Below are 144,179 nucleotides of genomic sequence, written 5' to 3'. Positions count from 1 at the left end.
CCAGCATAAAACAGTTCTCTACTAATAAGATCGATAACTTTCCGCGATTATCAAAAAACGAAACGTGCAACGAATAAATCTATCCAAGATCAAATAATGGCTTTCGGAATCGCCTTGCAAGTTTGTACACTTAAATAATAGGTCTATAAAAATGTCTTTCAACAGGCCCCGTCCCGGGTGATCGGTCAAGCGATCTGATAACGCGTAAGGTCAGGGGCTGACTGATGCACGCGATTAGTCAATTTTCAGGGCAACACGAAATAAAACCTTAATTCTTTTTCATTGTTATATATTACGACATGACACGCGTTGAAGTGCTGATAATGTTAAGACCATTACCAGTTTAACCTCCTTCGTTTACCTAATGGTATGCCTTTTATGGTCGTGGAGTTTAATTTCTGAGTATTACTGAAAATTGGAAACAATTTCTCTATTTCTTAAAGAATTGCCTTTACGATGTTATATTTTTTTTTATAATCTATACTAATATTATAAAGCTGAAGAACCAGGAACTACCGGTCCGATTTGAAAAATTCTTTTAGTGTTAGATAGCCCATTTATCGAGGAAGGCTATAGGCTATATATAAACCCCGTATTCCTACGGGAACGGGAACCACGCGAGAGAAACCGCGTGGCGTCAGCTAGTCTTTATTTATAGGAGTTCCATTTGGACTATGTTGCTCCGTATAGCGGCGTAGCCCGAAAAATTAAAAAAATGTAAGACAACAGTTGTATTGAAAACTCCTCAAACTTAATTCCTTGTAGGTACATTTTTTGTATAACTCTTTTTTTAATTTTTTGTATTGTATAAGCTAACGCTTAGCTATTTAGTAAATTTTATTTAGAAAAATATTTAGTAGTTAAATATCACGTGTCTCAAATGGTGAAGGAAAAACATCGTAAGGTAACCTGCATATCTGAGAATTTTCTTAATTCTCTACGTGTGTGAAGTCTGCCAATCCGCATCGGGCCAGCGTGGTGGACTATTGGCCTAACACTTCTCATTCTGAGAGGAGACTCGAGCTCAGCAGTGAGCCGAATATGGGTTAATAATGATGATGAGTTCAATCCATTAAAGTAGTTACACGAGTCGCAATATCGTAATGCGTTCATTTATTTCAATTCAGTAGGTAGATCATTTGAATATCCGACTCACTGGTTGCAGCAAAATAAACCCGATTTACTACAATATTATTAATATAACCCCGATTCGTATTACGTAACCAATATTTTTGTATGGTAAAATCTTTTGTTTTTAATATAAAATAACCGCAATTTTGTTTACGACAGTAAAATTTATATTAAGATCTTCATAAATTATTTGAGTTATAAAGAATAGTCATCATAAATTATTAGATTTCATATTCGACTTATATATTTTGGAAGGTACTACCAAACAGTATGGACAAGTAATACAAGTATCAAGAAATTTGGCATTTCTATTTGACAATTATGTATTATGAATTAGTACAGGAAATTTAAGAAATATGACTAAAAGAATTACATGACTGAGTCATGTAACTAATTTACAAATCTTATACGATTTTTTCTAGATTTTCTGTAATAAATGACGAAGCCAGAAATAAATCTAAACTAATATTATAAGGTAAAGTTTGAGAATTTCCAAGGGGACCCTTTTTAACCTCTATTTGTTTGAAAATTTGACACTCAGCGGGTGAATGATCCCCTGGGAGTGCCCCTACAACGTCAGTGAATTCCACTGTTAATGGCACTCATTGTCATTTGGTAATGGCGGTCTTATTGTCATTTGTGTAAGGCGCTGTCAATTTTAGTTCAGGTTTTAGCCGCAGGACTTCTTTCGTAGCGTGGAGTCTAGTCATAATATAATGGGAAATGAACATCAACTAGAAATAGTGTATTAAGGTTAACTAATGCTTTACATTCCAACAATCAAACGTTATAACGCCGATACTATGAATATTAATACTATAGCATCGAACATATTTCAGTTCCAGCAGTAACTGTCTCAACTAAGTTAGTCTAACTGGATGCTACAACCGCATTGTGACCGTTTGGGATGGAACTAGCGCACGCGATTAGAAAGGTCGTCTTGGATGAGTTTATCCATACAAATAGTTTGATATTAATAAACTCCTCATTATATCGAAAAATATATTAAAGCATCTTCATTATCAACATTAAAACATATTCGGCTCACTGCTGAGCTCAAGTCTTCTTTCAGAATGAGAGGGGTTAAAATCTAAATATGTGAATAAATCTAACTAAATAAAAAGAAATAAATAAAATTAAAACCCAAGTTTATAAGTTATATCAAGATGGCGCCCGTATATCAACTATGACATGACAATTGACAGCAAACGTCAAAACGACTACTGCATTGAAAACGTCATCCATCCGCCATTATTACCCATATTAGTGTTGCATTTCTTGGAAGAGAATGAATATTTCGAAAGAATTAAAGTAAATTCGTAAATTTGTATAATTAAGAATAAAAAAAAAATCTTCTTTTATTTCCGTCACCGTTCCGTCGGTACAATGACTGATCCTGGGCTCTATACAATTTTGGATCATCTCCTTTCCTGATTTATGTCATACAATATTCTATACATTTTGTCGATACTTGTGATGACACTATACAAATTAGAAAGACTACGGAACAGTACGTAACTGTGAGCTGTGTATGTGTATGTACGGAACATCAGTTTTGTTCTGTGTCGTAACTAGGTAGGTACACAGCTGGAGACACTTTTGAGATCAATTCACACTACGAGTATATTTTGTAGTACGCTGTATGACTTTTCTGTATTTATTTAGTTTTATTGTGTGATTTGTATTTTATGCTTATTTAAATTATAGGCGCCGATCTTGCATGGTAATAAATAATGAATTAATTAAAATATAAAATTTCATCAACAATTAGAAAAATAGAAATTAGTTTTTCAACTAAAATTTTGCCCATAGAGGTGAGTTTATAAAACAAAAGTTTGTAAGTAATTTAAAAGTTTTACTCAAAACACAAAATCAGCTACCAGTCAGATTTTTTATAATGACATTACGTATTGAGAGAGAGCAGAAAGCTCTTAAGTTAATCTTTTAAGTGCAATCCCCAGTCAGAACCATTAGCAAATAAAAGTTTTTAAATCTAAAGTTATTGGTCAAAGACAGCTAGTTAATTCTACCCAGATAATCTGACCACCTCATTTACCCGTATTGATACTTCTTTATAGATGTTGTTTCTATACGAATGAACATCGACAATATGTCAATAAAATAATTCATAATAATTAACATCTCAATAGATTTATGTATATTAGTATTATCACAAACAACGGTCTAAGTTTCAGTTTGTATTATTTAATAAATTAAATGTCACGTGTCCCAAACGTTGAAGGAAAACTAAGGCCTAACCCCTCTCATTCTGAGACTCGTGCTCAACAGTGAGTCGAATATGGGTTGTTAATGATGATTTGTAAATAATTTTTGATGGTTTATAAATATAACTTTACACATACTCACTCATCATTCATTAACAACCTATGTTATGGGTTAGGCTAATAGTTCACCACACTAGCCTAATGTCGATTGGCAGACTTCACACACCTAGATAATTAAGAAAATTCTCAGGTATGCAGGTTTCCTCACTATGTTTTCCTTCATCGCTTGAGACACGTGATATTTAATTTCTTAAAATGCACCTGTAAAGTTGGAGCTGCAAGCCCCGGACCAGATTCGAACCAGACACACTAAAACAAAATATGTTTATTAGAAAATCAGACCGAAGATATTTTTGTATTACAAAAAAGCCTTATGCAAATATAGAGCTAACCAGGTTACTACGTTCGTGACAGTCAAACGTAACGCGGCGACAATACAAATTACGACAGGCTTTTAAGCACATGTCCTCCGAGGGTTGTAATGTGAACAGCTTACAATGGCACCAGAGTTGAAATACGTGAGATACGTGGCACGATTTCCTTGTAATCTTACTGTGTATCTAGCACACATGTGATTTTGTCGCGTGTAATTCTATCGTCAAGGGATTAATATAGGTATGTTGTGACTGAAATAATTCTATTGCCGTGTAATCAGGGGCGTAGCTAACGCCGTATTAGGCATATCAATGACTAGCTGACGCCGCGCGGTTTTACCCGTGTGGTTCCCGTTCCCGTAGGAATACGGGGATAATAATGATAATAAGTCGAAGGCTACGTGGGCCATTATTAATGATTATAAGGCTAAAGCTTATGACGATAAAGTAATTAAGATTAAAAAAGGTAATTTAATAATTAGTAATCCCAGAGAAATAGCACAAGAGTTTAATGAACATTTCCTTAAACATAAAAATATAAATTTAAATATGCCAAAAACATGTATTGTATGGAATAAATCGAACTCAATTTTTATGAAACCTACATCACCCATAGAAATATATAATATTATAAAACTATTAAAGAACACATACAGTTGCGGGTATGATGAAATTAGTACAAAAGTCATTAAAACGGTGTCAAATATAATATCGCCCGTGTTAAGCCATATTACAAATCTTTGTGCTGAATGTGGCGTTTTTCCAGAAAAGTTAAAAATCTCTGTTGTAAAACCAATCTTTAAAAAACAAAATAGAGAAGAAATGGACTGTTACCGTCCAATCTCACTTATACCTATATTCTCTAAAATAATTGAAAAATATATGTACAATAACTTAAACGAATATTTTGAAAAAAATGGCATTTTCACGGAACAGCAAATGGGTTTCAGGAAGAATAAATCAATAAATTTGGCTATATACAAATTTTTAAAGGAAATCAACGACATGGACAACGTGGATAAAAGGAAAAACGTGTGTGCTCTTTTTATGGATCTCACCAAGGCGTTTGATTATGTGGACCACTCTATAATGATAGATAAACTAAGTAGATATGGTATTAGAGGGAATGCTTTAAAACTCGTAAATTCATATTTATCGGGTAGGAAACAGATGACTGAAATAACTAATATAACTGACCATATAGAAACAAAATATATATCAGACCAAAAAACCGTGTCATATGGAGTTCCACAAGGGAGTATACTCGGGCCACTGCTATTTATAACTTACATAAACGACTTACCATCTGTTACTAACTATCAAACATTCTTATTCGCTGATGACAGTACAGTTGTTTTTGTAGGTGACTCTAAAGATTCATTTGAAAATGACATAAATAATACAATTATAAATATTATTCATTGGTTGACAGTAAATAATCTAATTATAAATCTTGACAAGACTAAAATAATGACATTTGGAAATAAATATAATAAATTGACATTGAATATAAATTACTTGGGGGAAAATATAGCAGAGACTACAAGCACAAAGTTTTTAGGTCTTTATATAGATGACTGCTTGAATTGGAGAACCCATATTGAAGACTTGTGTACAAAATTAAATAGATTTTCCTTTGCTCTGTATATGCTCTCAAAAGTAGTGAATCAGTCAGCTGTTTTAATTGCTTTTAATGCATATGTTACAGCAAATATACGCTACGGTATCATATTCTGGGGAAATTCATTTGACCGTGATAAAGTTTTCAAGGCACAAAAGAAGTGTATTAGATCCATTTGTCATTTAAGTCCTACAGTTTCATGTAAACCATATTTTGAAAAATTTAAAATTATGACTTGCCCATGCCTATATATTTATGAGGTACTAGTTTTTATGAAAACGAATAGTCAATTGTTTCAATATTCAGATAGTGAACGTAGGAAAAATAAAATCTGTTATACACGGCATAAAACATCATTATATAATAATAGCATATTTCACATGGCACCTAAATTGTACAATAAACTGCCTCCAGCGTTAGCCGACAGAAACTTGAGTGCTGCCGTATTTAAGAATAAAATCAAAGAATTACTGCTCAAGAAATGTTACTATTCTATAAAAGATTATTTAATTGACATTTTTTAATAACTTTGACATAATTCATTGACACTTTAGAGAATAAGACATTTGGAATTATATAAATACTGCGCATAAGATATTGTTAAAAACTAATTTAAATTTTATTATACTTATATTGTCTGTAGTGTTTTTATTTTGTGTGTAGTGTTTTAAGAAATTTGCATGCCAGTATATGGCGAATTGTATAATGCATCTACTTCAACATTTATTGTATACCAGCTAATGTACCTAACTATACAATTGCAAATAAATAAATTGAATTGAATTGAATTGAATTAATATATAACCTATAGCCTTCCCTGACAAATGGGCTATCTAACACTGAAATAATTTTTCAAATCTGACTAGTAAATCCTGAGATTAGCAAGTTCAATCAAACAAACACACAAATTCTTCAGCTTTTTAATATTAGTATAGATGCGGGGCCCCCAATGTGTAAAGGAAAAATTAGTAAAATTTAACCCTCAATCTCACATAATTCCTTGTTTAAGCGTGCGCCCAGAAGTTCGAAACATCATAGGTTAAATCATTGTCATATTTATTTTAAGCGAGCATTTTTGTTTCTTTTGTGAGAAATCTTTCCCTTAATTAATTGGGCCCCCAACTAATTTTGATACGGGGCCTCTCCAAGGCTTGCTACGCCACTGCGTGTAATATACGTTATCAGCTGAGATGTATTAATTACATTAGATTATACTTGCGTTTATTAGTACTGCTATCGAATAGGTGATTAATTGTATCTGAGTAATTAAATTGATAGTTTTGTCGCATTAATTAAATAAAATATGTATGAACATTTAATTTTGCAGTAATTGGGTTTATAATAAATATGTAAGTATGGTTTAAGTTTGAATTTGGGTAATTAATAAAAAACATGGTCGTTTGACTAAAGACTACTGAACTTCTTTTTGGCTGGTGGGAGGCTTCGACAGTGGCTAGTTCTACCACCCTACCGACAAAGACGTGCCGCCAAGCGATTTAGTGCTCCGGTATGATGTCGTGTAGAAACCGAAAGGGTTGTGGATTTTCATCCTCCTCCTAACAAGTTAGCCCGCTTCCATCTTAGATTGCATCATCATTTAACATCAGGTGAGATTGTAGTCAAGGGCTAACTCGTAAAGAATAAAAAAAAAACAACGGACTTCTTGCATTTCGCAGCAATAGATATACTTGATTCATAAGGAAAGTTTCGGTGCATGTTGTTATCTATCCATATTCGGCTCACTGCTGAGCTAGAGTCTCCTCTCAGAATGAGAGGGGACTCTAGCTAGTTTAGGTATAAATTATCTATTTATACCTAAACTTCCTCATTCATTCATAAATAATGATGCAATCTAAGATGGAAGCGGGCTTACCTGTTAGGAGTAGGAAGAAAATCCTATCAGTTTCTACAAAACATCGTGCCGGAACGCTAAATCGATTGGCGGTACGTCTTTGCCGGTACTCTGGTAACTAGCTACGTCCCAGGACCACGAACCCAGGACCTCCGTCTTGTAAATTCACAGCATATACCACTACGCCACGAAGGCTGTCAAAATATAAATAAAATATAAAATAGTGCGCCTTTATTTCATTCGTTGTCGATATTTCGAAAACAAATTCGTATCGCTTTTGTCTGAGCCTATATACTCTGAAATTCACTTGATATCGTCCGTCCAATAGTTTTGGTTCAGCCACATTGCACTTTCTGTGCTATTCCAGAAACTAGAGAATGCAACGTTTATTGGTTCTATAAACCGACTCTGCTCAGCTCGTCTGCTTTGTTTACGAGTCAATTTAATGTCTGACTAAAAGACCGACCGACCGACTTCAAAAAAAGGAGGTTCACTATTCAACTCTGTTTTTTTTGTATGTATGTTACCTCATAACTCGAAGACGGCTAGACTGATTTGAATAATTATTTTTTTTGTTTGAAAAGGTATACTGCTGAGGTAGTCTGATTATCATCATGTGAGGATCAGATGATGGGATCCTGGAGAAATCGAGGGGAACTTCCAAAAATTATGAATGATGAGCAACTGTAGCGTTTTATATTTTTTTCATTAAACATTTTAAACCACTACAACTTAATGAAAGTCTGGACGCGATCTAATGATGGAGCCGAAACAAAGACGAGGGAACTCTTTAACGATTTACAGTAGCTATCTTGTGATTGTGCTTGATCGATTCCTATTGATGAGATCTTTCCACCTACATGAATTATGACTACCATTAGATGTCCGATGATGACGACAAAGGACAGGCAATGGAACTCCTCAACTTTTTACCGTAGGTACAATGCGATTGGGTAATTCTTATAACCTTGTAACTTAGTACAGTCTTAATTATACCTACCTGTGACAGCAGTATGAAAATCCGCTAAGTTATTACGAAGATTATAAAACAGAACATTAATCTCCAAATACACAAATATTTTTAGAATAAGCTAAAAATTTTTTATTAAATCTGTTTTATTAGTAAGAATTCTAGCGATTCCAACTACTCGCAAAACATCAAACCAAGATTTATCTTAATTCTGAACTTTCGTATAAGAACTTTACAGGCAACAATCAATACCTATGATTTTCATCCTATTTTAATAGAGCCAGACCTCACTCTTTTTATGAGACAGATTAGACCCATCATGCTGCTTCAATACGAATTGGTGGGCTTAGATTGAGAAAGGTTTATTTTGTAAATATCACTATGAGATGTGTCATAACCGAGACGGAATGCTTTACGTGCTCTCCGAGGCACGGCTGTCAAATTTTATATTATTTACCACAGATTAATCGATATTATACAGATGGGGCGTACGGAACACGACAGTGTCGTAGCCGCTCCAAATACGAAATTCAAAAATACATTCTCGAGTTAATACGACACGAACCGTCGCATCAGTAATTTTTAATATTATTAACAAAACATGGCGTCTTGTGTTTTTAAATATTTTAAAAAGTGTTTACAAAAACTAAAGAAATAAGATATAGTATTTTCTTTTATTGGTAATTATTGATTATTATATTAATTTACGTAATTGTCGTTAGTGTTAAATTTTGAAATACAAATTATGAAAAAGTTTGTATATATGCGGTTGTTGAGTAGACGCCTGACGTTTGTTTTTTTTAATGGGCCTGATTGGCTTTAGTACGATGCTTGTAAATGCTATTTGTTCTTGGAAGAACAAAATGCTTAATTCATAGCCCAACTTAGGAGTCGAACAAATGACCTTGTGATCTAAAGTTAGATAGGCTAACTGCTGAACCAACAAGGCATTCACACAACAGTACTATTTAATTATATCAGCTACGGGTCGCTTGTTCCCGTAATTCCCGTGATGATCACCGGAACCTAATACGAGATTATTATATTGGATCAGATGTGATCCACTACATTAATATCACTGCCGTCAAGCACTCAGACAAATTAATTTTCACGGCAATATACGCACACGACGTTAATTGTTAGCAGGTATTACTTCTGCCGTGTGGAATTCCAAATACATTTGATTATTGATATCATTACTATGCCATCATTATTCACAACTCATAATCGGCTCGCTGTTGAGCAGGAGTTCAGAATGAGAGGAGTTAGGCCAATAGTCCACCACGCTGGCCCAATGCGGATTGGCAGACTTCCCACACGCAGAGAATTATTCCTAGGTATGCAGGTTTCCTCACGATGTTTTTCCTTCACCGTTTGAGACACGTAATATTTAATTTCTTAATTAATTATTCATTACTTCATACATACATTCTTAGTTAATTAATTATTCATTACTATGTAATAAGAAGAAAGGTCCGTATGCAAAAAGCCTTTTAGGTTATGGTTAGATGCAGATAAACAATCATTGTATTTTGTACACCACAAAACAAGGAAACAAACAAATAAGAAAATACACAAAACAAAACAAACACATTATTTTAATTATGTCAACTCGCAATAAATATAAACATAACCAGTCGGTTTAATAAGTAATTTATTTTTAATATGTTTAATGAGTCTGGAATGTCGAATAATGAAGTTTATTATTTAATAATTAAGTCCTCTTTTCTTACTAAAATTATAGTCCAACCATTTACGTCCTTAGCGAGCGACTCACTTGTTTGATAACTTTCCTTTCAAGATTACACAGACAAACTTTTACCAAACACAAGTACAAGGTCGATAGACAGATATTATCACACTAACCTAATATTATAAAGGCGAAAGTTTGTGTGTAGGTAAATGTATGTGTGTAAGTGTGTATGTTTTTTCTCCTTTGCGCGACAGCCACTGAAGCGATTTGGATAAAAGGACATGTTCCAAAATGAGCCTTTATTATTTATAATTTATAAGCAGGTCGGTAGTATGTTTTTACGGATAGAAGATACAAATTTTATTGTTGAGCAAATAATTTTCTGAATTTTTGGAACCCGCATTATTAGATAAATATTTTTTTTGTTTTGCTAACTTGTCTACAAATTAAACATAGACAATACAACCAGTGTAAGCTGTCAATGTCATGTAATATTGTCAAAAATGTTAAAATGACACAAGTTAAAAAGAAACATTAAATCGTAGACAGAGAAGCATTAAACAAAAAAAAACTTAGATTGCTTTAAAAACGCTACTACGCGAAGATCACTGACAAGCTGTCAGGGTGTGAGTTACAAGAAAGTTGCTATTATAAAAAATCTTAATTGATGTTGTCGGCTAATGAAAAAAATACATTTTATTTAATTAATTAAAAAGAAGATGCGAGTTCCATAATTTTTTTTACTTTGGGTTTTAAGCCCTATATTTTATGTTCTTTTAAGATAAAAATAATTTGTTCTGCTTAGTTGACACTCAGAATAAAGGCCCAGCCTCCATACAAAATTGGGACATCATGTCCTTTGGAATGGAAATAGATTTCACTCTGGATTAACCCATATATGTGCTCTTTTTCATGTGAAAACTGAAATCCACGCGGACAAAGTCGCGGGCGTCCGCTGGTTCTCTATAAGTACAATGTCGAGACAGATATCCTCTATTAGTAGTAAGTAGAGCCCAATTCTGTAATATTGTTATGGAGCATGTATCAGCATCGGTTGATTTATTTCGGGTATTGGATACGTCGCGGCTGATTGCAGCAAACATTTGTCACTAATGGAGAAATCGCTTATTCCGCTTTAGATTTTCCCCGGCTAATATTCTGTGTACAGTGTTTCACTTGCATTCAACTCCGGTACTTTATAAATAGAAACATAATAGTAATTATGAGTTACGAGCCGTGATAGCCAAGTGGAGTATTTCGTCTGCCTTTGATTCTTAGAACGCAGGTTTGAATCGCTACCGCAGGTGCGGGGTATGCACCTCCAGCTTTTCAGATAAGTACATTTTAAGAAATTAAATATAATGTGTCTCAAACGGTAAAAAAATAAAATCTGTATGTGTGAAGTCTGCCACTCCACATTGGGCCAGTGTGGTGGACTGTTAGCCTAACTCCTCTCTAACTGAGAGGAGACTCGTGCTTAACAGTGAGCTGAATATGTTGTTAATGGTGTATAATTATACGTCTCAGTGGTACCAGGATTGGAATGTATCCCTTTAAGTTCAGTAATATAGTAGTTTTTTGTGCTTGAGCTCGTCTCATGGGGCTTAAAACTTTAGCAGGTTGATGAAAACAGCTGGCCTATTCACTAACTTTGGTCTTTTAGTCACCTTGTATAATTATTTCGTATTCAGTATTTTTAACGAAAATCACACTGGCAAACATACTAGTAAATTAATAGTATTCACTAAAATACGAATACAACACGAATACGAAATTACGTGACTTGACAGTTACTCGCAATAGCTAGTATGAATAGGTTAATTTATTGTCTGTAAAGTGCACCTAAGTTGCTCATAGTTAGTGAATAGGCCAACAGGGTGCTTTGTTTGACGTGTATACACACGTCATATACAATGAATGCGCTGCCTTCACCCGTTCAGAGGCAAATGTAAAGCCTAAGGTAGGTGTAGTTACAGTTACCATACCCTTTAGACCAGCTGGCCTATTCACTATTCTGGTCTTTATTATCAACCTATTAAAATAAACATAAAATCAATTGAAAAAATATCATTTACCTACTTAATGTTTCCACCAGTAAGCATCGATGACATTTTTACATAGAATTTCAATTTCGTATTTGTCAACTAGCACGTCAAAGATAGTGAATAAATCTGCAGAACAGACAAGACACAGTGGTGCTGATTGGTCGCAAAATAAAGTGCTCATTCATTCAGAGCCATTAGGCTACCTATTAAGGTATTCATAAAAATTTCAGATGTGAGTAACATTTTTTAAACGACTTAATAGCATAAAATTGAAAATTTTGAAAAACCTCCGAATGTCATGAAATTTTTATTAATTACACTTTCTATCTCTTAGTGCGCTTTCATTTGAGACCTCACTCAGGTATATTTGCAGATATTCGGTTATTCTTACCCATTTTCACGCCCCCCCCCCCCCCACAACTTAAATAAGGCTCAACCGATTTTCATCATACATATCTAAGAACACTCGCGCACAAGTCACCTTTAATAAAAAAGAAAAATAAATTGAAATCGCTTCATCCGTTCGGGAGTTATGGTGCCACAGATAGACTGACAGACGGACAGACAGATACGTCAAACTTATAGCACCCCTCTTTTTGCGTCGGGGATTAAAAAAAGTAGAAATCTTTTACTTTGCAAAAGATACAAGTATTATGGGACAGTACTAATATGAATTCCCAAGGCTCGTAGCGTTTACATTCGCTAGGTCTGCGTGAATATGTCACCCTATGACATTATAAATGCACAGATATGTGTTAGCTAATCGGACTAACACATTCATTCATACATAAATTATAACAATAATTTAGATTGCAATTAAGATAAGTGCGATGATGAATGTTATAATATTATATTGACTTGTTCTGTAAATAAGTAGGTTTGGTTTAATTTGAATATTTATTACTAACTCGGACATAAGATTTTCAAATGTAATAAAATGTAAGTGTTATGTTATAGTGACAAATTGATCCATACGTCGGCTGAAGCAAGAGCTAGCCTTATTTGGCCCAAAGAGTAAGTCTTGCCATCCAGAGGGGTAACAGCGCCAGATTATTGGGTACCTTGCCTATTGGTGAACAATTAGATGGTGTTTATTTGTATAATTATTTTATTTATTTAAAATTTTATTTAATTATTCTTTTAATTCTTAGTCTAAATTTTTTTTTAATTTAATTTATTTTTCATTTGTTCAGGTGTGTGTGTTAGGGGTTTTAATCAAAACGCGCAAATTATATCCTCCCTACCAAATTTCTTTCACGGCGGTCATTGAAGTTTACGATTCGGCTGGTGGGAGGCTTCGGCCGTGGCAATTTACCACCCTACCGGCAAAGACGTATCGCCAAGCGATTTAACGTTTCGGTATGATGTCGTGTAGAAACCGAAAGGGGTGTGGATTTTCTTCTTCCTCCTAACAAGTTAGCTCGCTTCCATCTTAGACTGCATCATCACTTACCACCAGGTGAGATTGTGGTCAAGGACTAACTAGTACAGAATAAACTAGTAAAAAATAAAAACGATGAGACTAAGCATCTACTCTGAAGTACACAAGTGTGTATACATACACAGGTGCACTTTCTAATCATCCACTCAACTCTTATAAACTGATCGGAGAGAGTCCAAAATAAGAGGAGAGAGAAGCAACAGTGACCACGGCTTTTAACGTGCTCCTCTGAACACAGGAAAGTATTAACACAACCGACTTCTAAACATCTTATTTAAGATTTTTTTTAAAAAATCCCATCCCATTTTATTACGAGACTCGACCCCTGAACTGCCGGCTTATTATTCAAAGCCAAAGAAACTAGCTACACACCAATGAGACGTTGAGAAACTTAGTTTATAGCGAATAAGCTATATAATTTAAATTAGTCTCTTATTAAAAGTCCGTTATACGAGTAAAATGTAGCGCGAGCCAACCTCTAAAGTACACTTTGGAGAGCTGTAATATAAAGAGCCTCAAAGGAACTACATTTGAAATACGTTAGTTGCGTTCAACTGTTAGTGTATTTTTCTATTTATCTCACTTGTGGGTGCAAGGAAGTTCATAAAATCTCTTATAATCATCTTTTAAGTCTCATGATATAAAGCTATTATAGATATTATTATAAATATAAAACAATTACTTATAAATAATAGCAATATCTTTTTTCATTGTTTTTAATCTATACTAATATTATAAATGCAAAAGTCTGTCTGTCTGTCTATCTGTCAATCTGTCTATCTGTCTGTCTGTTACCTTTTCACGGCTAAACGGCTGAACCGATCAAGATAAATTTTGGTATAATGGTAAATAGAATCCTGGATATTTTTGGCCATAAAATAAAAATAGAAGGTGTTGAAAGTTTGTATAAAAAGTCCTTAATTTTTAGAGTTACAGTTTTAACAATTTGTTTTTATACCATATAAAAAATAAGAAATATTATGTAATTCAAGTATTTTTAAATTTCAACCCCTAAAGTGATGAAATAGGAGTTAAAAGTTTATATTGATTTCTACGCGGACTAAGTCGCAGGCGTCTGCTAGTATGTCATATAGTTTAAATTAAGACCCTTATTAAAATGTTGATTAAAATGTAGCGCGAGCCAGCCTCTAAAGCAGAGAGCTGTAATGTAAAGAGTCTTAAAGGAACTACATTTGACATACGTTAGTTGCGTTCAACTGTTAGTGTATTTTTCTATTTCTCTCAATTGTGGGTGCATGAAAATTCTTAAAATCTGTCATAATCATTTTTTAAGTCTGATGATATAAAAATAAGACTTTCAGATATTATGAATAAAACTTAATAAATAAACTCAGAAATAATAGCAATAGATATTATCTATTTTTATTGTTTTTAAAATACATGAATACTTTTATATTTTTTGTTTATAAATTTAAAATATTATTTTTGAGTGTCATTGTGGAAAAGCCAAATTTAGCGGCATCAGTTATTTCATTATTCGTAGAAAAAAGATTCGGCAGATATTGCTAAAAGCAATAAAACCGTCTTTGCACATACTTGTTTACTTCTGTTTTCTTTGTTGTTATTATTCTTTAGTGTAATAAAAAAAAATACAAACAAATATTTATTTTCCAGAATACTTAATAGCGCGACAGAATTCAAATTTAGCACTAAATTTTCTTCATACATTTTTGCTATTTAATCAATCTGTTCCGGAAAGTCCGTAGAAAAGAATATTAAACAGTGTTGATAGTCAATTGTTATAACAAATTACTTGTGCTCCGAATAATAATGAATCAAAATATATTTCAAACATGAAATCGAAACATAAAGCTCGTAAATTTGTTTAAAACGCCCTCAGAATGCCAATTGATTATGAAATTCAGCCGCCCTTCAGTTTTCGCCGCCCTACAAACTTCGCTTCGAAGTCCGGTCCTCGAGGGCTTAGTAAGGCTTTGTCGAATAATACCTCCGCCCTCTCACCTCCTCCAGTAACGTTTAATATAACGTTATAATATTATATAAATTTTAATAATTTTATTTGTATAGTAAACGCCGCGCGGTTTCACCCGCGTGGTTTCCGTTCCCGTAAGAATACGGGGATAAAATATAGCATATAGCCTTCCTGGTTAAATGGGCTATCTAACACTGAAAGAATTTTTTAAATCGGACCTGTATTTCCTAAGATCAGCGCGTTCAATCAATCAAAGAAACAAACTCTTCAGCTTTATTATGTTAGTATAGACTAGACGACACCCAGCGGTTTCGACCACGTAAATCCCATTTCCATTAGAAAACGGATATAAAATATAGTCTATGACACTCACAAATAACGTGGCTTTCTAGTGGTAAAAGAATTTCCAAAATCGGTTTACTACCTAGATACAAAGATTACCCCCCCATACAGTACTACAAACTTTACCTCTGTATTTAATATAGGTATACGAAAAAGTAACGATACATAAAATCATCATCATCATCATATCAGCCGATGGACGTCCACTGCAGGACATAGGCCTTTTGTAGGGACTTCCAAACATCACGATACTGAGCCGCCTGCATCCAGCGAATCCCTGCGACTCGCTTGATGTCGTCAGTCCACCTGGTGGGGGGTCGGCCAACACTGCGCTTACTAGTGCGGGGTCGCCATTCCAGCACTTTGGGACCCCAACGTCCATCGGCTCTTCGAACTATGTGCCCCGCCCATTGCCACTTCAGCTTCGCAACTCGTTGAGCTATGTCGGTGACTTTGGTTCTTCTGCGGATCTCCTCATTTCTGATTCGATCACGCAGAGATACTCCTAACATAGCTCGTTCCATCGCCCTCTGTGTGACTCTAAGCCTTCTTATGAGGCCCATAGTTAGCGACCAAGTCTCGGAACCATAGGTCATCACTGGCAACACGCACTGTTCGAAGACTTTTGTCTTCAGGCACTGAGGAATTTCGGACGAAAAGATGTCGCGAAGCTTCCCGAATGCAGCCCAGCCGAGTTGGATTCGACGGTTCACCTCTTTCTCGAAATTGGACCTACCTAACTGGATCATATGTCCTAGGTATATGTATTCGTCTACAATTTCGAGTGCAGCGTTCTCAACTATAACTGGGTGGAGCGATACATGAGCATTACACATTATTTTTGTTTTGCCCATGTTCATTTTCAGGCCCACCTGTTGAGAAACGCTGCTGAGGTCATTGAGCATGGTACTAAGGTCATCCAGAGTCTGTGCCATGATGACTACATCATCCGCGAACCGCAGTTGAGTGATGTACTCGCCATTGATCAGTCAGTGGGGTGTAAGGGGGAGGCTAGTACCAGTCAGTCTCCCCAACTGCCAACCTCACCTGCTCGTGGTGCACCCTGCAGATGGACCGACGAGGCTCTGGCGACCGACGAATGGCGGTATATCCATTCCCACAGGCTAGATTACGAAATGCCTCAGGCCGGTGTCGGGCAGCAGCGACACCGGCGCGAGTAATCTAGCACTGCGCTGACCAACCCGCATGCCCAGCGTGGTCAGTACTGGGCAAAACTTTGTATGGACGGCAAAAACAAAACACAGCCCCTAGTCCCCGGCAGCCCCGCTATTCCTGGCTCTGGCAGCGGTTATGGTAACGGCGGGGCAAGGGGTGTTAAGAATCTCCGGCAGAGATTCCGCTGCCAACCCCGACGACTAGACCTGGCAACATACAACGCACGCACTTTGAGGTCCGACGAAAAGGTCATCGAGCTGGAAGAAGTTATGAGCAAGTTGCACTGGGATATCATAGGATTGTCTGAAGTCCGAAGAGAGGGGGAGGGCTCGATAATCCTTGAATCCGGCAACATGCTCTACTACCGGGAGGGCGACCAACAGTCCCAGGGTGGTGTCGGATTTATCGTTCACAAGTCCCTCGTGAACAATGTTGTAAATGTCGAGAGTGTGTCGAGCAGGGTAGCGTTCCTGGTCCTCCGAATTACCAAACGGTATTCGTTGAAGGTTATACAGGTTTACGCACCGACCTCGACACATCCCGACGAGGAGGTAGAGGTATTGTATGAGGATATTTCTAAAGCCATACATGCCTCAAACTCTTATTACAATGTTGTGATGGGGGATTTTAACGCAAAGCTGGGCGAACGTAGCGGTTCAGAGTTGAAAGTGGGACGATTTGGATATGGGCAACGGAACGATAGGGGCCAAATGTTGGCTGACTTCATGGAGAAGGAGGGCCTCTTTATGATGAACTCCTTCTTCAAGAAGCCACCACACAGGAAATGGACCTGGATGAGCCCCGATGGTTCCACGAAAAACGAGATCGACTTCATCTTGTCTACCAGACGGCAAATATTCAACGATGTTTCTGTGATCCATAGGGTGAAAACCGGTAGCGATCACCGAATGGTTAGAGGCACGTTGAATATCAACATTCAGCTGGAACGGTATCGACTGGTGAAGTCTACGCTCCGACCTACTCGTGCCCATATTCAAAACCCCGAGTCCTTTCAACTAGAACTGCAGAACCGCTTTGATTGCCTAGCAAATTGCGAAACTGTGGACGATCTGAACAACAGGTTCGTGGAAACTGTCCATTCCGTTGGGTCTAAGTTCTATAAGACCCACCGTGCGAAAAGAACCAAAAAGTTCTCGGACCAAACACTTAAACTCATGGAAGAGAGGCAAGAAATGAGATTACAGTCTTCAGCAGATGCGTCAAAATACCGACAAATCAGTAGACAGATCTCTAAGTCGCAAACCAGCGACTTGCGAAATTTCAATACCGAGCGTATTAAAAATGCGATTGAAAATAATCGAGGCTCGAAAGTTTTCGCCAGAGATCTGTCTATTGGACAGAGGCAGCTGACGCGTTTGAAGACCGAACACGGTAATCTAATTTCTTCCAAGCCCGAGTTATTAAGTGAGGTCGAGAAGTTCTATGGACAGCTATACACGACTACTCAGCAGCCTGTTGCCAATTTGGCTAAAGACCCCAGAGCCAAGTTGACCCGACACTATACCGAAGATATCCCGGACGTCAGCCTATACGAGATTAGTGTGGCTCTCAAACACCTGAAGAACAATAAGGCGCCAGGTGAGGACGGAATCACAGCAGAACTCCTGAAAGCGGGTGGAAAACCGATACTTAAAGTCCTTCAGCGATTGTTCAATTCCGTCATTCACGAGGGCACGACGCCTGAGGCGTGGCATAGGAGCGTGGTGGTTCTGTTCTTCAAAAAAGGTGACAACACCTTGCTGAAGAATTACAGACCCATCTCGCTGCTAAGCCATGTTTACAAATTGTTCTCGAGAGTCATTACGAATCGTCTCGCTAATAGGTTTGACGACTTCCAGCCTCCCGAACAAGCCGGTTTCCGAAAAGGCTTTAGTACCATAGACCACATCCATACGCTGCGGCAGGTTATACAGAAGACTCACGAGTATAACCAGCCACTTTGCTTAGCGTTTGTGGACTATGAGAAAGCCTTCGATTCGGTGGAAACCTGGGCTGTGCTAAGGTCATTGCAGAGATGCCGAATTGATTACAGGTATATCCAAGCGTTGAAGTGCTTGTACGAAAACGCCACTATGTCAGTCCGTATTCAGGATCAGACTACGAGGCCAATCCAGTTGCAGCGAGGAGTGCGTCAGGGAGATGTGATCTCTCCGAAGCTATTTACCGCCGCACTGGAAGACGTCTTTAAGCTTCTGGACTGGAGCGGACTTGGCATCAACATAAAATATTATTATGAAAATAATAGCACCAAAAGTTATTCTATTATTACAAAATAATAAAAACAAGCCGGGAATAATATTATACATGAATAAAAAGTGGTGTTAATGTTTTAAAATTAAATTGTAGCTGTATAAAGATAATATAGATAGAATTTAATGTAACCAGGGTTCATACCAAGTATTTCCCTCAAAGGCACCTTCACTAAATCCCTGTACCCAAAAAAATCCTTTGATCTTTGAAATTTTATACGAATTCTTGGAAGGTTATTGAAAATACCTGATCGAGTAAAGTATTTTTTTTTTTGTTAAATTCAAATAAAGTTAGTTTTGAGATTATTATCATCATCGTAATAAATTTAAACTGCCTGAGATTATTTATTGAAAATGTCTGAGAAGAAAGAAAGGTGTGTGGATTTTCATCCACCGCCTTACAAGTTAGCCCACATCACACAGCATCTTAGACTGCATCAGCACTTACCATCAGGTGAGATTTTAGTCAAGGGCTAACTTAAAAGTTACGCTAAAAGAATAACAAAAAAAAAAATAATTAATCAATTTTTTGCAATATGTACGTACACTGCCTACCCTAGTTAAAACCTTATACGCCACTAGTGTAATGCAATGCTTTACAACGAAGCCCAAAGCACGCGAGCGTTTAATGGGCGAGCAAAGATTTTAGTTTTTGCGAGACATGGGAACATTATCCGGGGTGGAATAACTAGTAGCTGTGCGGGCACATTGCCAGAATGTCTACTTTCCCCGTATCGTGTAGGGTCACCAGGTCGCCAAACTTAATAGCCGGACAGACCAGTCAGTCTGGCCGAACATCATCATCATCATCATCATATCAGCCGATGGACGTCCACTGCAGGACATAGGCCTTTTGTAGGGACTTCCAAACATCACGATACTGAGCCACCTGTATCCAGCGAATCCCTGCGACTCGCTTGATGTCGTCGGTTTACCTGGTCGGCCAACACTGCGCTTCGTAGTGCGGGGTCGCCATTCTAGCACTTTGGGACCCCAACGTCCATCGGCTCTTCGAACTATGTGCCTCGCCCATTGCCACTTCAGCTTCGCAACTCGTTTGAGCCGGACATTTGGCTAAAAAGATGGGACACTCTAAATTGTTCAAAATTTTACGAAACAAAAAAATATTAAATCAGAGGCATTATCGCTAGTGATATTTTATTTCTTAAAATGCACATAACTGCAAAGTTGGAGGTGCATGCCCCGGACCCGAATCGAACTGACACCCTCCGGAGGCAGAGGTTATTTCCAATGGACTATCACGGCTCTATTTAAGAAATTAAATATCACGTATCTCAAACGGTGAAGGAAAAACATCGTGAGGAAACCTGTATACCAGAGAATTTTCTTAATTCTCTGCGTGTGTGGAGTCTGGCCTAATGCGCGGCCAGCGTGGTGGACTATTGGCCTAACCCCTCTCATTCTGAGAGGAGACTCGAGCTCAGCAGTGAGTATGGGTTGAAAACGAACGATTATCGCTAGTAGAATCTTACTAAATTTAGTTAAGCAGGAAGAACAACATGAGCGGAGAAGGGGAGTGTTAGTTTACTATCAAGGAGTTAGTTAACCCTCACCCATCGGTCATAACTCTGGAAATCTGCTGGACTTTTTTCTCTAACACACGATAGACCCGGCACCCACACGGTGAATCCATGGAATGCTAAGATCGTCTCGAACTTTTTTGATTATAACCATAAATCTTGTTATACCTACTAATATACTAAACGGTCACGCTTGGCGCTCGCTCGTTTGCGAAATGTAGAAAGCATGGCATAAGTCGGACAAGCCATTATTTTCCCGGACACGCAAACAAAAATCCTAACTATGTCCGCCTTTATCCGGACGTCTGGTAACGCTATCGTACGAGTATATATTTGTAAGGTTTACTAAACGGCGATTCTCTTTGGCGAGGCCTATTGGATATTAAGTATAGCGTTCGTAGGATTTTGTTTGAAAGTAATGTTGTATATCGTTTGTAATCTGGTGATAATGCAATTAGCTTACAGACGGTTTGTTCTGCTATTTTCCACCCAAAACTGATGAACCTAAGCGGCAAAACTACCTGACCGAAACCCAGCATCTTCAGGAGATATTGACTCTACTACGTTTTATAGCGAAGTTATGCGAAGTATAACGTATGTACGTAGCCTTAATAGTCCAGTGAATACAACCTTAGCCTTCAATTCCAAGGGCGTACTCTAGTATCCGGTCCTGGGCAGCCACCTCCAACTTTTCAGTTAGGTGTGTGCATTTGGTATCAAGGTGCTAGAATGACGACCCCCCACTGGAAAGCGCAGTGTTGGTTGGTTGGCGCAGGTGGACCGAGGATAACAAGCGGATTGCAGGGAGCCGCTGGGTGCTAACGGCTTGACACTGTTGTGCTTGGAGGTAAATGCAAGAGGCACATGTCCAGCAGTGGACGTCTATCAGCTGATAAAGATAATGATGATGATGTGCATTTTTGCTCTAACGGTGAAGGAAACATCGTAAGAAAACTGTCTGACATTCCATTGCCATTAGTCCAGCATAGTGTACCTACCATCCTAACCCGTCTCATTCTGAGAAGAGACTCGTGCTAAACAGTGAGCCGAATATGGGTTAGTAATGATGATGATGAACGTCCGTAGATAATTTTTGTCGTAAGACTCTTAACAAATAATCATATTTTTCTAAATAAAGTTTTATAACGAATAGTCGCTAAGTAACTTCTATTCAGTATCACGAATTTATTAGGACCTGAAACTTCAACAACTTTGTTTTATATTACCGGATAATTGACTTTCCGACATTATATTACAGTTTGAGTTATTGTGGTCTACAACATTAAAAGCTCTGTTTTCTCCTAAATAATGGCGAAATGATCACATTTCACCTTAATTTCGCATTTACGGATTATTATTATGTTAATAACTTTATTATTAATAATTCCAATAAATTAAATAGAATTAAATTTATTGGAATAAATAAATAAATTATAAGCCGTGATAACCCAGTGGATATGGCCTCTGCCTCCGATTCCGGAGGGTGTGGGTTCGAATCCAGTCCGAGGAATGCACCTCCAACTTTCAGTTTTGTGCATTTTAGGATATTAAATACCACGTTTATCTAACGGCGAAGGAAAACATCGTGAGGAAACCTGCATACCAGAGTTTTTTCTTAATTCTCTGCGTGTGAAGTCTGCCAATCCGCATTGGGCCAGCGTGGTGGACTACTGGTCTAACCCCTGTCATTCTGAGAAGAGACTCGAGCTCAGCAGTGTGCCGAATATGGGTTGTAACGAAATAGTATTTATTTAAGATATTATTGCTCCTACTCTACTACTTTCTTAAGAAACAAAATATCTTATTTAACAAATAGTGGGTACTTTGTACTTAAAACGAAATAAACTGAAGATTCAAATTCAAACATCCAAGTGAAGTGAATTTCAAATATTTTCCAGTGTGTTGAAACAACTCGGCAACAAACTTGTAAGGCTGTCCAGAAAATATAAAGTTTGTAAACGGGTTCCTCTTATCTTACGAGAATTTTAGGGTGCGTTTGCACTGAAGCTGATACGGAGTTTCTTGACTTAGCTTTACGATAATAAGATCTTACATTGGTGACTTAGCTTTACATTAATAAGATCTTACTTAACTTTGATTATAAATGCCTATGTGGTTAGTCAAAAGTGTGGTAAAAGAGCCGTGATAGCCCAGTGGATATGACCTCTGCCTCCGATTCCGGAGAATGTGGGTTCGAATTCGGTCCGGGGCATGTACCTCCAACTTTTCTGTTGTGTGCATTTTACGAAATTAAATATCACGTGTCTCAAACGGTGAAGGAAAAACATCGTGAGGAAACGTTTGTGAAGTCTGCCAATCCTAGTCAAACCAAGTCTTTTGCTTAATATCCCTCCTTCTAAAAGGAGAGAAGATGTTCAACAGTGAGCCGAATATGGTCTAGTGTCCTTTATATACTAGTGCTATTTTTAATTTTCAAAAAAAATATTGAAAAGTATATCAAAAGAAACAAGCTTTTAGATAACTGCTTTATTACGAAGCGTCAGAATGTCTCCGGCTCCAAAATGAGAGCATCTACATACTATCATGGTTAAGCATCATCGAAAATACGCAAATATTTTTAATATAGCATTCGAGATTTCACTCTTGACATTTGACATACTTGAAGTACTAAAAGGTCAAATAATTAAAAGCGTAACGAAGCGGTTCAGCTGCCTTGTGAGTACATTACAATAGCTACCAATTGTCATGTGAATACAATTTAATAATGTAGAGATAGACTACCACAGAACGTCACAGAAGCGGTGATGTGAGATATCAAATTATAAGAGCTTGTTTGCGCAGGCGCGCTACGCACCGAAGGCCGCTGCGTCCAGTCCGCCCGATGCTCCCGCCGAACGAGCGCCATGTTTGATTGAAATTCAAACATCGAATGCGAAGTTGACGTTTAAAACTAAAAAACTGTTCCACATTTAAATCCGCGCGCGAATTTTTTTTTGTCGTTCGGAAATGTCTTTGTTCGATGTTTTTTAAACTGTGACGAAAAAGTTTGTGAAGTCTTCAAGTGTTTGTGACTTTAAAGTTAGTTTCATGTTAAACTTAAAAATATATAATAAATCAATTTAAATCGTAAAAAGTAGGACACTAGTTTGTATCCAGGATTGTCTTGTAGGTATGACTTTTTTATTTAAGTAATTAAAAATCAATAATAATTAAACTACACTATAAAAATAAAATGCATAAAATAAAACTATAATTAAAATAAATCTGTTATATTTCATAATTATTTAAATCTCTTTAAATAAGAAAACATGAAAGAGATATTTGTAATTTTAATTGCACGCTGATTTTATATGCAGTTTTTATTTTCCTTTGAAATGGCTTTAATGGTTGGGTGAATTCCCGAACGATTTAATGAATATTCATATTCGGAATATTTTAATAGAGAAGTTAATATTCCGATGTTGGTGAGAACCGCATTTCATATTCAGAAAAGGTCTGCTGCGAATGTACTATAAAGTTCAAACTTTTCAATTGGAGGGTATATGTGAAAATATGGGTTTTAATATTACTTGTAGTTCAGTATTACTAGGCTGATATTATTACAACTTTACATTTACTCCATTGGTTAGTTGACAGTTATGCCAGCAACCTCTCGCAAGAAAGCTATTGCCGAGTTTTTAGTCGCTTATACAGGATGTCCCGTAATTAATGGATAAAACGCAAATGCCAGATACACCACATAATTGTTTAAAACTAATTTGATTTAAATAGTTTTGAAAAAATCCCTTGGGTGAGCAAATAAGTAATATTTTTTTTCGGATTTTTAATCTCTTTTTCAATGCTGCTGTAATTAGGATTTTTGTTATACATTACATATTAAATTACCAATTTACTATGATACTATTTTTATTTGTTATAAACCAATTTACAAACCTTGATAACCTGTACAAGTTTTTGAAATGATGGTATACTTCAGTTCCTTTCCTCCTATTTTTTTTAAAAAATCAGATGTTTAAAATTTTAATTACAGCAGCTACAGCATTGAATAAACTGATTTAAGATAGAAAATTTTGAAAAATCCGAAAAAACTAAAACTTGGTCACCAGGATTTTTTGAAAACTATTTAAATAAGATTTAGAAAATTAGGGGTATATCTACCACAGGCGTTTTTTCCATTAATTACGGAACTGCCTGTATAAAAGATAAGGTTTTTACTATAACTGCCTCGTTGATGCCTATTTGGTTTTGGATCACGGAGTTCTGGATTCGAGCGCTGGGTTGGACTATGACAGTGTAGGTATTAGTTTAGATTATAAGGTTGTGTTGGCTGTGTTCGTGGCGTTATCCAATCTGTGGTTCCAATTGAAAATCAGCGCCACGTGTCCTAATTCAAATGGTCATGTAGCATTGTGCTGAGCTGCGCTCATTTTCTGGGTTATGCCACACATCGCAAGTTATTGTCCTGGATATAAACGCATTTTTCTTTTCTTATGACGTTATTACAGTGACGTCATGAAGCAGTTGAAATATAGACCGTCATGGCCGACAAGCGTTTTGGCTCGTATTGTCAAAGACACATTTAAAAACTAATATTTTCATGTAAACGTCTCAAAAAACATTAAAAAAAAATATCAATCTAGTAGAACGTTAAGGGACTATTTAAGTACATTTAATAAAAAGCGTCAACATTGTGGAAGCAACTTCTTGCTGCGGTGTTACCAAATAGTTTTTATAGGGGGTTAAAAGGGAGGAAATGCAAATCTCCTAAAGGCCCGCAACGCATTACCAGCCTCTCTGGTGTGGCAATTTGGGTAGCGTTAATCACTTAACGTCAGGTGACCCGCATGCTTATTTCATTTGTTTGCCATTGTCCGGCTTCGACCTACTTCTCTCAAGTTTACGCCGACATTTGACATACTTCTACCACAGAATACATAACAGTACAAGATTGTAGGTACCTAAATAATCTAAAGTATGAAACACCTTTGCGAATGAGATGTATTTGGCTAGATTGAACACAGATTCACACACGCAACCTTATAATTAGTAAGTAAATTAGTTATCGCATACTTTAAAGGATGATTCTTTTAACATCAATAATAATATTTTATTTTATTTATTTATAATAACTTTATTGCACAAAAAAGAAAAATAACAAAAAAACACAATAACTTTACAGGCAAAAGGCGTCCTTATAATAATTACTTACTTATGTTTTAATGACAAATTCTCTATGGCAATTTTAAATGCCTTGCGTCTTGATTACTGAAGAAGTTGGCATTCGAAACTGAGCTAAGTTAGAAGTAATAGGTATATTTCTTCCATAACTCTGACTAATTAGTATTCAAAACTGGGCTAACTTGAAAGATATGTACAAATATATTTCGTCCGTAACTCTAAGTAGGTTTTAAGCGTAACACCTAATTCACGTCTTTGTAGGGTGGTAACTAGCCACGGCCGAAGTCTACTGCCTACTACCTGAGTAAATTAGATTTAGTAAAATTCGAAATCAATCTGCACTTATAATTTAAATCAGGATCGCAAAAAAAAAACACAAAAGAAAAACAAATCAAGTGGTTTTTCTTTCGTGTTTTTTATCGTATATGTTTAAAATTATATATAAAAATACATAAATACGATCAGAGATCATTAATAATGCATATTTTAATGCATTTAAATAGCTTAGTGGTTATGGTACTGGTCCTTAGAATACTTGAGTTCGATTTTCATCCACCGCACTTATTATACGACTAGTCCTACTCTATTAGCTGAATCTTAACCAATAATTTGAGGGAAAAAAGGAATACATCTTGGTGTTAGAAAAAAGATCACTCAAACTGATGGAAAGAGATTGATGTAGCCTAAGATTGGACGCACTTGTCTAGAAGATTATATTCAGTCTAACCTTATAATAATGGATGTGGATTGTTTGTCAGGAAATGCGGTCGGCTTAAAGGCTTTTCTCTTAGTAGGACGCGACAGATACATCAGTGCCTACTTTCTCTCCTTTACGCATACAATCCGGGGGAAAATTCCGATCGATTTATTTGTTTCTGACTCTTGATTTCTAATATATAATATTTTCAATTAATGTGAGTTATCTGAGCCGTGATAGCCCAGTGGATATGACCACTGCCTCCGATCCCGGAGGGTGTGGATTCGAATTCGGTCCAGGGCATAAGAAATTAAAATATCACGTGTCTCAAACGGTGAAGGAAAAACATCGTAAGGAAACCTGCAAACCAAATGCGGATTGGCAGACTACACACACGCAGAGATTTTAGAAAATACTCCCCCGGACCGCATTCGAACCTACGCCCTCCGGAATTGGAGGCAGAGGTCATATCCACTGGGATATCAAGGCTCTTAATCGACGTTGGACTCGTATAAATATATTAGTTTTTATGGCAAAAGATACAACCGTTAATGATGTATATTATGCTACTCTCTAAAATCTAAAGGGTACTTTCCAATGACACAAAATCATGTTTAGCAAAAAGCAATGCTCAAGAAAAGAGAACAAACCAAAAACCGTGAATTTGTACATAGGGTGAAGAAAAATGTATCATTTTATACAGATTTCTCGCAAGGTGAGTCCTTCTCGAACTTGGCTGTTTAGTTTTTATTTAGATATTTAATATCTTTGCAAAAATGGTTCATTTCATATTAAATGAAAATCTATTTACTATCTCCGTGTTGCAGTATGAAAACTGAAATATCAAAAGTAAATCTGTGAAGCTCTCTACCGTACATGTCCCTGTGAAAACCCAATGAAAAGCCGATTACAAAGACTGATTTTGTGACATCCAAATCCGTGAATGACACGCTGGCTTTACGAACCGAACCGAAAGTTTTTGAAATATTGTCACATAAAGCTCTAAACTCAGTATTACGCCTCGTACATATACGAACGGATACGTATCGTCCCGCCGCGCCATCTACCCGACGATGCCAGTGACGTTTTAGGTCACTTTGAATGTCCGCGAGCTGATGGATATGGAGTCAAGTTAAAAGTTATCCTGTACTTCTTCTATGCTACCCTAACATAGAACTGAGGAATAGGCTGGGGAGTATTAGATTTTTTTTTTTGGTAAAAATATCCTTGGGGCTATCTGAAATTTTTATAACTTTATATTTCATATATTTTAAGTAAAAAAAATTGTAATTCCAGTCAGGTAATTGTGATTTTAATAATACAATAAAAGCGAACACCAGCGACTTCAGCAAGAAAAAGCCAGAAACGGGGGATTAATTATTATTTGTTACGATTAGATTTATAAATTCAGTTTTGAAGAAGAGGAAGAATAAAAAACTGTTAAACTCCATACGAAATTATTAAACATACTTAATACACATCTTTAATTGTTCAATTCTAGTAATTTAGTATTTCAAATAACAATAATGTAGAACAATAATCGGATAGAAGTTTTTTTAGAAAGTTGTTATTTTGTTATATGTATTGTATTTAGACTTCGGTTATCGCTTCGGTATTTGGTTTTCAAACCCTAAATTTTCTACCCTTAACCTATCATGATAAATCGCTATTTTGGTTAAATTGAAGTGGGCATTATTATTGATTTCAAAACTAGGACATACATACATGTGAAGTTAAATAATAATTCCAAGGACAAAGTTATTTCTAAAAACTTCGTTTAACCTACTGAATATAAAATTAAAGACATGTCAATATTACGACATGTTACCTGATGACGAGTTTTATACTCGCTTTTAAATTCAGAACTAAAAAAGAAAATTAAATAAATAATAAAATTTTTGGAGACTAAGACGCAGGTATTAGGGAACTTTTAAAAGGTGGTTCACAAAATGGCGGTTCAGAGTGGTAGCGGACAACTCGAAGTGAACTGTTAGTAATTACAAAATACGCCTTAACAAAATTTCCAACAAAAATCTATTGAAGTATGAAAATAATCACAACTAACAAAGTTGAAATTGAGTTTTCCGAAGTAATCTCTACAGTTGACAAGGGTTTTCGAGGGGAACAGTTAAGCGCTGACGCGCAAGTTTATATACAAACTAAATTTCATCACACTAGTACCATCCATACAAACTAAGATTTTGATGTTTTTGTTTTACAAAAGCTTTACTATATCCGTTAAACTTGCTTGTAAAGTGTATAGTTCAAGATAAGTGAAACTTAAAACTTACTTATCTTATGAACGCACACATAAGTATTACATACTAGCCCCGCATAGTTCCCGTTCCCATGAGAATATGGAGATGGAGAAATATAGCCTATGACACTCACAAATAACGTGGCTTTCTAGTGGTAAAATATTTTTTTAAAGAGGTTTAGTATATCCAGAGATCCACCTGCAACACCACGCACATTATCTCTTTAAAAAAACGAGTATTATAGTGTAATCGATGTACATACAATATACTTAAGAAAAAAGAAAACATTCCGTTCAACTTGAGAACCTCTTTCATTTAGAAGTCAGCTAAAAATACTTTTGCTTAGCTGACCCAGTCAAGCTTTTCTTTGACAATTACGCAACCAACCAATCGCAAGCAAGCTATCGGTGATGAACAGTTTTTACTCGTTTTACACGCGTGGTTCCCGTTCCTGTAGGAAAACGGGGCTAATATATAGCCTTTCTCGATAAATAGGCTATCTAACACTGAAAGAATTTTTCAAATCGGAACAGTAGTTCCTGAAATTAGCGCGTTCAATCAAACAAACAAACTCTTCAGATTTATATATTAGTATAGATATAGATATAGATTTTTGTGAATTCAAATTATCATGGCGTGTGTCTCATGATTTATACATTTAAAAATAGCTAATTAAAGACGATTTTATTTCAAAGTAAGTTACAATTAAAACAAAAATGGGCTACAAGTAATTGTCTACAATTTTCTTTCATAAGAATACACTAAGATCCGGCAGTAATTGAAAAATGAACCGGGAAAATACTGTATATTTAATTACGAAGTTCCGACTGTGTAATTACCGGCTGTCCATGGTGTATTAACTGTTTATTAAATCTAAGTATTTTTGTTGTAATTCAAGTAAGAAGTTGAAGGATATTTTTAATGCTTGATAGTGCAGAGTCCAGACTATATAACATCTCATCTTTTATATCTCCATCTGACATTTTTGCTTTTCAACCATTTAGGTACGTGTCTAGTGCATTCAAAAGCATGCATCTTGGCATTCTTTTGAATGCAATTCATCATCAGCAAATTTCATCTATACTTGTATTATAAAGAAAATGAAGTATGTGTTATTTTAGGGGGATAATCTCAGGATCTAGTAAGTCGATTTTGAGAATTCTTTTACCACTAGAAATCTACGTTATTTCTAAGTGTTTCTGGCTTTACTTTATCCCCGTATTCTCACTGAAACGAGAACTACGCAGGTAAAGTCACGGGGTGTCGGCTAGTCTATACTAATATTATAAAGAGGTAAAGTTTGTGGTATTGTTTATGAATTAAACAAAAAAAATATTAGCTTTTAGTTTATTGTAGTCTGTTATTTATTAATTTGCACTGTATATTCTGACATTCATTCATTTATAACAACTGTATTTTTGACATAATATTAATTAGTGTATGCTGTGATAACCTATAATTAGCTGTGCAATAAATATATCTATTATAATGTAATTTATTAACATGTAAAATTGTATCAGCTGTTGGTTGTCCTAAAATAAATAAATAAATAAATGAAGGCAAAAAATTATCTCTCTATATGCTTTTACCACAGGTAAATAGGTACGGCAGCCAAAAAGAGATAGGACTGTGGCATTTCCTAGACATAAAATTATTTAAAACTTATTTTCCAAGATCATCAATTAGTAGATTTCATACAACGCTAGGAATATAGACATTACTGTATATCCAAAGGCAAATAGCCCTTTGTCATTGGCCAAGCCTATGGGCACACGTTTCATCGAATTTGCCGCAAAACCTTATTGATTCTCTATATAAATAGACCCTGGGCTAGTTACCCTTTAGACGCTTTGTTGACATGGATTTTTATATTTATGAGTATTATGACAGATTATGTTGTACTGAGAAATTCAATTAATAATAAACATTTTATTTAAATGAAACTTATGTGAGATAGTAAACTAGCATTATTAAGTTAAATTATGTAGCTAAAATTTTTAATAGGGTTATTTTATTATAATCATCATCATCATTATTATCAACCCATATTCGGATCTCTGCTAAGCTCGAGTCTCCTCTCAGAATGAGAAGGGTTAGGCCAATAGTCCACCACGCTGGCCCAATGTGGATTGGCAGACTTCACACATGCAGAGAATTAAGAAAATTCTTTGGTATGCAGTTGCAGGTTTCCTCACAATGTTTTACCTTCACCGTTTGAGATACGTGATATTTTATTTCTTAAAAATCCACACAACTGAAAAGTTGGAGATGCATGCTCCGGACCGGATTCGAACACACACAATCAGGTTTCGGAGGCAGAGGAGGTCATATCCACTGGGCTATCACGGCTATCTATTAGTATAGAAAATTATAATTAATTTCATATCATGATCTATACTAATATATAAAGCTGAATAGTTTGTTTGTTTGTTTGTTTAAACGCGCTAATCTCAGGAATTACTAGTCCGGTTTGAAAAATTCTTTCAATGTTAGATAGCCCATTTATCAAGGAAGGTTATATGATATATTATCCTTGTATTTCTACGGGAACGGGAACCACGCGGATAAAACCGTGCGGCGTCAGCTAGTCATCTAAAACGTCGTCAGTCAATGGACGTCCACAACTGAATCTTGAAAGGCCTCTTGAAAGGACTTCAAAGCACTACGATCTAAGCTGCCAGCATCCAGTTCCAACGTCAATCACCTTTCCAGTAAACTATTGTGTTAATATTTTAAATATCAATTTCAATAAAATTTGTTCAATTTCATTTGCATAGGTAAATTATTATTGTAAAGTTATAATAAAATTATGCGATTTAGTCTACTGAAATGATAAATATTTTTTAACTAAAGATAAAGAATTCAGAATAAAGAGTTTTGCTGAATACTTTCAACTTAGATTAAATGTTTCAGTGAAAATAGAAACAAAGTAGGTATTTATTCAACTTATGATTCAGTGTGTTTAAGAACAAAGTAAAATAAATAAACAAAATGAAAATTGAGCTCTTTTTAAAAGTTGATAAAAAATTAGCGGTAGGTCCTTATTCCAGTGAATATGACCTCTGCCTCCGAATTCAGAGGGTGTGGGTTCGAATCCGGTCTGGGGCATGGATCTCCCATTTTTCACTTTTTAATTTTTTTTTTTTTAAATATCACGTGTCTCGAACAGCGAAGGGATAGCATACCAGAGAATTTTCTCAATTCTCTGTGTGTGTGAAGTCTGCCAATCCGCATTGGGACAGCGTGGTGGACTATTAGCCTAACCGCTCTCATTTTGAGAGGAGACTCGAGCTCAACAGTGAGCCAAATATGGGTTGATAATGACTGTTTTATTTTGATACTGGCGGACCCGGTCAAAATTCGCTTTGAGTTAAGTCCACTTCTTCCCTATCCCTACCCTACCCTATTCCTACTTTACCCTACTGCTAACCTACTCCTATCCTAACTCTACCCCTACCCTATCTAACTATTTTCATCTATTCCAACTCCCATTTTTCGGAAGTGGGGAGTTGGAAAGAGACAAAAATTTGCCTATTTCACTTTCCATCCTTCCAACTATCTCCACTTAAAACGTCACGTCAAATTGTCGCTCCGGTTTGCCGTGAAAGACGGACAAACAAATAAACAGACACACACACTTTTACATTTATAATATTAGTATGGATTATCAATTTTGGTTATATTGCTCGGATTTGGATGAGATCGTCACTAGGAGTCGTCGGTTTTTCGCACATAAATAATAACAAAATAATACAGCTATTCACTATTTATAATGAACTACCATATTAATACGCCTCTTATTCAATACTTTAGCGATTTTTTTAGCGACTTTTGGATTTAGCGTTCCGGTACGATGCCGTGTAGAAACCGAAAGGAATGTGGATTTTCATCCTCCTCCTAACAAGTTGGCTCTTCCATCTTAGATTGCATCATCACTTACCATCAGGTGAGATTGTAGTCAAGGGTTAACTAGTAAGAATAAAAAAAAACTAATAGTCTATACTAACATTGTGAAAAGGTAAAGTTTGTGGTGTTGCAGAAGGTAATCTACTGTACCGATTTAAAAAATACTTTCACCACTCGAATGCAACGTTGTTTTTGAGTGTTTTAAACAATATTTTATCCCCTTATTCTGACCGAAACGGATACTATGCGGCTAAAACTGCGGGCGTCTGCTAGTTTTATTTACATAGGTGTGAAACTTTGGCCAAAAATTTGACTGGAAGCAAGGACGTGGAACATTAGATTTCCGGCACAATCCGGTCTGATTGCACAAACGTTTTACCGAAAATGTGAATTTTTTACCGCGTCCACATACAACCGTTAGTGCCCGCTTCTCAAATAACGGCCATTTCAAACGTCCATTCCATTTGTTAACAAGAAAATAAAATCTGTTCCTGTGGATTTCAAAATCAGAATAGCAAGAGGACTTGAAGTCGTTAGTTAGAAAAATGTTCAATACGTTTATCGGCTTTAATATAATAGCTTGGATGAAACACGCTTTAAAAAACTTTGGATATTTACGGGTTTTCTTTTCGGGTTTCTGTATTTATTTGTTTATTGGAAATACCAACAATGACAGCAAAAAAACATTAAACATAAGTCAGTTACAAAATTCTTGGACTGCTGCAATCATCTTTTACAGGCATTCACAGCACTGCAGAGTCCGGTTAAAAACTTAAAGTATATGATTAAGATATACTTAAATCTAAAAAATTTTACGAAGAATTTACAATAAAGATAAAAATGATAATCAAGAACATTTATTTATTTATTTTATTTGCCATATTTTTCACATACTAGGAACACAAGACTAAAGGTACTGCCATTCTCTTCCCTCTACGTACGACAATAGGTACAACAATAGTCCAGCGGCGCGGGGCTCGAACCCCCGCCCCTCGGTGATGAGACCAGCCGCTTTACCGTTGAGCTATTGTGACTTAAATTCTCTGTATACTAAATTTTATTAAATTCAGTTATACTATTTACTTTGGTATCAAATATGTAGATATGTAAAAAGATTGTTAGAGTTAGTTAGATTGTCAGTTAAAAAAAATTAAAGTAATAAAATAGCAGATAAAAGACACACCTCACGTAGATTTTCTCACAAAACTCCAGTCCTGAGTGCGGAGCTAAGTCGCTAAATCCGTTATCCATATAATAAGATCGAAAAGCTTCGTGAAAGTTTTAAATTTCGCAGACGCAGATTTGGTGAAACTCAATAAGTTTTTAAATACGTTAAATATAAACTGCCAATGATATTATTTTACTAAGAATGCACCAGAACTAGATTTTGTTATCATTATTATCAGCAAAATAACTCAAATATCACCAAAATATTATAGGACACCATAATCTACTCGTATTTATCCATTTCTTTATAAATCTCTCTGGACTAACCATATTTTACACTACTATTGTATTTTTTACACCATAAACTTGATTTTGAAAAGCATTAAATAACCTTTCAAATAGTTAACGACGAAACATGAAATGCACGCGGCTTGCGGCTGATGAGCTTTCACACATCAAAAAAAAAAAAATCGGTTATCTGTAAAGTCGGTTTACTGACGATAGTTGAACGTGACAACGTCATAAGAAAATACTGATGGAAAGGTTGCATTTTTCAAAAGAAAATGTTCGTTTTTCTAAAATACTGTTAATAATTTTTATAGACCCGAATATACTTTATTTCTTGTAAAAAAGTTGGCAACCCTAGAGCGAGGGAACGACGTATGACATCATCTTTATTCGAGTGTGCAGCCGGCTCCATCGAATTATAAGACGTCGTCACGTCAAAAAAACATCTTCATTTGTGATCATTTCAAAACGTAGTAGTTGCAAACCACAGACATTGAAATAGATTTTTTTTGCATGTATTTGTATGTATTTGCTGTGCGTATAAGAAAAGAGGAACTAAACCGCGGTAGAACGGCGAAGGTGGCACAAGATCAAAGAGAGGATATGTTCAGAGGATATAAACAAGTTTTGCCGATCCAAGGAAGTTGATCAACACCCTAAACCTTACTTTTAATACTATACCGTCTGATTGCACAATCAGGTGAAGATATAAGCTTAAGTTTTCCACACGATTGATCAAAAAAAGATCGCAACGCCGCAGAAATATTTGTCGTCCCCAAGTCCCCAGCTCAATAGCACTATTCACGATTTTTATTGACGCCTCGGAAAAACGTCTTAGTGAAATAAGTTTGAGCGCAAATCCCCCTGCAAATTTATATCGGCTTGGTCCTTTTTGCGTGTTTCATAGACGATTGGGAATACATAAATATGGATGCCTTTAACTTGGCATTTAGGTGAGGCCTCTTATTTTTATTGACAAATATAACTTCTTATATTTTATAGACTAGTTAAACCCTTTACTATGACGTCGCCTTCAGTCCAAGATGGTAGTGCGTTTGGATCTCAAATATACAACAGGGCAAAACGCGGCAAGTCCAATAAATAATTTTACTGAAACAGTAAATTTTTATTTGATATATGTGATAGCCAGTTGATATGATCCGGTCCGGGGCATGCACCTCAAAGTTTTCAGTTGTGTGCATTTTAAGAAATAAAATATCACGTGTCTCAAAACGGTGAAGGATGAACATTGCGAGGAAACCTGCATACCAGAAAATTGTCTTAATTCACTGCGTGTGTGAAGTGTGCTAATAGGGCCAGCGTGGTGGACTATTGGCCTAACCCCCCTCATTCTGAGAGAGACTCGAACTCAGAAGTGAGCCGAATATGGGTTGATAAGGATGATGATGACACAATTTGTTTGATGGACTATCTTTAGAATTCAAATTTTTCTTCTTTAAATAACGAAATTGTTAATAAATAATAAATTGTTGAGAGATTTTTAGTTACTGTATTTACAATTTTGTTTTCAGTTGGTATGGAATTCGTTTCTGAGAATCTGATATTCGATATTCTCCGCTTTCAAAGCTGAAATCGGACGTATGTTATCCCGAATATCAGGAAATCGGCACCATAGACCAGGACTAGTGTTATGTAAACAAAGCTCGCATACCGCCAGATCCGATTCAAGTGTTCTGAAGCTCATTCCGCTTGATTGCACTGATCTGGACATCTGTGGATAGATTGAGAATCAAATTGATATGGCTATTATCTCAAATGTTTCCCGACAATTCAGCTATTTAATCGAGATCTGTCTATATCACGCAAATTTCAAACAGGGCCTTTCGGTTTAGCTGCTCCGTATCAAACATGAATATAAGTATCTCTATGAACGGACTACACTTTTTTACCCGATTGCGTAAGAAGGAGGGGAAAAAAGCACCAAGTATGTATGTATGTATGTGTGTGATTCTGTATGTATGTATAAATGTGTATGTGTGCATGTATGTCCATTTATTTGGCACGTCCTACAGCCCAAATGGCTGAACGGATTTTGACATATGAGGTGTCATTGAGTTTTTCAGAATTGTTGTAGTGACATAGGCTATATAAATTTTCAAAATGGCGCCCGTGATTAAAAATAAGGGGGTTGGGTTTGTTTTTTTCATACCCTAACAATATTGGTATCAGATATTGTATTGTTTGTCTCCGCCTGCAGCACCACAAAGTATTTAGTTAGAATTTAACATACATTTTGCAGCGCTGAAGCTGTTGGGATTTTTTGTTTTTGTAATAATATTTTTTTAATATGTAGCACCATCTCCATCTATAGTACTATTACACGATGGCGTAGCAAGTACATATGTTAAATGTTTTACGAAAATTTTAAAGATTTTCGGATTTCAAAGCGAAGAGTTGCCATGAAGCTTTTTATCTGGTTCAGTTTTGGCCATCATGTTTTTTTTAGAAAGAAAGTCTGTCTCTTTCGTGAATTATTGTGCTTTTTTGTGTTGTATTGTAGCATTAAACAATTTTATATTTTATTTATTTATCACTTAAGAAAATAACAAAGATTTTTCTTCTTAGTTTTCGTAAGCGCTAGTAGCCGACAAGCTAATTTCTGAGCACTGCATATTTTTATAATGAACTATCTTAAACCTAATTAATTAACTCTAATATGCAACTGAAATAATAATTTAAAATACAGAAATAACAATATGAATCCATGATACATGATAGATAGCTGGTATATAAAAAAAAACAATATTGCAGTGACGAGTAGTCAGTGCGTTTAAGTCTACGTTTTTTTGTTCTTGTTCTAATTATCTAAGTATTTGAATAGAAAGAATCTCATAAATAATGAATAAAAATTAACAGTAATAAAAGCAATTAGAAAATTTTAACATTTAGTTCAAATGATTCCGAATTATCTCTCTCGTATGACAATTGCATTACCATCGCGCATCCAAATACCTGCCTCTAATTACTAGCGCGCCAAACATTAATCACGATTCCGACGATCATACCGTTGTAATTAATCACTAAATTGTAATCAACTAAACTGAAGCTTCAATATCGACAAATAAAATGGTGATAGATCAGCTCGTATATCGTATTACAGTAGGTATTTACTTAAATTATCTAGGCATTAATACTTTAGAAAGATTGCAACTTTAACGGTAGCCTATGGGGCGGCACGTCAAATTATGGAGGATGAGGAAAATAATAATAGGCTAGTTGACACATTTTTTAAATAGTCTGAAATTGTTCATAAACGTTCTACTACATTGAAAAAAGGTTTTTCGTATAATTATTGTAAGACATGGTTACATGAAAATTTTATTTTTTAATCATGTTTTTGACAATACGAGCTGAAATGCCTGTCGGCAATGACTGTCTATGTTTCAACTGTTTCATGACGTCACTATAATAAATCCCTTACAAACGGAGCGTTTGACAAAAATGTTAGTTAACAATTAGTTTGACGTTTAGTACATCCAGTGTGTTAGAGACGTCAAAAAATGGACGACAGCGTTTTTGATGTTTGGGAAATTTTAAAAATTACGTGTAAATTTTGTAAGACATCCTTAACGTCTTTTATAAATTGATATCGATATATTTCGAACCCCTAATCCACGTGCTACACGAAATTAATATTGTTTATATTAAATTTGATTTGAGTCAACTACCCTGTTGTAGGTCATATCAAGAGCATGCTGCTTGTAATTGCAGTAAAACCTCTACGGCAATTTTTATTGCAGAGCAAGTCGAATGAAAGTCTGTGGTTGGTTTACATTTGGCTATATTTTTGGAATTTCAACGGAGGTTGGGGAAGTTGATCCCCTCCCTCTTAGTGACATCCTTGTTGGGTGTGAACATGTTCATTCGGATTTACGAACGGAAATGGAATGTCCGCCTAATTTAGCAAATTTGCATCGCTGCAAACTTGTAGTGTTATATTGAGCGTAAAATACCGTTCCAAACGAATGCATCGATCTACCATTAAATTATATCAGCAATTACCCATTAAGGCAAGAGTTCACAGAAATCTGGAAATGTAAAAACTATCCGAGATTTTACATGTCTGTAACAAACGTAACAAAAACAATTGCATGATTGATTCATGTTTTTAAAACTGGCCTTGTCAAAACTAACTTCATCATCGTCCTATGCCATCCCCGAAAAAAAGTTTAGCAAATATGCAAAAAGCTCCCTTAAGTCGTCGAACCATTGACAAAGTAACAAAGTACAAGTAAGCATTATACATTTAACTCACTAGTATTAAGAAGATGCATGAATATTCTTAATGAGGGAATAGCTTTAAGAAAACAAGGGTGAAAAATAGCACATTATTTGAGCCTATGCCATCCTCGAACAGAAGTTTAGCTAATATGTAAAAAGATGTTTAGCCATAGCTTAGTTTTTAGGAAGTCTTCTCCAATAAAATATCGGACTATTAAACAAAGCAACCATCAACAATAACTCACAAGTTTTCTTAAAGTAACTCAAAATTGCATGAAGATTTCTGATTCTTGAATATCATTAAGAAAACAAGCGCGAGCAATAAAAGTCAGTGTCTGACTAAAATTGGGTATGACGGGAAAACCGCGCATAGAAAACAGGCAAGAACGCTCAGACTGCTAAAATAAATAAAAAAACTATAAAAGCATAGTCACATAGTTTTATTTTCATAAAATAGTGAATAACAACCCCTAACTCGGGAGACATGGCTGAAAAGACGTGTCTGACCATAATGAAGGCTGTATTCTGTATTCTAATTACTGAAAACAAACGTCCAAAAATGAAGTTTTTAATTTACAGACATACAAATAACATAATATGCAATATGTATGTATACGCTGTACCAATAAAGCCTCTTATAAGCCTTTAAGTACTTTCAGATTTATATTTTGCAACATATATTATTACACGTCGTGTTTATTTTGTTCACAGGCCTAATCCCCACAAAATATTCCGATATAAGCCTCTTATCATTCATAAAAAGCTTCAAAGAACTTTTCGATTTAATTTTTAAATTGAATCATTTCGACAGTGTTTATGCCAGTTATTTATAAAGATACAAACATAGCGTATGCCTGAATCAAATTTGAATTAATATTAATAAGGCAGGTGATCAGATCCTGACATGAAAAAAATGGGACCACCCTGGAAGTAAACCCTACAAAACAAAAAAAGAATTTTCAAAATCGGTCCATAATTGACGGAATTATCGCTGGACATACATAAAAAAAAAAAAAAAAAAAAAAAAAAACATACATACAGCCGAACGTAGAACCTCCTCCTTTTTGGAAGTCGGTTAAAAATAATTAAAAAAGAAATCTTGGGGACTGCCAGCATAAAGCATAGCATTTTTTATCAACTTATGAAGTTATAATTATTTATTTATTTTATTTATGCACTATTTTTTTTTGTATATAATAAAAAAATAAAAGATTAAAAAAAATGCTTGACACTCGGCTTAGGTGTTAGGTTTGTTTTCGTTACGGTATTTCTTGTTTCGGTCGCCGCGCTCAAAGCCCGCGATAAAAGCTATGCAATGGCCTAAAAATCCATAGAATATAATATACAAGTTTATTATCGTGACAAGGTACGTACCACTTCAGTGCCAGCTAGTATTCTGACTTCAAATTATGATGCAGACTATACGATAGGCATAAATCATTTAATTTGTTTTAACCGACATATCTTAGTTTAGTTTTCATCAAATGCTAATATAACTCTTTCTCCGTAAGTTCTGTCATCAGAGGTTCCTGTTAGACATTGCTCTTCCCAATGAGATTGCCTTTGCTTGCTAAGTTTTAGTTTTAAACTATTATTTCTTAATAATTCATTTATTTTGTATTTGTGTGCAATAAACATAATTCTTCTTTTTCTTCTTCTAATACATTTATACGAAGTTTTGTGCGTCTCGTTTTAAGGTACATACTATCTTGTACTATTGTATATTTTGTGACATGAACAATTAGTCGGGTGTACCTTTCCGACTATGTATTTTCTTCAATGTCTTTGCATAAGTATAAATTAAAAAGCATGAACTATAATTACCTACAGAAGTGTACAAGAAAAGTGTGGTACGGTTTCTTTTCGTATTCAGTTTGTAAAAGGGTAATAACGAAGTGTTATAAGCGACACTTTTGATCAAGGGATTCGCGTCTTTCCAGGAATATTTATCGCCCCTAAGCCTCGAGCTCAATAGCACTATTCCTGGCCATTTATTGGCGCTTCGCAAAACGTCTCGGTGAAATAAGCTTGCGCTTAAATCTCTTCGCGAATTTATTCGATACGGTCCCTTTTTGCGTATTTTGTAGTCAATTGATGCTTTGTAAATTCGCGAGACTATTATTTCATGGAATTTTCCTCTAGCTGGATGGAAGGCTATTATTTGTTTCTTTCAACGGAATGCCCGTCTCTCTCGACTCTCGCAAATAGTAAAGTTATGCAATAGATAATTAGTAATTCAGTTTTTTATCGTTAACTTTACAACAGTTATTCATCCAGTATAACCGAACTACACAAAACAGGCAATGTGCTCTCCGAATTATTTTACCGCGGCTAGTTGCCTTGTCTGGAGACAAAAGGGCTGGCTCATTTTTATTTGCGTAAAGGGTCAGACTGGCTGTCCAGCGCGGACATGCAGCCAATATTCTTGCCACCATTCCACGTGGATATGATTTGTATAGTTATTAGGATAAGTTAGCTTGTGTTCATACATTTAAGATGAACTTATTCGTATGAACGAATGATTGAAATTGTCTTATGCCAGCCCTATCCTAAATAGTAATAAATCATACTCATGAAAAGAAAACAAAATTATCTTCATTTGGAACATAAATATACATGAGTTTGTAAGGAAAACATATCAATCATGTAATAGCTGGCAGACCTGACTGAATAGGCTATTTTCTAGGCACGGTTTGTATTAGCCCGCCTCAGCACTTACGGTATATGAGATGGACGAAGGTAAATTGCTACATGAAATATTAATATGATGAAGTAGGTATAGGTACATAAAAAGTATATAAATATAAACTAAGTACGTATATTTAGCAAGTCAAATATATATTTTTTTAATTTACGTAAATAAAATCCATCTGCAACGTCGTTTTTAGTGATCAAATACTTAATAGTTTTTATATCATTTATAACAATATTATTATCAATTAATGCTATAACAAACTTGAAATTTTCAGGTAAATGGATCAATTCATCATATAAATATAAAATAATAATCATTTAAGTATTTACTTAATCAAATTACATAGTAACAGAGAATATTGAAAATACAGACTAAACGAAAAGTGTAAGTGTACTTTATCAACTTAAGTGTTAAATAAACTAGGAAGTGAACCAAAGATAATATAGAATACCAATTGAACAATATTAAAACAAACTTTGGAAGGAACAAAGTGTCAAAAACATGTTAGCACGTGATAAATGACGATTTGAAACAGAATTAATGTGAGGAACAGTTGTGTGCGTACTGTAATTATGTGAAAAAGTGGCAGTGATGTGGCTCCCGGCGCTTCTGTGTATGCTGACTCAACTAGGTATGTATTAATTATTGATACTTTTCTTCATCATCATCATCATATCAGCCGATGGACGTCCACTGCAGGACATAGGCCTTTTGTAAGGACTTCCAAACATCACGATACTGAGCCACCTGCATCCAGCGAATCCCTGCGACTCGCTTGATGTCGTCAGTCCACCTGGTAGGGGATCGGCCAACACTGCGCTTACTAGTGCGCCATTCCAGCACTTTGGGACTCCAACGTCCATCGGCTCTTCGAACTATGTTAGGAGTATCTTTGCGTGATCGAATCAGGAATGAGGAGATCCGCAGAAGAAAAGTCACCGACATAGCTCAACGAGTTGCGAACCTGAAGTGGCAATGGGCAGGGCACATAGTGTGATGATACTTTTATGATATATTATTACTAGCCACACACGGTCAAATATTTCTTCAAGCCTGCGTTCAAGGATGTGAAAGTGAAAAAAATTTGACATTTTGATACATTTTCACTTCTACATGTCTAAGCGTATAGGCGACTTATCGGTATAGGTTCTTAACCATGAGTGATTGTAGTAAGCTATTTATAGATCAAAACACCCACAATTGATATAAAATTATGTGATTTTTGGTCTGTACCTACCTAAGTTGCTTATATAGAATAAAAGTTAAAGCTTTTAACGGTGGCTATTTCAATATAGCTAATGATTTTATACTAAATATCGTTGGCCAATAGGTATTTTGCTCACTGGGCACAATAATAATTTAAGGATACAGGACTTTGCGAATATTTCTGATAAAGTACTATTGGCAGTTTTGTTGTTAAAATTAGTTGCGAGTTGTAAATAATATTGTAGCCACTTCTGGTCTCTCGACCAAGACATCTTCTAACATCTGTGTTGTAAGACCTTCTGACAAAATATATTATGAAGAAGATTAGAAGCATATACATTGTTGTATTGGCACTTGGCTTATTTTTGCCGTAACAAGCAGCATTGATGTTTTACAGTCGCCAATGATTATCCAAAGGGCTACAGGACGTTTACCTTGTATGTTTTGTTCTATAAAAAAATACCTATTTTAAACAGACCGCTATAAGAGTACCTATATTTATGTTTTGAATAAAAGATATAATACCAGAGGTATTACAATTGAAATAGCTGATCAAAGGAGTTTAGAACTTAAAGGCATATTTATCCCGCCTGGTCTAGATGTCAGCGGCACAATAAACAGCTGTATTGACGCTCCGCGAGAGGTCTTTGCGAAATAAGCCCGCGTTTGAATCGCTTTATAAACTTTAAACCATCGTCTCTTTGATGTATTTTATTAATTTATAGTGGTAGATATTTATTTGAACGTTCTGAACATTTTTGAAGACTTCTTTACAAAAACTTTAAAGAACTTATAATTTTTGCTAAGAAATTAAGAGTAAAAGTTTTGGTTTTAAATTGTAAAAATCTTTCAGTAAGAAGTTGTTCTAATACGTCGAGTTAGTTTTTAGGTAATAATGTACACCAATCAGAAGGTATCTTTTTTTTTCTTTTTATCTATTACAGTACGCAGCGTAGTTGAATGAAGCACATGATCGGCATATGTTTTTAAAAGGAGTGCAAGTTAGAAACGTTTGCTATTGTTCCAGTCTTTAATTTGAGTCAATAACTTACAAGACTCATCTTTATTATAAAATAGAAATGAAAGATTTTTAACGTTTCAGTCTTCACCATTCAATAAACGCAGTAGCCATGGCTATATATTTTTCATTACTTGAAAGGCTTTACTACAATCGTGCCTTAAGTTCGAAGTCGAAACGCGCCTATTTCTATATACTTTACTAGCTGACGCCGCGCGGTTTCACCCACGTGTTTCCTGTTCCCGTAGAAATACGGGGATAATATAGCGGGCCTATAGCCTTCCTCGATAAATGGGCTATCTAACACTGAAAGAATTTTTCAAATCGGACCAGTAGTTTCCAAGATTAGCGCGTTAAATCAAACAAACAAACAAACTCTTCAGCTTTATAATATTATTATAGATGTGTATTCACTGTCGCTTTGATGGTATTCAAATCACACATGACAGGAAATATAGACGCCGAATTGGAATTCCAGTAACGTTGGTGCAAATCGTTCTGCTGGATGCATTGATGTAATAACTGGATGTCAACATACTCGTAATAAGCTTTGTGTCAACTACAATACCAACGTCTCACGGTTCTTACAACACGAGAAACGTCGTTTTGTAAGAATACTTTTCCTCTGCTAGTCAAATTTTATAATTGATCATAGTTAAGAGTGTGCAATATGTAATTTGGTGGTTACAAATGGTTCTGGATCTTAGATTCTGGAAAAGTTAAGAGCCTGATATTTGGGTAAATGATATTTCAAAGTGTTTCGCTTCGTTGTGATTATACAAAATACACAATTTGTAAAACTTTTCTCGATAGTTTATTTTTTTGAAAAATACATGTTTTGCTCACGTTTTGCTTTCAATCTCAGGAAAAGCAAACTTATTTTCTTAAATTTTTGTTTAGTATAGAAAATTAGGTATATATCTTGAACATGGCCATTTTGTTTTTCGTTATTTTGTTTAATTTACTTGCAATTAGGTAAAAATGGTTTTGGCGCTCACGTCATAAAATTTGCGTCGCGCGTCAATCGCTCCGTGCTTTTCACTCACGTGAAAGTCATAATTCGGCGTCTCGTTTGCGCTTCGAATTTTAACCATATCGTACCGACGCGCTGCGCTCGCTGCGGCACTGATTTTTCTGGACTTTCCTCAGGTGCGGTACGAGGTTTTTTGACCTACTGTTAGAACTTTGTAGTGTGGTGCGGTCCTCCTCGTAACCTCGTAACTCTTGAAGACGCTAGTCTTACGAGGTCAATTGACCTCGTACCGCAGCGAACGTGTTAATACTGAAAGGTTTTATACCAATTACTCTTTCATCTTGATAATCTTTGAAAAATCAACAACTGTAAGCTGCATGCATGATTGTGTGCATGCAATAAAGCTCACTGTGTAGTGTATACGTCGCTTAAATAAATGGAGTAACATTTGACTTAAGCGTTCTGCCAAAAGCTACATCTATAGTCACCATCGTATTTTAACCGTCTAAAATAACATAAAGAAACTATATGTTACGATGTACTTAGATTTACTTTAATATAATGCAAAAAAACATACCAACTGTAAGATTTGTTGCATGCATGTGCACGTGTGCAAGCAATAAAGCTCACTGTATAGTGTATACGTCGCTTAAATAAATAGAGTAACATTTGGCTTAAGCGTTCTGCCAAAAGTTACCATGTCCTCATCGTATTTTTACCGTCTAAAATAACATAAAGGAAATATATTCTACAATTTTATGTTACGATGTAATCTAATTTACTTTAATTTGACGAAAAAAATATACCAACTATAAGCTTTGTTGCATGCATATGCATGTGTGCATGCAATAAAGCTCATTATGTAGTGTATACGTCGCTTAAATAAATAGAGTAACATTTGGCTTAAGCGTTCTGCCAAAAGTTACCATGTCCTCATATTATTTTTATCGTCTAAAATAACATAAAGGAAATATATTCTACAATTTTATGTTACGATGTAATCTAATTTACTTTAATTTAACGAAAAAAACATACCAACTATAAGCTTTGTTGCATGCATATGCATGTGTGCATGCAATAAAGCTTTATTTGCAACCTTAATTGTACCATTTGACATTTTTATCATTTTTATCTTTTAATCATATTATTTATCTGACATTTTTTAAATTTAATTATTCTTGATTTTAATTATAGTATCTGGACTTCTCGTGCCAAACTTGTAATATATTGTACCTATAAATTAAATTATTTACCTATTAATTAAATTACTTATTACTTTTGTGAATTAGATTATAATTGTTTTCTCTATGTATAGTATATACTTGATATCTTAGAGTTTGTTGTACCTATGAATTAATGGATATCTATAACTAAGAAGTGTACATAATATCTAAAATTGTGAAAGTTGTGAAAATCTTTTAATAGCTAAGCATTAACCTAATTTATCAATGTAATTAATTGTAAGCATGAATTTAATGTATTAGCGGTTGATTTTCCTTAATAAATAAATAAATAAATAAAGCTCATTATGTAGTGTATACGTCGCTTAAATAAATAGAGTAACATTTGGCTTAAGCGTTCTGCCAAAAGTTACCATGTCTCTCATTGTATTTTTACCGTCTAAAATAACATAAAGGAAATATATTCTACAATTTTATGTTACGATGTAATTCAATTAACAATCACCACGTCCATTATGTTAACAATCAACAACTTTGCGTTGCTTAATGTAAACACTTACGGCACTTAAATTTTGGTAGTACGTCGAGTTTTATCAGTGAAAAGTGACATTAACAAATTGTATGGATTGCGTGGTTTTGTTGCTGGTGGCGGAATAAAAATATCAGGCGAACAATAGCTTTTTGGAGGCCATAGTGAATAGCCTATTTTCTAGGCGCACTTCACCTTAGCTCGCCTTGCCACTTGCCATTACTCGAGATTGCCCGAGGTAAATTGCTACGTGAAATGATATTTTATGTAGGATAGTGAAAAAGTTTTATGTTCTTTTTAGGTAGTCTTCCTTATTTTTGCGAAAATTTATCCTGCCTTGTTAGTACGTGTTGTGAAATCTTGTAAGGTAAACTAGAAACACTTCCTGACATTCGATTGGAATTTTATTCATAGACTAGCTGATGCTGCGCGGTTTTACCCGCGTGGTTCCCGTTCCTTTAGTAATACGGGGATAATATACAGCCTTTCTTGATAAATGGGCTATCTAACACTGAAAGCATTTTTCAAATCGGATCATTAGTTCCTGAGATTAGCGCAAATCAAACAAACAAACTCTTCAGCTTTATAATATTAGTATAGATAGTAGTAACATTATAAATGCGACGATAAGTCTGTGTTACGTATCTTGAGCTAAGCCGCTGAATCGATTTGAACTAATTTTGGATTTATAGAGATAAATCGACCTTTGAACAGAACATGGTTTCTACCCCTGGAAAATCCATCGTTCCTGTGAAATTTGAGAGAAACTAAAACACAAGAAAGGAGTCGCGGGCATGCGCTAGTTGCGTAACTTTAACGATATTACGATGTTATAGAAGCCAGTTGTTACCATGGTGCTTGTCAGTTAACTTTTACTTTTACAAAATTTGGCGTAACTTTTACAAAATCCCACAGAAACTATACATTTTTCGGATAGCCTGAAAATGATCATTTCAGCGGGTAAGTCGTGCAAGGTAACAGACATACAGACTTCCATAATATTAATACGGATATTTTGAAACATTAATTTTGTTTACGACGGTACGAAGTTTTCAATAAGATTAATTTAAGAAACTTACAATTTGATGCGATTCGATCGTGTTTCTAGGTAATTAATATTATACCAAAGAGCTTAAGTGTTATTTTAGCAAGTTGTTATTTATGGAGAATAACTTCCCAATATTGATAATACATCAAACCATAATGTGATGTTTTTGCACAAGTTGGTAACAACTGACAAACAAGTAAGAAACTGTCATAATGTCCGCAGATCTTAATGGGCACTTGTCACGAACTACTTAGCCAAATGTCAAGATGAAATACTTTTCTCATCTAACCAAAAAAAATAAAATAAAAATAAGGCTCGGTTTTTATAAATGCGGCGAACACGCGCCGCAGTTTCTTTTCTGTACCAGACACTTCAGTTTTTAAAAAATGAGTTTGCTTGGACAAATAAATAAGAGAACTTTTTTAACCTGCTTCAAAAATATTTTTTTTTTAATACAAAAGTAACGTCACTTGGTCAGGTAAATAAAAGACTAGGATAACTGGCTAGAACTCTTAAAAAGTGCTGCTCAAATTATAAGTTTATTGGTCACTTGCATGCAGTACATACCAAGCCTCCAGGGTTAAGGTTCATAATATAATGTCATAGAGAGGTCATGGGTATCAACATGCGAATATTAGTCATTTTATAAAAATAACCCCAAATAATATAATTTTATTAAGAAGAGAAATAGTAAATGAAGACTTTCTAATTTTCTGTAGGTACTATCAAAGTATTTGAAACGAATATCATCACTGTCTTTGTGATTTGTCAACTGAGAAACGTCGACTCCATTGCTGGACATAGACTTCCTAACATCATGGTCTTTGAATCCAGCAGCTCTCTAAACCACTTTTGATGTCAATTCCCTTATTAGGTAAGTAGTTGACTAACATTATAACAAATACTTACCAATAAATCTATACTTACTAGCGGATGCCCGCGAGTTCTTACGCCTTTTGACCTCCTCAATCCGAATCCGGCCCTGTCCCAAAATCCGCTCTGAGCGGACGTCTACTATCTATAAACTACCTCCCTGTCGAATTTCATCTTTGTACGTCAAGCGATTTTCGAGATTTCGTGATGAAGATTTTTCCTTTCGCATTTGTATATTAAGATTAGAGAGGTAAAGTTTGTAAGGTTGTAGAGGGTAATTAATCTCTGGATCTACAGAATCAATAAAAATTCTTTTACCAATAGATAGATAACCTTATCTGTGAGTGCCATAGGCTATATGAGTATTTTATCTCCGTAACAAAAAATACGCGGGTGAAGCCATCGGGCATTCTGCTATTGCTTGCTTCCCATGATATGCGGGCGACGGGGGGAAAGACTGCGCGGGTGTGAAATCGTGCGTGCGGGGAAGTGAGGTGCATCAGTCGTGGGTTTTTCATTCATCGCTACACGCCTTCCGGCCCGCGCAAATTTGCTAAGCTTAGGTAGATAAATAAACGTAAACGTAGCGAAAACTAATGGCGTCTTTATTATCTTTGAAAAGTTAAAACTGTTTTAAAGGCTAATTAAATACGAATAATGATTTAAACGAATGCTTTAAAATAGGAAAACGGAAAATGTGAAAGTGAAGAAAAATTTCTACATTTATTCAGAATGGTTTCCTTTCAATGCAATTTTTATTCGATTTATTACCTAGAGATATTTCCTTATTCATTAATTCACAAAAGTGAGAACTAAGCATTGAATTGCAAATGCGGCTTGGAAAATTCGTACAATGGAATGCTAAAACGCTGGAAGTTCGAAGGTTCGCTACGTTAAAGATTTCGCAGGAAAACCTATAATTTATTAAATAACAATTCATGTATATAAATTTTAACACGCATAAATTAGCTTCACTTATAACTATTTATGTAAGAAAATCGTGGAATCTAAATTTGATCCACTTTCCGGTCTTCGATTAGGATGAAATTTTGAATACGTTCTAAGTTGTGATGACAATTTATGAATAAAGTGTTTTTCAGATAGCATGTGTTTGGTGACAGTTAGTTTCACTCTTGAAAGTTTGCCTCGATTCACGATAATAGTACGTATTTTGAACGTCATAAGGTAACTGACACCGTACCCATGCTATCCGTAAACCACTTTAGCTAAGAAATGTCATTACAAATCCAGTATGATGGCCTCCCCAAGATGGCGGACTGGGTGTTTGAAGTCCACGCCCATGATATGGATATCAATTGAAAGTGTTTACTGTCAGAAAGGAAAAGAATACGAAAAAAAATAGTCACGTGACTTAAATCCAATATGGCGGACGTCCAAGATGGCGGACAGGCTATTTGAAATGCACCCCCATGATATGGGTATCAAGCGTGTTTTTTAGTTTTTTAAAGTATTCATGATATGCTAAAATATTAGTGACGTCATTAGAATGATTATGAGGATAAATTTAAAAATATATGTCTCTCTTGCTTTCAATCTATAATAACTCTAGCTGCTTCGTGAATGAGAAAATTGGTGCACATTGCATTTAACTATTTTTTTTAAATACTATTACTATTATAATGTGTCGCATTTTACCACATACTTTCCTATACAAAAGTATGCAGTACTGATTTTCAGTCAGGACCCAGTGCAGGTTTAAATTAGTAAGGTATCCTTTATAAGATCTTCATATATCAACTGATTTAAACAAAACCTGGCATCTCAAGACTGTGGTGTTTGGAATTCCACGTCCACGGAAGTACTATTTAACGCCGCAACTTCGTTTTAAATTTCAGTCAAGTTGCTTTAGTAACTACTAAAGCAATTTTAACATATAATGGATTAACAAATAGGCTACTTTTCATACCGGAAAATTCCATGGTTCCCGCGGGATTTGTGAAAAACTGAATTCCACGCGGATGAAGCCACGAGCGTCGTCTTCATCAACCCATATTCGGCTCACTGCTGAGCTCGAGTATCCTCTCAGAATGAGAGGGGTTAGGCCAATAGTCCACCACGCTGGCCCACCACCAGGCTGACTTCACACACGCAGAGAATTAAGATAATTCTCTTATATGCAGGTTTCCTCACGATGTTTTCCTTCACCAATTGAGACACGTGATATTTAATTTCCTAAAATGCACACAACTGAAAAGTTGGAGGTGCATGCCCCGGACCGGATTCGAGCCCACACCCTCCGGAATCGGAGGCAGAGATCACATCCACTGGGCCATCACGGTCACGAGCGTCCGTTAGTAAAAATATATTCGATAGTTCTTAGTTTATAGCGGACGGACAAGCCACGGAGCGGAGGACTTGTTTCATATTAAATGTATAAAGTATGTATAAGGTCGCGATATAATAATGTTGTAACTAACACCATTTATATTATCAGAACGGATGGACTGTTTCCGATCCAATTTGGTACGGAGATAACAATTGTTGTCTCAAATAGCATTTATATAGTAAAGTATGAAAATATGTTTGCTGCTGCTGTATTTATTTTTTAACTCTTTATTCAATGACATTTTGGAAAAAATAATAAAATCCTAGATATGTCATGCACATCGCGACCAACACACGAACAGTTTTATCGGTCGTCAAGCAGTTAGCGCTGCAGGCATGTGAGTTTACTATAGCTTGGCATCTGCGTTCGTAACAGTCCCGATGTTCCGCGCGGGGCGGGGGGCATGTAGCGATGAATGAAAAACCATTTGATGCATGTCACTTCACCGCACGCACGATTTTACACCCATGCAGTCTTTCCCCCTGTCGCCTGCATATCATGGGAGTGTTATCAACGAACTTGCCAGACTATAGATCATTAGTAGCTGACATAGTATAGGACAAGTTAAAACTTGCCTCAAATACCTGCTCAAAATAATTCACCAGCTCTCATGCTAGTACCTAATTTTTATCTCGATATTCTCATGAACAAACGGGCTTAATAGTTATTAGTAACTTTAAATTATTTCTGAATCTTATCCTTCATAAAGTATAATTATATGTATAAGCGAAAAGTCACTCATCAAGAAACCGCTTAATGTTAATACAAAGTTAAAATTTGGAGGTAGTTTTTAGTTAGTAGACGTCTGCTAAGAACAGATTTTTCGTGAGAGTTGACTTAAGGAGGTTTAAGGGTGGACAAATCGCGGGCGTCCGCTAGAACAAAATACAGTTATTCATGAAGAACTGAAGAGTGGGTGAACGCACTAATCTCAGAAACTAAAAGTCTAAAGATAAAAATTCAGACTTATAAGTGCCATCCCATTCGTAGAATAAGGCTACGCGAGTGATACCGGTAATTCGATAGATGCTAGAATATGGCTAGACTGCACTGAATACTTCATTAGGTACTAAAGTATTAGAGAAGAAAATTTCCATTTTACTTCTAAATATATAAAAGCGAAAGGTGGAAAGATGAAATTCGGCAAGGAGATAGTTTATAGTTAGTAGACTTCCGCTACGAACGATTTTTTTGTCAAGGACAGATTAAGAAGGTCTAAGGGCAGAAGAAGTCGCGGGCGTCTGCTAGTTTTGTGTGCATAATGCTTACCCTAGATAAAAACCTTATGCACGCCACTGTGTAAGGTACAGCTAATACATTTAACAAATGAACACGATACGTACAGCCGTAAAGAGGATACCCGAGTGATATTACATCTTTGGAGTTCCAAGTACATTTGGGATATAAAAGTTCATAAAAAAGTAATATGTAACAATAATAAATCTGTTACAAACGACACAGATACTCCCAAAACTTTTAAGTCAATAAGTATTTTAGGATTTACATTTATACGATTCGGTACGAAAGGCGGAAATATACTTCCTTCGAAATCCTTATTTGTTGCAAACTCATATGTGGCAACTCAACATTCATAAAAAGTCCTAAGTAACTTTTTCAGCTTGGCATCAAATTATTAAAACCCGAACAAAAGTACGGATATTTGTGGAGGTTTTCTTTTACATTGATACGATAAGTAGCTTATGATAACTGTATTTCGTTTTTCTTTTTCATAAAAAGGCAGAAAAGCGTTAAAGTAATTTAACAAGCACTTCTTATCTTGGGCCACACACTTACCATTAAGTGGAAATAACTTATTTTCTACTAGCCCAAGAATTCGTACGCATTCGTACGTAAAAAAAATTTTTTTTTGGATAAACTTATGTTGCTCAAAAACCTCCTCTATCTTCTAGTGAAAGACCCATTGAAATTAGTTCAGCTGTTCCAAAGATAAAAAGGCTAGTTGACACTTTTTTTAAATAGTGTTTTAAACTTAGTTCATTATTGTTCCACTAGATTGAAAAAAAAACATTTATTGAGACGTAATTGAGACATGAAAATTTTAGATTTTAAATATGTTTTTGACGATACGACTGTCGGCCATGATGGTCTATATTTTAACTGTTTCATGACGTCACTATAATAAATCCCTTATTAATAAATATTAATTAATATCGATAAATTTTGGCCCCTTATTCCATGTAATATGCGAAATTAATATTGTTTATATTAAATTTGATATGAGTCAACCACCCTATTAGACAGGCAGAGAGTCAAAGAGATCAAATCCACAGGGTTATCATGTATCACAACACTATAAAAACTTGGAAACTGTAATGGGGTTAAATAGGAAATTATACACTAATTTTGTCAGACAAGTTGTCGCAGCTAGTAAGCAATAAAAATACATTGGAGTAAGATAAAACGTGCATGGCTTTTATTGTTTTTCAGTGAATTTTAATATAATATATATAGTTCGAGTCCTCCGCCGGTGTCTCAACACAATAAAATTATAAGACACTTCGAGCTTTAGCTGCTAGGCGTAAATAACTTTCTTGCCCGAGGGAACTACTTGATCGACCTGAATAATCCTACGGGTTGAATATATTTACATAACTCGCAACTATTTGTGGATAGAATAAGTCTGCGTATCTTTATTCTAAGGTCAAAAGGTTAAAATCATTAATATCAAATAAAATCTACCAAGCTCGTTGCGAATAATTCCTTCATGAGTACAGTACAGGTTCATTATAGGTCCAGGAGCCTTAGCCAAGTGGCACATCGATTCTCTTTCTATAAACGCTAACGCTTCGAAAACTAACAAAATGTATGTGAATGACAGATCCAATCGACAACTCGATCACGTGACCTGACGATAGTGAATGTCATTCCTATATTTTTTTAATTTTTGAAGCGTTAGAGATTTTAGAAACCATAGACAGATCTAATCTTCACAATTTTTTTTTGGGTAATGGTAATGTAGCTGCAGGGGGTCCAATGGAACCAGCCAGTGGACCATGAGAAAAAAAAAGTTTGGGAACCTCTTCTCTAGACTCAAGACCAACGAGGCAGTTGGTTAGGCACCTCAATGTTGTTTAAGATATAATATTGATATAATTAAATCACTCAGCGGGCGATGGAGCGAGCTATGCGTGATCGAATCAGAAATGAGGAGATCCGTAGACGAACCAAAGTCGCTGACATAGCTCAGCGAGTCCCGAGGCTGAAGTGCAATGGGCAGGCCATATAGTTCGAAGAGCCGATGGACGTTGGGGTTCCAAGGTGCTGGAATGGCGACCCCGCACCGGAAAGCGCAGTGTTGGTCGACCATCCACTAGGTGGACCGAGGACATCAAGCGGATCGCAGAAAACCGCTAGATGCTCGAGACCGTTATGCTTGGAGTTCCATGCAAGATGTGTGATGATGTAGATGATGATGATGATGATGATGATGATGATTGTAATGATGATGATGATAATGATGAATCAAACGACAAACACTGTGACAAACAGTATTGCATAATAATACATGTATCAATCAACTGTATGTGAATCGTTGCTTAATTCGGATATAAATCCACAATCCGGTAATCTCAGATTCAGTTTGCGCGTACATTGATGCGGCTTTATCCGTTCCGAATGAGGAAGCCTTGCGAGATTGATCTAGACATCAGTTAATCGAGCGTATATGTTACCGGTGACGTGTGGCGACGCAATGGCAGGCGTCCACTAATCCACATCGCACGTGTCGGGCGCATCACATCACACGGATTTTTAGTTTCACGTTAGATTAAATCCGTACGATGCGGAACAGTGGACGCACTTGTATGACTATCTATAAAAAGAATACTAAAATCCGTTTGATGCGATGCGTCCTATATGTACGATGTGGATGTGTGGATGCCGGTCATATTTCTTACATCATAAGTCGGCTTTCAAGGTACATAGAACAAGAGGCTGCAATAGCAAGATAGGTATACCTCATTTTATGAAAGATAACAGTTTGGCCTCAGACCAATTATTGTAAGGACCTGCCTCGCTAGACGTTACTTCAAACTTACTGTCAAATTATATGATCAACGATCTAATGCGATCATAAAAACTCTCTATTTAATATCGTTTTTTATAGTTGTAATCGTGTTCGTCGGATGAATAGCTCCATTAAATTACCTTTTGGTGTAGTTAAATGGTATAAAAAACGGGCAAAATCTTCTAGTTTTGTATATGATATATGCCATAAAATCTTTTTAAGAAAAAAAATTAACCGACTTTAAAGTGATCAGAAGGTTGCACTAACGATGTTATTTTGTGCTTTTTAGTTTATTTTGTGGTTAAAACATAACAATCATAAAAAATATACGCGTCGAATAGAGAATCTCTTCTTTTTTCTTGGTAATTCTGGATCTACAGAACCAATTTTGGAAATTCATTCACCACTAGAAAGTCACGTTATTTGTGAGTATCGTAGACTATATTTTATACTCGTATTTTCCCGGGAACGGGAATTACGCAGGTGTAACCGCGAGTCAGCTAGTATATATTCTATTATGTTGTAACGCGTGGTACGCGAAGCACAGATAATTAAATATAATATTCTAAATAAGCTCCGTAAAAGCATCTCAATTTCTACGCAGCATAGCCTACCCAACATACTACTTCCTTTGTGTATAGCTAAAGTTTTACTCAAGGTGACCCCGATATCTAGTTTTAAAAGTTTCTGAAGAATTACAAAGACTGTCCATAACAATCGGCTTCCAATTCATATTATAGACACAGTTAAATTGTAACAATGTTGATTTAGGAAAAGGGCGGAATTGGAGTTTCTTATAGAATGAGAGTCAGCCTTCATTTTATGAAGGATGAAACTTTGTCAGTTCTTCCATAAGTACATAGTAGTAATTATGGAGTATTCGAAAGATAGCAGGTTTCAAGAATCTAGATCCTCTACTATCTTTCTTATCTATATATTGTTGGCTTTACACCTCATTCTGAGAAGAGACTTGTGCTGAACAGTGAGCCGAAAATGGGATGCTAATGATGATGATGACCTTGATGGTTGAATGACTGAAACTTTGCTGTTATATAAGTCACCATAATCCAAACTTTAATTGGCTACAGCAGCTAATTCACTATTTTAAACGAATGCTAGAATCTCAATTTCGTATAATGTCAACATTATACAAAATTGAGATTCTATGAAACAAATGTCATTCCATGCTTACTGGTAGATTTCATCAGTAGGTGGATGACATTTTGTAAATTGATTTGATGTTTATTTTAATAGGTTGTTGTTAATGACCAAAATAGTGAATAGGCCAGCTGTACTTACCTACGGTTAAAGCAACGACTGACGAACTTTCATCCTTCATAAAATGCGGAAATATCTGGCTATTGGAGGCGAGCTATGCTTGGAGTTTCTCTGCGTGATCGAATCAGGAATGAGGAGATCCGCAGACGAACCAAAGTCACTGACATAGCTCAGCGAGTCGCGAAGCTGAAGTGGCAATGGGCGGGCCACATAGTTCGAAGAGCCGATGGACGTTGGGGCCCCAAGGTGCTGGAATGGCGACCCCGCACCGGAAAGCGCAGTGTTGGGCGACCCCCCACTAGGTGGACCGAGGATATTAAGCGGGTTGCAGGGAGCCGCTGGATGCTGGCGGCTCGAGATCGTTGTGCTTGGAGGTCCATGCAAGAGGCCTATGTCCAGCAGTGGACGTCTATCGGCTGATAAGGTAAGGTAAGGTAAGGAGGCTCATCCATTACAGAATCTGTTCTCCGAATAACTGTAAAGTAAAGATTCAATCCACTACACATGTCACACCCGAGAGCCGTGATAACCCAGTGGATATGACCTCTGCCTCCGATTCCGGAGGGTGTGGGTTCGAATCCGGTCCGGGGTATGCAGCTCCAACTTTTCAGTTGTGTGCATTTTAAGAAATTAAATATCACGTGTCTCAATCGGTGAAGGAAAACATCGTGAGGAAACCTGCACACCAGAGAATTTCTTAATTCTCTGCGTGTGTGAAGTCTGCCAATCCGCATTGGGCCAGCGTGGTGGACTATTGGCCTAACCCCTCTCATTCTGAGAGGAGACTCGAGCTCAGCAGTGAGCCGAATATGGGTTGATGACACATGTCACACAGGAAACAAACTTTCAATAGATATTAAAGTTGGCCTACGATTCCAACAATCAAGTTCTTTCATCAAATAACACTTGTAACTGCAAAAGAAAATAAAAGTATATTTAAGAATAAAGTTCTGAACGTGGATAAGAGTTTGTTCTACACATTATTACTTATTTTTCTCTCGATATACAAGTAAAGCTTCCGTATTGGATCGTAAATATAATAATAGCACGATATATGAGTGCTCGGCGTGCACGGCTTATATCGTAATTTTGCTATTTGCGGGTGCGTATAGTAAAATAAATGTCTCGTATATCTTGATTTTCCACTTTTTTACATATTTATTCATATAAAAATGTATCACAGTTTATAGCGCAAACATGCATAAGTCTCAATTTTTTATATTATCCTTGTTTGTACTATAAAAACGTATTCGTTCATCTATCATTTCATTATATACAAAATATGTATGAAAACGTTCTGGTATTATATAGAATGGTTTAGTGTCCCGAATATCATCATCATCATCATCATTATTACCAACCCATATTCAGCTCACTGCTAAGCTCGAGTCTCCTTTCAGAATGACCTCTGCCTCCGATTCCGAAGGTTTGGGATCGAATCCGGTCCGGGGCACGCACCTCCAACTTTTCAGTTGTGTAAATTTTAAGAAATTAAATATCACATATCTCAAACGGTGAAGGCAAACATCGTGAAGAAACCTGCATACCAGAGGAATTTTCTTAATTCTCTGTGTGTGTGAAGTCTGCCAATCCGCATTGGGCCAGCGTGGTGGACTATTGGCCTAACCTCTGTCATTCTGAGAGGAGACTCGAGCTCGGAATATTTGTTATTTATTGACTCAATTTACTAAGTGAGTAAAATTACCTACTCAAACTGAAACACCAATATCCATACTAAAATGATTACAAATGCAAAATTAAGTCTCGACGTCTGTCTGTTGCCTTTTAATGCCGTTTAAAACATTGAATAAATATTAATTGATTCTTGCAACAGAATATAGGCTACGGGATATGGGATTTGTGAAAAAAAAAACAAGAAATAGAACAGAGTTACCGACGTCCACTAGTAGCTTTATGTACATCAGTAAAAGCTCGTAAATGTGCCGCGAATACAGAAACCGTGAATAAGAAAAGGTATTTTAAATGGGATTATAGGGGGGATTTCTGGGTGACGAAACGAATGAGTAAATGAAAAAAAGAAACGATTTAACTTTTTAGCTATACCTATTGATTAATTATTGTTATGTACAGTTTTAGACACTGGTATAAAGTTTTTGTTGTTTTTAAAAACTTTAATTCACACTTATATTCAGGACAAGCCAACGCCACGCGGTTTCAACCGCTTGGTTCCCGTTTCCGTAGGAAAACGGGGATAATTATTTTATAGCCTATATCCTTCCTCGATAAATGGGCTATCTAACACTGAAAGAATTTTTGAAATCGGACCAGGAGTTCCTGAGATTAGCGCGTTCAATCAAACAAACAAACAAACTCTTCAGCTTTATAATATTAGTATAGATTACCATTCCTAAGCCTTCATATTCTACTAAATAATCAAAATGACGGAAATATATACGCTACATACATAAAAAAACCTTACATACAGCCGAACGTAGAACCTCCTCCTTTTTGGGAGTCAGTTAAAAATACAGCACCTTCGGGCTTAAATAAAATTGACGACATACGAGCAATAACAAAAGGTATTTCTATAGTCAATGTTCTTTGTAAATGAAATTCGTGAGTCTAAAACCCTTTTATTTTTTTACGCCATCTTACTTTTGTATTTACGAACGACTTGTTTCGCTGCTTCGAAACAATTTTCTTTTAAAGAACAAAAGGTCAAATGGACCCTTGTATAAATATTTATATCCCAACCCAGTATGTCAACACAGTGTAAAAATACTGAATAAGGAGTAAAAGGGAAAATACGTAGAAAAACAGAAAATCTATACTTAAGCAATATTTATCTAACCAAAGTTATATCAATACAACATTTGTATATCTGTCAGCGTATTCTTTTATCTTTTTACTATTAAAACACTCATGATGAAGACAGCCTGATTTCAATCGAAATATCGTATATTATTTAACTATAAACCGTTACACTACCTGTGCTATTTTTGTAAAATAGTAATTTTTGTAAGATTTTTGGAAAAATGTGACACTATCCTAATGTTTTGAAGTACGCTAACACATTAAAAGCTACATACCTATTTATTTTATGTTTAGGTACTGATGTAACGGACTTCATTTCTTACAACTATTGCTTTTATTTCCAAGGATTACTTTAAGAGCTATTCGTCAGCATATCTTCAAAGAAATAGTGACAGGACGCGGTGACAGTAATAGTAATAAGACCAAATGGAACTTCGGATCCTACTGAAAGGGATTAGTGACCGACTGTATCACCCTCCCACATAAAAGCTACCAAACACAATATCGTCATACAAAACACTACCCTTTCATCTTGTGACAAGGTCCATTTTTCTTTGTAAAAAGCAAAAGATGTGTCTTTGTGATACGCGAATCGGAAATGTTAAAGATAGTTGGTAGTGATAGGACCCGGTCTTTTGCCGGTCTTGAACAGCGGTCCCCAAGTGTTAGTTGTGATGAGATTTTTTTATATTATTAAAGCGATGTTTTGACAAACACCAGTTTTTTTGGTCGCTAAATCGAATTATAAAAATAAAAATTATGTATATCTGTAAGAATGTTATAATACCTCGTTGTATATAATTTTTTGTTAATACTTTCATTTGTGTGTGTTACTCGTCAATCTATACTAATATTATAAAGCTGAAGAGTTTGTTTGGTTGAACGCGTTAATCTCAGGAACTACTGGTCCGATTTAAAAAATTCGTTCAGTGTTAGATAGCCCATTTATCGAGGAAGGCTATAGGCTTTATATTATCCCCATATTCATACTAAAACGGAAACAGCTCAGCTTGTAATATTAAGCCTTTTTGTACAGACTGTCCTATGATAAGTGGTCACGCCAGCGTTTAATACCTCATATACCTTACCTGTTTACCTTACCTAAACCATTAAACCTGATGTCCCTAACCTTACCTTAAAATAAGGCACAATATATACTGGCCACACCATATTGTGGCTAGCAACACTGCGTGGACACTAAGCCCGCGCGGACAGTACGAAACCTACCGCGGTGATGATATAGCCGTTAAGTACTATCGAGTATGCCACGTGTGAACGCGAAGTGCATCTCGAGGTGGTGATGCTATTAGCCATCCGTTCAGTGTGAACATTATATAAAAGTGTAAATGTGTGCCTAAACTGTACTTTCCATTTGTCTCGGGGTTTCTTAATTGCTGTATTCCTCGAGCAATCATATATATGGTGACGTCTCATAAACCAGTGGTCGGCCGGTCATCTTCGGGAAACGCGAGTGGATATCAAAGGTATGTGCCTTATTATTCCCGTCTGGTTCCTGTCCGAGTCCTGCCATATCACATCTTAAATCCCAAATACAGTCCACTTTCGAAGCATACGTTGGCGTCATCAATAAGAAAGAGGGAAAGCTATACTCAAGACATACTTTATGCCATAATTTATGTACACTATCATGGCTCTAAATCTACAGATGGAAAAATGTAATTATGCGCCTAGGTATGCATAAGAAAAAGCTTAATAAAAGTGTTGACTTCCGCAGCAGAGATATTTTTTCCCCACTGACTGCTATGCTGCAAAAGTCAGTTTAAATATACAACAAATTATAAATATAGTCTTAGCCCAAGTGACTTTGACTCAAAGGACGTAAATATACGACTTAGTAAGATTGCATTGTTTATGTTGGAATAAGGTCCATTAAGTATGGAAAATTGTTATTAAGTATAATAACTACATTGTTGGCTCAGTGGTTAGCCTTGTGGCTTCGATCGAGATCATGGGTTCGAGTCCTGGGTCGGGCTATGTAACACTGAGCTTTCTTTCTTCTAAGAAATTTTAAATCTTTTACATATTGATGTAAAAGATTGAAGTTGGGAAGTTAGTGTCGGTTAAGACGTTAATCGTCGGTGCCGGTTATTATAATTAACGTCTGATAGTGGTCGTTAAAGAATCATCTATCTATTGGACTCTTAGCTCACCTACCCACAGGAGTGGCGTGGTAGGTCTAAGCTCCATATCCCCTCTCCAATAAGGAGGGACCTGGCAATTTAGTAGACGATTAAAAAGGCATTATCAGCCTTTGTTGTCATGTTGCTTTTAAATTAATAAAAGTAGTATTGATTTTAGAATTAGTGCCAAGAGAAACATATTTATATAAAGATTTTTTGTCGGACCTAGGTGGCGTTGCCTTATTGATTCGTTATTTTTGCAGATAATAAAAAAAATATACCTAAAGGAGATAGATAAATCATTTATTTGAGATAGATAACTAATTTAATTTCAGTTTGATTGACACTTGCAAGATATATCTACATTATGATTCAAAACAAAATGTTGTGATTTAAAACACACATTTCAAAAAATATTAACAACTGTAATTTCTAATTTTTTTTTGTGGTCTCCATTATTTACCTATTAAAAATTGTAACATAAATAAAGGTACTATTATTATAATAAAATAATGTTGGCACCTAAACTGTTTAACTAGGTTTCTCTACTTTCCGTATTAAAATAATAATCGGATTAAAAGAGAATTTTTGTTACATTTTCCTAACCTGATTAAAACTATGCACGCCACCGGTTATTAGGTTTCGTGTAAGATAAAAATATTTATGAGTTAATGGACATAAAGTTTATTACACACTGACCTCTTACGTGATGATATTGCTAAGGGAGTTTACTCAAAGAAAAAGGTTCTGCGTGCGCTCCATAAGAGGCTCTCTACACGACTTGTTCCAAATAATACAATTATGTGATTCGATTTCACATTCTGTAAAAGATCCTTAATATACCTAAGTGCTCTGATAACTTTATAGAAGCACATTAGTCTTCAGTACGCGGTTCCTAATTATGTTTATACTAGCGGACGCCCGCGACTTCGTCCGCGTGAATTATGTAAACTTTCAACCCCTATTTCACCACCTTCTATTTATATTTATGCATGTTATATATATAATACCTCCCTGTCAAATTTCAAATTGTCCTCCTTATTTCAGCTCTATCGCAAAATCCATTTATAACTAACGTTAACTAACTGTTAATCATCTACCTTCCAAATTTAAAGTTTGTAGCATAAAAAATTAAGGAGTTTCATACAAACTTGCGAAAGCCTTTAGACCTCTTTTATCCGGCCCTATCTAATTACTTAGTAACTATATACTAAATCTTCCTGCTAAATTTCATCTTGATGTGTCAAGCTTTTTAGATTTCGACTTTTCGCATTTATAATAATTATTAAGATGTCACAACATTCATAGGTGTAATGGACTAACTTTGACGTCCAGGGTTGAGAAATAAATATATGTCCACTGTCCAAGCTCGAAAACAGTGCACTCTTAGAACTTACCCATTTATTAACCGACTTCCAAAAAGGAGGAGGTTCTACGTTCGGCTGTATGTATGTTCTTTTTTTAAATTAATCAACTTCGAACACAAAACATTAAAATATCTATGCACTATTTAAAAGCACACGTTTTCTAGAAAATTTCAATTTAACCTATAGAAATATTCAATAAAACTATTAAAAATTTTAATAAACTTGCGTACGTTCGAAATTCAAATAACCTTTGTTTGTTTGAAACTGACAAGGTCAAACTTCAAAACGATTTTACGCCACAGAATATTTTACAAGTTTCTATATTGTTATTGTCAAAATAATACTACTTACTTAGATATTAATTTACTTACTGTAGTTTTTGCGTAAAAGAATTGATGTTAACACCACAATCATTTTTTCACAAATCTTGCAAGAACCATGGTATATTTCGGGACAATTTATACATTAATCTAGGATATAATCTATTTTTAATACAAATTTCAGCTAAATCGGTTAAGTAATCTCGACGTTAAAGAGTAATAATCTCGGTAAGTAAGGTAATGTAGCTATGTGTTAATCCAGGGTTATCTATCTTCTTAAATTTCAGCCAAATCGGCTTAGTAGCTCCGGCTTAAAAATTATAACCTATTGCTAGGAGTTATGAATACATTTAATATACATCCTACATTTTTTCTACAATTTTTATCTACATATTGGATTTATTTTTCGTTTTTATAATAAAAATATCCAATATCGCATATTTACCTATGTATTATTTATACTAGTAGGAATAAATAATACATATGCCTTCCAACTTATGCCTTACTGGGAATTATGTTTTAACTATAAAATATTTTTTTTCATATTGTGATTTGGTTCAGATTTTACTTAGAAATATTTAAATGTATTAATTAGTAATCTAGTAAATTTATTAGCTGATATACTTCTAATAATATTCCATTGTTGTTACTAATAAAAGCTATGTAGTAAGCTTTATCGGTAAACTGACGAATAGACGCAATATTATAAATTCAAAATAGACTTTTTTGTATCAGATAGGTTAAGTCAGAAAAACCTTATCATATAGATTTCCAGCACGTTCGGTTGAAATGTGTCGTGAAATTTCCCAACATATTTACGGTCACAATATTATGATTTGACGGAAACGCTTACTTGTCGCATTTTTTATCGCCACCACGACGTTGACAGGTCAGTAGCTGACATAAATGTACACAGTACCTGTCAGATAGCGGTGTAACGATGAAATCATAAAACAATTAAAAAAAAAACTAAACAGTTTTGTATTTTTGTTCGAAATTTGCCTATCGTATAATAAAGTATGAATAATTTTCAAGCTCCAAAGCATTACAGTCATTATTAATTTATCAAATTGTACGAATGTAAGGAATGTAAGGTGAAATAATAAAAGTCACATTTTTTTTTATTCTTTACAAATTAACCCTTGACTCCAATCTAACCTGATGGTAAGTTATGATGCAATCTAAGATTGAAGAAAATCCACACCCCTTTCGGTTTCTACACGACATCATACTGGAACGCTAGATCGTTTGGTGGTACGTCTTTGTCGCTAGGGTGATAACTAGCCACGGCCGAAGCCTCCCACCAGCTAGACCTGGAACAATTAAGAAACCTAAATCGGCCCAGCCGGGGATCGAACCCAGGACCTCCGTCATGTAAATCCACCACGCATACCACTGCGCCACGGAGGCCGTCAAAAATTGCTTTTACATATTAGTGTGATTTTATATATCTTCTGATATTTTTCGATGACGCAATTTGGTCATGTCCCATTCAATTGAATTTCTCTTTTTATTCCGTCTTCTTTTTCCAATAACGAAAATAATTCTGTATTTTGTTAATGTGTCAACACCTTAAGCTTTATTAATCTGTGACATAAGCCTAGTGCGTGCTAGGTCTCAAAAAGCTTTTTCAGCCACCTGGTGTTTTTCTGCTCGTTAAAAATATGGCCTCTGTTGATTCACCATTACGTCGTAGCCTAGTTTTGTACCGGCCGCCTAGAAAGTATAAATTATGGAGCCAGGGAGTGTGAAACTTGGCATTTAAATTAAAGAAATGACCTGTTTTTTTTCTGTATTTATGGATCGTTTGAGGTAGAAATATTATTTATGTTCCACGAGTTTCTTGAGAGCGATAAGCTAACAAGGTTTTGAATTATTTAAAAAGTTATATAGTTTGGAATTTATTCAAAAACATTGAATGTTTTCCTACAATCTGTCGTTTATAATCTGTCGTTTTTCTGTAGATATTTATAAAAGTTAAACAAAACTGAAGTGTCTATTTGTATTATAAATACTAACAGCTATTTACTAACTCATTTATAAGTAATACGATACGGTACAGTAATACGGTACTAAAATCAGAAAATAATTTTTTATGTTTTTTCCGGCTCTGAAACGGCTTGAACTTTCTCTGGCAGATACTTGATGCTATAAGGAGAATAATAATATAAGGAGAAAAATCCTCGTAATTTTACGAAAATGGAAACTACGCGGGTGAAACCACGGGCCGTTCGCTAATCTTAACAAATATTTTATAGAGGTTAAGTTTGTGTGATAGCCCTGTGGATATGACCTTTGCCTCTGATTCTGGAGGGTGTGGGTTCGAATCCGGTCCAGGGCATGCACCTCCTACTTTTCAGTTGTGTGCATTTCAAGAAATTAAATATCACATGTCTCAAGCGGTGAAGGAAAACTTCGTGAGGAAACCTGCATACCAGAGAATTTTCCTAATTCTCTGCGTGTGTGAAGTCTGCCAATCCGCATTGGGCCAGCGTGGTAGACTATTGGCCTAATCCCTCTCATTCTAAGAGGAGACTCGAGCTCAGCAGTGAGCCGAATGTGGGTTGATAACGAAAACTAAGTTTGTGGTATTGTAGGAAGGTATAATCTCTGGACTGATTTTAGAAACTTTTCAACACTAAAAAGCCACATTATTATGTGTGAGTGTACTTTTTTTTAATAAACTCGGTTCCCACTGACTGAGTCAGTCATTTAACTTATCGGAGATCCTTTAACACACTGTTTAAGAACAAACTGGTCTGTAGAAAATAAAACATATTATACTTAGACGACTGAGGATCTGGACCCCTAAATCTTTGAAAGCCACCACGATACAAACTTTATAATTACCATTTTACCTGTATATCAGCATGGGCTGACAAACTTTCACCCTTCATAATAAGAGGTAATTTTTAGGGTTCCTTATTCAATAAGAAAGAAAGAAAAATATTTTTATTCGGTTAGTAAAACTTAAAAATATGGGAAGCTACAAATAAGCTAAGCTAAAAAAAAACAAATTACTGACAATAAAAAAAATATTAAATAAAACGAAAATAAAGTGCACTGACCAATGAGAACCCTTATAGTTTCGCCATGTTCGTCTGTCTATTTATTTGTGGTTTAGAGCAGAGGCTATTATTACCTAGAAAGATGGAATTTAGCATGAACATTAAAAATAGAGCCGATGTAGCCCAGTGGATATGACCTCTGCCTCCAATTCCGGAGAGTGTGGGTTCGAATCCGGTCTGGGGCATGCACCTCCAACTTTTCAGTTGTGTGCATTTTAAGAAATTAAATATCACGTGTCTCAGACGGTGAAGGAAAACATCGTGAGGAAACCTGCACACCAGAGAATTTCTTAATTCTGTGGGTGTTTAAAGTCTACCGAATCGGATTGGGCCAGAGTGGAGGACTATTGACCTAACCCCTCTCATTCTGAGAGGAGACTCGAGCTTAGCAGTGAGCCGTATATGGGTTGATAACGACGACGATTAAAAATGTCGACAAAGTTGTAAAACAAAATCTTGAATTTTTTTTTTTTGGGGTGCCTTTCTACATGTAAAATGAGAATGAATTTTTTCTCGTCTATCCCATAGTGGTATTGCAATTGTTTTTTTTTTTTTGCATTATAAAGGTGTAAAGTGCTAATTTAATCTACGGAACCCTATAATGTGGCCCGACTCGCATTTAGCCGGTTTTTTTACTTTATTAACATGTGACAAAGGAGCGCTTGGGGCGATTCACTCATTGACATAAAGCTCGCGTACAAAAGTATACATTTACCTACAACACCTTTATGCTCTAATTTTATGTCTATCCTTCGTGCAACCCTTTTTATGTGGTTTGGGCTCCTTTCAACATTAACTTTGCAACCAAAGAGTTTATGTGCGACGTTAATGAGCAAGCCTTTTTATGTATAGGTTAGTAAATATTAACCCATTTTTCATTTTCACTTTGTGTAGGTTTTACGTCTAATTTTATGTACGTCCTTTGAAAGTAAAGGTGACTTTAATTATTACTTGTTATAGCTGGCTGAAATAAATATCATGTGTCACAAATGGTGAAGGAAAAACATCGTGAGGAAACTTGCATACCAGAGAATTTTCTTAATTCTCTGCGTGAGTTTGACGGCCTCCGTGGCGCAGTGGTATGCGCGGTGGATTTACAAAACGGAGGTCCTGGGTTCGATCCCCGGCTGGGCCGATTGAGATTTTCTTAGTTGGCCCACGTCTGGCTGGTGGGAGGCTTCGGCCGTGGCTAGTTACCACCCTACCGCCAAAGACGTACCGCCAAGCGATTTAGCGTTCCGGTACGATGTCGTGTAGAAACCGAAAGGGGTGTGGATTTTCATCCTCCTCCTAACAAGTTAGCCCGCTTCCATCTTAGACTGCATCATCACTTACCATCAGGTGAGATTGTAGTCAAGGGCTAACTTGTAGAGAATAAAAAAAAAAAAAAAAGAGTGAAGTCTGCCAATCCGCATTGGGCCAGCGTGGTGGACTATTGGCCTAACCCCTGTTATCATTTATATTATAGAGGATTATAACCCCTCTTATTATTTATTCTTAGAGGAGACTCAAGCACAGCAGAAAGCCGAATATGGGTTGAAAAATATCATTACAACCTATACACAGCAGCTCATTTAGCAGTTATTGGTCTGATTGATATCAGGTGTAATGGAGATTGCCTCGTTGGTCCAATGGTTAAGTAGCTTGGCATCACACGGAAGTATGCATTTTGAAAATCTGACGAATTGAGCGTAACCTAAGGGATTATTAAGGCTAAAAAGTTGTAAAAGAATTAACAACTTTGTAAATACCCTTACCCTTACCCTTTAATACCCTTGTATTTTTTCTCCCCTTTTCTCGAGTCATAAACGCGGATCAATCATACTTATATTATAAAGGCGAAAGTTTGTGTGTGTGTAAGTATGTTTATGTGTATGTATGTTGTTATTCCTTTAAGCCGTAACTATTGAACCGATTTTGCTGAAATTCAGAATAGCGATAGATTTTACCCTGGTTTAACACACATGCCACGGAACAAAGTCATGATTTTATCCGGAACAAAGTCATGATTCCCGCGGGATTTGCGAAAAATAGAATTTCACGCGAACGGAGTCGCGGGCGTCCGGTAGTTTTTAATAATTTTGTAAGAAATAATTCCAGAATAACAAAAAAAATCTGACCTAGTACCTAATAAAGATTTATTTTAAAGTCCTAAGTTTTTTCCTACCTCTGAAAGCAGAATGATATACTCGTAGTATACATATAAACATTTATTCTCCCTATCATCTTGTCTATCAAATTTAATAGGTCCCCGCAACGCTCGAGTAAGTATTCGTTTAGCATCCCCAGCATTCCGTAGAGGAGTGCTAGAGTAAAGTAGAACAGTAGAACACACACGGAGATCTCAAACAAAAACTAAAAGTACTTACCATTATTTCTATACTTTTTAGGTCGAGCACTTCCGTAGTTTACGGATTGTGGCAAAGCGGAACAATGCTAAACAACGTCCAGTCTATGTTGTTGTATTCTATATAATACTAGCTGACGCCGCGCAGTTTTACCCGCGTAGTTCTCGTCCCCGTCAGAATATGGAGATAATATATAGTCTATAGCCTTCCTCGATAAATGGGCTATCTAACACTGAAAGAATTTTTCAAATCGGACCAGTAGTTCCTGAGATTAGCGCGTTCAATCAAACAAACAAACTCTTCAGCTTTATAATATTAGTATAGATTACCTATGTTGATGATTATTTTAAGCAGTAGTATCATGGTTCATTTAATAATATTTCAATTTGGCTACAAATGAAAATAGAACCAAATGTTACTTACCTACGAAACTGATAAAAAATGGCGGCTGATTGGATTATGGTAGTCAAAAATGTACTCATAGTCATGAAAATAAAATGATAACATGTAATTTTAGCGATTTTTCTTTCATATTACCAACATATTGGGCGGTTAAGTTAAGTTCCTTATAACAGTGTAAAATTATTATTTTTATTGTACAAACTAGCGGACGCCCGCGACTTCGTCCGCGTGAAATTTAGTTTTTCACAAATCCCACGGAAATCATGGATTTTTCCGGGATAAAAAGTAGCCTATGTGTTAATCCAGACTAAAATCTATTTCTATTCCAAATTTCAGCTAAATCGGTTTAAAATTGACAAAGTTTCATACAAACTTTCATCCCCTATTTTATCCCCTTGGATCAAAATCCAATTATGGAGATTGATCAAAATCCTTTCTAAGTCATAAATAAAAGTGGTGGTAGTTCTTTTCCGGGAGGCCTGCTTTAAAAAGATCATCATCATCATCATTATCAGCTGATGGACGTCCACTTCTGGACATAGTCCTCCTGTAAGGACTTATAAACAACGACAACAAGCAAATATCCGCTTGGGTTTTAAGGTCCACCTTCTGGGAGATCTACCAACACTGCGCTTTCCGGCGCGGGGTCGCTATTCCACCTTGAGATCCAAATACTACACAAAACTAAAACAAAAATATAAGGGGCTCGAGGTAAAAAACCATTCACATACTGCATTCACTGCAAAAACGCGCAGAACGTAAATAGTGTCAGAAACAAAAACTACTTACTATTGTTGTCTCCTGTTGTTTTTTATAGGTCAAGTGCTTACGTAGTTTATAAAATATAAAGTAGGTACGATAGCAACTGGAGCAACTAGCGGCAAGGGTTTTCGGTAAATGCCTGCGAGTTGTAAAGTTTAATGTCTATACATTTTTTAAAACGTGAATAGAGCACTTCGGATCCCTTTTATGTGAAAGCGTTTACATAACGTATACCTACACTACTAAATATTTTTGGTATATTGACGGCGGAAAGCGAATATAACAGTTGAATACAAACATCACGAGTCGCGAAGCTGAAGTGGCAATGGGCAGGCCTTAGTTCAAAGAGCCGATGCGCGTTGGGGTCCCAAGGTGCTGGAATGGCGACCCCGCATCGGAAAGCGCAGTGTTGGTCGATCCTCCATTTGGTGGACCGAGGGTATATCAAGCGGGTTGCAGGGAGTTGCCGGATGCTGGCAGCTCGAGACCGTTGTGCTTGGAGGTCCATGCAAGAAGCCTATGTCCAGCAGTGCTATTGCTGATAAGGTATGGTAAGGTAAGGTATACAAAACATGCTGGTAATGATTTTTTGAAATAAACTGAAAACGTTTTTTTGGGTCTGGTGAACACTTTCGTTTTTGTGGATGACCACAATTTCGCTTCCTGCCGTCGATATCTTTACTAATATTATAAAGCTGAAGGATGTGTTTGTTTGTTTGGTTGGTTGAACGCGCTAATCTGAAGAACTACTAGTCTGATTTGAAAAATTCTTACAGTGATAGATAGCCCATTTATCGATAAAAGCTATAGACTACATAACATTCCCGTATTCCTACGGGAACGGGAACCACGTGGGTGAAACCGCGCGGCGTCAGCTAGTGTAGAGATAAAAGGTTTGAATGGTATAGTTATCGGTGAACATAATGGAACATGAGGCTTCTATGAGCTTCATAAGAAGGCTCAGAATCGTTTAGCAGGCGATACAGCGAGCTGTGTTCGGAGTATCTCTGCGTGATCGAATCAAGTATGAGGAGATCTGCAGAAGAAACAAAGTTACCGAAATAGGTCAACGAGTTGCGAATCTGGAGTGGCGATGAGCGTTAAGGTGCCAAATTCCTAGAATAGCGCCCTCGCCCCGAAATGTGCAGTGTTTGAAAGCGAACGTCCACTAGGTGAACTAACGAGATAGATTCTATTTCTACAAACGCTAACAGTCGTTTATCGATACGTCACATGATCAACCTATCGGATCTTTCATATTTTGAACGCGGACGCCTGCGACTTCGTCCGCGTGGAATTCAGTTATTCACAAATCCTGCGAGAACCGTGCATTTTTCCAGGATGAAAAGTAGCCTATGTGTTAATCCAGGGTACTTATTGTCTATCTTAGTTTTAAATTTTAAAACGGCGGCGTTAAAGAGTAACAAACATCCATACAAACTTTTGTGTTTATATGACTATCAGGAAGAATCAGTGAGTAACATGGTTAGTGAGGCAGAGAACCGTTGTGTTTGGTATACCCTACAAAAGGCTTATATCTAGCTGTGATGATGATGATGATAATGATGCTTAACATCTGTGCCACTGGTTCATGACAGTGTATTCTAGAATAATTTCCCAATAAGTGATAAAGCCCAGCGGGTACTGTTTCTTATTATACGACGGAGTTTCATATAAAAACTGACAGGTTATCTTCAGGCTTGGCATAGATGCCACTAGCTAGAGCTAGAAACAATCATTTGTAATCAATTATTAGGCAATCATTATTATTTTATAAAAAAATAAAACTCAAATTTAAAAAAGGTAAAATACTTTTTTACCCGTACATTTCGCAAATCAAAAATAAAGGCACGAAAAAAATAACAGAACGTAAAATAAATGCTTATTTTGTTATTGCCATTAGATAAACTTTTACGTTTGACTTGATTTTCGACAAAAAATGGACGGTATCTGTTGGCATGTAAATATTCATGGAGGCGAATAATGGAATGGAAATTAGATCGGGAACTTACTATTCCTTCCTCGTCAGCTAGGGTCTGAATATTTTCAGTATTCATTAATTAAATGTTTTCGATAATTAATCTGGCTTGGATTTCGTCTACTAATCTGATTAAAATTCTTTTTGTCATTACTTGAATATCACCATCACGTAAACATTGAGGAAATCCAGCTAGCTACTCGACGGTACGAATACAGTAAGAAGACTTAAACGGACCAAAACATTTGAGTTAGTGTTTAGTGACTAGTGATAATGTAGTGATAAGTGCTACAAGAAAGATCAAGATCACGTGAACAAAGTGACCTAATAATAATAGTGAAAGACTAAGATTTAAGAAGTTATTGGACATTGTCTTAGTACAATAATAATATATGATAAGCTTTTTTTTTAAAAAAAAGAAAAGAAAAGAGCCGTGATAGCCCAGTGGATATGACCTGATTCCGGAGGGCGTGGGTTCGAATCCGGTCCGGGGTATGGACCAACTTTTCAGTTGCGTGCATTTTAAGAAATAAAAAATATCACGTGTCTCAATCGGTGAAGGAAACCTGCACACTGGAGATTTTTCTAATTCTCTGCGTGTGTGAAGTCTGCCAATCAGCATTGGGCCAGCGTGGTGGACTAATGGCCTAACCCCTCTCATTCTGAGAGGAGACTCGAGCTCAGCAGTGAGCCGAATGTGGGTTGAAATGATGATGATAAGTTTAGATTAAATTAAATTGCTAATTAGTTAGATTCAAATTTTATGAAGTACCCTACCAAATTGGTACTTTACAACAGAAAAAAAATACTTGAATTTGATACGCATACTCAGAATCTAACTTAACTTAAATAGATTTTACTCAATAAACGATAATCCATTTTAAATTTCCAAAAAAATATTTGTGTTATCGAAATTAAAATTATTTGTTTTGTCGAACCCAGAACCCCACGATGTAAATCCGCAAGACTTACCAATGTTGCAAGAGATCACCGTAACACAAAACCAACTCGTTAACTACCTTGTTATCGTATCAATCAATACATTTAATTAGACTAGATTTTCCTTGTCTCTCCATTACACTGTCTAACGAAGTAAACTAAGATAGGCGTTATTAGGTATATACGAGTAAGGTGGAGTAATTGCCAGCTTTTACAGACCACTAGGCTCCTGCCTGAGAATAATTCCGAGAGAGAAATAAAGTAACTTGTACGGTCTAGTTTATTACACACATTCGCACATGATTAAGGTATCCTAATGTACTCAGGGTACCTAATGTAGTGTTTCTGAATCTTCATTACATTACATATATGAACGTAGATACTCGTATTTTTGGTCAAGTAATGATACTGTGTAATAAAAGTTGTAATTTAAATTACTTTTTTGGGTCAGATTTTTGTGGGCTTAAGAGGTAGAGCTTAGCCTACAACACTTACAAATAACGTGGCTTTGTAGTGGTAAAAGAATTTTCAAAATCCGTTCAGTGGATCCAGAGATTACCCCCTACAACACCAAATTACCTATTAATAATAATAAGCTATTTTACTAAATGTTTAGCTACTAAAAGGTCAGGCCTCCTTATTGAAGAGGGGATATAACTATAATTACATGCAATACATAATTAATTACCTGATATCATATTTTTATAATTTCTATCAGACATTAATGGCAAGATGCGGATTAGTGGACGCACTTGTGTGACTTTCTATAAAGAATACTAAAATCCGTTTGATGTTATGCGTACGTTGCGGAACTGTCGTAATTGTCATTTTTGAAAAGCTAACTAACATGACTAACGAATTATCGACTTAAATCAACACATTTGTTGGTAGGGTGTACTGCTTGACTATTGTTACGGAGGACCGTAATACTAGTGACATAATGTCCACAATTACTCAGCAATATTTTTAGAATTTTAGATAACGATCTTTTTTTCATGTCAAAAATAATACGCGTATCTGGTAAGATTTTGTAGGCATTGCCAGAATGATCTAGAATCATTGTCACTGGTATAAATCGCGCCGGACTGGACGATTGTGGCAGTGTTACTTCGAAACAAAGTGAAGTAACATCGAAGTGATACCAGCGATACAAATGGAGAATATTGAACTCGGCTACAATTTTGGACAACAAATTGCCCACGTTTAGAAGTGTGTATTTTTACGGATTAAGGAGTGGAATAAAGTCTCATACGAGTCACCGGGAGTTTCATTCCAAATCCTCGAACCCTAGTTCGTTACACTATTTTCAATGGCTATAATTTTATATAGAAGGCCGTGATAATTTAATAACGTAAGTATGCATCCTCTATCCCTAAAAGGATATCGGGTTTACGTGATCGATCACTGTAGCGGGGAATTTATTTCTGTCGTCTTTACATCCGCGCTAAGTAACGCTTTTATAAATATTTTGCTCATATCAATAGGTAATGTAACAGTATGAAATTTGGATGAAATTTGGTAAATACTGAAACTCGAATATTATCAGCAAATTTTATAAACAGTCTTATGTTGTTAATGTCAGAAATAAAAATAAAATTGTTGCACACCACACTAGATTACAAAAAATGAGTAATTCTTTTAGGGCAATTGAATACGTTTTTATAATAAGCTACCACATGAAGCCACTGGAATGTTTCTCAAAAAGTTCAAAGTGTTTATTAAACGCAAGCTTTTAGGAAAGTCTTATTATAGTGTTATTGAGTATATGAATGATAAAAAAGCTTGGTGTTAAACTGTATTTATTATACGACTGTGTGCTTAGTTTTAAATAAGTTTGTAAAATGGTGGTAAACAAAAAAAATAAACCAATTCGCGTTTGGAACCCTCGTAGCATTAATGTTTTAGTTTTCGACTATTTAATTACCACCATTAAATTAAATCAAATTATGACGTAATCCTGACCTTTCAAAAGTGCTTGTAAAATGAGCCTAAGTGAAATAAATAAATTTTGTTTTTTTTTTTAATTTTTGTGCAAGCTGTTAAGTAGTGGAATTCTCTCCCTTTGAACATACGGCAATCAAAGTCACTGAACATTTTTAAAAATGCTGTTATAACTCACTAAGGACTAGATAAAGATCTGTTTTTATTATTAGGACTTTATAATGTATTTATTAGTATATTCTGATATGTATTATATTCATTATTGTAGGTGTTTGTGTAATATTGTTCAAATCTTAGGATGTAAATTATTTGTATGTATATGTATTACTAATAATAAGGTTATTTTTGTTTTTGCTGTCCCTAAGTTTTCCTAAAAAGAAGGTTGCCTGGAAGAATATTACTTACGCTAGTTTAAATGATAAAGAAGTAGTAGTTACTGATAAGTAGATACCTAAACAGTGTCAAGACCCTAACTCTGTTTTGCTTTCTTTTCTACTATACGATTTCCTTGCCTCGTGTTTAAAGTTGTACGAATTCCCACAAGAATTTCCGAGCAAGATATACTTTTTAAATTACATCAGTGTCAACAGTCGATTTTTTCTTTCAAACTATACCGAAAGTTCAATAAAAGCGAGTGCTTGTCCTTTATTTGAACCCTGAAGGAATATCGCGTTCACGTGATCGATCAATTTAACGGGGAATTTATTTCTCCCGACCTTTGTACCCTGAGCGACACCCTTTATCAATTTTCTTCTGCTAATAAATAACGATGCCCTTACAAAAACAAGTTAAGTACACGTGAAACCTGGGTGCCGAGTGTTCCGCACAAATAGAATACTTAATTATTTTGTAGGCGTCAAATAAATGTAACTCAAAGGAAGTTTTCTTTTACTCTTGTTGTAAGTTAAAACTTTAATTAGTAGTTATTTCGCATAATATGTTTTGATAATGATTAAAATTTAATTTGAAGCTGAGAAACCACTAGCTTCTTAATAATAGAGTTTGCACAATATTGGGCAAAACATTGCACAATTGCACGAACAGAACCAAAAAGAACCCAAGCAGGCAGAAAAATAAATATAAGTGTATATTTCGAAAAATACGTGGTTCATATTACAATTTCTCATTTAAAAATATAAGTAACTAGCAGACGGCCCGTGGTTTCACCCACGCAATTCCCGTTCCCGTGTGAATACGTGATACTATGACACTCGCAAATAACGTGGCTTTCTATTTGTAAAATATTTTTTTAAATCCGTTAAGTAGATCCAAAGATACACCACCTACATACAACCTCACAAAATCTATAAAATATTAGTAATAGAAGTATATAGTTAGGGATCCCTACAACATTTTGTACACCTGATTACTAAGAAGCTAATTTTTCGTGAGTAGCTGCATCTCGATGAGATGAGATGAGACGATCAACTTTTTTATTTACAAAAATTCTTGATTTTAGTAGCTAACTGAGTTACCAGGAAATGACCTCAGTTAGCTACTTATGAAAAATTAGCTTAGTAATCATGTGTACAAATTGTTCTAGGGATCTCTGACGTTAGAATCAGTCTTGCGCGTATTTTAATTACGCTATTTATGAACTCTTTTTGTTTGTATTTATCTATTGATTTTATTTTATTTGCAGTTCTTACATCATTTGGTTTAAAACCATAATATATACTCAGTCGCAGTTCATTACATTTATGCATTAATTAATCGTTCATAAGATTGTATAGCCCAGGTATGAAGCTTAAATCCATGTACAATCGGAAAATTGAATTTCCCTGACATAGCATAGCCGCGAGAGCTGTATTGTACACGTAATTCAAATTTGTCGGCCGCACATTTGCAATTACACCTATGCAGCTTTATTAGCATTGTTTGAGGCTTGTGACAATAACAGGCACCGAAACTATAACGGGCTCCTAATTTATAATGCATAAACTTGGTTATAGAGCATGGCATTGCTGATGACTACTGTTTTAGAATTTAAACAATCGTGAGTGTTGTTTAGTCAGTTCGGATCGTGCCACGTTGCAAGAACCGGCTCATGATTAAGGGCCCCGTATGGGTTCAAAACTAGTCGGGCATACTCCGACGTTGCCTCACGTAAGTATTAGTTTAAGCAATTGTATACTTCATGAACTCTAGTAAAGTTATCAACTATTCTTGCCAACACCGGCCCTTTAATCCATCCTATATAAATATCTCAATTAATTTAAATTACAAGGTTTACGTAACAGACCAATATTTTGCAATCAAAATACCTTTGTATAGTATAAATATAGTTATAACCCGCTTTTCAAAAAAAGAAGGTTCTATGTTCGGCTGCATATAGGTAATAATATGTACTTTTTTGTGTATTTCCGCGTGTATTTGCAATATTTCCGTCATTTGTGGACCGTTTTTTTTAATTCAATAATGAAGTTTATCATGTTTCCATTTGATTTCCACATATTTCCCTCACTATAGTTTTAAAAACAGAACTTTTAAATTTTTAAACTTTTTTGTAACCGCTCTCAAGTTACAGCAACGACCACAGACATAATTTATGGTAACTGACTTTGACATGTACATGATTGACATCTTTAAAAAGCCTAACTAACCATAGACTATCTTGTGATTTTTTTGTCTTAACGTTAAGTATAGAGTGCGCGCAAGTTTAGTCTGCGCACGACTGGCGCAATTATGTTGCCAGCGTGATTGATCTCTTTTACCCGCCAAAAGATAGATAGGTATCGTTTATCTCTTTCTATCTCTTGGCGGTTCAGACCAATTATAGAAGGACCTGTATCGCACTCATAGTTACGAACAAAATTGTCGGTCATTTTCTGAGGAAAATGAACTTAGATTTGGTATAATATCTTAAACTAAACTAGAATTTTTCCCCGTTTTTTACACAATTCAATAACACAAAAAGGTAATTTTACGGAGCTCTTTAACCGACGAACACGATTACAACTATTTAACATCGATTCTATAGAGACAGTTTTTATAATCGCATTAGATCGTTGATCATATACTTTGACAGAAAAGTAACGTCTAGCGAGGCAGGTCCTATACAATAATTGGTCTGAGCAAGGCGGGTAAAGATGGCGTCGGAAGTATCGTGCGCGCACTCTACATTGAGCGTTGAAGACTAAAGAAAGAGAAAAAATAACAAAAATTTCATTCAAATTTCTCCTCTTTATTTGCATTAACACGACATCCATATTTTAATATTCATATTCGTTGTATCAAAATAGTCCGTGATTAAAAGGAATTTTTGTTATCAACATGACGTTATATACAAACTAAGCTTGATTAAAATACAAAGCTTTCGTAGCTTTGTGCCTTTATTATGAAAATATACGCCAAGGTTGGACCCGAATGGGAAAGTAATAAGTTTGTGTAGTTCACAGACTATTGACGATAAAATATGAAAATACGGGTTTATGTCGTTCGCAGTAAACTCGGGATTTGAATATAAATTACGTAACGTCGATAAAGTTTTACAAAATCGATATAGAAAGTGTTACGTAATAGGTATCTACTCTGTAGGAGGCGCAGGCAGCTCAAAGCCGAGGTGTTTTTTTAATTAGTAACCTTTTTCAATATGACCAATATTCCCATTTCCCTCCCACTAGTCAGTAAATACTGTAGTAGGAGTTGATACGACAATAGTCCAAGTATAAGACGGGGAACGAACCACCACTTCTCGGTGATGAGTGCGACAGCTTTAACGTTGAGCTATTGAGGCTGTCTGGAAATGCATTCAAGAGGCCACAGCATATAATATGTATATATCATGTATATGCATATATCATGTAATATGATGATGATGATGATGAGGTTTAACTGGCCAATTTCAGACAGCTTACCATACAAAAGTAGTTACTTTTATTTTTAACTAGCAACCGCCCGCAATTTTATTTACTTGAAATTCTGTTTTTCATAAATCCCACGAGACCATGGATTTTTTCCGGATAAAAAGATACCTATATTCTCCAACTTTCAATAAAACTCTAAATCAGAATTAACCGAATTCGGCCCAGCAGTTTAGCCAAACAAACATTAAAGGTATCAGACAAACATGTCTTGCTTTCGCATTGTAAAGTTTGGACTGCCTACTTTAAGGAGTAAGATACATAATATCTCTCTCGTGAGTGTTATTCATATTAATATATTAAGAAACACAGCTAAAACTCACGTGATATAAGGTCGGAGTATGCCAGTTTAGATCATGCCGCGTCGCAAGTTCCAGCTCATGACTAAGGGCCCCGTATGGGTTCGAAACTAGTCGGGCATACTTCAACCTTATATCACGTGAGTTTTAGCCGTGTTTCATTATCAATATATATCTCATAAAAAATATATTATTTTATATTATTAGTGTTATATGATCTTTGCAATTTTAAGTTTGTAATACTGTATTTTTCTTTTTCCAACAAGAACCTGTTGTTCATAATAATTTCATGAGAAATCCTGCATATTCGAGAATAATTAATTCTATATGTGTGTAAAGTCTGTAATTCGCGTGGACTACTAGCCCACTCCTCTCGTTCTAAGAGAAGAATTGTGCTCAACAGTGTTATGAACTCAGATGAATTTAAGTACCTATAAAGAGTTACATATTTGTACCTTTTGCAGTGGAGACCCTTGGGCCATGGATTCGCAGTGCCAAAAAATTTTACCGAATCATTTCACCGCGGCTAGTTGCCTCAACTGGTGACAGAAGGGCTGGCTCATTTTTTGCGCAAAGGATCAGCCTGGCTGTCCAGCGCGGAAATGCAGCCAGTATTCTTGCCACCATTCCACGTGGGCGTGATTTGTATAGTTATTAGGATAAGTTAGCTTAAGTTCCTTATTGTATTCTTTCTCAATAAAAAAAAGTACCTACATATTTGCTTTGAGATTGTTAATGATGAAGCTTTTCCTTAATATCAAAATTGTTGAAGTATGTCTATAGTTAATGAACGTTTTACTGATTCGGAATGTTGATTTTCCGAGGCCGGCATTACTCGGTAATTACTCTTTTCAACGGCAATGATGAAATATTTACCAATGTATTTTATTATTCCGTTTTGTGTACCGTCCGGCGAGATTTTGATCGTTTCCATCTACAATGTTCAATTAAAAATAAATATCCATCCTACTATTTTATGAAAAGTTATTACAAAGTAATAAATAAATATTGTTGTTGAAAATAAGTGGCCAAACAAATATTAACAATATTTTGTTTTTAATGAATATTGTTTTTCGTATACAAATATTTGTTTAATACTAATTATGAAATGACGTATTGTTTAAATAAAAGTATGCAGGTAATGCAATTAGTATTTTTTAATTTTTAACAATGTTAATACAAAATATAATACAGATCACTATTATGAAAAAAAATTAAACCCCCCGCTGCGAGACACTCTAACCCCACCAACTTGCATTGTTTTTTAAATTTCTTCAAATTAAACCCAATTGTAGAAAAGTAAAACCGTGAAGTAAAACCAAATCCAGCGATGTTACGAAAATATTTCCCAAGGTCGGCGCTAAAAGGCAGCGTATTAAATTTTAGTACCTAGTTCACGGATGGGTCGACTTGTCTCGATAAAATATTCGTTCGGTTTATGTCATTTCCAATAAACCTTGATTTGGACCTTACGTAACTCCGCTCAGACGCTCCCCAATCGATACACCCAGAATAAGTCCAACTTTTTTATGATGGCTGACGCAAATTGACAAGAAACCCAATCAAACTTTCTATACTAAAATAAATAATATTATTTTTCGATTGCCACGAGTACACTTCAAAGTAACGAAAGTTATATTTGTCAGCGATATTGGAGTACAAACAGAGGTCGAAAGTGGCAGGGATGGGATAGCTTAATAAGTTTTTAAGTAAAGTTCTTACGGAAGTCTTAATGCCAGTAAACTTATTTATGGTCTTTAAGACCTCTTCTTTAACAAAACTACTCGTATGATTATACCTTGTTAATTTTAGTAATATCTAACGGCGACTTAGCCATCCTACAAAAATTTCGTGTCAAAATAGTTGTTACTAAACGCTTCCAAAACTGCTTAACTAGGTCTGAGAATAGGTCGTAAAATTTTTTTTACCACCTACCACACAACCCTCTACTTTTTATTATTAATCACGATTTTAGTATTTTTGCATGAAAGGTAGAACAAGGTTTGCCAAGTCTATGCTAATATTATAGAAAGGTAAAGTTTGTGAGGTTGTAGAGCAGTGGCGTGCACAAGGTTTTTAATAAGTGTAGGCACTATACGCACAAATTTTTAATTTGTGGTTCGTAATGAACCTTCACGGTAGGCAGTATATTTTTGCATCTATAAATTGCACGCCACTGTTGTAAAGTAATCTACTGAATTGATTTTTATTATTTTACCAATAGAAAGTTTCATAGACCATTTTTTTCCCAGTATGCCTATGGGAAAGAGAACTACGCGAATTGATCCTCGGCGAAATAATTTCGTCTGTTAGTAAACAATTATTTATACATTGTCATTTGCGGCACAACAAGGCTGCCAATACTAAAGTTGCAGAATGGTCTCACAGAAAGTGGAACTAGACAGATTGTCGGGGATTAAACACACAAATTACTGGCACGGCACAAATGGCATCAGACGAAAGACGAAAACGAGACGTGATCAATTTCTGACAGCTCACAAATGACTGAGGCAGTTCAAGTGATGGCTGTGGCCCAGAAATATCTACAGCAGAGGATTTTGCAATCGGCTAAAACGGTGTCAAACTGAGTGATTTTCACAGATTAAAGGCTAAGTTACACAGGCCAGTTTCCCAAATATAGTCAATCTAATCCGGGAAGTTGTTTTGGCTGACTTTGGATGTATATAGTCTTAGATGATAGGCGAAGCGGGTTTGTGTATACCTACTGTAGCGTGTCCATAATAATATTTAGTTTGCAGCTTATCCATAAGTTAATAACGCATTAGAACTCACGTGCCATGCATATTTTGTCGACGCTGACCACTTGACTTGTGTAAATTCCTTTAGCTAACCCAATGCGTTTTGTAAAAATACAAAATCAATTAAACATTAAACGGAGATCGATAAACACGTATATCTTTTGCCATCACTTTTATCCACATACGGCAAACTATCTATACTAATATTTTAATGAAGTAGAGTTAGTGAGGTTGTAGGGGTTAATCTCCGGATCTACTGAACCGATTTTAATAATTCTTTTACCGTTAGAAAGCCACGTTATTTGTGAGTGTATCGTAAACATTTCATCCCCGTATTCTTACGGAAACGGTAACTAAAAGGGGCAAACCACGGGGCATCTGCTTTATCAATGCGAACATGTGTGCGCTACACATACTATTCTGTAATTATAACTCAACAGTGTTACATACGCATTTAGCCGGATTTATATTTGTCAGAACAGAATCGGTATCATACATTTTAGACTGCTTTTCATCCCGGAAAAATCGATAATTCCCGCGGGATTTGTGAAAAACTGAATTACAATAATTTGATCACAATCAACGGGGTATTTTAATAGTAATTAAAGCTAACACTGCGTATTTAATCCACTATCTAAATAATACACCTTATTTAAGTTTCACTAACGGGGGATGATATCGATATCATATAGATTTAGTTGGGATACAGACTGTTACGGTACGTAATTAGTGCAAAACGTTGATTAGCTTTTGATGCTTCTTGTTTACTGCCGTCTTAATTACAGAGATGTGCTTCCATCATATCCTGAGATTGAATACTGTTTTTCCCGTATTAACTAACATTAATTATTATTATACACACTTACTTGAAGTTGACAATTTGGTGGGGCAACATTAAATAATAATCTGGTTGAGTAATTGGGATTATATTGTGAGATTTGAAACAACATGAGAGAGAGAACAGTGTCGAATTCATTACACAAAATCATAACCACTGTAAGGGTAAGGCTTAAATAATATTGTTAAATTACATAATTAATACATTACAATTACGATAACGACCCCCCACTAGGGGGACCGAAGACATCAAACGGTGTTGCAGGGAGACGCTGGATGCTGGCGGCTCGAGACCGTTTTGTTTGGAAGTCTATGCAAGAGGCCTATGTCGAGCAGTGGACGTCCATCGGCTGATAATGATGATGATGAATTACGATTAACCATAGAAACGAATAACCATATCATCCCTGGCAACAGGCACTGTTCGAAAACTCGGTCGCCTATGGTTCCGGGACTTGGTAGCTTACTATGGGCCTCACAATTAGGCTCAGAGTCACACAGCGGGTGATGGAATGAGCTATGCTCTGAGTATCTCAGCGTGATCGAATCAGAAATGAGGAGTTCTGCAGAAGAACCAAAGTCACCGACATAGCTCAACGAGTCGCGAAGCTGAAGTGGCATGGGCGGGAGACGTTGGGGTCTCAAGTCGCTGGAATGGCGACCTCGCACTAGAAAGCGTCGTTAGTATAGATCGACCTCCCACCAGGTGGACTGACGATATCAAGCGAGTCGCAGGGATTCGCTGGATTCACGCGGCTCAGGATCGTCATGTTTGAAAGACCCTAACAAAAGGCCTATGACCTGCAGTGGACGTCCATCGGCTGATATGATGATGATGAATTACGATTTGCATTGCTAACAATCACAAATATCGTTCACTTCTATCGATTTCGTAAGTTGTCTATCCAATAAAAGAATATAAGCGTAACAAACAACAAATAAATCGCAGATCTTCAACTTGTTATTCATGCGAATCGATATTTTTTTACGACCGACTTAGTTTTGTGACAAAATGTGTATCAGGGGCCTACTTTTATTACGTTGTAAATATCCTCAGACATTAATATAAGAATTTCATATATTAATGACCATGGATATTATCGATAAAGGTAATGGTTATTATGCCTACTCGTACTTCGATTAAGAGAGTAAAATACAAGACTTTTCTATACTACTAATATTATAAAGGTAATGTTTATGGTGTCGTATTAGAGGGTAATCTCTATCGAACCAATATTGAACCGATTTTGAAAAATATTTTACCATTAGATGCGTGGTGGGTGGTTGGAAAGTGTGGGTTCGAATCCGGTCCAGGGCATGCACCTGCACCTTTTCAGTTGTGTGCGTTTTAAGAAATTAAATATCACGTATCTCAAACGGTGAAGGAAAAACATCATGAGGAATCCTGCATACTAATGTCGTTGCCTCCATACCAGAGAATTTTTATTATTCCCTGCGTGTGTGAAGTTTGCCAATCTGCGTTGGGTTAGCGTGGTGGACTATTGGCCTAACCCTTCTCATTCTGAGAAGAGACTGGAGCTCAGTAATGAGCCGAATATGAGTTGATAATGATGATGATGATGATGCTCGTGGGAACGGGAACGACGCGGGTGAAACCTCGGGATGTCAGTTAGTATTTTATTAAAGCTGATAGTTAGTCAGTTTATGCTCCTACCATATTACGTAAATACAATGAAACTATGGAAGAGAGGATTACCAGCAAAATCTCCCTATAACTTGCTTTAAGATCTTGTCTTCAGAGCCAACGGCAGCAAGTTCTAAATTAGGAAGGGTATCAATGCTCTAGTAGGATATTACCAAATTTGGCTAGGCAGAGAGTACAACACGAGCGGAGAAGGGGAGTGTTAGTAAACTGTCAAGGACGTCCTTAACCCTACACCATCGGTCACAAGTCCGGAAATCTGCTCGGGGTTTTTCTCTCTGCTACACGATGAACCCGGCACCCGTACTCAAATTCATGGAATGATATGATATTTCGCCTCTTAGAACATTGGTGGTTTAGGAAAGTAATATGCTTCAAGGGTCTTGGTATTAAGTGGTCAGCTTGTTCGACCACGGATATCTAAATTAAGACCAGAGTGAGACGAACTCACAGCATTACCGATTGCGCCAGAGAGGTCGTTTACAGGTTTATGTGTTTTTTTTTGCATTTGAAAGCTCACTGAAATTTAAGGGTTAAATTAATTTGGGACGTCTTAGGTTAAATTCTTATCGGTCTCATAGTCCCATTACCCTATGTTTTAAAACTGGGTACCACTATAGTCCAGCGGCTAGGCATCGAACCACGACCTCTTGGTGATGATTCCAGCCCATTTACCGTTGAGCTATTGAGGGTTACTAACATAATTATATACAAGTTATTAACTTTGAGAGGCGAGTGGAATGTTACCCGTGCTCAGCAAGAACGCAAGTTTTTCGCTGTAAGGGAATTTTAATATTAAATTTTTTAGTAATAAAATGTTTATCTAGTGTTTCGCTAAACTAGCAAAATTCAAAGTAGCTGGATATTTAAATCTGAATCAGTGAAATAGTAAGGTATAAAATGATTATTTTAATTTTTTGTATAGTTTCATTAAAACTAAAGTAAAAATTTATTTTCAACTTAGATGATAACAGCTCTTCGGTATGTCATCGAATATTATGTTTAAGGGTATCATACACAATTACAATATTGTCAATATAATATTGACAATATGTAAGGCTGCCTAAGATCGAACCACATACGAGTATGACAGTACTTATTACTTCCTTAGGTTTCCCACACACACAATAAAACAAATTATTATTGACTGTGTGCAGACAACCTCTTGAATCTGCTAAGTACGTATTTTTAAAGAATACATTATTTTTAATGATAAGTCTGAGCTTGATTGCGATCTCACCAACAGTTTAATTCACTATCTTTGACATAAGCTAGTTAAAAATGTCATCCGGTGCTTACTGGTGGATATCACACAGTATGTAGCTGATAAATTTTGTCAATTGATTTGATGTTTATTTTCATAATAGAGACCAAAATGGTGAACAGGCCAGTGCTGATGTTAAAATGACGATGATAATTTAAAAAAAATGTCTTTCATTTTTTTTTTCTTTTTTTATTCTTTACAAGTTAACCCTTGACTATAATCTCACCTGATGGTAAGTGATGATGCAATCTAAGATGGAAGCGGGCTAACTTGTTAGGTGGAAGATGAAAATCCACACTCATATATATATAACTGAAACAATTTTTTTTGCTGTATAATAAAAAAATTACCTAGGAATACTATCGGCTAGGAACCTTCAAAAGAATGTTAATGTAATCAAAGAAAACGTTACAAAGCGTACCGGCGCTATGTTAAATAAAATCGTCTTATCGATATCCGAGTCAATTTTATTCGAACTTAAAGACATTTATTTTTAAATTAGCTTCAGATAATACGTTTTTGAGGATACTCTTGAATCTCTCGGCCTCTTGATTTTCAATTCCCGGTCAATTTAAAAGATGATATTGACTGAATAGGGTAACCGATCTATAGTCTAGATCTATAATAAAATTATAATTGACTAAGGATTTTATATTATAGATCGGTTACGACCCTACAAAACCACAAAAAGTGATCTACATAAACAACTACAAAACTGAGCGCACACATACATTTTGTCTTTGATTCCATTATTTATTTATGTATGCACTTTCTGAACACACAACTCGACATTGTAGACGATATTTAGGTATTTTTTAATATCGTTCATTCTTGACCACAATTAACATTGAGATGTGAAAATTTCCTCTTTTGAGCGCCTCATTTTTCATGACCTAACAAGTACAACAAGTAACACATCTTAAAGTATTTAACTTTTTACAAAACGGAGGTCCTGGGTTCGATCCCCGGCTGGGCAGATTGAGATTTTCTTAATTGGTCCAGGTCTGGCTGGTGAGAGGCTTCGGCCGTGTCTAGTTACCACCCTACCGGCAAAGACGTACCGCCAAGTGATTTAGCGTTCCGGTACGATGCCGTGTAGAAACCGAAAGGGGTGTGGATTTTCAACCTCCTCCTAACAAGTCAGCCCGCTTCCATCTTAGACTGCATCATTACTTACCATCAGGTGAGATTGTAGTCAAGGGCTAACTTGTAAAGAATAAAAAAAAATGATAGAGGAGGTTACGGAGCAACATACTTTACTTTTACATTTTAATTACATTTACAACATAATTTGCTACTTTTATTACCGAAAACGTACATGGTTCCCGTGGTATTTGTGAAAAACAGAACATGACGTACGAAGTCGCGGGCGTCCGCTATACTACAATTCGGTATATAAAGCTTGTAATGATGTGAAATATACATCAGAGCCCTTAACTCATAACTCAGCCATAGTAACGCGCAAGAAGTTGTACGTACAAAATAAATTGGGTTTTTCGTCGTTGCCGTACAATTTCTTACGTGAAGAAAGTTAATGTTATTGGCAGACGTCAAGATGATATACGACGTGAGAACTCAAGACTAGATTGGTAAGTTCACCCTTGGACCCATCAAAAATCTATTGGGCACGGTCAATGCTTCAAATTCCGTATTACGCCTTTTCATACGACAAATTGCTTCTACCCGGTTTTGATGTATCGGTATTTTCAGGGTAATTATTATTTGTATTTCTACTTAGTTTATAGTGAATGTTGTATGTATTATCATATTTGTATATAACATAATAACTAAATATATTTTGAGACCTGTGTCTGCTTTAGAGATTAAGATCTTAATTTGTATTTTGATAAGGTTTTACTTTTGAAGTTATGATATTTGTTAATTATTTGTGCTACATATATTGTTTGTTTACATTATAAAGAAATAATTCTATCTTAAACATTTTTTTAAGCACGTCAACAATACACATATAAAACATTAAATACATACAATATGCCACAAAAATTCTGATATATATATATATATTAACGCTAGGCACACATAAAATTTTATATAATTACATGTCAACAGTTCATAATAATTATATGTCAAGTTTATAAAAAGATTATATGTCAAAGTTAATAAAAAGTATACTTATTTTTATTTAATTGTTATTATTTCTAAAGATACGATTTTATGTGTAGAGATACCACCTGCTGGCAGCTGGCCTATTCACTATTTTGGTCTTTATTATCAACCTATTAAAATAAACATCAAATCAATGGACAAAATGTTATTTACGTACTGTGATATCCTTTTTACAAAGAATCTCAATTTCGTATATGTCAACTAGCATACGTCAAAGATAGTGAATAAGTATGGTATGGTTAATACAAAAATTAATAAAAACTGAATTATTGTGTCAATATGATAGATAGGTGGTTTTATTTTTACTAAAGTTTTAAAAATTACTTGCTATTTAATGTCAAGTGTTATGTTGTTTAATCACTAAACTGTGGTTTATTAAAGTAGGTTAATAAATAAATAAAAGAGATAGTAAAGAATTACCATTATATCTCAGTAAAGACTGTCTCTCTGTCTCTTTAGATCAATACACATCATTTATTTTTGTAGGTTTCTTGTCAAGGTTATGCCCAAAGAAAAATGAACATGACATGATTAAGCTAGATTGGCCAATACATATTTGGGTCCAACGAAATCCTATTCAGGGACACTCAATGCCAGAAACTTCGTAAGTTCTTTTGATATAACTTATTTTTTTCATGTCATTATGGCACCTTCGATTTATTCGGAAAATATAGTGTCATCATCATCATCATCATATCAGCCGATGGACGTCCACTGCAGGACATAGGCCTTTTGTAGGGACTTCCAAACATCACGATACTGAGCCATCTGCATCCAGCGAATCCCTGCGACTCGCTTGATGTCGTCAGTCCACCTGGTGGGGGGTCGGCCAACACTGCGCTTACTAGTGCGGGGTCGCCATTCCAGCACTTTGGGACCCCAACGTCCATCGGCTCTTCGAACTATGTGCCCCGCCCATTGCCACTTCAGCTTCGCAACTCGTTGAGCTATGTCTGTGACTTTGGTTCTTCTGCAGATCTCCTCATTTCTGATTCGATCACGCAGAGATACTCCTAACATAGCTCGTTCCATCGCCCGCTGTGTGACTCTGAGCCTTCTTATCAGGCCCATAGTTAGCGACCAAGTCTCGGAACCATAGGTAGAATATTGTACGACATTCAGAGAGTAGTGAGACGAACAAATTCATCAAACTGAGTAACATAGTATAATAACAGCACGACATCAAAGCAGATGCAGTCCTTTGATATTCCTGTAAAGAAACATATATATCGTATAAAATAGCACAACCGTAGTGCGCCTTGAGTCAGCCATTGACGGTCAATTATTCTCACGTTTCTGCAGCGCAAACGGCAGCGTACACGTTTCAGAAGTCGAGCCGTTATGCACGCAGTGACGATCGATCAGTTATAGTCGTTGGTGCTGCAGAAACGTGAGAATAATTGATCGTCAATGGCGTGCATTGCTTGCTGTCAAAACAAATCAAATCACTAAGTTAATAGTCTTCAATTAAATAAGTTACCGTTAGTTTTCGAATCCTGAGTGGGTCGGGCTATAAAATATTGATATTTTCTTTCTTATATAAAACTCACAATAGTAGGTAGTCCGAATTGATGAATTAAATTCATCGATCTCCTATTAAAAAGTGGATGCACAATCAGCGATCAAAAAACGTCCCCACTCAATGAGTGCCATACACAACTTCTTGGCACTCAATTCAAGTAGTCGCATTTGCAAATTCAACCTTAAACTAAATCCTTAAGGTTGAATTTGCTCTGAATTTAGGATTTTATTAAGTATTGGACTATATTTAAAGGCCTTTAGGTATAATTTTCTTTAATTCTTAAACTGTCAAAACAAAATTGACCAGTTTTTAAGTAAAACTTTCTACATGATTGTGCGTCCTTTTATTATAAGAGGTCAATGATTAAATCTAAGTAAATTTAAATCCATTAAAATATGATGATCTAAAGCCACATAATGGCATAGATGTAATAAAAAGTCCAGATACCGTCTCCTGAATAAAAAGTGACGCACCGTAGTCATACCAGTTTGCATATATTTTAATACACGCACACAGATTGAGACATTATTATCCTAATCTACCTATCTAATACACTTCACACTCACACTCGGCGTCAATAAGATCCTTCAGTTGACAGCGAGATACCGTCTGCTTATTTTATAAGTCTGTGCGTAATGGGACATGAATAACACGTTCTATATCAAAATACGCATTACAAAAGACTCGCCATAAAAAAAAATATAAATACGCTCTCACAATAACAAGGCATGAAATTTAAAAATGGATTCGGCATACAAACGAAGCGTCCTCGAGCACCCATCTGATAAACAAGAGCATTTCAACGGTATCTAATGCGACGGAATTTCATAATGCATGCTTCAGATTACGTGACTTCTCCCCCAAATGAAATACGCCCAATTTTAATCTATTCTCGTTTCCTTATCTTGACGTTTAAGCTTTCGGAGTTCGGGCCTTCCAATTATGTTTTCTACGTGGTCTTTCTCGTGAAATGGGTGCTTGTGTTTAAGTTTTTTGAAGGGCTCTATGGATGCTCAATATTTTTAACAACGTAACTTTAATATCACCCCTTATTTATCTCAAACTTATCAAACATCGATATAACATGGCGTTGAATATGGTGAAATTCATCCTTTTTATGGTAAAAGACTCCTGTTATACACTTCTCTTTTTGTCCTGTTAAAGGAGGACAAAACATATTCCTCTAGTGGTATAAATTTACATATTCACTCAGCGTTTATCTAACCTGTTTATGATATGTAACTATGAATTTGCGCGCCATTAACTGTAAAATTATTAAATGACTAGCTAACGCCATAACGGTTTCACCCGCGTGATTCCCGTAAGAATACGGGGATAATATATAGCCTATAGCCTTCCTCGATAAATGGGCTATCTAACACTGAAAGAATTTTTCAAATCGGACCAGTCATTCTTGAGATTAGCGCGTTCGATCAAACATACAAACAAACAAACTCTTTAGCTTTATAATATTAGTATATATAGTACCGATTTCGCATTTTTCTCGATACAACGACATTTTGTATAACGATGATAAACGTGCAAAATATCCTAAAAAAAACACGGGGACATAAAAGTTCAGTTCCAAGCACTTTTAAGATAGTTCTTAATCGTCAATGCTTCATCTCAATCGGTTGAAGGTTTGGGTAGAAACCTCAGACCAATTATAGAAGGACCTGTATCGCACTCATAGTCACGAACAAAATTGTCTGTCATTTTCTGAGGAAAATGAGCTTAGATTTGGTATATATCTTATACTAAATTAGAAGTTTTTGCCCATTTTTTACACTTTTAATTTACACAGAAAGGTATTTTTACGGAGCTCTTTAACCGACGAACTCGATTACAATTATAAAACATCGATACTATAGAGACAGTTTTTATAATAGCATTAGATCGTTGATCATATACTTTGACAGAAAAGTAACGTCTAGCGAGGCAGGTCCTATACAATAATTGGTCTGAGGGTAGAAACACAAATTATTTTTATTTATTTGATGATAACATAAAATATATATGTAAATGTTTATAACATGAAACTTGACCATTACTTTCAAAGTGGTTTACGTTAGCTAAATAATTGTACCTATTGTAATGAACATCACAAGTGTCTACACGGACGGTGTCGCAGTGTCAAAGTAACCTCGAACAAACAATACTATAAAGCTGATTGCACAACAAAGGACAACTGTCTGCAAACGAACGCCCGCATAAAGGCCCCTGTCGCCAGCGGGTTGGAGACGTGATGGAAATCTATTGTTGCTATCACATACTCCATTCTTTAGATACAATTTTCCACGAATGTGATTCAGCAATTTTCATCATATCACAATTTTCGCGATGTTTTATATTTTGTTTGATAAAAAGATATATTTTATTCTATGATATAATTTTTAGGATTGCGTAGTCCACAAAGAACCATTAAAGTAGCCTTCTGTTCTTGGCGACCGTGACCTGCGACCACTGACCCACTGCTGCTGCGTAGAATTTGTAAGGAGCACTAAAAAAAGCCCGAGACCGCGTCGCGCGACCACTTTTGTTTAGTACTGCTAATCCGCATTTGGTCCAGCGTGGTGGACTATTGGCCTAATCTCTCCCATTCTGAGAGACTTGAGCTCAGCAGTGAGTGATATGGGTTGAAAATGAACTTAACAGAATTTTTTCCTTGTTTAAAGGCCTGTCGGCTGGCGGCAGCGATACCACGGACCCCGACGCCATATTTGCGGTGAACAACGTCACTGCCGCCACAGACACCATGGTGCAACCGCACTTCGATAACAGCACCAAGCGCGAGTACACCGCAGCTGTGGGTCAGCCAGCGTATCTTCATTGCCGCGTCAAGAACTTGTCTGACAGATCGGTAAGTAGATTATTACCATTTGGCTGGTGGGAGGCTTCGGCCGTGGCTAGTTACCACCCTACCGTCAAAGACGTACCGCCAAGCGATTTAGTGTTCCGGTACGATGTCGTTTAGAAACCGAAATGGGGTGTGGATTTTCATCTTAATCCTAACAAGTTAGTCCGCTTCCATCTTAGACTGAGACTTAGACATCGCTTACCATCAGGTGAGATTGTAGTCAAGGGCTAACTTGTAAAGAATAAAAAAAAAGGATTTGTTTTTCTTAGAATACTAGCTGACGCCGCGCGGTTTTTCCGTGTGGTTCCCGTTATCGTAAAAATACGGAGATAAAATCGGCTATAGCCATCCTCGATAAATGGGCTATCTAACACTGAAAGAATTATTCAAATCGGACCAGTAGTTCCTGAGATTAGTGCGTTCAATCCAACAAACTCTTCAGATTTATAATATTAATATATTGCCATATCTTTAAATATGACCAATATTCCCGTTCACCTCAAAATTGTCGGGAAATACTGTTTTAGTAGTGGTAATTAAATATCATGTGTCTCAAACGGTGAAGGAAAAACATCGTGAAGAAACCTGCAATCTGAGAATACAGGATTTTACTATTTTATGGTAGGGGTTTTGACGGTTTCCGTGGCGCCGTGGTATGCGCGGTGGATTTTATAACGGAAGTCCTGGGTTCGATCCCCGGCTGGGCAGATTGCTATTTTCTTAAATGGTACAGGTCTGGGTGGTTTCGACCGAGGCTAGTTACCACCCTACCTGCAAAGACGTACCACCAAGCGATTTAGCGTTCCAGTACGATGTCGTGTAGAAATCGAAAGGAGTGTGGATTTTCATCCTCTACAAGTTAGCCCGCTTCCATCTTAGACTGCATCACCACTTATCATCTAGTGAGATTGTAGTCAAGAGCTAACTTGTAAAGAATAAAAAAGGGGTAGAATAGGGGTAGGGTAGGGATAGAAGTAGGGTAGTGTAGGGTAGGGATACGATAGAAGTGCACATAATTCAAAACGAAGCTTGACCGGGTCCGCTGGTAATTGTATAAAAATATAACATTCTTAGAATTATATTTTATCTTAAATATAGAGAATTTACAATTAAGCACGGGAAGGAATTTAAAACCGAGCTCATTCCAACCTCAGAGGAAATCTAAATGAATACTTAATTACTCAAATTAATATTCGATTAAACAACCTGAACTTAAAATTAATGACCTTTAATGAAACCTTAATATTATAAAATTGTTGAGGATCTAATTTTCAATTAGGCAATTTAAATTTCTATTAACCCTTATAAAGGTTATTGAAATTGGAATCCATAAAATTTAATAATTTATTATTTACTTCAATATTACGAACACTCAATAGCTCCACGGTAAATAAAGCGGACTCAAAACTGCGAAGTAATAGGTTTGGTTCCTGTTGAAATATTGTCATACCTAACACAGTCTTTCCGACTAACTAATTCATCATCATCTCCTTACCCTTATCCCACTTAAGTGGGGTCGGAAAAATATGTCAATCTTTTCCATTCGTCTCTATTACTCGTCAACTCATCATCCATTCCTGTTACACACATGTCCTCTTTCACACAATCCAACCATCTCTTCTTTGGCCTTCCTCTCCTCTTACGTTCTTCCACTTGCACATTCAACATTTTTCTAGTAATATGACTTTCCTCCCTACGCATTACATGTCCATACCAAGCTAACCTTCTTTCCGACTAATTAGCAGACAAAAATATTGACCATATAAAAATATATTATGTTAAATATTCTGTAAACTAATTTTATAAGTAATAGTTACAAATACCTAGTAGTTGTGTTCCCCGATCCGTCCCACGAACACATCCTATAAAATAAAATGCTAACTAAATTGGGGTAGATTCTAAAAACTAAATCAAATATGTCATCGTACGTGACGGTGTCACTAAAATGTTTATTATATAAACAAGTCACGCTGCATTTTTCACACCAACATGTCACTTGCCGCCAAGCTCAAAGCAAACATTCCAATTGCATTTGGACAAAGCTTTCAATTTTTGCAACGGTTTTGACAGCGAAGAGCAAACAACAATGTTGTTTAGCCACCAACATTTGTCGTTCTCTAAAATGTTGGCGGGAATTTAACTGGTTTTAAAGGCGACTTCTTTTTTACTGAGATTTTGTTGTTTTATTTGTCTGGTTTAGTAGGTATCAACACAAATTACTTTAAAAAAAGGTTTCTTTTTCTTTTTTTCGGCACTCATTGTCATTTGGAGTACTAAAGCACTGGTAAATGTCTAGTCGCTACTAGCGATAAGGCCGCTTTGATATTCTACTTCTTTTACATATTTCTTTATTGTGGTGTACAAACAAGTGTTAATAAATAAATAAATCGTTTCCTGAATTAAGGGTTTAAGTAACTAAGTTTATAATAATAATAATAATAAATCGAAAATCCACAATATTTTTCCATAATCTACGAGTACATGTGCGTGGAAGAAATTCATTTAATAAATTAAAAGGATGAGACGTGATAGCCCAGTGGATATGACCTCTGCCTCCGATTCCGGAGGGGGTGGGTTCGAATCCGGTTCGAGGCATGCACCTCCAACTTTTCAGTTGTGTGCATTTTAAGAAATTAAATATCTCATGTCTCAAACGGTGAAAGAAAAACATCGTGAGGAAACCTGCATTCCAGAGAATTTACTCAATTCTCTGCGTGTCTGAAGTCTGCCAATCCGCATTGTTCCGCTCTCATTCTGTGAGGAGACTCAACAGTGAGCCAAATACGGGTCAATAATGATGATGATGATGATATAACTATAATCACTAGATAAACGTTCTGACTGACACTTCAATATTATTTATATGTATTGATAGTATTAGTGTAATACACTAAAACTATTGTGGAACAAGATCTCCATAATAGTTTGTGTATAACGTACTCGTATTTATTTATAACATGATATAAATTACTTCAATTCATAAGCTCAAAGGCATTTCGTTTAACTCCCCACATCTCATGAATGATTTAAATCTCATCCCACTCTTAGTTGAATTTAGATTTGCCCTGCATTTGAAATATTATATTCCTAGTTGATGTTGGAGTAATTAAGGTTACCAAATGTAATTTTGTTTGTATCATAATTCTAAATATTTAGGTTTATTTGCTAGGTGTACCCATCTAGTTTAAATATTTAATAGCGGACGTCCTGCGGATTCACCCGCGTAATTCCCGTCGTTTTAGAAATAAGAGGGATGAAATACAGCCTTTATTACTCGCTGATAATATAGCTTTCAATTGGTAAAAGAATTTTTAAAATTCCTTTTAATTTTTTTTGTTTTAATGTTTGATACCTCATAACTTCGTCATTTATCAAGCAATTTTGCAAATATTTTTTTTGTTTAACTATAGTAAAAAATTCTTTTAATCGGATAAAAATATTGCATTTTATCACGTAGCTTAAAGTATTGTTCAAATTCAAACGATCGTAAAAGCAATACCTATAGGTGATCCCTGTTTGATATAAAACGCGGGGCTCTGGGTTTTGAAATCCGTTCGATTTCAAATCTAGACTAATCGGATTTGGATAATCCTTTGGGTCAAGGGTATATTTCTAATGCTCAAATTACGCAAGTTTGTAAGGCTTTGATATAATCCGCTTAGTAAATTAAAAGTCATTGAGGCCATCAAAAACAATTTTTTTTAGATATACCAATTTTCGCAACTCAGTTGTGCAACCGTAAAAAGTTGTGAGATCCATGTATTACCAAGTCAACCTTGTAATACTTTAGTCAGTCCGTAATTAAGGCGTAAGGAAGTAATTACGTAATTAGCTAACCTAACAACATGTTATAGTGACCATTTTAATATTAAAAATATTTAAAGTTTTAAAAATAACAAAAATTAACTTAGCCTTCGCATGTATACACAACATACTCGCATCTCACAAGTAATACATATATTTTATTCAATAAGATAGCTAGAGCGCTTGTTGTGTTGTTGATTTAATATACTGTCATTAATTTAGTTAACGGGACTGTTAATAAATACATATTTATTCTACAATCAAAAAGCAACCACGAAATGATATAAAAATTACTAAAATGTGCTATACAAATTACCGTAGGTACCTTATTTATTTCAATAATTCATTTGTATCCAATGGAAATTTACTACTACTTGAAAGAAATCGTAAAATTTTCCATCTGATATCGGAGATACTCTGTTATAAAAGCCACTACAAATAAATATACCTACCACTCTGATTCCCGACCTCCTTTTTCCTTTTCTTTATATTAGTTATAATTGACTTCATTCTACAAATTGCTTTCAAAAGTTTTATTAAAAGGAAAATAATTGTGTTTTTTTATTTTTTTTTACACTTTACAAGTTAGCCCATGACTACAATCTTACCTGATGGTAAGTGCTGATGCAATCTAAAATGGAAGCGGGCTAACTGGAAGCTAAAGGATGGAAAGGATAGGTTTCATCTCAGGTGTCTTCGTGACTTTCAAAACATCAGGTAGTCCGTCATATTAGAAAGACTGATGTACTGCGTCGTGCAAAACTCACTGGTATTGAGAAATACTTGATGCGGCGACAGTTGCGCTGGTCTGGGCATGTAGTGAGAATGCTCAACGAGAGGTTAGTCAAGCGCTTATTCTACTTGGAGCTCAAGAATGGTAAGCGGAAACAAGGTGGACAGTTCTTGAGATATAAGGATGTACAGAAGAGGCATTTGGCTAACTGTAACATAGACTCTACTTGTTGGGAGATGTTAGCAAAAGATCGATCAGAGTGGAAGTCCTTTGTTCAGTGGAGTATCATTGCTTTTGAAGATAGGCAGAGGTGGGATCTGGACAATCATCGTGTGTACCTTAAGGCCAAGCCACCCTCCAATACTAAATATAGTTATGTGAACGGTACCCTAACTTGTCCTCTCTGCGCCAGGACATTTCGCGCAAAAATAGTGTACATAAGTCACATGAGGGCGCATGATCGAAGCCTTCATGTGATCTGACAGAATTTTGAGTCGCTGTTGCCGAATGCTAGGCCCGCCAGCTCACATTGGAGCAGCATAGTGGGTCTAAGCTCCATATCTTGTAAAAACTGCCTTGAAATCCGTTTATCCGTAATACCGTTAAGTGCTAAGGTTACACTGATAAATAAAGAGACACACACAAGAGGTACAACTTACAAAATAGCCATTTTCTGCATTAAGGGTCAGAACACAAAACAAAATTAAAGATTCAGCAATCAATATCAACCCATATTCGGCTCACTGCTGAGCTCGAGTCTCCTCTCAGAATGAGAGGGGTTAGGCCATTAGTCCACCACGCTGGCCCAATGCGGATCGGCAGACCTAAACACACGCAGAGAATCAAGAAAATATTCTTGTGTGCAGGTTTCCTCACGATGTTTTCCTTCACCATTTGAGACACGTGATATTTAATTTCGTAAAGATTTAAATTTTAAGAATTTAAGAATTATTAAGGATTACCTAAATTCAAATCTAAGTTAATGCAACACGGACTCTTTACGAACCAATAATCTATTATCAAATATATCTCGCCGTAAATCCTCCGTAGGTACGTGACTTTCGAACCGGTCGTTACAATTTGTGCGCTATTTGATTTTCAGTTAGTATAGGAAACGTCGCCGTTATCGTTCACCAAAGTTTGATGGTAAAACGAACGGAGAACTGGGGCGGAATAGTACATTTGGAACAAAGCCAGACGGAACTCTGGCGATTTTTTATTTTTTATTTTAAAAGAAATATGTTGGTTTGCATTCCGGTTTCGTAATGTATTTTTCGATCGAAGAACTCTGAAATTGCATATCGATGGTTTTGATCTCTATTTCTGCGTAGAATTAATATTGCTATGTATAGGTTCTGCACCTGATTGGACTTTATTAATAGATACGTATGAGAAATATTATAAAATCCCAGCGGATGTCACTATTTCGAAATCTAGACCAGACATTTTCCTTTTGTCCAAACAAACTAAGCGAGTAGTACTTGTAGAGCTTACTGTGCCGTAGGAGACTAAAATTCCGAAGGATCACAGTATAAAAGTGAATAAATATTATGACCTAACAAATGAACTAACTAAAAATGACTATGTAGTTAGTCTGTACGCCGTAGAAGTAGGTGCGAGAGGATTACCAGCAAAATCTCTCTATAACTTGCTTAAAGACCTTGGCCTCTCTAGACGTGCAGCTAGTTCTATATTAGAACGAGTATCCAAAGCTGCTCTAGTAGGATCTTACCAAATTTGGCTAGGCAGGGAGAACAACACGAGCAGAGAACGGGGAGTGTTGATCGATCGTCAAGGAATTCCTTAACCCTACATCCTGTAGTCACAAGTTCAGGACTCTGCTCAGTGTTCTTTTTTCTACAACGCGATGGACCCGGCACCCGCACGGTGAATCCATGGAATGCTAAGATATTCGTCTCGTCTTTTTGATGCCTTAAAAGATATTTTCTTTTTTTTTTTTGGAAGAAGTTTGTCTTTGATTGTAGTAGTAAGTTATAGTGAAGCTGAAGGGGCGAAGTCAAATATGAAACATGTTTTTTTTATATAAAGAATATTTGCCATATCTTTTAAATATGACCAAAGGAAAGACTGTATTTAAACGGGCGGGGATCGAACCGTTGAGCTATTGAGGCTCTCAATAGCTCAACGGTTCGATATTTCGGTTAGTATGTTTCGATGTCACTTTCCATCCGAAAGTAACTCGAAATACTAATTTAACGTTTCATTACAAATCATTTTGTGCTCAACATGTACCAGTCGACGCTCCACGGTTTGACCCGCGTAGTTCCCGTTCCCGTTATATTACGGGGATAAAATATACGGGGAGATTTTTTTTTATCGGTTTAGTATATCCCGAGATTACCCCCTACAACACTAACTGTCTTTATAATATTAGTAGAGATTAGTAGAATTAGGTTTAATTCATGGAATTAAAAGAGATTTAAAAGCAAAGCTAGAAATATATTGTATTAAAAAAATATACCAGTATATATTTCATAACTTTTTTACTACAAACTAACAACTTAATTACTAAAACGTCATTTGTGATTCCAATCAAACGATTCTAAAGCGATTTCAATCACTTAACGTAGGTAAACAGCAGTAGAAGCAGGTTGGGAACTAACCTAGTTTAGACAAAGGCCGTTTTCTCCAATGTTCCGGCATATTGCACTCAATGTTACATCATGTAGTTAGACAAACCTTGAGGTACTATTTGTTGATTGAAACTTCATTATTCTCAAGAGCTTTTCCTGAAACTAAGTTGAAAGACAGGTAATGCTTTACATTGCAAGTTACCAGAATATGGGCGGGCTAACGGTTGTACTCTAACCCCTTTCGGTTAGTACACGGCATCATACCGGAACGCTAAAGCGCTTGGCGGTACGTCTTTGCCGGTAGGGTGGTAACTAGCCATGGCTGAAGCCTCCCACCAGCCAAAATATATACCTTCCTTCAGTGGGAATATATATCTCACTATTTATATTTATTTAATTTAACCGGGCTCGTTAAAATTAGCATCAATAAATGTTAGGTCATTCATTGTTCACGAATAAATAATAATAAAAGTTAATGAAGGAGGGAATTTCTCAACGACTGCGTAATAAGGATGCCAATTCAAATCAGCGAATCGAAAGAATTTCAATAACCCTCGATCCGTCCTCACGAGACAAAAGTTTCTTGCGCAAACTTTTCAAACTGTCCCCAGAAATTATTATTTCGACAAATTCTCAGATTCATTTCCACCCCTGGTCTCTGACAGTTTAACTTACTTAACACGATAAAAATACTTTTCCTAACTTAGAACAAAATTGCTTTCTTTCTAAAGTAGAAAGTTTAACTAACAAGTTCTATTTAACTATACGAAGGACGTGAAACTATGTTTCATGTTAATCATGAAGTTTTATTATTATGAAGAATTTTAATTTTACTCATAGTAATGCACTTATATAGCTTTAGCTTTATTTTAAGTGATTTAATATTTAGGTTAAAATTCATTTAAACATTATTCAATGATATTTTATACGGAACTGAGGGAGACAAATGTGCATAATTGTCTTAATTTCATTATCGTCATCAACCCATATTCGGCTCACTGCTGAGCTCGAGTCTCCTCTCAGAATGAGAGGGGTTAGGCCAATAGTCCACCACACTGGCCCAATGCGGATTGGCAGACTTCACGCACGCAGAGAATTAAGATAATTCTCTGGTATGCAGGTTTCCTCACGATGTTTTCCTTCACCGATTGAGACACGTGATATTTAATTTCTTAAAATGCACACAACTGTAAAGTTGGAGGTGCATGCCCCGGACCGGATTCGAACCCACACCCACCGGAATCGGAGGCAGAGGTCATATCCACTGGGCTATCATAGCTCTTAATTTCATTAAGTCACTTATTAAAACAACGAAAGTTATTTAAACACATAATGTCAAGTTATGTGTTTAGAAAGTGTACATACTATATAAACATAATATGTATAATGTAGTAAGCACAAAATTATGCACGTGTGGGCTCAGTGGAATCACACACTTTTTGCTTTTCAGTGAAATCACACACTTTTTGACTTTGTGGGTGCGTAACATATCTATAGTATAAAATAATCTATGACATTATTAGGTATTTTAACGATCCACTACAGGGCCAGAGGCATTACATAAGAGTTAGGCAAATTCTTTTAAAATGTAAGTTTCATCATCATATCAGCCGATGGACGCCCACTGCGGGACATAGCCTTTCGTAGGAACTTCCAAACATCACGATCCTGAGTCACCTGCATCCAGCGAATCCCTGCGACTCACTTGATGTCGTCAGTCGTCAGGTGGAGGGTCGTCCAATACAGCGCTTTCTAGTGCGACGTCGCCATTCCAGCACCTTGGGACCCTAATGTCTATCGGCTCTTCATTGTTTTCTAATTAAACGTTTATAAAATGTCACAATTAAAGCTTACGATGTACGTAATTTATGTCACAATTACTAGATTTCTGTTAATAAAATAATAATCTAACATTATTGTTTTGTTTGGGGATCGAATCTAATATGACTATCAACTAATAATTACCCACAAGCAAAAAATTTCTTGAAACATTACGTGTTGGGTATAAACTTCAAATCCATCTCTTAAAAGCGAGCGGATTTCTTAACATTACAGGATGAATAAGTTATTTTTTTTTGTTTTGTTTGGGGAACGCATCTACTATGACTTTATACTATACTCATAATTACCCACAAGCAAATAATTTCTTGAAACATTATGTGGTGGTTTTTAACTCCATATCCTTAAAGGCGAGCAGATTCTTTATTATTACTTATTATTAATCGATAATAATGTCAATGAATAAAAAAAGAACTGGATTAAATAATATAATCATTATCTTAATCGCGTGCCAGGAGAATTCAAAAGATAATGAGACTTTAGTTTCTGTAGTCTTTGATTAATGTCCCTTTCCGTTCCATTCCTTTTCTAATTTCTTAAGACTCTAAATCTTAGCGGAAAGTGTTACCACAGCTCCGAAGTCAATTTATTGAGCGTGACTTTTCCACAACTTTCCGACTTCCGTATGTGAGATTTGATTTTCAGTAAGTGTTATAAGAAATGTCCTGCGAACGTTCGCCAAGCTTCGCGGATATAAAGTGTTGGGAATTGGGTCGAGGTGGCGTTGTACATTTGGAACAAAGCCAGCCGTAGCTGTAAAGATTTTTTTTTTTCAAAACCATTATTCATAATAGTGTGCTACACCGTTTTGGGCACTGTGAATCGATAGATTTGTTAAAAATATCGTTCATTGTGTGCTACACCGTTTTAGGTAATGTGAATTGATAAATTTGTTTAAAAATATCGTTCATTCTTCGTCAATAGCGCAATGGTAAAAGTGCCGGACTCAACACCGAGGGCCCGTGGTTCGATCCCGTCCTCTGGGGTATTGTCCCCACTCCTAACGCCATCTTGTCCGATTACTTGGAGAGAATTGGAATATTGATCATATTAATAAGAGTGACGTCATTACCTTCTCAGACTACTTATTTCCTACAATATATATATCAGTGTGTTTGTGTTTGTTTATGACTGGCATCTGACTTATTAAGATGCGGTTTTTATTGTTGAAAAGATGACGTAATCGAGATGGTTCTTAGCTATATTATGTATGTTATGATAAAGATCCGATAAGTCAATCCTAATATAATATCAACGTACTTCTATTAATACGGTAATAATTTCTTCCTGCAGACTAATCCACTATCTTTGACTTATGCTTGACATAAACAAAATTGAGAGTCTATGTAACAAATGTTGTCCGGTGCCTATCTTTGTGTATATCATACCTGATATCCACAAAAGGTTATCAGTACTGTTTGATGATGATGTAGATGACATTTCTCAATTGATTTTGATGTTTATTTTAATAGGTTGATAACAAAGATCAAAATAGTGAATAGGCTAGCTGACAATAAGGAACACTAATTTGTTAAATCAAAATTAGTAACTTCGACAATTTAAGTTCGTTTAAAATACACTTTGTCAGCCTGCCACACAAAAACAAGTTAAGTACCTAAACATTCAAATCTCGACTTGTTAAACTTTGGCAATGCATGGTTGAAGAAAGAGGAAATAACATAGTAATTGTTAGCCATAATAATAGGAATTGTATTGTTCACCCGTCCACGCGTACCAAGCGAGGCGTGAAAAATTAATCGCCCAGATGGACAGGGCTTTCATAAAAAATTCAGCTAGTAAATAGCAGGTACAGTGGTAATACATAGGGAAGCGAGGATGAATTTCCCAAGGGTTAAATTACGTTATCTTATGTTTACCGCCGATGTAGAGTGAAGACACTGAGTGGCTGTAATGTATGGTCAAGACTTTGATCGTGTAAAAACACTCAATACTTGTTTATTGTGTATACCTCTTTGGTTTAGTCATCCACGTTCTACAAAGTTATGATTTATTGACGATATAGTGAGTTCCTTCCTTTTGATTTTATTCTCTACAAGTTAGCCCTTGACTACAATCTCACGTGATGGTAAGTGATGATGCAATCTAAGATGGAAACGGGCTAACTTGTTAGAAGTAGGATGAAATCCACACTCCTGTCGGTTTCTACACGACATCGTACCGGAACGCTAAATCGCTTGGCGGTACGTCTTTGTCGGTAGAGTGGTAACTAGCCACGGCCGAAGCCTCCCACCAGCCAGATCTGACCAATTAAGAAAACCTCAATCGGCCCAGCCGGGGATCGAACCCAGGACCTCCGTCTTGTAAATCCACCGCGCACACCACTGCGCCACGGAGGCCGTCAAAATTAATATCTATTTCAGTTTTAATTATATGTACTTAAATATATGGATGTATGTCTATAAATATGATTGGATATAATTGTAACTGCTCGAACTTTTATTGAACAGTGTATCAGTAATAAAAGCTATATAGATTTATTTTAAAAATCATTATCAAAAAGCATGTAAATAATAGTTATTAAGTAAATAATCTCTTGTAATTTATCTGTGAGACTAACAGTTTTTAATAAGCAATTTATGTGTAAAAAGCTTAAAATTTAAATATTTACCAAGTAAAATGTAATAATATTAACAATTATTGTAAATGTAGCAATCTAATTTTTATGGGATGTCTTTATTGGCCGTTTTCTCAGAAATGGTTTTCTAGTTGAAACTTTTCTGTACCGTTCATGTTAATTTTCGTCTGAAAATGTATCTTGAATTTAGTAGAAACCTAAAAAGAAACTCTTAATAGTAATAATCGTTCCTTCGTTTTAGTCTCCTCGTATTCTCCGTTCTCGTTAATGTAAAAAAAAATTACAAGCGGAAAGATTTTCATACGACTGCGCCAGTAGGTATACCCTAATTTTATTAAATTAGTCCTCGATAAACAACGATAGCTTTACATGTAGCTTTATTATTATGTAAATAGAAGATCTGTACATTATTATTATGTAAATACAAGATTTTATGACAAAACTATCATTTCTCATTTATCATTTCTCTTTTTATCATTTATCATATCATTTGACAGCCGCGTGGCGCAGTGGACAGTGACCCTTCTTTCTGCATCCACGGCCGTGGGTTCGATTCCCACAACTGGAAAATATTTGTGTGATGAGCATGGGTGTTTTCCAGTGTCTGTGTGTATTTATTCATTATATAAGTATTTATATGTAGTATATAAATGTATATTAATATTATAATATCAACTATCTTAGCACCCATAACACAAGCTACTCTGTATGCTTACTTTGGGGCTAGATAGTGATATGTATTGTTTAAGTATATTTATTTATATTTATTTCTGGACATTCTGGGGCAGACCTCCATACAATTTTCAATTATGTCCTTTGCCTCTTTATAATATTAGTATAGATAAGATGTTTTTATTGTAAACTTACAGCTACAAAGCTAAAGTGTCTTTCGAACGTAGTAGGTATAATATAGGTACAACTATACATACTTTGTGATGTAGTTCATATTATATATAGTATAGTATATAATATATATAGTATATAGTAAAATCTACCAGCTTCTAACCACGTAGTCCATTCAAAGGTCTCTATATAACATTTTAAGTTTATCATTAAACCGCAATCAAAGTAACAGAGTTTCGTGTCGTAAACACAAAACGCCGTATGTACCGTTTACACTATTAACTTACTGTGTATATTTTCAACTAACTGAAGTGATCTTGTTGCGAAATGGTAAACGGCTTTGTAACGCAACGCTTTATGGCACCACTCTGTCTGGCATCCTTTCCTCTCATTCATATGGCAGAAGTTTTAAGTTATCACATCTGCCAAGCATCTCGAGACGCACACGTTTTTTACTACATCAAAAGTCAAACTGTATTCCAAATATACAACAACTATAGGTCCAACCTTGTTTGTAATGTATTAGGTTAGTAAAATCCATCAGCTTCTAATCACGTAGTTCATTCAAAGGTCTCTAAATAACATTTTAAGTTTATCATTAAACCGCATTCAAAGTAACAGAGTTTCGTGTCGTAAACACAAAACGCCGTGTGTACCGTTTACACCGTAAACTTAGTGTGCATACTTTCTACTCACTACTACGTCAAAAGTCAAATTGTCTTCTAAAAGTAGAACATTAGATCAAGTCCTATCTTCAAAAACGGTTTAGTAGATCCAGAGATTGCCCTCTACAAACGTGGAAACTCACAAAATCTACCTATTTTAAATATTAGTGTAGAAAAGACATTTTTAATGTAAACTTACAACTTCGAACGTTGTAGGTATACCAAACTATACCTAGTTTGTAAAATCCATCAGCTTCTAATCACGTCCATTCAAAGGTCTCTAAATAACATTTTAAGTTTATCATTAAACCGCAATCAAAGCTACAGAGTTTCGTGTCGTAAACACAAAACGCCGTGTGTACCGTTTACACCGTAAACTTACTGTGTATGTTTCAAACTCATTTAAAGTTACGTAGTACGAAACGTAAATAGGTCTACGCGACACAATTAAACATTTAGGAAACACTTAATTTTATGACCGCCCTAATGTTTAACATGAAGGAAATTAATCGTATTATTGTTATGATTGTTATAATTTGGGTTGTCGCTTCTTATTTGCTTAAGACATGCGATCGCGGTAATATTATTAAAAACTTGAAAAATACCAGTGTTATAGTTAATCTAGAGCCGTGATAGTCCAGTGGAATGACCTCTGCCTTCGATTCCGGAGAGCGTATGTTCGAATCCGGTCCGGGGCAATTCTCCTCCAACTTTTTATTTAAGTGAATTTTAAGGAATTAAATATCACGTATCTCAAACGGTGAAGGAAACCTGCATACCTGCGAATTTTCTTAATTTTCTACGTATGTGAAATCCGCTTTGGGCCAGCATGGTGGAGTATTGGCCTAACCCCTCTGAGAGGAGACTCGTGCTCAACAGTGAGCCGGATATTAGTTGATAATAATAGTCAATCTATTCCAAGAAATCCGCATAGTTTTGAATGTACTATGAGGAGTTCAGTGTGTGTACCATGAGAACCACATTCTGTTTTGAACTGCAGATTATGATTCTGAATTTCGTCAGGAGGTTCGTTCGTCTATTATTTTTTATGCCCCACCCTATTTGATATCGAGACTGGACGAATGCTTTGCAACAATTTTATCGTTTGTTTTAAAAGATTTTTTTCTTTTGATTAAAGACACGAATAGTTAATAAATTAAAGAAAACACTGAGTTAATAAATGAATTATAATATTATGCACACTAAACTCCTCAGATCGCCTGGTCTATGACATTTTTATAAAGAGTCGATGAAATAGTGTTCGCAGAACGTTTTATTCATCCCTTTTTAGTTTAAAAATAGAAGACCTCTTAGATGTTAGTAACAAATGAAAAACCCGACCGATCGCAGGGTGTCTACATAAAAGACCTTCATTCAATGCTCGAACTCTTTTCGCAATTGTTAGACAGTTGAAAGTTACGGTTGCACGCCCGTAATACACCCTCCGAATAGTGGAAATAGGAAACGATTTACTAAAGTAATTTAAAAGGTCTCAGAACGCGGTATTTCCCTTTTTGTCAATATAACAGTTTGGGCAGACATACTTTGTCACATTGGCAAAGTAATTTATGAACTAGTACTTCAAAGTAATTGAGACGCACGGAAACGCGTCAGCCAAATAGAGAAAACGGCTGACAGAGCGACAAGTAGTATCTTTACATGAACCATTTGAGGCCACTTTTGTCTACTTAATCTATTTCAGAAAAAAAAAATTTGGTTTACATAATTCCCGTAAGTTTATCTAGAATACCAAATTTCATAACTAAGCTCAAATAGTTCGAGTATAATCTTTAGCTTTAATGTATTGTCAGTTCTATAATGTATAGAATTTGGCACCCACTTAGATATGATTTCTTTAGTTGGCATAATCGATAACGACAGACATCTGTGATATAGGATTTGGCTCCCATTTTCATATTTATTTTTGGATAGGATTTAGAACAAGTAAATAACTATAGTATTTTTAAGTTATAAAAGTTTTTTCCAATACTTCAAAGTTTTGAATTTATAAATATACACTGACCTACTTGAGGAATTGAAATAGACCATCTAACACTTCGAAAACTAAGTTCTACTTAAGTAATTCAATGTCTTGGAAAGCCTTTTTGCCGTTAAAATTTGGCAGATATCTTTTGTTACATTCACAACTTAAATAAAAAAAAATACGGCAGATAAAAAAAACTAGTAAGTAAAATTAACTAAGAACTAGAAGCTATTGTATTTTTATAAATTAATACAAAGTTTTCCGATAGTTCGAGGTTCCGATTTTATAAATATAGGCACAAGTTGACCCACTTGGGAATCTGTACACTTCTGAGTAGCCTTAATGCTATTATGGACTATTTTGTACAAATAACTTAGTTATTTTGTTATATACTAGCGGACGCCCGCGACTTTTTACGCGTGAAGTTCTGTTATTTCACATATTACGCGTGAACCATACTTTTTTCTAGATAATGAGTAACCTATATATTGCTCGATGACGATAGAGTCATGATAGCCAAGTGTATATGACCTCTGCCTTCTATTCGGAGGGTGAGGGTTCGAATCCGGTCCGGAGCATGCACCTCCAACTTTTCAGTTATGTGCATTTTACAAAATTAAGTATCACGTGTCTCAAACGGTGAAGGAAAAACATCATGAGAAACCCTTATTCGCCTCACTGCTTAGCTCGAGTTTCCTCTCAGAATAAGAGGGATTAGGTGGATAATCCACCACGCTGGCCCATTGGCGGACTTCACAGACGCAGATAATTAAGAAAATTCTCTGGTATGCAGGTTTCCTCACGATTTTCTCAGTTACACTGGGAACTGGTTTATACCAGTTCCCAGTGTAACTGGTATAAACCACTTTCCAACGGATGGTCCAACGGATGGGGATCGAAACTTGGACAGTTCGGTTGTGAGACCGGCTCTAAAGCGAGAAGCTTTTGAGGCTTAAATAAATAGATCATAATAATGAGACAGTTACCGTCTACTTTAAGTATAGCGCTCGTTAAAGTTAAATGTAGGTCACAATATCCAGTTTTAACTTTTAATTAAGATGCAGGTAAGCGTAAATAATAATTAATGCGTAAACTTGAAAATCGGTATCGTATTATTATATTTACCATTTTAGCATTAAAATAAAATTGCTTTACACATTTTTTTTAATGCATATTGGTCTTAAACTTTTAAATAAATATTTATAATTATTATTACCCATGCTCTAACACACTGGACGAAGAATATTTATTTTAACTAACTTTATTGATATGTTTTTTGTGTACTAGTTCTAAGTTTTCCTATTAAGATTCCGAAGGATGTGGGTTCAAATCCAGTCCGAGGCATGCACCTCCAACTTTTCAGTTGTGTGCATTTTAAGAAATTAAATATCACGTTTCTCAATCGGTGAAGGCTGCGCCCAGCTCGTTTCGCAGAAAGAAACTCGTATTTAGGTCTCGCAAGTTTCTGTTACGCTCACCGATATAGCGCTTAGTTTGGCTGTATTTCACTGTTTATATCTCTGGATCTACTGAACTTCTTTGAAAATTCTTTCACCACTAGAAAGCCACGTTATTTTTGAGTGTTATATGCTAAGTTTCATCCCCGTATTCTCAAGAGAACGGGAACTACGCTGGTGAAACCACAGGGCGTCGGCTAGTTTTGATAAAAGTGAACCCGGATATAAACAATGCCAAGAATAACAATAACTGGTGAAAGTTGGCGACAAACAGGGCCATAACTTTCATAAACAGCGGCCGTAAAAATCAGATAAAGGTGGCAAAGTCTCTATTTGCAGTTATAGCGGGAAGAAAAGTGACTTTGCAGCACGCTTATTGCTTACCTAAATAAAATTCGCACATAAATTTAAAAACTTTCATGTAACGTTATTGACCGGGATAATAAATATGCATAGATTTTTATTTCTTTTAAAATATTAGAATCATCATTATCAACCCATATTCGGATAAAAATATGAAACATAATAAAACCCGTAAGTTTAACTAGAATACCAAATTTCATAGCTACGCTCAAATAGTTCGAGTATAATCTTTACCTTTATTGTATTGTCAGTTCTATGATGTATAGAATTTGGCACCCACTTAGATATGATTTCTTTTGTTGGCATAATCGATAACGACACACATCTGTGATATAGAATTTGGCTCCTATTTTTATATTTATGTTTTGATGGGAACAAGTAAAAAACTATAGTATTTTTAAATTACAAAAGTGTTTTCCAATACTTCAAAGTTTCGAGTTTATAAATATACACTGACCTACTTGAATTGAAATAGACGATCTCACACTTCAAAAACTTAGTTCTTCTTGAGTAATTCTCTTGTTTAAAATCTTTTGTTACATTAACAAATAAAATTTAAAAAAAAATACGACAGTTAAAAATAACTCGTAAGTAAATAAGCAACAGTAAAAAAAACAGCTGGTAAGTAACAACTTTTAATAACCTCGTTATTGATACAAGTTGGGAGAAGGGTAACAACAGTTGTTACTAACTAGATGTTTTCATACAGTTGATTATTTAATAGTTTTACAACTTAATAGCCGCAATGTCATGCGTGGTACATTATCTAATTCCGACGCTCTGAAATACTAACTTTTTCGTAAATAAAAAAGTTCATCGTCTCATCGAGATGAAGCTACTCACAAAAAAATTAGCTTGGTAGTAATCAGGTGTACAAAATGTTCTAGGGATCCCTGACATTTTGCGTGCAATCATACATTGTTTCCTACTTAAGTCTCTGTCTCCAATAGGGATGACGATGTCGCCATCCACTTCACAGTTAGTTTCAAACTAATAAATGTTAGATAATTGTCCGCAACTCCATTCGAATGCACCTACTTACTGGGAACTACAGACCTAGTTTTAACAAAGGCTAACTTCACTCGTGTTTCATACATATATCTACTCGGTTATTTATCACATACATAGTAGCAATGCTCTATCAGAAAATCTCGTTGTATTTGACACTAACAGTTTTTTTTTATTTTAATATTATAGGTATATAGAAGCAGTGATGAAATTGTCTTGCATTGGCCATTCACTCGTGCCTTGAAGATGTTTAAATAATACCTACAAAATAGGTGACATCAGTAAAATAGAAAGAATATCCACGCTTTGGCTGTGGATTAGAAATATTGAAACGAAACGAATAGTGTGGGTCACCTGGATGATGCTATGCTATGTCCTATAACTATATTATGTGGCTAGTTACCTACCGGCAAAGACGTACCGCCAACTGATTTAGCGTTCCGGTACGGTGTCATGTCAAGGGCTAATTTGTAAAGAAAAAAAATGTGATGTAAATCCTACTAATATTATATACGCGAAAGTTTGTATGGATATTTGGATGGATGTTTGTTACTCTTTAACGCCGCTACTACTGAAGCAATTTGGCTGAAATTTGGAATGAAAATAGATTTTACTCTGGGTTAACACTTAAGCTACTTTTTATTGCCATAAAATCCATAGTTTTGCATCATCAGTATTTGCGAAAACTGATGATTTTGATGATATGAATGTTTGTTACTCTTTCACCCCTCGACTACAGAACCGAATTAGCTGAAATTTGGTATTAAGATATATTATAGCCTGCATTAACACATAGGCAAATTTTTATCCCGGAAAAATCCATGGTTCCCGAGGGATTTGTAAAAACTAAATTTTGCGAAGTCGCGGGCGTCCGCTAGTAATCTATATTGCTGATAAGTATCTGGCAGTTTACATTTCAAGTTATATCCGTTTACAGCTATTTTAATTAATTATTATTATCAACGTGTCCTACTGACAAACATTTTGTCTTGTTTTAGGCTACTACGTTTTTATGTCATCTTCCCATCTTAGGTACTGCTTTCTCTTTTTCTTTGCCAATATCGGAAAAGTACTTCTTTCGAAATTTTCCCATAACATAATAATTATATCCACATGTTAACTTCTTAAGTTGTTCTGTTGCCAGTAAGTGTTGAATTATACTTCTAACCTTATACTTACTGACTGTAAAAAAAACACCATAAAACTAAAAAAAAGGTATAAGACTCTTTCATTTTAGAAATGAAAAATTTTAATGTTACCCAGTTCTGTTTTAATTGTAATTATACTCGTAGCTTACAACGTGTTAAAAATGTTATTGTTCTGACGAGTAATTTGAAACTGAATTTGTACTCGTATAGTGTTACCTGGCATAACGCAAGCTGATTTTTTAATAGACTTTTGTTATATATCTAGTACGGCGTGATGGAACATAACAAAGGCCTCACGTACTCATGTCCCTGCCTCATACATAATGGACTAAGAGCCTGCTACAGTCAGACGTACCTCATTTTATAAAGGTTGAAAGTTTGTAAACCTATATATTTTTTTTTACACAACTTGAAGGGGCTCTAGATAAGGGTTGTAACAAAGCTAATGATCTTGCTAGTGGAGGTATGTGGTACTAACATGCGACCAAGGGAAGAGAAATAGACCAAATATCATTCAAGAACGTCCCAATGCAATGAATAACCGAAGAAAATATCAAAATGAATTGAAATAGACCATCACAAATATAATTTAATACTTGTACAATTGAGGATACACGGTCCTAACTCCATAATTGGGTATATATACTCACTGGTAATAAATACGTACGTATGGTAGAAGCATAGGCTAATAAAGAAGACCGACGATTTTGGACCCCGCATGTCACAGAAAAAAAACAACGATGAAACATCCCTATATTTTGGTTAACCAAAATCAATCAATAAAGCAATAAGAATTTACAGGTTTTCATATTTTTTTGAAATGTGTATTTTTGTTGCAATCGTGCATTTTATACTGTACTTGTCCATTAACTTAAATAAGCAACTGTCAATAAAACTGAAATTGAACCAGTCTAAAACTGATATTATTATTTAATAAAGGTCATTAATATGGATCTTGTTACCGTTCATTCATTCATGTTCAAGTTCATTCTTTAAATCCGGGCCCAGCAATACATGATATATTATCGGTCTCGTTCTGCTTTCGTAAAACGAAGTATGTCTGGCTTTCCATGCTCTCCTTCTATAATGTGCAGGACGGGCGAACGCGAAAACCTGGTTTTAATTGAATTGCTAGTTGTAATAATTTAATGCACTCGTAGATGCATGAAAGCTTCGCATTTAATATGGACATAATTTGACTAACAGGCATGAATTAGTAACTCGATACGAGAATCCTTTAATAAATATCCATTTGAAATAGGTAATTGTATGAAATACGTTTTAAACTTTGCATTAGAACTAATCTTAGCTTTTATGTGTAAAGAAATCGTTGAATGCGCGTTACATTTTGCGTTTTTTAGGGTTCTGCACCCAAAGGGTAAAACGGTATCCTGTTATATTCTAGAAGGCATCTACGTACGTATCGGACGCATTGCATCAAACGGATTTCATTATTCCTTGTATAGAAAGTCATACAAGTGCGTCCACTGATCCGCATTGTACGGATCGCGTTAATCGCTGAATTTTATCTATCGTAAAATTAAAAATCCGTTTGATACAATACGTACGATACGGATTAGTGGACATTTATGTTTATTCGGTTGTCCGTTTGTCAGTCTGTTACCAGGCTAGATTTGAAAGAAAGAAAAATATTTTTATTTGGTCAGTAAACTTAAAACTAAGCTTTTATATTATACAAAGAACAAGAAAAGTGTAAGCAAAAGCGCACTGACCAAATAAAGGTCTCCCACTCGGCTTAAAGCTGCAGCTAGCTGCAGCGCTGGTTTTCAATGGAAGCCTTTAAAAGGGTGACATCAGGGGTGCAAACAACAGTTATTAAAAATAATAAAATAAGTAAAAAAAAACAACATAAAACAATGGATGTAACTACAAAAATATAAAAATATAACTAAATAAACAATGCCTAAAAATAATAAAATCACTACAAGTACTACATTACACTAAAAACTAAAAAAATAAAGTTACCTACTTAGCTCTATTTTCATGAATTTCATGAACCTTATCGGGAATCCATGGACTTTTTCGGGATAAAAAGTAGCCTATGTAATCCAGAGTAAAATCTATTTCCATTCCAAATTTCAGCCAAATCGCTTCAGTAGTAGCGGCGTTAAAAAGTAACACACATCCAAACATACATACATCCATACAAACTTTCACCTTTATAATATTAGTAGGATTCATTTTAAATTACGTTTTGTTTAGAAAACGTTATTCAAAATATATTAACTATGTCTATTTTTTCTTAGCTTATGAATCGAATTTATTTTTATTTATTCATGAAAAAGTAGAATAAAATTATTATTAGGTGTGAATTGATGTATACCCTCATTTTTAATTTGTTTGTTGGTATACTATATTAAAAAATACATATTAAAACACGTATGTCAATTCAATGACCGATAAACATGAGAAAATTTAACTGTAGTTACTGAGATGGTTATAAATAGATAAGAAGTTAAAGTGGGCATAGTTGGGGGACGTATCTCTAGGGACCGTTGAACATTGGGGTCCCAAAGTGCTGGAGTAGCAATTCCGTTGTGGAAATCACAGAACCGTTAGTACCCTTACTTAATAGATATAAATCGCTGGATACTTCTCTAAACTACGTATAAGTATATAGATGAAGTGACTTGCTATTTTATAAATAATAATTGGAGTAGGTAAACGTAATAGGAGTAGGAGTTCTTCTTTCGCAAAATTAAAGGGAATGTAGTATCTCTCTATAACTTGCTTGAGACATTGGCCTTTCTAGAAGTACCTACAGCTAGTTCTATATTAGAACGAGTATCCAAAGCTGCACTAATATGGTCTTACCAAATTTGGCTAGGCAGGGAGAACAACAATAGCAGAGAACGGGGAGTGTTGATCGGTCGTCAAGGAATTCCTTAACCCTACATCCTGTAGTCACAAGTTCAGGACTCTGCTCGGAGTTCTTCTCTCTACCACGCGATGGACCCGGCACCCGCACGGTGAATCCATGGAATGCAAAGATAATCGTCTCCCGAAGATTAATACAATTTATGTAAGTCCTAAACGCATATTTTAAAATTTTGTGTTTGTTATTTAATGAATCATTTATATACTAATGGATTTATATTAATGCTATCTCTAATACTATACTTACGATTTTTATCATTAGTTATTAAACGAAAGAAAAGTTATCTGATAAAAATAAAATACGCTGTCGAAATTAGGAGCGTGCGAGAGGAACTTTGGAGAATTACTAATTTAAAGGTACTTAAGGTAAGAAACATAATTAAATCACAAGGGCCTTATCACACTAATATTATAAAGGCGAAAGTTTGTGTGTAAGCGTGTAAGTATGTTTGTTCCTCTTTTACGCTGTGGCTACTACTGAAGCGATTTGGCTGAAATTTGTAATGCAAATAGATTTTACTCTGGATTAACACATAGGCTACTTTTCATCCCGGAAAAATCCATGGCTCCCGCGGGATTTGTGAAAAACTAAATTCCACGCGGACGAAGTCGCGGACGTCCGCTGGTATTCAATATGAATAAGAAATTGACACCAAAAACACTTACCATCGATCTTTAATTAAAACTCCATTGACGAGAAGCCAATTATTCCGTTTCTGAACACTAATAATAGATGTAACTGAGAACACGGTGGCAATGTAAAGATCAGGAGCTTAAACAACACAAACTAGCTTCAAAGGTTTCAATTTTCGTTCCGCCAGGCTTTGTTACCACCGCACTGTAAACGTTTGAAATGTTGTAAACACAAAATGCCGTGTGTGGCAATTACTCCAATCGTAAACGTAATGTGTGTGTCTTTCAAACTCATTAAAAGTTACACAGAATGTGACTTAAATAGGCCCACCAAGGTGAACTGAGCAATTAGACGCCGCTCATGAGATCATCTTTATGATTTACTTGAGTTTTCTACAGTAAGCGGAGACGTTCTGAAGAAATTGTACAGGTATAATTACTTTATTTCAGCGTTGTATTAGACTTCAAAGAGTTTTCTGCGTTTACTTTTTGATCTACGATGGAAAATTTTATTTGTGACTAAATAAATAGTAATTCAGAACACAAATACTTTCAGCAAGCATTTGGAAGTTTCCATAAATTTTGCGTCGCATCTCAGCTTACGAGTACATTTATTTGTTTGTGATCAAAACCACTCGAACCTCGCCTTTTTATTTATTATTAACAGACGTTGAAGAAGATACTTCGTTCTCATGGAAATCTATCTTTTTTTAACTTTTGTCCTTAAATAAACTTTAAGTTTTTTAAGACAACGAAGGTTCATCTATCACAACAGGCTCTAAGCTCTCACAATAAGTGATTGTTTCATTCAAATTATGTTAAAAATGTATTTGCAAAAAGAATAGATACAATTGGATCATCATTATCATCATTATCAACCCATATTCGGCTCACTGCTGAGCTTGAGTCTCCTCTCAGAATGAGAGGGGGCAGGTCAATAGTCTAGATTAACAGTCTTCACACATGCAGAGAATTAAGAAAATTCTGAGACACGTGATATTTAATTTCTTAAAATGCACACAACTGCAAAGTTGGAGGTGCCCCGGACCAGATTCGTACCCACACCCTCCATAATCGGAGGCAGAGGTCATATCCACTGGGCTATCAAGGCTACAATTGGATATCTAACAAATTTTATTAATTTGTTATACAAGGAAATCAACAAGGATCAGGGAGTTCGAGCAAGGGTAGGTACGGTATGTACTCTACTTCCGATCCTAGAACTCGTAACAATTTATGAGAAATATAACAATTTATGAGAAATATAACAATTAATATTTCTCATAAATTGTTACAAGTTTAGAAGTAGACGTACATACTGTACCTACCCTTGCTTGAACTCCCTGATCCTGAAAATATGTACACAAAACCGCATTTAAGTGCAAACTAGTTGGTTAATAAAAAAAAAAACAGAAAGACATTTCCTAAAAAAGTCACTAAAGCACGAGAGTGTTACATTTTCCGCGCATAGCTTTTAGCAACCGTAAAATTCCGTATAATGGCACTGCACGTCCCAAAAAGCAGGGTTTGGGACTGCTATTGAAGCGCAAAATGTTAAAAGTTAAAACTTTTCGGAAATATTCCGTTCTCGATATCCCAACCAAACTAATCGCATATGGATTTGCTGAATCGGAGCCATATTTTTATTATTCTAACGTGTGTCCTGTGTAACAGAGTGAACTTTCACACTTAAATTTATACAGATTATGACGAAGCGGGTATGAAAATAATACCTACTAAACACTATCTATAAATTAAAAATTGGTGTCTTAATTCGTAATCTTAATCGTGTTTTTTTAACTTCATTGATCATGATTGGAGATTGGACGGATATTGAGCATATAATTGGGTAATCATAGATTTGGTTTTACTAAAAACTTACTCTACTTACCTTATTTACATTTTAGGTAAGAACACCAATGTGGAACAATGGTTATAATTCACACTTTTTAGCATAACTATTTATTTACAAATTATATTAACAAATTAACAATTACTAAGATGAAACAAATATTATACGAAATACACGCACACACAACCACCGAATTCAAAATGAATAAACACATGCTCAGATTGTGTTAACTTCACAAAATTCGGAGACAGAATGACTCAACGCTCTGCGTTCAAAGTGATTATATAGACGAATGAGATCACTTTTTCTTGAACTACCTCCCTATAATACTAATATTATGAAGAGGTAAAGGAGATGGTTAATTTTAGGTCTAACCTTGTACCCCGTATCATTAAAATTAAAAAAAAACAAGGATTTTATTAACATCTAAATAAGTGAATAAATCTAACTAAATAAAAAGAAATAAATAAAATTAAAACCCAAGTTTTTGAGTTATATCAAGATGGCGGCCATAGAGCAACTATGACATGACAATTGACAGCAAACGTCAAATCGACTACTGCATTGAAAACATCATCAATCCGCCATATTAGTGTTGCATTTCTTGGGAGAGAATGAATATTATTTCGAAACAAATAATAAAGTAAATTCGTAGATTTGTATAATCAAAAATAATAAAAAAAAAAATATTTTCTTTTATTTCCACCAATGGGTACAATGACTGATCCTGAGTTCCATACAATTTTGGACCATCTCCTTTGTGAGGCTTTTTAGAGGGTAATCTCTCAGTCTACCTGACTTTTTTTTTATAAATAGTAGGCCATATTTTATCTCCATATTTCCACGATAACGAGAACTACGCTGGCGAAACCGTGGGGCGTCATAAACAAAGTAAATAAATGTGATTTTATATGCCTAAGAACAAAACTCCCTTCGTTAAATCCACGTTCACAATGAGACAGGAGGAACTTATTAAGCATTATCGATTTCCCGAACGTGACCTTTCGACCGCTCGTTACGGTTTTTCTGTTGGATTTGGTTCCCAGTAAGTACCTACTGTAGTAAATGTCCTGTGAACGTTTGCTGGCTCGCATAAAGTATAGGAAATTGGGTCGATGGGGAATGCTATGTTTGGAACTAAGCCAACCAAAGCAACGGCGTTTAGGTCGTTTTTTTTTTTCAAAAATATGACGATTTTTTGTCAGTCTACATATTGTTACATTTACTAAATATAATCAATTGCGAGTTTATTTTTACTTTGTATATAGATTATAATGCTAAAAATTATTATTAATATTCAAAACAGAAAACGAATTTTCAGGTACCTAACCATCATCTGAAATACTCAACAAGTCCTGGATGGATACAAATTTGCCAAAGTATACCTTAGTCAGCCTTTTTTTAGGCATTTCTAATAAATCCCTATGACGCTAGAGTGAATCCCCACTTAGCATCATAAGCTCCTCTACCACAAATATTATACTTCACAACAAAAAAAATATATCTGTCATGCACAATACCCTAAATAAAAGCAATCTGTTCATTTACATTTTGCACAAACTCTATCACGATCATTGAGTTACTATGTACTAGAGAAGCTGTTTCAAACAAAAATCATGTCCAAACAACTGATAACGGATAGCGGACAACGGACAACAAACAGGACTAACTGATTAAATTATCATGACCAATATAAATAATATGACTAGTATTACAGTTCCCTCCAATTAATCGGAAAAGTGTATTGGTAGAGGTACGACAATATTCCAGGGGTCTGTACCTATAATCTCTCCACGAGCTGTTGAATCATCAATTCAAGTCTACCCTTAGAATACGCAGCGCTAAAACGCCTATTAATTATTTTTTTCTGGCGACAAAAACATCGTAAGCGCAATGAATTACATGGCATAGTTTACAGGTTTTGCCAACATAGTAGGCTAGCAAAAAAAACTAATGAGAAGTGCAGCGATATCGCCGCAGTTGAACGGAACGCAGTAGTGATGAGTGGTCTTCTCTACTACGTAGTAACTTAATGCTCATGGCAGGTTTAAGCAAATATTGCCAACAGAACCGCTCGCGATAGACCGTCCAATGCTTTCAGTTTTTAACCGTTTTTTGGCACAGCGATAAACAAAAATTTGTGTACATTTCACTACTTCGTACCGCTTTACATTGAGCGTGGAGTTTTAACGAAAAAAAGAAGTGCCTATTGAAAAACACATTTTGCGGCACTGTTAAAGTAGGCAATTTCACTTAATATTTTCAATAGCATTCAAGGATTAAAAAAAATATTGAATGACTAATCTATTAAATCATTATTAATGCTAATCCACACGCCATTATTATAATTGACTATTATGAAATTTGGCACACATACATAAAAGAAAAGAAAGACAAGTTATTGTTCATCTACAAATAAACTATTCTTAAATTCTGTATAGTATAAGATTTATTTACAATGGTTTAATTACATATTTACATCAATACGACCGAAGACGCGAGCAGAAGCTTTTTAATGTTTTGATATAAACCATTTTATTACTTCGAGCTGGCACTAATTCCAAAAATCTCTCTGATAAGAAAGTAATTCATTGTCATCTGTGTTCATACGAGTAATTACCATAAGTGTTAAAAAGATCATTAAAAACTTAAATATAAAAGTAAAAGTAGTTGGTGCATTACCTTATTAACTTATTTTTTTTTTAACTTTTACAGCTTTGTCCGTTCTATTACAAACATTAATTCATAGATGATATCTTGTTTTTTTCGCAGGAATAACATTATTATTTTGCTTAAATTCCGAAATAAGTAAAGTTTGCTCATCTTAATTGAGTCACAGAACACTCCATCACCTATCCAATTACGTCAACGTGACAGAATGCTGAAACTTTATTTACGTGATTAATTACAAAGTTATTATGAGTGTTATTGAATAAAAGTAATCACATGAAATATCCTCCCCATAGTATAAAGAGATTAAGTTTTAAACTCGCCATGTGCTGAAAACCATCGCAGAATTGGATGTTATTATGTTAATCATAATTATCATCAACCCATATTCGGTTCACTGGTGAGCTCGAGTCTTCTCTCAGAATGAGAGAGGTTAGGCAAATGCGGATTGGCAGAATTTTAAGAAAATTAAGAAAATTCTCTGGTATGCAGGTTTCCGCACAAAGCTTTTCCTTCGCCGCTTGGAAACACGTGATATTTAATTTGTTAAATTCACACAAATACACAAAATGTATTTTTATTTATTTTATTAATTTACACTAATATTTTGATAGTACAAGTGATTTAATAACTGGGTGTAACACATTTATTTATATCGGCCGAAACAATAAAGGTATTTAACTGTTTTCATAAATGCCTTGTAATTGGGGATTTGAGTTTTAAAAAAGCCTCATATAACAAAAGTTGTTATCTACTTAGCTTTTGGGACTTTTTAATATGAATGGCGAGCAAATGAGCAGCCTTCAACGGCTTGTGTTCGTTTAAGCTGCTGATGAATGTACAACATCCGTATTCACACACCACAAAGTATTTACTAGGAAATCTCAAAGTATAATAGTACTAAGTGGAAATTCCTCATAGACTTGTATTTTTATCCCTTTAAATGTAAATTATCCGTATCATATAATTCATTTCATATAATAAATGATGTATTATTTAATATCTCTCATAATATAGTAAATATGTTTGCGTTTTTTTATCTTGTTTTTCGTCAATCCCTTAAAGATAACACTTCAAACTTTTTCTTTTTTTATTGAGATCGAATACAATAAGGAACTTAAGCTAACTTATCCTAATAACTATACAAATCATGACCACGTGGAGTGGTGGCAAGAATATTGGCTGCATTTCCGCGCTGGACAGCCAGGCTGATACTTTGCGCAAAAAATGAGCCAGCCTTTCTGTCACCAGTCAAGGCAACTAGAAACAACAACTTACAATAACAACTTCAAACTTAAATATATTTTTATGAGTCAGTACCTCAACCATTTGCAACATAGCTTAACAAGTATTTAGAATACCTCACGAAATTGAAAAAAAAAACTCGTTATTATAAATAGTCTATTTTCAATGACACACTGCAAGGATCAGGCCTCTTCTATAACGTAAAAGACATTCTCCGATGCATGTGGGTGTAATACTACCGAATTCCCAACTCCAACACGAAAATGATAAAACATACACCGTTCGTACAACTTTGATCTCAAACAATACCAGTTCGTTTAAATGGGTTATCTCAGTGAACGTAGCGGAATGCTACATCGTAGCAAAGTGCTACGACATAGCTACGCTGCAGAATTTGATCACAGATGACTTTGTGAAAATAATATTGAAAACTAACAGTGTTGGTGTTTATTGAAAACAATAATGTTATAATAATATTTACTCATCATCATCATCATCATATCAGCCGATGGACGTCCACTGCAGGTAAGGACTTCCAAACATCACTATACTGAGCCACCTGCATCCAACGAATCCCTGCGCCTCCCTTGATGTCGTCAGTTCACCTGGTGGGGGGTCGGCCAAAACTGCGCTTACTAGTGCGGGGTCGCCATTCCAGCACTTTGGGACCCCAACGTCCATCGGCTCTTCGAACTATGTGCCCCGCCCATTGCCACTTCAGCTTCGCAACTCGATATTTACTCATACTATTAAAAATCTGTAACGTTACGGTCACCGTAGGGACCAACATTGAATTTAATTACCAATAATGAAAAGATAGTAGTAAAACATTTTTTTTTAATTTAAGTCAGCCTGTATGGCGGTGTAATGTTCATAATAATCCTTTGTTTTAGAAAACGGAATTAATTATGATTGTCACAAGTAGATCCTACTAATATAATAAACGCGAAAGTTTGTATGGATGTTTGGATGTATGTTTAGATGTTTGTTAATCTTTCACACCTCGAATACTGGACTGAATTAGCTGAAATTTGGTATTAAGATGTATTATAGCCTGGATGAACACTAAGGCTACTTTTTATCGCAGAAAAATCCGTGGTTCCCGAGGGATTTGTGAAAAACAAAATTTCACGCGGACGAAGTCACGGGCGTCCGCTAGTTTAGCATATTTTTACTTACTTTATATCATTTAGATTAGAAATACGAAAAGAAGGACGTTTTATTCATACATTAAATCTGGCTCAATAAACCATGTACGTATTAATACAGTTATACTCATATTAATAAAGAAGTTTCAAAAATAAACACGAAATGAAATACCTTGTTTGCCCAAAAATATATTATAATTTTTAACAATAAAAACAATTTAACAAAACGCCGGCGTTAAAATTCAACAAACATAATAAACATTTTCACCTGCTCTGTAATCAAACCGCATGTTAATTGAATTCCCAGTTTTAATGAAATACGCACAAATAAAGCGGTGCTTTTTATAATACACAGAGCATTAACGTTTAAAATAAAATAAAAAAAATATTTGTGGCGTAAATAAATTTAATGAGAAAAATCACAGTAAAAATAATTTATCCAAATTAGGTCACAAGATATAACAAGTAAAATATACAACGTTTAATTTCTTAAACCTATAAACAGTTTTCAAATTTTCAAAAGTGGGAGAGAATTCATCTTTTGTTCCTCATTATTATTAGCCGATAAAGGTCCATTACGGAACTTATCGAGCCATGATAGCCCAGTCGAGGCAACACTGCCTTCGATTCTGGACGGTGTGGGTTCGAATCCGGCGCGGGGCATGCAACTCCAACTTTTCAGTAGTGTTCATTTTAAAAAATTAAATATCACGTGTCTCAAACGGTGAAGGAAAGCCTGAGGAAACCTGCATACCAGAGAATTTTCTTAATTCTCTGCAGGTGTGAAGTCTGTCAATCCGCATTGGGCCAGCGTGGTGGACTATTGGCCTAATCCCTCTCATTCTGAGAGGAGACTCGAGCTTAGCAGTGAGCCAAATTTTGTGGTCTTGAGAAGCTAATACAGAATTCAATTCTTAAAATAGGCGTTCATTCAAATCAAACATTGCGCCAAAAAAATAACTTGTTTTAAAAAAAATGGTTCAGGCAATAGGCTATATACTTTGTAACTGAGTTTGAAAATAAATCATCACCATCAGGTGCAAATCTCTTCATCATCTTATCTATCAAAAGGGGAGTTGAGAGTATTTTGATATATAAGATGAAGAGATTTACACCTGATGGTGATGATTGTATAATTAGATGCTGAGTGTTGGAGCACACCGGGTTAGTTATAGTAATACTGCACTGTGACCCGAAATATATACGGTCGAATTGAGAAACCTCCTCCTTTTTTTAAAGTCGGTTAAAAAGGGGAGTTGAGGGTATTATTGTATAGTTAGATGCTGGAGCACACCGGGTTAGTTATAGTTATACTGCACTGTGACCCGAAATACCCCCGGCCACCCTCGCCTCGAATGCTGTTCCTCTTCAAAACGTGTGTCATAAAAGGAAATTGTCACAAAGGGCAAAACATTTCGTGATGAAGGATGCTCTTTTATTTGTGTTACTCCCAACATTCAGAATCGACAGACTGGAAGAAACCCCTCGCAAGGAAGAGAACATTTCGAAAAAGTTGCCAGTGAAGTGTGTTGTAAACATTTTATTTGTAAACTTTTGAGTTTTTTGCTTTCCACCTGGTGCTTCGTCACAATGTTTCGAGATTTAATTCGTTATTAATGTTTAGGCCTTATTTAGCTATATCTTTGTCTTGCTTAATCGGTTCTATCATTTGTTTTATTCAAATTTCTTGAAGAACATCTTAAATATGTCCTTGTCTATGTTAAGTTAATATTCGAAATATGTTATTTACTACGCACTTGAACGAATAAAGCAATTTATTTGTTAATTTGTGTGATTATTTGATTCATTCAGACTTAATCCCTGTAATGATAAGACCATTCAAATTTTGCAAAAGCTGAAAGTTTGTCAGCTTACGCTTTATCAAAGGTAAGCTCGGTAAGCTTTTGAAACTTTCAACCTATAGTCAAAGGTCTAAGCCGTATGTAGTTCATGCATAAACAATAAAAAACTTCTAAAGGGTATCATGAAAAATCATCTTTTCAACCCTTTCTTTACTTCACTGAAGTAAAATATTTAAATTGTACTTTCGAAAAGTTGAAAAGTGACTGCCAACTTGGGCATAATTTTGTCGAGGAAAATACTAAAAATACGATACTAGGACGGTTAAGGGTCTTTACATCCTGCTTCCTCCCAAAGCCAATACTTCTGTCAACTCCATAGTAGTCTATTGCATTTACCAATGACAGGGACATGGGCTTAGAAACTTTGAGCTACTATAGAATGAGGAAAGTCTTTTATTCTTGATTTAAATTTGCAAGTTTTTTCCACTGATAATAAATTATTTCCTACTTACATCCGTATGTAGATATAGACAGTTTTAAAAAAAAACCTTGTATAAATAAGGAAGTCACATTTACTGTAACTAACATCAATTTTTATATTGATTTCTATAATTATAAAATTAATTTCTATATAAAATACTAATGTAAGAAATTTGTTAGCAAAAGTGACTTCCGAATTAAAATTACCTAACTGTTATACGTATTACAGTCTCTACATTTTGTAAGATACTATTTATATAACGGAAATTATGATCAAAAGCGAGTTGTTTTACAGAAATACGAGAGTAAAGAGAGTGACGGTTCTAGAATAAAACATTCCCGACTCTCCGTGGGGCACAAATCATAATTATACACTTTAATTTCACGGCACTCACAGCATCACTGCAATCTCTGCACGGATGCACAGAGTTTAATTGCAAACCGCCCCTATATTGCTTCGCTCTGGCGCGCGCCAACCTGCGATGTGGAAGGAAATGGTTACAGGGATAACGTCGTGCTTTTTTTAGGGTTCCGTAATCCGTATCTCGTAATACGAAAAACGTACGTACGTATATGTCGAATAGAGTCAAATATAAAGTGACTAAAGTGTTTTTCAGATAGCATGGGTACGGTGACAGACAACTGTATGACGTTCATAATGTGTACTATTATCGTGAATCGCGGCAAACTTTCAGAGTGAAACGTACGGTCACGAATGTGTATTGAGAGTTTGTATGTTAGAATTTTTGTGAAATAAGAAAAGCTCTTTTATTATTTAACAAACTTACAAAGTGTATGTAATAACTCTAAAAATTGGAATCCCAAAAAAGTGTATAATTGTAGTCAGTTAAACAAGTATCAACGTGCGTTCAAAAATTTAATTTGTCAACATGTGTATAGTACTAGACCCTACAACGGGCCCAGGCTATCTTGACCGTCACTTGTTCATTTGTAACTTCAAAAATTGGCAGACTGGAAAGGGGTTGCTTTAATAGTTTTTTAACTTTAAATTAAAAAACCTTAGACGTTAAATAAGTTGAAAATATTTTGAAGTCAAGATTAACTGTTTAATACTAGTTATGTCCTGTAGTTCTACCTGCTTAAAAGTTTAGACTAAAATTTCAGATAATTATAGAATTTTGTTACTCAATCGTGGCTCAACGGCTAAATGAAATTTGAACTTGATGAAACTTGAGCTTTACAGATTATCTATACTAATATTATAAATCTGAAGAGTTTGTTTGTTTTTTTGTTTGCTTGAACGCGCTAATCTCAGGAACTACTGGTCCGATTTGAAAAATTCTTTCACTGTTAGCCCATTTATCGAGAAAGGCTATTTATTATTCCCGTATTCCTACGGGAACGGGAACCACGTGGGTGGAACTGCGCGGCGTCAGCTAGTAGTAAATATAGGTAGACTAGACATTTTATGTCAAAGAAAAATATTATATGCCGATAAAACCTCGCGGCATAATAATGTATGTAATAATATATATAGAACTTTTTCGAGCTTGCTTCTGTTTTTTTATCGACGATTTCATTCACGTCACTGATTTATCTTTAGGAAAACTCGTGGAAATTCTATGATTTTCCACCATTACATCCCATTGTTCGTCCACAAAGTCCATTCCACGACCTTTTTCCTAAACCACTTCAAACCTTATCTCTTGAAAGCCATAAAAATAAAAATAATAAGCAGATATCCAAAAAGTATGGGTATTTGCTAAGTAATGAATAAGAAGCTTGGTTCATTTTATTCCGTTATTTTTATTGAACTGCTCGTTGATCCAGTGGTTAGCTTTCGTGGTTTTGGATCACCAGGTCCTAAGTTCGAGTCTATTAAAAGGGTAATAAGGCTTCAGTAATACTTACAACTGATTATCAAAGAGTTAAATATCATCACCCTACCCGCCAACCCGCCCTGGAGCAGCGTGGTGGTTCTAAGCCTCATATTCCCTTTCCTACAAGGAAAGGGGCCTGGTCCTATTAAAATAAACTGATGAATGAATTAAAGATTTTTTACGTATTACTTAAATAGTTTTTGGAAAGTTCCATTTTATATCAGATGCTTCTCTTTACATCTGCTCGTTCCAAAAAGTAGTAACAAAATTTTTTTTTACTCGTTGAGTACTCTAATTTGAGAACTTATTCAAGCGTTAGAGCAGAAAGTTAACCCTCCTTTTGCTTTACCATAGTCAGCTAATAACCAGACACGCTAGACAAGTACTTATACCTAGACAATGAAACCCCCGTGCAATACTAAAGATACCTTTCCTCCAATGAGCTAAGCGATAAACAAAGCTATGATTTATTTATTTATTTATAAATATACTTTATTTGTACACTACAACTATAATAACATAAGGAAGCAGCAGTATACAAAGGGAGACCTTATCGCTACATAGCGATTTCTTCCAGGCAACCTTAGGTTAGATTCAACCTAGATACTATTTTTAATTAACTGTTTTTAGTAATAATTAAGTGTACTTTTGAAGCTCCAATACCTCCATGGCAATAACGCGGGTCTTAAACCCGTGTTCAAACCTGGCTATTGTTTTATCCATACCTAATGGCTCCTTTTCACGTTGGCTGACATGTTGGCCAAAACGATTTCCACGTTGGCCAACATTTTGACGAATGTAGTATTTATAGTGGATGTTTATTGACCAACGTACGTACTAGCCAATTTACTGGCAAATTAGTTGGCCAATGGGAAGAGCGAACACAGTCTGTGAAATTGGCAAGATAGGGGAAAATTCGTCATATTTAAAATTGGAATAAAGGAGAAAATTCGTCATATTTCCAAATCTATAGGGTTAAAATATCCAAATGTACAAGGTATTTTAAACAGGTTATAGAAATATTTTGCTAGTATTCATCTCGCGTCCCCTTCTGTGGCATTATATAAAATATCAACATAGCCATTTATATTCATTCACTTTTATAGTAAAATATTTACGTTTACGTAAAGTACTCATCAGTGGAAAGCCACCTTTATCTCCTTGTTCAACCGACGTAACTTTGAACCTCATTTGCTTTAACACTCGGCTTAAAGTGGAGCTCTATGAAAGTGTACTCTAGACATGACGCTGTGTAATATTAAAAAAAGTGATAAAAAATTTGCACTTTTATCACTTACTTTTTTATTCCTGGTGTATTTTTTTTAATGCGAGCTATTCCGGCTATGATATTGAATGATCAACTTACGCGCTACTGATTAATTATTAAAAGTTATTCTGATATTAAGACATTGAATGGAATTAAAAGATAAAAAATGAAAAATAAAAACATTTTATATTACTTAGGATTCTGTTATTTTTCTTTTAAACTACTATAGTATTTTATAGTTTGACAATAATTTTTAGAAAAATTAAGAAGGGAATTTGTACAGGGAAAAAATATTTTCAGAATCATTCTTAAAGTAGAAAATGTTTCTAATTTGAGCATGATTCTATTAGGTAGTATATTAAAATTTATTTTTTGTTTTAATTTAGATTTATTATTATGGTTTTTATGTGCGTGGCTATGCATATTCGTGGTGTAACTTAGATCGAGGTAACAGCTGAAAATCTGCGCCGCACAGTCCATCATTTTGCTCGGTTTATGCAGCTCAAGGCCGAGATGGTACCTTTAAACATGACAGAGTTTGATGCTTCTAATACTTGAGTTTTGGTATTCATTTGCCAAAGTGGTCGAGGTATCAGTAACTGCAATACATAGGTGCTTTCTTAGGAGGCACAGGTTTTAAATAAACGTACTAAGTCGAGGTTACTACACCATTGATAAGTTCCTTAAAGGCGCTTGGAGGTCATTAGATCAGCTTCACACATAAATTAAAACTATAAGAAATTGTACTGTTGTCATCAATTGTAAGTTATAATACTGTATGATTTTTTTAAAGAGCAACTGCTGGTTTCTTCTCAGCAGAACCTGCCTTCCGAACCGTTGGTAGAATATTTACAAACAGTCAACTGACTTCTCAATAGTGCTTGTAAACTGAGTATAATTGAAATAAATGATTTTTGATTTGATTTTGATTTGACGTTTTTTTTTATTTTTGCTCTCTTTATTCTTAAATGAAGATACTATTTTTTTATTCTTTACAAATTAGCCCTTGACTACAATAACACCTAATGGTAGGTGATGCAATCTAAGATGGAAGGCTAAAAGTCCATACCCCTTTGGGGTTTACGCGACATCGTACCGGAACACTCAATCGCTTGGCGGTACGTCTTTGCCGTTAGGGTGGTAACCAATTAAGAAATCCTTAATCGGCCTAGCCGGGATCAAACTATGGACCTCCGTCTAGTAAATCTTCTATCTAAAGTTGTTTTATATCTCAATTTTCAAACAACGTGGAACATGTGGAACATTATTTTGCGCTCCAATTTAAAGAGATTATAATTATTATTTTGCAGAACCTTGAGTTTGTCCCTAATTCCGTACTAAAATTTAACTCCTGACCTAATTCCGATAATCGTTTTCCGTAATTCCGTGTCATGTTTCAATAAATTTTGATATTTAGTAATTTCAGGTTATAGGAAGACCGTTGGGTCATTTAGTTGATAAGTTTATGATATTATAATCCTGTTTCTGTCTAAGCTATGAACGCAACATTATGGCAGTTGGCTTTCCGCCATGGTGAATTTATAATGACATCATACATAGGTAACATAAGTACAACATAGGTACCTATACACATATTTAATTTACAACTAACTTTGGTATCTCAGATTTCTATATTTTTTCGTAAGTAGTAAGTACGTTGCAAGTAAAAACGTTGCAAATAAAATAAAACATGGTAGTATAAATATCAGTTTTTATATTGCGTTATATTTATTTCAACTTAAATTTGCTTTTACAATTATTTACACTAACTAAATACAATAATATTGTATGTCTATTATAGTTTTTATATTGTATGTGTAATTTTATAATAAGTCGATGTGTTAATATTACTTTAAACTTTGACATAAATTAGTATTTAAATCTAAGACTTAACCCATTGAGTCGATATTATTCTTATAAGCAAACCGAACCAACACTATTTTGTTCCAAGTTATTTTCGACATTGAATGAAATGCGGTTTCCACGCTGTCGGCAGCAATCATCCATGATCACATTTAAATTCGGGTGACGACTAATTTCTATTGCTTCACGTATTTTACAAGGTACTAGAAACTTTTCCCTTGACACAATAGAAGCCTTTTTGAATCTGATATAATGATTCGTACCAGAACCTTGAAGCATGGTCGGCTATTGCTAAACCATTAGTGTCTACATTCTTCATACTACATTTATAACTCCCCGAATGGGTTCAAAACTAGTCGGACATACTCCGACGTTGTATCACATGAGTTTTAGCCATGTTTCCATATAATATGTTAATATGAATAATTCTCACGATAGTTTAAATTCTAAAATAGTTCAAAACGCTTCATTATTATTTCCCAAAAAAGAAAAATTAAAAAAAATGTAAATAAAAGAAATACACCTGTTATTAACAAAGATAACTACATTGTGGGGCGCTATAAGACAAAACAACTCATTGTATTGTAACCCATAAACAGTTAGACGGATAGTAAACAAACAATAAAGGCGTTATAAATTACGAATGTTCATTGTAATTGGGCGAGCAATAAAACGCTAGAATGCAATTAAACCACTCGTTTGGCAAAACATGTAATCTAAATGGCCGAAGATTTATTTTTATGATCCCTAAATTCCCCTTGAATGTATTGTTTCGGCCTTGTCGTTGTGCTATTTAACTAGATACGCGGGGGTGAGATTTTGAAATGGGTCAGTAGGGGCTTAAGGGATGTTTCAGACATGTATTTTTTACGCACAGACGGCGCATGTTTACGAAGCTTAATATTATTCATCAATCACATTATAGCCTATTTTAGTATAAGAAATAGGGATCCTTTGTATTACAGAAGAGGAGATTTATGGGATGGGATGTTTCAGACGTGATTTTTGGAGTTCACTCCTTAAGAATCGAATTTTCATATATTGCCTTCGATATGAAAACAATATGGGGAGTAAAATTCGATGAACAAATGACAGCGTTACGTTTTTTATTCTGCGCACCTTTCACTGTTAGGCCTAGGTATTGAGACGTACGTAGTGTATGCCGCGGGGCAACCTATTTAGACATTCGATCTGAACTCTCATACGTAATGACAAGCGTTAAGCGTTAATGTGGTAATGTACTATGTAACACTAAAAGATAGTAATGATAACCACCGGGAGCCCTAACATGCTACCAAACGACGTATCTGGTGAAAAGAAATAGAACAACAAACCAATAGTGGCGCAACAGTAAATGTCGCCATCTCTTTCATTGAGTTAGGACGAAAGAGATGGAACTAGGACTACTATACCGCCATTAGTCGCTGTTTTTTTTATTTTTCTTCACGAGATAGCCATTTGTTGGAGGCTAAGATGTACAGGACTGACATTTTAATCTACATGCTTTCTGAATCACGGGGGACAAGGCTGTTAAGAATTTCTGGAAACAAAATATCACAGTAAAAAATCGATTTCAGTACCTAATAACTTCATAAGTCGTATAAGCACTGCACCCACAAAGCAGCCATGACATTAGTATTATAATATTATTAACCAATTAACATTAAACTAAAACATTGTCCGCAGGTATCCTGGATCCGCAAACGCGATCTCCACATACTGACAGTGGGTGTTCACACGTACAGCAGCGACGCGCGGTTCGCGGCGCTTCACACTGACGGCTCGGACGAGTGGTCGCTGCGAGTAGCGCACGCACAGCCGCGCGACTCCGGGGGCTACGAGTGTCAAGTGTCCACCGAGCCTAAGATCAGTTTATCGTTCTGGCTTACAGTTGTAGGTAAGTTGTTTTGCCTCTCCGACTAGCGAAGATTGGCAGTCAGTTTCCTGAACTCGTCTCTCTCCTCGCGAGCTCAGACTAATTAGATAAAGACCTGCCTCGCAAGACATTATTTTTCTGTCAAAGTATATGATCAATTTCGATTCGATTATAAACACTGTCTCTATAGAATCGATGTTTCATAGTTTACAAACGTGTCCGTCGGTTAAAAATCTCCGTAAAAAATACCTTTTTGTGTAGTCAAATGTTGTAAAAAACGAACAAAACTACTAGTTTAGTATAAGATATGTATGAAATCTAAGCACGTTTCGTTTTCCTTAGAAAATGGCAGATTTGTTCGTGAATTTGGGTGCGATACTATTCCTTATGTATTTAGTCTGAGTTCGCGAGGCGAAATAATTGTGCGGCGCTCGCGATACCGGTCCACTCTCTGATGACTTCTTTCCGCGACTAACGCCTTTTCTACCAGCAACCTTTCCCATCAACATGAGCTGTAGAAGCTCGTATGTCTCGTGTCGTAGCACGTGCCGTAGATACGCGACTTTTTTTGTCTTGACGGTCTGCAAAAGTTCACACTTTTGATTGACGCGTCGCAGAACTTCGGCATTCGTCACTTTGTGAGTCCAACTGATAGCCAGCATGCGTCTAAGCGCCCACATTTCGAACGCTTCTATACGTTTCCTGATGTCCTCGTTTACTGCCCAGGCTTCAATTCCGTATAGAAGTAAGCCAGATGTAACAATGCAGGAGTCGAATGCGCAAAGGGATCTTAAGAATGCAATTGCAAAGAATTTGTTTTTATTTAGCAGATACAATTATCAAGTGCAGTTTACACGTGTTACATTGACGCGCGTTTTGCTTTGATGTACAAGGATAGCTCAATAAAATGACGCGTTTTTTTTAAATATAAAAAAGCATGATAGTGTTAATTTGTATAAACATACTTACAACCTTGCGTCACAAATACTTACAATAATGCGTAAGTCTTTAAAAATGATTTACGCATTAAAAGGATAGCTCGATTAAAAGAAAACATTTTTTTTATTTAATAAAACATTATGATAGTGTTTGTGTTGTAAACATACAACCTCTTACACTACTATGCGTGAGTAATTATGATTGATTCGCGGCGAGTAAAACTTGAATTTATTTTCATAGGTATTGCCTCAAAAGCACGCTGGAATCCGCTTTCTTCTTCCTTGCCTCTTTTTTATATATCCTTGAGACAATTTGAAATTATTATATCCTAAAATTTAATATTTATAGAGTAAAAAATAATCAAGCCAGTCGAGTTTTATAATATATCTAGCTGACGCCGCGCGGTTTCACCCGCGTGGTTCTGGTTCCCGTAAGAATACGGGGATAATATATAGCCTTCTTTGATAAATGGGCTATCTAACACTGAAAGAATTTTCCTAATCGGACTAGTAGTTCCTGAGATTAGCGCGTTCAATCAAACAAACAAACTCTTCAGCTTTATAATATCAGTACAGATTAGATTGCTTGTTTCTTAAAGCTGTAAAATTATGGTTATTCGCAGTGTTACTTTATTAATGAGTCGTTAAGGGAAAAATTTAAAGAAATAAAAATATTGACTGTACATAGTCAGTATATATTTGAAAATTTAGTATATGTACATAAACACGTAGGCAATTTTAAAAGAAGGTGTGATTGCAATAATATTAATGTCAGAAATAAAAATAAAATTGTTGCACATCACACTAGGTTACAAAAAATTAGCAATTCTTTTAAGGGCAATTGCATACGTTTTTATAATAAACTGCCACATGAAATCACTGGCATGTCTCTCAATAAGTTCAAAGTTTTTATTAAACGTAAGCTTATAGAAAAGTCATATTGTAGTGTCAATGATTACGTAAATGACAAAATTGCTTGGAAATGAAATGTATTACATGAAAGGCTACTTATATACCTATTGTTAAATGGTGATAAACTAAAAAAGGATAAACCTGGCTGAGTTTGTTGTGGGCTCTTCTCGGACCAAGGCGTGTTTAGAACCCTCGTAACTTTAATTTTAAGTTTTCAAATAATTATTAACACCATTATCTTAAGTTTAACATTATTTATTACCTGACGTTTCGAAAGAGCTTGTAAACTAAGCCTATTTGAAATAAATAAATTTGGACTTTGACTTTTGACCTTGACTTTAATTTGCGATGATAAAAAAAAATTGATATAATCTAATTCATAACTAAACTACAGTGCTTGCGTTCAAAGAAGCCACCGATTAAACTAGCAAAGCTGAGAAGGTAATAACAAATAGCGAGGCTTTCTCAAAAACAGTTTTAATCCCCTTACATGTGTTCCCGTCTCCGGCTTAGCAAGCACAGCTTAGAACTAAGCTCTGACGGCAACTTTCAGCTTTCTTAATCGTAGGCTTTAGTCGAGCCTGTAAGCGGATACCTTTGTGGAAATTGTACATATAACTGATGTCCGACTTAGCAGTAACACGGTATATTTTACTTATCTTCTGTACTTTTATTATAATGGGAAGAGGTGAAGTTTGTTAGGTTATAAAGGTAGTCTCAGGATATACTGAAGCGAAGAAAGAAAGAGAGAAAGAAAAATATTTTTATTTGGTCAGCTAAAAACTTAAAACTAAGCTTTTGTATTATACAAAGAACAAGAAAAGTGAAAGTAAAAGCGCACTGACCAAATAAAGGTCTCCCACTCAGCTTAAAGCTGCAGCTAGCTGCATCGCTGGTTTTCAATGGAAGCTTTTAAAAGGGTGACATCACGGACGCAAACAACAGTTATTAAAAATAATAAAAAAAGTATAAACAAAAAAAAATACTTAAATCAATGGATGTAACTACAAAAATATAAAATACTAATAACTAAATAAACAATGCCTACAAAATAATAAAATCACTACAAGTACTACATTACACTAAAACTTTACTGTATCTTCGCTTAACATCAGGTGAGATTGAGGGCTAACTTGTAAAAAGAATAAAAAAAAAAACTACCTACCTACTTAGCTCTATTAAATGTTGAAACTTTATGATCAAAACTTCAGTTTCTGCTGAGTTATTAAATATTTTTTTAAATTTATGTTTAAAAGCACAAGTAGATTTAACAGACCAATAGAAACCAACAGAAAGCCTCGTTGTTTATGAGTGTCATGGACTTCATATCCCCGTGTTCCCAATGGAACGGAAACTACGCAGGTGAAACTGCGAGGCGTCTGCTAGTAATGTATAAATGCGAAAGCTCACTCATCAATTTTGAAAACCGCTGGACATACAGAAATGAAATTTGGCAGGTCTATAGTTGGTAGGTGTTTCGCTAAGAACGGATTTTACGAGGGGCGGACGAATCGCGGGCGTCCGCTAGTTTCTTTATTTTTTTATATACTTAAATATAAATATACATTTTTTAACATTTCTTAATATAACTTAACAGTGTGACATAAACTCAATTGAGTTTTTCCGCACAACGGCATTCGTCTAATATATTACAATAATTATAACTTAAAATATAATACAAAACGGACGCATACCCGAAGTAATAAATTTTTATCAAGTGAAGGTATGGCATTGGATAAAATGTACTACAAAATAAAGAGGTTGCTCCGACTGTACCTTGTTAAGCTCAGTTATTCTTATGATACTGAAGAAAGTATTTTTTGAGATTCTCCTTTATATTCCTTGAGTTGATCTCCTGCTTTAGGTTGCAGGGCAAGCCATTTAGTAATGTTGGTATAATATACTCCAGCGTTTGCCTACCATACAAGTTGTTACATTGTGGAGTGATGAGTTTCCCTTTTTATACACTACGAGTTATTTTTGGTAGTATGACCTTTTTTTGAACATTTGTTTTAAAAAAATTTTCCACTAGTACTGTATATTTGATTTTATCATTTATCAGCATTAATCTTATAATTAGTATAGTACATAGTTATATAGAACCTCACTTAATTAGCTTAGTGGTGGACATAAGATCCAGGACTCGAGTCCCGCAACACTATTGAGGCGATAGTGTTCGTACATCCTATAGTAATCCTAGATTAATCTTTAGGACGATGTAATGGTGAGTTCACCAGAGTTTTTGTAAGCACTTGTGCACTTCAATACCGCATGAATAACTATACTCAACATATATATACTAATATTATAAAGCTGAAGAGTTTCATTGATTGAACGCGCTAATCTCAGGAACTACTGGTCCAATTCGAAAAATTCTTTCAGTGTTAGATAGCCCATTTATTTAGGAAGGCTATAGCTATATTTTATCCCCGTATTCTTACGGGAACAGGAACCATGCGGGTGAAACCACCCGGCGTCTACTAGTCTAAAATATAGCTAGACGTCGTGGCCAAAATCGGTGACAATATGACATTTGATTATACGATTAAGATCTAATAGAATTTATTATCTATGCTTCCGACTTTGTTTCTTTATTATTTATGGCTGCTACTAAAACGACGAAACGTTGATCACGAATTTCTCTATTTGTGCTACTTTTCTTCATTGACATTAATTGCGTTATTTAAAAAAATACTCAAAAAATAACTTTGTTACAAAATTTATAACATATTTTTGTCTAAATTTACTGTTTTGGAACGAAATATCTAAAACAATAAAAAGAGCACTTTTTAATTTTTATTTTATTTACAGAGCTATTAAACGCCTTGAACAAACCCATTAAATAAAAAAGTTGGCAATAGTAGGATTTAATCAAATGTTATTAATCTTAATTTTATTTTTTGTTGTGGTATTACCATTAAAATGGCTTCTCATGGGAAATTACCCTAAAAATGTTAGACATTTTAAAGATGAGCTTTTTATACAAAGAGGATTTAAAATATTCGTTAAAATGGACATAAATTACAATGAATTAGAATTAAGATTTTGCAATATTAATAATTTTGTTCAGATACATAAAAAATGGAATATTTTAAATTTGTTTATCTTTGTTATTCAAATTGAGGCGTCATTTTGTGTCTAATGAAAAGTTTAAAGGAAAATTTACAAATATAATTTGTGTCTTTTATGAATATCATTTTGTCTTGTTTTATTTTTTAACCGAATTCAGATTATTTTAAAAATTAGTACAAGTTCAAAAACGTAAAACGTACCGACTAAGACTAAAAAGGGAAAAATAACATTATAATATTTTCTGCTGCTTTGCTGTTGATTACCTGCTGATCAATTTGATGGCGGTGCTAAGCCGGTGTCGTGTTAATAAAGGCAGATAGAGCGCACGGAACACGTCGGTGACGTAACCGTTACAAACATAAAATTCAAAAACGAATATATTCTCGAGTTAGTACGACACGAAGCAGCGCATCAGTAATTTTCAAAAAATTCAACAAAAACGGCGTCTTATATTTTATTAAATATTTTTACAGAACTAAAGGTATAAGATTTCGTATTTTTTTATTGTTTACTGATTATTATATTAATTTCCGTAATTGTCGTTAGTGGATATTAAATTTTGAAATACAAATTATGAAAATGGTTGTGTATATGCGGATGTCAAGGAGACGCGTGACGTTTTTTATTCACTGGCTTCACACGCTCCTTGTAAAGACTCATTCTGGACATTCTTTATTCTGTGGGTTCAATATACCTATTCTTAACCTACTGATATCATATTATACGAGATTTCTTATAACTCCAGACAATAAGAAGGGAAATGATGTCGATTCAATAAGGATGTTTTGTTTCAGTGTCGAAAGCGGAAATTCTTTCGGGGCCGGAGTTGTTTGTACGCGCCGGCTCCGATATTAATCTTACTTGCATAGCAAGACACGCGCCAGATCCTCCGAGGTAACTTTATTTTATCTATAATACTACTTTATTTCCTTTTATCTGTCGGTCAGCACGGAACCACTGATGCGTTTCTTGTACTTACTTTCCATATCGTTTCCAGTTCGTACGGACGGCTTCAGTGTGCTCGTGGCGTTCGAGCCGTCCACATCTCTTGTTGTGTAATTCTTTATGGGTTACTTGAGATAGGCTGGGAGAGTGACTTGAGTGGAAAAGGGGAGTGTTAGATATCTGTCAAAGGATCCTTTAACCCTACACACATCGTTCACAAGTACGTGACTCCACTCAAGGTCATTCTCTGCCTATCTAGGGTCTTATTTTGGTTACAGTTTGATTTGTTAATTAAGGTGTCCTGACAAATGTTGTGAATCATAATCTTATTATAGTGCTAGCAATACTTACCTCACCTACCTACATACTTACGACACTTAAGACACTTACGACACTTAAGACAGGCTAGGCAGAGCGTTATTTTACATTACATTGTTTTGTGCAAATCTTCCAGGAATCATAGATTTTTTCATTGTCAAAAAGTAGCCCATATAATAATCCAGAGTATAATATCCATTACAATTCTTGAGCCTTGATTAGCATTGATGTCTTTTGTTGTTTTTTTACAACTTCAATATACTTACAGCAGCACAGTTTTTTATTATTTAATATAGTATTAACCTGTCTAGTTTCATCTACTGGTACCGCGGCGCGAACGTGGTGAACTACGCGCAGCGTGGCGGCATCAGCGTGGAGACGGAGCAGCGAACGCGGACAAGTCGGCTGCTCATAGCGCGCGCCTCGCCGCGGGACTCGGGGAACTACACCTGCGCGCCTAGTAGCTCTGGTAAGTAGGTATAAATACCCAGAGACTCCAGGTATTATATGCCCGCCTAGTATCTCTGGTAAGCACAACTGCCATACATATGCCTCTCTAATAGATCTCGAGGAACTACACCTGCGCGCGTTTTAACTCTGGTAAGCAAAACTGCCATGAACGAGTGTGCCTAGCCATGCTTTGTCCTAGAACTAGGGTTAATACACCTATGCACCTAGTCGCTAGCCTAGCCTATGTAAATGCCTCAGGTAAGTAGGTATAAATACCCAGAGACACTAGTTATTATATGCCTGCCTAGTATCTCCGGTAAGCATAACTGCCAACTGGTATAATAGTCTCTCTAACCCAGAACTACAGGAATTTCAGCTGCGCGCCTAGTAGCTCTGGTAAGTAGGTATAAATGCCCAGACACTCCAGGCCTATATATGCCCGCCTAGTATATCTGGTAAGCATAACTGCCATGCGAGTGGCTTATATGTATATTAGCCTGTCTGTCGTGGAACTACATCTGCGCGCTTTGTAACTCTGGTATGCATAAATGCCATGTATGTGCCTTATATTAGTCTCGTCCTAGAACTCGAGGAACTACAGTTTCACACCTTGTAGCTCTGGTAAGCAGAACTGTCAAGCGTGTGCCTTATACTAGCCTCGCCTAGAACGTGGTGTACTACGCGCTGCGTGGCGGCATCAGTTAGGCGGAGGACGAAAATTCACACCCATTTCGGTTTCATCACGACAATATACTGGAACGCTAAATCACTTGGTGGTGCGTCTTTGCCGGTAGGGTGGTAACTAGCCACGGCTAAAGCCTCCCACCAACCAATCACATGCACATAAGAATTAACAACTCCAAAATATTGCCATAAAACTATTATTTTCCCACAGAACATCTACTTGTTTCGTCAACTCAACGTCAACAACAAAAAAATATAAAGTTTTGTAGGTTGTAGTAAAAATTCTTTGTCTTTTGTCACCAGATTCCGCATCAGTAGTAGTGCACGTAGTCAGCGGGGAGCGCCCAGCGGCCATGCAGAGCAACGCCATACAGACTACGTCTAACTACGCACTAGTACTACTACTCACACTTAACATAAGAAAAGAGTTCATTGACACCATTCTCCACTCAATTATGACTCTATATTTCCAAACTAAGTTAAAATATACATCAACTCCCTCAGTCATATCCAGATGACCTGAAAATGTTATTGTATAAAGGCATAAAATGCATGATAAAAGTTAATAAATTGGGGTAATAAGAAACGAATTACTATAGTTACGTATCTATCGTCTGATTTAATTAGATAGTATTGTCACATGAATGTTTCAGTTGTATTTTTATGTTGTACTGATCGTTAAATTGATAACACATTTCCTTGAGTTAGTGCAGATTGAGTAAATACCTTTATTGTTTACAATTTGTAATGAATGTTATCATGTAAAGATGATAAGAAAAACATATTATAAGAAAAAGATGATAAGAAATGTAAACAGACAGCAGTTTGCTTTTACTAGGCGAGCATTATGCAAATCAGTTGAGAAATTTAACATTTTAACCTTCTTTATCCAATTATTGTATTATTTTTTTTCAGTTACATTATATTTTCGAATTCACGGTTCATGCCAATTTAAGCTTATTCAATCTGCACTAAACTTTAACTATAGTATAATACAATAAATAGTTAGAATATAAGTAAGACTAGTATAAAAATTTCTTAAAGATACAATAATGACAAGCAAAATGGTGTAAAAATAGCTGTTACTCATAAGAGCTCTTTCACACTAGCGCATCCTTATCGTAGACTTGCGTTGAACGTAACTGTAACGTCGCGATCACCTAACGCAAGCGTTATGTTAACAATAATAATGATGCTGAGTAATAAAATACTGCGCAGACGCAGTCGAGACGTCATGTGCCCCGCAGTCTTTTAAAATGTGAGATTCGTAAATTATTCGAGTCACTGACTGACTCTAGCGCTATTTTGTTACGCCGTTTTTATACGAGTAACTTGATGTGTAAGGATCGAAATCATCACTAGTGAATTACATCATAGTATCGTGTTAGACATATCTAACCAGATATTGTAGATAAAGCGAGATAGATATACGAGTTAAAAGCTGACACTGTCGAAGTGATAAAATCATTTTTAAGTACTGAATAGCGCTACAGATGACAAACACCTCATCGTTCGTCAGACATGATTATGTCGTGAACAGCTTGCAAGCGAGGTGATCCGATGACGATGCGGAGTTTATGTATTGAGTGTGTGTCCATATAAATAACATTAACCGCACGAGAGGAGTGGTGCTGACATGCTCTAACGAGTTATGACCCTAACACCGCCCTTCGCAAAAGTTTAATACAACAACGTTAGTATTAAGGAGCTCTAAAATTGATTTTTGTATACCATCATCAGTAGTACCTAGTATGTAAATATAAATAAAGTAAATTAAAAAAAAATAGTAAGGTATAAATAAAAATTACATAACCCAAAGAGCGTAAAGCGTGACATTTACAAAAGATGGAAACAAGATGACCTATTTGTGGCTCCAATCCAATGCTCATAAGTACGCTCTAAGCCGAGATCCGTGACCTTTATCTAGTTGTCCCTAAACTTATTCTGTAGAGAAAACCATTCGCCATACTCTTGGTATTTCAAACAGTAAATATCATCTCCGCTCAGCTGCAATACAAAACAATATTATGAAACATCCAGTATTTAACTTACTTAAAACCTTGTTTTAGTCTTGAGATTATTATTTAAAAATAAAATTAAAGTCAATTTGCAATTACTTAAATGAAATTGTACTCGAATATCTTATTTACGTTTGTTAATTTTTTTGACATGACTTGAAAATTTTGGATATAGCATTTGTCAATACAAATTACAATTAGTAATCTATGGAAATATACATCTACAAAGGTAAAACGAAATTTATCCATTTACAAAGTGGAATGTAAACATTTAAATGTATCGCAATTTACGTGAAACATATCTTGTTTAGAATCAAATTAACAAAGTAAACATTCCGTTATCAATTTAAATAGTTTTAAACGGGTTTTAATCATGAATGTGAAATGGTCGTTTTATTTGCCTCGGTTCATTGCGAAATGACTTTTGTGAACACGTATAAACGTTCAATAATAAATTGTTATTTATTTACAAGAAAAATGCAAACGGTGAACGGGGCAAGCGATTGATATCCATGAATCTGTATTGTGTAAATATACACCAAAATGGTTTTTATGGAATTTCGTATTGACATTTGGTAGATTTATTTTAAACAAACGCCGATTCTTTTAATTACTTTTTATTTACTACGTTGTGTGTTATAATACTAGCAGACGCCCGTGACTTTGTCCGTGTGAAACTTGATGTAAACTTTCAGCTTTATTCAGCTATAGATTATCATATGGCTATATCTTCTGGACATAGGCCTTTCTGGGAACGTCCCACCACACACGATGGATCACCTTTCTTGTTTTGTCACTTCCGATTACCTTTTTAAAGTTTTCATTAAGCTTGTGAAAATTGTTATAGTAGGCCTCACTGTCTTGAACCCATTTTGCCCTAAGACTTGTTGTCCAAAAAATATCTACTGCCACATCAACTGAATAAATCTTTCAAATACTTTCAAAATATTCTTTTTAACATAAAAATGGAACCCACTGCAAATACGTATTTCACTACGTAATAAATATGAAAATGAAGTAAACCTATTATTTCAAACAATAAAGAACTTTAAAAATTGGTTAATAAATGACGAAGTTATGAGGTAAAAAAACATACGCGTCAAATTGAGAACGTACTCCTTTTGTTGAAATCGATAAAAATGTAATTAAAAAAGAAACTAACTCGACAACATAATAACACATCCGTTTTAGAGAAACTTAAATATAACTTAACCTCTATAACACATAATATTACTGTTTACCTATAATTTTAAATTAAATTAAGAGTTTTATTCAATTATAATTGATTGCAGTTATTTTGTTACAGACTTCCTCACAAGCAAATTAATTACAAGTTATAATTATTTAACTTTGCCAACTTTTGATTAAATGGTACACACAGAATATTAAAAAGGCAAATTTACTTTGCTCTGATTTCGATAGAAATGATTTTTTTTATTTGAATAGCAAAAATCAAGCTCAGTAAAATTTGATTTATCACGCATTGTTTTGTTTTCCATTTTAGATAGACACATTTTTTTATAAAATATACGGAAACATTATTTTCAATAATAAGAGTATTCAATTTTCAAAATTCAGAGTATGTACGGATAAATACAGCATAGCAAAATGGTAATTTAATATTAATTTTGCACTTATTTTACACACATTTGAAAAAATATTTAGTAACTCGTAATAAAATTTTCATATTCCCAGCACAACAATCAATTATTATTAATCATTATTAATCAGTATTAATCATTAATACGGAACAAAACTCTCCTTTTGACATTAAGAAAGTTAGTATACAGTCAGCTAGACTGTACAAAAAAAATCTTGAATATTTTGTGAAGCATAATTCTCTTTTATTTTACATGCATGCAGTTTCCTAACCAAGTTTTCTTTTACCGCTGCAGTAATTCATATTATATTTATTTGCTTAAAACGTACATAACTTTTAGATTTTCATGGTTTAAGATGTATGCCCGTGATCAAACCCCCATCTAACCGAACAAAGTTGAACTCCTAATTCATTCGACTATCACTTATGTTATTTATCGCTCTCGTTTGTAAGCCCCACCATTAGCGTTGTATGACGTCATTCAATCATTAAACGTTTTAAAATTTTCATTCCGCAACGCGTCTGTTTTTAGCGGATTGATTCAATAATTTCAATGGCTGAAAATAGGAATGAGGAAACCTGCATACCTGTGAATTTTCTTAACTCTCTAGGTGTCTGAAGTCTGCCAATCCACATTTGGCCTGCTTGGTGGACTAAAGCCTAACCCTTCACATTCCGAGAGGAGAATTGTGCTCAACAGTGAACCGAATATGGGTCGTTAATGATGAATGAAAATAGCCACACAAGCTACCAATACCAATTTTGTTATATATTAATAGAGAAACATACTAGGTGCATGCAAAATGAGTCAGAATCTATAGCGTAATTGATAAGGACATCAATATTGCATAACTCATTTGTGACAGTATTATTAATTACCCTGTTGACAGCCTCTAATGAACATTTCCATTCGCTGCAAACTTTGTTCGAGACTTAGATAGATGTGCGAATGTAAAATACGTGACATGGTCTCTGAGTTATATTAAGTACTCGGTATTGGTATTTATATGTGTAAAGTAATAAATTATGAATCTAGCTAACACTACATTATTGTTAATATTGCGTGGGACAATTATAAAATACTAGCGGACGGAATTAAATTTTTCACAAATCCCACGGGAACCATGGATTTTTCCGGGATGAAAAGTAGCCTTTGTGTTAATTCAGAGTGAAATCTATATCCATTCCAAATGTCAAATTTCAATCAAATCGCTACAGTAGCCGCAGCGTGAAGGAGGAACAAACATACACACACACACACACACAAATCTTCGCCTTTATTACATTAGTGTGATACGTTTTGTCTTCTTTCTATGTTTTAAAGTCAATGATGTAAGAAGAAAAAAGAGGTAGATATATACCTAATATACATAAACCACTTTCGATGTTTACAACTGGCACACAAAAAATATTTCATTGGCGTTGTCAATGGCGCGATGACAGGCTGCGACTGAGCTCAGGTTTGCTAATTAGCATAGTTTTAACGTGCCAGTTGCGGTGCGCGCATAACCTATCGAACCCTTTTTCTCCTAACATCATTGATGAAAATGGTAAAAGCGACTTTTTATTTAATGTATTTTTGTTTATAATAATAGTTTGAATTGTATAAAGAAACAATAAGGTAATCGATTCTTTGCTGTCCTTTCGACAATAAAGTTCATGATGATAATAATTGAATGTATATTTAATATTATTTAAAATTGGCTTTCATTTACAAAAAGTTAATTGCAATTTGTAACTACTGTTACGAACAGTTAACGAGTAAGAAAAAAAATATTAGAGAGCTGAAAATTCAATCTAAGTTAGCATTTACACATGACTTATAACTTTTATTATTATATAGTTCGCCAAATGTGAATTTATCGTTCATCTTAAGTTCATAATACGATTCCTTTACGCATATTTACTTAGTTTGGTGTCTCTGAGTGCTCATATGTTGCAGTGTAAGTCAAAGGTTTATAGCTCATTACAACAACTCAGCACCACTTTATGTGGTTAGTATTCTTTATATGGATTTGTATAGATGTATGCTCACTGTAAATACCCTTAGCCAGTGATTAGCTTCTATTAGGTATAGTAAAGACTACTATACCTAATAGAAGCTAATCACTGGCTCACCCCTACACTGGTATTGCAAGCAGCGCACGACTGCACCGGTCTAGCGGCGGTGACAGACTGCCTTTTTGCCCCCCTACCAGTGCATATGAGAGAGTGTATGTGGGTATCTACTTATGTAGACACAAGCACTCACTAAATCAACTTCGAAGCGTCACCGTTTGGCTCGAAAGTGTGGAAGGCACGAGGAAGTGTGGATCGAGTGCCAAGTGGCTTTAATGAGCTAAGACCTTGGTTTAAAGAATAAACGACAATTATGTCTCTACATGAATTGTACATACTACCTAAGGATTATGAAGCCATTATAGTGTTAGTGGCAAAATTATAATCATCTAACGAAACAATGAATCATTGTCATTCATTACAATAAGATTAACATATTATTATAATTAACTGCAATTGTAAATAAGCCTCTGTAAATTTCATATAGAACAGTATGTAGATAATAAATCTTAAAACATTTAAATAATTAAAAATATGTCTATACACGTCATTCGATTGCATAAAAGTTCCATAAAAGTTATAATAAATTTAGTTCGAATTGTAAATACATTTTGTAAATAAAAATGTTTTACGTGTTATTTTATTGAGTTTCATTTGACTCCTGCCCTTTATTTATTTTATCACCATGACTTTGGATGGGTACCAGAAATTTTGGACTTTCTAAAGTTGCTCAGTTCTACTAAGTTATTCAATAGCTTGATGTCTAACGGGGAGTAAAGATTGATATTAACATCGATATAAATCGTTAGATGGGAACCTCCATACTAAAGAACGCACAATTTTATGTAATTACCCAAAGATGTGCACGCAAATCTTATCTTAGTGCGTAACAAGCGTATGATGTGAGTGGACGTGGACGTTTAAAAAATATTTACTGTTTTTTTTTTCAATTTAATCCCTTAATTACGCCTTCGTGTTCGTTTTGGAAGTGTAAAAACACAAGCCACAACATGAATAAAGAGAAATGTGTTACGAGTGATGACGTACTCTATATCTAACGATCTACGATCGATGGCTATTAGTATATTATATAAAGATTTCCTAACATTCTTTATTATGAGGAGGATCTTCGTGAGTTAAGACGGAGGATGTACCACGATAAAAACTGTTAATAATAAAACAACTGCTGACGAGTTCCTAGTATCTTGTGCGCCTAACATGACTCTGACCAAACGAAGATATCGTGAAGAGAAATAGACAAAATTCAACAAACCGGAACGTTGACGTAAGTATCGATATGTATTTCAACGCGTTGGGGCGAAAGACATGGAACTGGGACTACTCCGCCTCCATTGGTCGATAATTTGTCTGTTTCTTTGCACGAGATAGGTCTTTGGTCGCGTGCTAGGCATATTAAAGAAAAATAAAAAAAATACGCTTTTACTACAACGATACCTAGATAGATATAACTAGAACGATACGATCGATAGATAGATATAACTAGAAAGCCACGTTATTTGTGAGTGTAATAGGCTATATTTTATACCCATACTATCAAAATAACGAAAACTACGCGGGTGAAACCGCAGGGCGTCGGCTAGTTCATAATATTCATCAATGATTCATCGTCGTCATCATCATATCTGATGCTGAGTCACCTGCATCCAGCGAATCCCTGCGACTCGCTTGATGTCGTCAGTACACCTGGTGGGGGATCGACTAACACTGCACTTACAAGTGCGGGGTCGCTATTCCAGCACTTTGGGACCCCAACGT

The 144,179-nt window shown here is 35.4% G+C and overlaps 1 protein-coding gene across 3 annotated transcripts; it reads left to right on the top strand.

Annotated features, from left to right (window-relative positions):
- The first annotated feature begins 23,450 nt into the window (after positions 1–23,450).
- Positions 23,451–143,041, top strand: LOC112054961 (hemicentin-2). Of its 3 annotated transcripts, none has more exons than XM_052886496.1 (7): positions 23,451–23,821; positions 41,362–41,718; positions 90,618–90,802; positions 129,219–129,429; positions 135,125–135,224; positions 135,890–136,062; positions 137,031–143,041. In XM_052886496.1, the coding sequence occupies exons 2-7, from the start codon at positions 41,679–41,681 to the stop codon at positions 137,243–137,245; spliced, it is 924 nt and encodes a 307-aa protein (XP_052742456.1). In that variant the 5' UTR covers positions 23,451–23,821; positions 41,362–41,678; the 3' UTR covers positions 137,246–143,041. The 3 variants fall into 3 exon arrangements, with proteins under 3 accessions (XP_052742456.1, XP_052742455.1, XP_052742457.1); XM_052886495.1 differs by having other exon boundaries at positions 23,451–23,825; XM_052886497.1 differs by having other exon boundaries at positions 23,456–23,825; positions 135,905–136,062.
- Positions 143,042–144,179: the final 1,138 nt, after the last annotated feature.

Source organism: Bicyclus anynana, chromosome 17, assembly GCF_947172395.1.
Source record: "Bicyclus anynana chromosome 17, ilBicAnyn1.1, whole genome shotgun sequence".
Taxonomy (NCBI): Eukaryota; Metazoa; Arthropoda; class Insecta; order Lepidoptera; family Nymphalidae; genus Bicyclus; species Bicyclus anynana.
Note: the sequence above shows the minus strand (reverse complement) of the source record. Positions and strands in the feature narration are given on the sequence as shown.

Coding starts and splice junctions, on each gene's coding strand:
- LOC112054961 (XM_052886496.1), top strand. CDS start 41,679: ATGTGGCTCCCGGCGCTTCTGTGTATGCTGACTCAACTAG. Junction 90,803..129,218: donor AGAACTTGTCTGACAGATCG/GTAAGTAGATTA, acceptor CATTGTCCGCAG/GTATCCTGGATCCGCAAACG. Junction 135,225..135,889: donor CACGCGCCAGATCCTCCGAG/GTAACTTTATTT, acceptor TATTTAATATAG/TATTAACCTGTCTAGTTTCA.